General features: G+C 42.3%; 1 protein-coding gene and 1 long non-coding RNA gene across 3 annotated transcripts; one reads left to right on the plus strand and one right to left on the minus strand.

Moving 5' to 3' along the window:
• Positions 1-16,173: 16,173 nt before the first annotated feature.
• LOC142743205 (uncharacterized) lies at positions 16,174-35,879 on the minus strand. Of its 2 annotated transcripts, XR_012881518.1 has the most exons (4): positions 35,632-35,879; positions 30,507-30,668; positions 25,230-25,332; positions 16,174-16,287 (listed from the first exon to the last, which is right to left on the minus strand). It is a non-coding gene; the product is annotated as an uncharacterized LOC142743205 (long non-coding RNA). The 2 variants fall into 2 exon arrangements; XR_012881519.1 differs by lacking the exon at positions 25,230-25,332.
• LOC142743204 (potassium voltage-gated channel subfamily A member 3-like) lies at positions 35,788-117,022 on the plus strand. Its single transcript, XM_075853717.1, has 2 exons — positions 35,788-38,801; positions 114,151-117,022. Exon 1 carries the CDS (start codon positions 36,006-36,008, stop codon positions 37,584-37,586), a length of 1,581 nt encoding a protein of 526 aa, XP_075709832.1. The 5' UTR covers positions 35,788-36,005; the 3' UTR covers positions 37,587-38,801; positions 114,151-117,022.
• Positions 117,023-144,179: the final 27,157 nt, after the last annotated feature.

A 144,179-nucleotide genomic window follows, 5' to 3' on the forward strand; every position in this document is an offset into this window, starting at 1 on the left:
TCCATGCGGAATTCATGAGGAGTGAGGATTTGACCCAAAAATGGTATCTCCTGTACCCCAAACACACATTTTTCGGTTTTCGCAAACAGATTATTTTCCCGGAGGACCTGGAGCACCTTCCTGACATGCTCCACGTGGGAGGACCAGTCCTTGGAAAACACCAGTATGTCATCAAGGTACACTACAAGAAAAATTCCCAGGTAATCTCTCAGAATTTCATTAATAAAATTCTGGAAGACAGCAGGGGCATTACACAACCCAAAGGGCATGACCAGGTATTCGAAATGACCTTCGGGCGTGTTGAACGCAGTCTTCCACTCATCCCCCTCTTTGATGCGGATAAGGTTATACGCCCCCCGTAGATCAAACTTAGAGAACCATTGGGCCCCCTGAACCTGATTAAAAAGATCCGGAATCAAAGGAAGGGGATACTGGTTCCTTACAGTGACCTTATTCAAGTTACGATACTCAATGCACGGCCTAAGACCACCATCCTTCTTCCCCACGAAGAAGAAGCCAGCACCTACAGGAGAAGTAGAGGGGCGAATGTAACCCTTGGCCAGGCATTCTTGGATATATTCCCTCATGGCTTCACGTTCAGGACATGAAAGATTAAATATCCTACCCTTAGGAAGCTTAGCACCTGGTACAAAATCGATAGCGCAATCGTAATCTCTATGAGGGGGCAACACCTCGGAGGCCTCCTTAGAGAAAACATCAGCGAAGTCCTGAACAAACTCAGGTAGCGTGTTTACCTCCTCACGGGGAGAAATTGAGTTAACCGAAAGACATGACGTCAGGCATTCACTACCCCATTTGGTGAGATCCCCAGTATTCCAATCAAACGTGGGATTATGCAACTGCAACCAGGGAAGACCTAATACCAGATCGGACGATAATCCCTGCATCAACAGTACAGAGCACTGCTCCAAATGCATGGAGCCAACAAGGAGTTCAAAAACAGGAGTATGCTGAGTAAAATAACCATTAGCAAGAGGAGTGGAGTCGATACCCACTACCGGGACAGGATTAGGCAAATCAATAAAAGGCATTTTTAGAGACATAGCAAATTCCACAGACATGATATTAGCAGATGACCCTGAATCCACGAAGGCACTGCCGGTGGCAGACCGACCACCAAACGAGACCTGAAAGGGAAGCAAAATTTTATTGTGTTTCATATTAACGGGAAATACCTGTGCGCCCAAGTGACCTCCCCGATGATCACTTAGGCGCGGAAGTTTTCCGGCTGCTTATTCTTGCGCCTGGGACAGGTGTTCAGTTGATGCTTGTCATCCCCACAATAGAAGCAGAGACCATTCTTCCTGCGGAACTCTCTACGTTGTCGGGGGGACACGGAGGCCCCGAGTTGCATAGGTACCTCCGAGTCTTCCGTGGAAGAGCGAGGAGACGGGACCTCGGGAGGAATCGCAGGGAAGTCAGAGGGGAAAACACTGAAACGTTCAAGCTGTCGTTTCCTGAGCCGTCGGTCAAGTCGTACTGCTAAGGCCATAACCTGGTCTAGGGAGTCAGAAGAGGGGTAGCTAACAAGCAGATCCTTCAGGGCGTTAGATAAGCCTAACCTAAATTGGCACCTTAGGGCAGGGTCATTCCACCGAGAAGCTACGCACCACTTTCTAAAGTCAGAACAGTACTGCTCAACAGGTCTCCTACCCTGACGTAAGGTCACCAGCTGACTCTCGGCCAAGGCAGTCCTGTCAGTCTCGTCGTAAATGTGTCCGAGGGCAGAGAAAAAACGATCAACGGAGGAAAGTTCAGGGGCGTCAGGAGCCAAGGAGAAGGCCCACTCTTGGGGCCCTTCCTGGAGTCGGGATATAATGATTCCCACCCGCTGGTTCTCGGAACCTGAAGAGTGAGGTTTTAGACGGAAGTAAAGTCTGCAACTCTCCCGAAAGGAGAGAAAAGTCTTACGGTCCCTTGAGAACCGGTCAGGTAACTTGAGGTCAGGTTCTAGAGGTGAGGCGAGGGGTACTACTATGGCAGCGTCAGGCTGGTTGACCCTCTGAGCCAGGGCCTGGACCTGTAGGGAGAGGCCCTGCATCTGCTGGGTCAGGGTCTCAAGGGGGTCCATGATAGAGTAGGAGAAAGGGTAGACTAGGTATAGGCTTGTGATTATGTTATGGCCGGAAGAAGGGGAAGGGGATAAGTGAGCCCTAATCTACCCACCGCCCTGTCCCTGCCTACTTGCAACGACCCGCCCTAGGCGACGGGGTACAACTGGGCGGCGGTCCCTACGCTGACTAAGTGCAAGGGAATACAAACAGGGAACAAGCAAGAGAAGGGACAGTAGCCCACAGAACACCGTGAGGAAACCAGAGTGGTCAACGAGCCAGTCAGAATCAGGATGTCACTAAGTATACGAACGCAGAGCAAGGAGCAGGAAGCAAGCCGGGGTCAGAGCGAAGCAGGATAAGCGGAAGCTGTAGCAAGGCTGAAGCAAGGCAGTAGCAGGCTGGAGTAAGGCTGTAGCAGGGCCAGGAAACCAGGAAGAATCACAAGCAATGAGGAAGAGAAAACGGCAGGTATAAATGGACAGGGGGCGGAGCTAACTCCGACTGACCAGGCCGCGATAGGCTCTCCCACTCCTGAGCCTGCCACCCTGATTGGTGGGAGCCGGAGTAAGTCTAAGAGGTCCGGCCTCAGGTGTCGATTGATTAATCCTGGGAGTATCCACAGTAGTGCCTGGCAGATCCTTTACAGCCCCCTTGTATATAGCGCCACACAGCCCACTGTAGAGTGTGCCACACAGCCCCTTGTAGGGAGTGCCGCACAGCCCCCTGTAGGGAGTGCCACACAGCCCCCTGGTAGGGAGTGCCACACAGCCTCCTGGTTTGTAGTGCCCCATAGCCCCCTGGTTGGTAGTGCCCCACAGCCCCCTGGTTGGTAGTGCCCCACAGCCCCCTGGTTGATAGAGCCACACAACCCACAGCCCCCTGGTAGGTAGTGCCACACAGCCCCCTGGTTGGTAGTGCCACACAGCCCCCTGGTTGGTAGTGCCACACAGCCCACAGCCCCCTGGTTGATAGAGCCACAGAACCCACAGCCCCCTGGTTGATAGAGCCACACAACCCACAGCCCCCTGGTAGGTAGTGCCACACAGCCCCCTGGTTGGTAGTGCCACACAGCCCCCTGGTTGGTAGTGCCACACAGCCCACAGCCCCCTGGTTGGTAGTGCCACACAGCCCACAGCCCCCTAGTTGGTAGTGTCACACTGCCCACAGCCCCGTTGTAGGAGTGCAAGGACTACGAAATGACCCTGATAGCTGGCGGGCAATAGACATTAAAAAAAAGGACAACTGTGCAGGAGCACACAAAATACCCAGCTTTCCCAGCTATCAAATAAATGTGTGGATATAACTTTTATTTAGTCTGAGTAAAGGACTAATCTTAAAACACTATTTTTTTTTGATACCCGGGAAAGCTGGGTATTTTGTGTGCTCCTGCACAGTTCTCCTTTGTAGGTAGTGCCACACAGCCCACAGCCCCCCTGTAGATAGCAACCCCCTACCCCTTCCAGTAAAGATAGCACCACTGCATCTCCCGGAAGGAGCGGAATACCCGTGTGGCCGGGGATTCCGCTCCTGGAGCGCAGCTTGATGCCTCTGTCACTATATGGACAGTGACATCAGGGAAAACTTCTGAGTCAGAATCCCCGTCCACAGTGTTGCAGACGCTATGACCGTCGATTCCACTCCAGGAGAAGCTCCTGTCGTCTGTGTCCATGACGTCATTGGCTTCTACTGGAATGGAATCCCTGGTCATAGAGTCTGCAATGCTGTGACCGGGGATTCCGCTTCAGGAGCTTCCCCTGATGTCACTGTCCATATATGGACTGAATCATCAAGCAGCGCTCCAGGAGCGGAATCCCCGGCCACATGGGGATTCCGCTCCATCAGGGAGCTACAGTGGCGCTAGTAGACAGCAGAGCAGGGAGATACCTCCCTGCTCTGCTATAGTGCCCCCTGTAGATAGCAACCCCCGCCCTTCCAGTAAAGATAGCGCCACTGTAGCTCCTTGAAGGAGCGGAATCCCCGTGTGGCCGGGGATTCTGCTCCTGGAGCTCAGCTTGATGCCTCTGTCCATATATGGACAGTGACATCAGGGAAAACTCCTGAGGCGGAATCCCCGTCCACAGCGTTGCAGACGCTATGACCGTCGATTCCACTCCAGGAGAAGCTCCTGTCGTCTGTGTCCATGACGTCATTGGCTTCTACTGGAATGGAATCCCCGGTCATAGAGTCTGCAATGCTGTGACCGGGGATTCCGCTTCAGGAGCTTCCCCTGATGTCACTGTCCATATATGGATAGAAACATCAAGCAGCGCTCCAGGAGCCACACAGGGATTCCGCTCCATCAGGGAGCTACAGTGGCGCTAGTAGACAGCAGAGCAGGGAGATACCTCCCTGCTCTGCTCTAGTGCCCCCTGTAGATAGCAACCCCCCCTTCCAGTACAGATAGCGCCACTGTAGCTCCCGGTCACAGCGTTGCAGACGCTATGACCGTCGATTCCACTCCAGGAGAAGCTCCTGTCGTCTGTGTTCATGACGTCATTGGCTTCTACTGGAATGGAATCCCCGGTCATAGAGTCTGCAATGCTCCTGTCGTCTGTGTCCATGACGTCATTGGCTTCTCCTGGAGTGTAATCCCCGGTCATAGAGTCTGCAAGGTTGTGACCGGAGATTCCACTTCAGGAGTTTCCCCTGATGTCACTGTCCATATATGGACAGAGACATCAAGCAGCGCTCCAGGAGCGGAATCCCTGACCACACGGGGATTCCACTCCTTCAGGGAGCTACAGTGGCGCTAGTAGACAGAAGAGCAGGGAGATACCCCCCCCGCTCTGCTATAGTGCCGTCGCTACCGCTATAGCAGCTGCAGTGACTGCTAGTGGCGCCACCGCCCTCATGCCCGGTGTCACCGCTAGCAGCCGCTATGGCTGCTACAGCGGTAGCGACGGTTAAGTGAAGAAGCGCCTGGGTGGAAAGGCGCCTGCAGTTAGTGTGTGTATCCCCGCTGGTAGTTGCAATGGCGCGGGGATACACACACCCGCTGGCGCCCCTTTTGCAGTGTGGCGGCTGGCGCCCTGTGCGACCGCACTGGTCGAACATAGCTAAGGCCTACCATGCCTAGGTGACTTAAACATTGATGGCCTATCCTTAGGCTTTTCCGAACTCTGGGACCCCTGCCAATTTAGAACAATGAAGGGGCCCCATTAGCAGAGATCGAACCACTACAGCCGACTAAGGCCCCATGCACACGGCCGTGCCCGTAATCACGGCCCGCAATTGCGGGCACTGCCGGCCACCGACTGCCACCCGCATTTTCGGGCCGTGCTCCCATACAAAGTATGGGAGCACGGCCCGCAAAATGCAAAGGAACGGACATGTTCCATAATTTTCGGAACATTTCTACGGCACGGACATCCATCCGTAGCGATACGGAAAGGTGTCCACGTTCAATGAAAGTGAATGGGTCCGTTTTTGTAGACCGCAATTGCAGTCTGCAAAAACTGAGGTTAATTACGGTTGTGTGCATGGGGCCTAATGCGAGAGCCCAGACGCCGACACAATCCACCTTTGGTACAGCAGCTGTCCTCATTCCAACAGACAGCTTCCCTAGCAGCACGTTGGGACATCGATCGCTCTAGGGAGCACCGCATATCAAGAGGACACAGCTATCACACAGAGGAGATGAAACGGAGTGCAGGACAACATAAATAAATGTTTCCATACAAGAAAAAAAGGTGAGTGCACACGGACCATTTGGCACCTCTACATTGCAAGGGGTATTACACTAGGAACGCCTTGTGCTCTGCTTGTTTGTTTTTTCACCATTCTAAGAATGAGCCATGGATGTTTAATCACCAAAACCTGTTTAGTTTTGAAGCAGTTTGGACACAAAAGAAAAGAAATGCATCAGTCTTTTCTTTATACCTTTCCTTCTTTTGCATCCACTTCTGGCTTTGTATAAAATAAACTGAGCTAAGAACTGCCACAAATACGAATCAGGGGAGCGCCCCCTCAAACACGCCATCGCGCCCCCCCCCTGCAGCACGATTGTCCGTTTACAATGGTTTTTATGGCAGCCTGGGGGCCTGATAAGGGCCCCCAGGTCTGCCATCTTTGTACTCCTTTGATGATCTTTGTACTCCTTTCCGCTGATTCAAGTCTCCTAGGGGGACTAATAAAAAAAGAAAACACAGTTAGGCTTGATTCAGACGAACGGGAATCACGTCCGTGCAACGCGCATGCTTGTCACGCGCGTCGCACGGACCTATATTAGTCTATGGGGCCGTGCGGACATGTGTGTGATTTTTACTCAGCGTGAGTCAGCTGAAAAAAAGTCACGTCATGTCCGTTCTTTCGGCGTTTTGCGCGAATCACGCACCCATTGAAGTCAATGGGTGTGTGAAAACCATACATGCCGCACGGAAGCACTTCCGTGCGGACTGCGTGATTCGCGCAACAGCTGTGAAAAGGATGAATGAAAACAGAAAAGCACCACGTGCTTTTCTGTTTACAAACATCCAAATGGAGTGTCATAATGATGGCAGCTGTGCGAAAAGCATGCAGCCGCGCATCATATGCTGCTGCCACACGGAGCTGTTAAGTGGTTTTTGCGCACGCAAAAGTTTTTTTCATATTTAAAAAAAAAAGGATTAAAAGTTCAAAATACCCCCCCTTTTCCCATAAAGTAATGTTAAAAAAAATAAAAAATAACATAACTGGTATTGCCGCATCAGTAAAATCCAAACTATCACAATATAGCGTTGTTTAACCCGCTCGGTGAACGCCGTAAAAAAATAAATATATATATATAAAACACGCAAATTTATATTATTTGGTAAAACATAAAACAACACATATAAATTTGATATCGCTGTAATCGTATCCACCTGTAGAATAGGGTGCACATGTAGTTTTTACCGCCTGATGGATGCCGTAAAAACAAAACCCCCCAAAAATGGCATAATCGCTGTTTCATTCCCATTTCACCCCACAAATATTTTTTTTACGCTTTCCAGTACATTATGCCGTACAATAAATGGTGCCATGACAAAGTACAACTTGTGCCGCAAAAAGAAAGCACTCATACTGCTATGTCGACAAAGAAATAAAAATGTACGTTTTTGAGATGTGTGTATGCTGTTAGTCAATAGGAAAATAAGAATTTCTGAACAAATATCTCGGTTTGTGGCATTTCTGTGGTGTTTTTTTTAGCCAGGTGGAGTTTTTTGTTTGTTTTTTTAAATGCACCAAAAAAAAAAATGTGATAGGGGCCATATACTTCTCTTTCTTGTATTCACTCGCCACTGCTTTTTTTTGTCAAACATTTGGGGAAAATCATGGAAAGAAACACGACAAAACTACAATAAAACTGGCACGAGAGAATACACCCTTAATGTATATCTGCCTGAATATTAAGGAACACATCAATGAAATTAGCCAAAAACAGGTTTATTCTGTGAGTTCTTACCTTCAGTATATTACATGCACATTTATTAGGTCAATATTCTAGTCTGGTGCTGTATTTTATTTATAATGATAGATGAGAAAGCAGGAATAATTTGTGTTCAATTATTTTTAAAGATGAGTTAATGCAGAAAGCAATTACATTGCTAACAGACTGTTGCTAACTTAAATTCACAAATTTTCTGCCTGAAATACCTATTTTTATTTTAGAGAAACTAGAATATTTAAAAGCTTTAGACAGCTTTCAGATGGTCATAATGCAGCCGCATTTTAGAATTCATATAATGGCTGCAACATTCGAAACCTATGGGGCTCTAAGTTCAGCTAAACCGCGGGAGGTCAGGATGTTGTAATGACCATGTGCATGAGCGCTTACAGAAGGAGATTGGAGAAGGATGGCCAAGCTTGTTTAGCTGATAGATGGGACCAGGACTGATGGTAGGGTCAGGTTTTGGTATAAAACACCTAAATACATATAAACACCCTGTCCTGTGTTAACAGTCCAAGCTGGTGGTGGTGCAATGGTATAGACGATGTTTCCTTGGCATTATTCAAATACCGAATCATACCTCTGTTGCGGATGAATACTCTTATGATCACTACCAACAGGATAATGCATCATGTCAAAATGCACATAATACATTTTATAGATATTCCACAATTCTATACTTACCAGATTTCATTCCAATAGAGCATCTTTCGGATGTGGTGGAACGAGAGATTTTTAGCATTAATGGTCAGCATAAATATCCCTACCTATCATACCAACATATCAAAGAAATTATATAGGCATATTGTTGAATCCTATTCAGGTTGTACTAAGGACAAAGTGTGGTTCTATCTAACTCTAGAAAGATATTCTTAATAAAGCGGACATCGAGTGAATATATAGTGAAATCCAGTGCCGCACCTGCCATGAGGCGAGGTGAGCCGACAGCCTCAGGCGGCGCCACCTAGCCGAAAATGGGGGGCTGCATTTTAAGCCAGGTACCAACTGGACCGGGAGGAATGGGCATGCCTTATTTTACTTAGCAGACTTGCCGCATGATGGAGCAGGTCTGCAGGAGGAACAGTCGAGCGCTCTCTCCACAACTAAGAAGAGGAGTGATGAGACGCACGAGGTGAGCGGTGGCCTGTGTTAAAAACTGAGCGCCACTTACAGTGCTCACGCTTCTGCCTTCACTAATTTAAAAGGGGTCTGACGGCCGAAGCTGGAGGACCGGGACCTGGGAGTATACTGCAAGGGGGGTCTGGGCATTTTACTGAGCAGGTCAGATGCTCAGTATAGTATAGTAACTAGTGAGGGCTCTATGGGGGGATTATTCCCTCATATAGAGCCCTCTGCTTTCAGTAAAACGCCCAGACCCCCCCTTGCAGTATACTCCTGGCCCCCCAGCGTCGGCCAACCCCTTTTAAATTAGATGGGGCAGGAAGCTGAGCCCTCTCCTCTCTCCAGCTCTTGCTGTGACACTGTCCGTAGCTGATTGGACAGTGTCACAGCGATGTTACACGTCCCCTTGCCAATTACCGCCTCATTGACAGTTCAGGGGGTTATTTAAATATCGGGCGCCAAATATTACGGCACCGATATCTAAATAACGGAGGCTAGGAATTTTTTTTAAAGTGCCCCAGAGTTTGTGCAGCCCTCATTACATGCTGCACTCTGCTGCACATGTATGGGCAGGTGAAAGGTTCTCTTTAAAGGAAAGGTGTTATAATTTTTTTATTTGATATGTTTTACTTTATGAACCTATTTTTTCTAATTATTTTAATATGTTCCCTAAAGTAACTATTTATTCATATGTTTGTACTTCTGTGGGGGCAGACATCTTTATTTTTATTTTTCATACTGCTAATTTTTGTTTTGCAGGTTCCGCTGGACCATTTGGACTACGTCGTAGATTCGTTGGACTACTTCACTGATTTAAGCTTTTTTTCAATAACATTTTTAAAGTGGATTGTGTGGAAGAGTTGTTGTTTCAATAAAATAAAAAAAATGTATGTCTGTTTTTTAATACTTCATTACCGCAATAGTAATGGACGCTCTCAATCAGACAACTGCCATTACTAAGAAGGGGCTTAGTGTTAGCCAGTAAAAAGGCCAGCACTAACCCCCTATTATTACCCCGGTACCCACCGCCATCAGGAGTACCGGGAAGAGCCCTGGTAAAAACCGTGGCCCTTACTACCCTGGTAATGCTAGGCTGCTGCTGCTTTATTGTATCTGGCTGGTTATAAAAAATGGAGGGGATCTCACGTAATTTTTTTTCAATTATTTATTTTTAGAAATTGACATGGGGTTCCCCCTATTTTTCATAACTAGCCAGATACAATAAAGAAGCTGCAGCCTAGCACTACCAGGGTGGTAAGGGCCATGGCTTTTGGCCCTTCCCAGCCTGATAATACCAGCACGCGGCCGCCCCACTGCCTAACCGTCTTTTCAGATGGTCGGGGGTACTGGATAGTACTCTGCTCTTCCCGGTATCCCTGGTGGCAGTGGGAACCTGGGTAATAATAGGGGTTAGTGATAGCCTTTTTACTGGCTAATGCTAAGCCCCAGTAATTGAATGCTGTCAATCAGACAGCAGCCATTACTAAGGCCATAATAAAGTATTTAAAAAAACAGACATAAACATATTTTTTTTACTGAAATCAAAACTCCCCCGTGCAACCCTCTTTCACCATTTATTTATTTTTTTAAAAAGATCATTGAAGTAGTCCAATGAATCTATGACGTAGTCCAAACAGTCCAGCGGAACCTACCAAAAAAAAGTTAGCGGTATAAAAATTTAAAAAAAATTAATTTGCCACAATAGAAACTAGAGGTCAAGGAAAAATAATTCCCCTTCATGTAACTCTGCTACCTATCAACTGAAAAGTCATCCGCCAGAGGGAAAAATGTTTCCCCATGGCATAGTACAAGAAAGTCTAATTCCCAGGTGAGGTTTTCTTGTACTCTGCCATCAAGAAACATATTTCCTCCTGGCGAATGATTTTTCCGTTGTTATGTAGCAGAATTCTTCCGCAGCGGTGTTATGGGGGCAAACTCGCCAATTGCCCAGTGCCCCCCTAACTCTTGGGCCAGTGCTGTGTGCTTGCCCCCCAGACTAAAATTTGGCAGCCAACCCCTGGCCATTGACTCCCTGCTCCGCCGTTTGCTTTTGTAGGCCACAGCCTGGTTTAGGCCTGAGGCCTACAAGAGATCGGGAGCACGTTGATGACGTCAACTGCCCGGCACGATGATGTCACTGCATCAGGCCGTCCACACCGGGCCACTGAACTCAGTTAAAAATCATAAGTCAATAAGGTAATAAAAAGGGGGCATAGAAGATGTGTTAAACCATTTTCAGTGTTAATGCTGCGTTGCTGATCTATGATACTAAAGTAACACAGTAAGTAGAATTCTTTAAATCTTTTCTATATGTCAAACAGCACTTTAACAAATAAACAACAAATGTTTTCCTATATAAAAAAAATTATATATTGCGTGTTTGTTGTGTAAAGCTAGTAATGAGAAAACTCGGAAAGCTTTGGGGGGGAGGGGCATCTTTTTATATTTCGCCTCAGGCAGAAGAGGGGCTAGTTTCACCCATGGTGAAACCTCTCCAAGAGTAAATCATCCCTTAGTCTAGACCAGATTTCCTGCGACAAATCTCTAGTAGATTATTTGTCAATGCAAATATGGGTGGTTATTCAAAGAGGTTTCACTGTATATACATTGGAGTTTATGCTGTAGAGCATATAACGCTTATTTAAAGTCTGGACGATGGGGGGTAAAGGGCATGATGTTTAACATGATGTTTCAAGCACAAATGTCTAAAGCTAGAATTGATGTTTGGTTGAAGAATTCTTTGGCAAGGCCTAAAGCAAAGCACTACGGTGTACATGAGATGCAATGACAACTGCCCCATTACGTTCCCGTGCCTAGTTAAATGTGCTATGATATACTCAAACCAGGCTGAGCTATTTCACTATATTAGTAAATAACTCTAAATATACTTTAGCTTAGGTCATATACAATGTGACATCATCATATTTGCAGACGTGCGATATCACTGATAATTGGGCTGGGCTTAGGTATAGCTGCTGCACTGGTACCCAGGGGCTTCAGTTTATGTCTCTCCTGCAGGGACTGTTTCATTTTACTATGTATGTGTCTGTATATGTCTCAAAACAACAGAAAAGGCCATACTTGCTAAGTGGGTGGGTGAAAACTATCTGACAGTATGGGCGTTATAAATAGGCTGTGATGCGGCAAGATATGCTATGCCTGACGACTGGCACATTATCCCTCCATGTATTACACATAGTACTGACACCCCATGTACTATTCACAGCACTGACCCCTATTCATCACATTTATTTATTTTTTATTACATTATCACACACAGTTCTGACACTTCTATACCATACATTTCTTTTATACCATACATTCACACCCTTGCACTACACTAACACTCATTTATTGCACACTTGCGTGCACTTAGTTTGCCACTCCCCTCAAGACTAGTGGGAGTGGCTATCACTATTTAATGCACCCTCCTTCTGAAGCATTTTTGCCCTGTCTGCGTCCTGCTTGGAACGGGTTTTCACCCACCCACTTAGTAAGTATGGCCTTTTCTGTGGTTTTGAAGTTTATTTATGTCCCATTTTTTTCTGCTGGTTTTTTAAATTAGGAACGAAAAGTTCTAGTTATTGACTCGCAAGACACTGGGGACCCTTGACGTTGGGTGGCGAGCTTTGCGTATTTTGGCCAAAATAACAACTAATACCCCATGTTTCATGGATATTTTTACTATATATACTTTTTTCAGGACACGGCCAGGTCTTATATGCTGGGAGAGCATGATGTGTTAGTGTTTGGCATGCAGAGCAGCCCGCCTTAGCTGACAGTATGGGCGTCCCAAATAGGCTGTGATGTGGCAAGATATGCTATGCCTGACGACTGGCACATTATCACACCATGTATTACACATAGTACTGACCCCTATTCATCACATTTATTCATTTTTTATTACATTATCACAGTTTTGACACTTCCATACATAAACATTTCTTTTTTACCATACATTCACACCCTAGCACTACACTAACACTGACACTCATTTATTGCACACTTGTGAGCACTTAGTTCGCCACTCCCCTCAAGACTAGTGGGAGGGGCTATCACTATTTAATGCACACTCCTTCTGCAGCATTTTTTGACCTGTCTGCGTCCTGCTGGGAACGGGTTTTCACCCACCCACTTAGTAAGTATGGCCTTTTCTGTGGTTTTGAAGTTTATCTATGTCCCATTCTTTCTGCTGGTGTATTTATGTCTACCTATGTCAAGTCTTCACTCTCTTGATATACTGTATGATTGGCTTTGCAATTTCCATCTTTTACATTTGTTTTAGTTTATATTTGTGCTTCTATCAGAATGCTTCAATAGAAATGTTGCCAAAGTGGCCTTGTGGAATAAAAAAATCTATGAACAGTATAACAGCTTTCTTCAGTTTTTGTTTATTTTTACATTATTATGTTGATGATCATCATATGATTAAACACATTTGAAGGGAATCTGCCTTCTGTTCTTTACACCTGCTCCTCCGATAATTTTATTCAGTGTTTGCCAGTCATGGCTTTTTATAGAATTTTTTTTCGCAAGATAGCTAGTGCCACGTAGATTCCTTCATTTACATATGTAAATTAATAAATTTAGTCTGAACACCTTAATTCACTTATAATGGCGTCAAAGCACATCAATTTGTTGTTATCGCAGTACGCATGAATGTTAGAACATAGTTATGGCCTGGTAAACCTGTATAATGCTGGAGAAGTAGATTATCTAAACCAGGTATCCAATCTTTAAAGGGTAACTAAACGTTCAACAAACTTCATTCATAGTGACATGTCAGAAGTTTTGATTGGTGGGGGTCTGAGCACCGAAACCCCCACCAATAGGTAAAACGAAGTGACAAGAAGTGCTCGTGTCCCAATTTTTTTGCATGACAATGAAGGGATGTCACGATGGGTGTGTGGACCCACTGGGCCATACCGCTGTAGCGGGATAGCAGCTGGCCAAACAGGATACCAAGGCAAAGTCAATAGTTTGAATAAGGATACCTGTGGCAATGCAGACAGTAGCGATGGCAGGCTCGGATGGGACCTTGGCAGCAGGAAGACACCAGGCACGGTGAAATTCAGCAGGCATAGTAAACGACACAACACGACTACAACTCTCTACGGCACAGGAACAAGGTAGAACGGGATACAGGTAGCAGGAACGGGAACACTGGGAACTGGAAAACACTAAGGGACCATTTGCAAAGACTAACATGGGTAAACACAACAATGCTCAGGCAATGAAGGAGGGGGCAGGGCCCTTCTTATAGTCCATGGTGATCATGGGAGCAATCAGTCAATCTAAAATATGTGTGTGCTCTGGCCCATTAAGGCCGGGAATGAGCTCGAGCGCGCACCTTAGTGGTCACTGCAGGACAGGGTGGCCGCATGTGCTGGCATCTCTGGGAGGAAGACGTCTGCAGGATGATAGGAGTCTGCGGTCTGCGACCGCGGACATTACAAGGGACTACTGAGAAGTGATCTCTACAGAACAGGAAGTGTCAGTTTAGTGTGAGGGAAAACTGAAAGATGTTAGAATTATTTTTTAATATAGATAATGAAATAAAAAAATTAAAAATAATCACTAAAAATATGTTTAACATAAAACTTGATTTAAACCATAGCCATTTTCTGATGATTTATTCCTTTTAAAGTATTTTTCCTCTGCAAGTATACATATAAAGTGTCATTCACACTATTTATTATATTTCAGAATATCAGTTGTCTTTTTTTTAAATATTACTGATAGGTAACGTAAAGGGTAATTTGTCCCAAGGGATGTTTTGGTGTGTTAGGCTGGGTTCACACAACCTATTTTCAGGCGTAATGGAGGCGTTTTACGCCTCTAATTACGCCTGAAAACACGGCTCCAATACGTCGGCAAACATCTGCCCATTAATTTCAAAGGGTTTGCCGATGTACTGTGCCGACGACCTGTAATTTTACGCGTCGCTGTTAAAAGATGGTGCGTAAAATAACAGCCTCGTCAAAGAAGTGCAGGACACTTCTTGGGACGTAATTGGAGCCGATTTTCATTGAATCCAATGAAGAACAGCTCCAAATTACTTCCGTAATTGACGCCTCGCAAAACGCGAGTACATGCAATTACGTCTGAAATTCAGGAGCTGTTTTCTCCTGAAAACAGCTCTGTAATTTCAGCCGTAATTGACGTTATCGTGTGCACATACCCTTACACTTTGAACTGGAGTAACATGCACATACACAACTGATGTATGTCGCTGTGCCTGTTTTAACAAAGAAAGAACGCAGCCCCTTCTTTCCCTGATCAGCAGTATACCCAGGAGCGGAACCCTCACCAATCAAATAGTAATGGCCCCTCGAAGATCAATATGAAGCTCAATATTAAGGTCTCTGTAAACCCCTTAAAGTCCTGGAAATCCCCTTTAATAAAATGTATTAAATAGTGTACAAGGAATGTGTCATTTTTGATAATATTTGACCAGTCTGTATTGTATCTCACACAGAGTCCGAGTCCTCCAACCCTTCTATACTTTCTGGTTCACTTTTTATACTCTCTCCTTCCCCCTTTATCCTATAATGCAATGATTACTTCCAGAATCATAGTCAGGCTTTCCTTGCCCTACCCTTGTTGATGCTCCCACAGAACTCAACATCTGGGGGAACATGCCCCACCAACCCCCCCAGTGGATATACCCCTGATTACTTCACATGCTTAAAGGAAAGGATATCTGTGCAATTATCAAGTTATGTAGTCAGTGGCTTGGAAAAAAAAGGCATAAGTCCATCAAATTCAAACCATTATACATACAAACCACAGAGGGAAGCAAATTACACTTTTTTTTAATGGTTTTATACCTTTTTATTGTCACAGCAGCTCCCCCTTTTCCCAATAGTCACAGCAGGAGCTCCCCCCTTCTTTAAGGGCAGTCACAACAGAGGACTGACCTCTGCCCCTCTTCTTACACAGGCAGTCACAGCCGGGAACTCTCCCTAGAACCCTTTCCTCAACATGTCGTAACAGCAGAGGATTCCCAAAGTCCCCTTCCTAGCTGTCTAAAAAAGGCTCTCCTCCCCCTAAGGTACTCATTGCACGCTGCTGTTATGCACCCTCTGTGGGCTGTAGGAAACATATGAACAGCCATTTCCTAGCTGCCGTATGTGGACTCATTCGTCAGTCTGCTAACAGAGACTGAGGCAGGAGGAGCACACAGCGCTGTCATTGTTAGTGACAGCATCTTTCATGCACTTGTCACTGGGTTAAAGTGGCTGTGTGTCAAATAAATTAAGAACATGGAGCAATACTCAAGTAGTGTGAATAGAACCTTAACAGCAAGTTAGGCAGCAGTTGAGAATCAACACGTTGAAAAGAGGTTACGATTACAGTTTTGGGTTTCACACTGTAAAAATAATAAAGGACTGTTGAAGAGGTTTTAAAAAAAAAATTGATATTGGGATGCACTCCTCAATCTATTGGCGTGGTGCTAGTAAGGTAGGGACGAGAATCCCACAATATTGGAAATATATAACCCCAGCACACACAGAGGTACACAAGAGATCCAGATGCAAACAAATGTAAGTTTTATTGCAACAAAAGTTGGTAAAGTTGAGGTAGTAAGCGACTTGGTAAAGACGTTTCGGCCGAACCTCTGCCTTTGTCACGGTCGCTGTTCGTAGCTATCACTGGTATGGGACGTCCGACGGATCTTCCCTGTGTGAAGAGGTTTTAAAGGCATGTAAATAAAATTTATATAATGAATGAAAGGTCTTTTCTGCAAGGAAAGGCTAGAAATATTATGATTGTACAACTTAAAAAAAATACTCCTTATAATGGATCTATCACAGATGTAAACGCTGCAGTAACCAAGAACAATGATAGCACCAATGGGCCATCATATTTGCCACTATGTGCAAATATGTCTTAGTCCAGGATCACACATGCAGTTTTGATGCAGTTTATGTGCCAGTTTTTGGTTAATTCCTTTGATCCATAAGGAACAAAAGGTTTAAAGAAAAGACTGATGCTTCTCCTTTCTTTTGCATCCATTCCTTGTTAGGCTCAAAAACCTGAGTCAAAAACTGCCACAAAATCTGGATCAAAACTGTGTGTGTGATCCTAGCCTAAAGCTTTAGCAGGATACAGGGAATAAATCCAAATGCCCTCATTGAATTAGCAAAGAATTTCTTTCTTCTGTTGTAATGACGGGGTAGGGAGACAGACAGGTGAGCCCTAATCTACCCGCCACTCAGTCCCTGCCTACTTGCACGACCCGTCCTAGGCGACGGCGTACAACTGGGCGACGGTCCCTACGCTCAATATGTGCACAACAGACAAGGGTACACAGAAGCTAAGGGAAATGGGGCAGTTGCCCACGGCAACACCGTGAGCAACAAGAGTAGTGAACGAGCCGAGTCAAACCAGGAGTGTACGAGGTACCAAACGCAGAGCAGGAGCGTAGTCAGTAAAGCCAGGGTCAAATAGAAGCAGAGGTCAATAGTAATAGCTGGAACAGTAGAGCCAGGAAACAAGAGAGAATCACAGGCAAAGACAAGAAGCAAATTAAGGTATACATAGACCAAAGGCAGGTGCTAGAACCATCTGGTCAGGCTGTGATAGGTTCTCCCGCTCCTCAGCCTACCAGCCTGAGTGGTAGCAGATCGAGTCACTCTATCAGACCTAGGAGCAGATGCAGACTGATTAACCACGGGCGTCGACACAGAAGCTGTATGTGCCCTTATCCCTCTATATCTCCTGCCTAATGGCAATTCAAACAGTGTGACTGGACTATCAGTAGGCCATCCATGATCCCCTCTGTTCCTCCAATTTAACCCATTATCATCATTATGCCTCCCAGAAGCTTTTCCCCACTTCATAGACGTGGGAGATGGTATCCAGGCAAGGCAATACACAGCTTTCACCCAGGGATCCTGCGCCAGCCATGCTTCAGAATCCTGGTCGCTGATGACATCTCCTACCTATCCACACAATGCTAATAATGGAGGTGAAAAATACCTTCTTTGGTCGGTGTGAATCGATACACAAGCTTCACATAGCTCTATTTATATAGAGATGTGTTTAATGACATTTCTGTTTTTAGAATAAACCAAAAACCAGGTGGGCAAGAAAAGAAGAGCATTAACATGTAAAGGTTTCCGAAGGATAATATGTCAGTAAGCCACAAACTCAGTTTAGGATAGAATAATGATTAGAGTTAGATAGAGTATATGTTAGATAGTGTAAATACAGATAAATAGGAAAATATTACTTGGGCTCCACTGATCCTGTCTCCTAAAGGGGGAAATTATCACTAAGAACATTCCCTATTGATATACAGTACAGTCATAAGTGAAAAGGGTTGTCAGGGATTACAAAAAGAAAGGGATTAATTTGTTTCCAAAGACAGTGCCACATTTCAATTAAATGGGGATGAGCTGCAATACCAAACACAGCCAATGGACAAGAGAGGTGCTGTGTTTTAGAAAAGAAGACTGTTCTTCCTAATCCCGGACAATCCCTTTAAATCCTAGACATTTTAGCAAATATGCAAAATGCCTTTTTCGTGTTTATTTGCTTCTCCCAACATGCCTTGTACAACAGATTATATTTAAAGAGGCTCTGTCACCAGATTTTGCAACCCCTATCTGCTATTGCAGCAGATCGGCGCTGCAATGTAGATTACAGTAACGTTTTTATTTTTAAAAAACGAGCATTTTTGGCCAAGTTATGACCATTTTTGTATTTATGCAAATGAGGCTTGCAAAAGTCCAAGTGGGCGTGTTTAAAGTAAAAGCCCAACTGGGCGTGTATTATGTGCGTACATCGGGGCGTGTTTACTACTTTTACTAGCTGGGCGTTGTGTATAGAAGTATCATCCACTTCTCTTCAGAACGCCCAGCTTCTGGCAGTGCAGACACACAGCGTGTTCTCGAGAGATCACGCTGTGTCGTCACTCACTTCCTGCCCCAGGTCCTGCATCGTGTCGGACGAGCGAGGACACATCGGCACCAGAGGCTGCAGTTGATTCTGCAGCAGCATCGGCGTTTGCAGGTAAGTCGATGTAGCTACTTGGTCATAACTTGGCCAAAAATGCTAGTTTTTTTAAAAATAAAAACGTTACTGTAATCTACATTGCAGCGCCTATCTGCTGCAATAGCAGATAGGGGTTGCAAAATCTGGTGACAGAGCCTCTTTAAGTAGCTTTTTCTCTTGAGCTTATCTGAGTACTTCATTTTTTTGTAACCTGCCAAGAATCATGTAAAATCAAGAAAAAAGTCAGAACTGGCAGTCTTAGGTAGTTTAAGTTAAACAACATATTTTTAACACATAAATCAGTGACCTTATTTAAACATTGTTTGGCCGGTTGTAATCGGTATATCATAGTGACCCTAATTTATTATAAATGATAGGGACCCAAAGACAACTCCTTGGGTAATCCCTATTTAACAATCGGGTACCCGAAACCCAGAAGATTATTTGAATCCTACTAGAATAAAATACTTCTAGTTGATTGACAATGCATAGAGATTAACCCCTTAATGACCGGGCCATTTTGCACGTTAATGACCAAGGATTATTTTTTGTTTTTTCACGGTCGCATTCCAAGAGTCGTAACTTTTTTTTTATTCCGTCGACATAGCCGTATAAGGGCTTGTTTTTTGCGGGACGAGTTGTATTTTGTAATTGTACCATTTTTAGATGCTTACAATATATTGATTAACTTTTATTAACTTTATTTTAGGAGAGAATTGAAAATAAGCAGCTATTCCAGCATTGATTTTCACGTTATAAATTTACGCCGTTTACTATGCAGCGTAGATAACATGTTAACTTTATTCTATGGGTCGGCACGATTACGGGGATACCAAATATGTAAAGGTTTTATATGTTTTCCTACGTTTGCACAATAAAAACCCTTTTAGAAAAAAATTACTTGTTTTTGCATCGCCGCATTCCAAGAACCGTCATTTTTTTATTTTTCCGTCGATGTGGCCGTATGTGGGCTTGATTTTTGCGGGCCAATGTGTAGTTTTCATTAGTGCTATTTTGGGGTACATAGGACTCATAGATTAACTTTTATTTTATTTTTTATGGGGGAAATGGGAGAAAAGAGAGAATTTTGCCGTTGTTTTTTTTGGTCGCCGTTCATCCGTCGGTTTAATTAATGTGTTCATTTTATTGGTCAAGTTGTTACGATCGCGGGGATACCATATATGTGTATGTGTTATTTGTTTTGACACTTTTACTGAATAAAACCACTTTTTGGGGAAAAAAAGTAGTTTTATTTGATTTTGACTGTAATTTTTTATTTATTTTTTTCACAAACTTTATTTAACTGATTGACATTTTTTTTTTAAGTCCCACCATGGGACTTCACTATGCGATCTGCCGATCGCATATATAATGCTTTGGTATACTTAGTATACCAAAGCATTATTGCCTGTCAGTGTAAAACTGACAGGCAACCTGTTAGGTCATGCCTCCGGCATCGCCTAACAGGCATTTGCTGAAGACAGACCTGGGGGTCTTTGTTAGACCCCCGGCTGTCATGGAAACCCAACGGCGACCCGCAATTTCTTTGCGTGGGCGCCAATCGGGTGACAGAGGGAGCTCCCTCCCTCTGTCAAACACATTAGATGCCGCTGTCACTATTGAGAGTGGAATTTAATGGGTTAAACTGCCGGAATCGGAGCGCGCTTCGATTCCGGCAGTTGCAGCAGGAGCCAGGCTGTGTATAACAGCCATGCTCCTGCCGCTGATCGCGTGGGTACAGTGGCAGTACCCACGCCATCACAGGACGGATATATCCATCCTCCTGCGCGAACTAGCAGCTGCAGAGGACGGATATATCCGTCCTTCGGCGTTAAGGGGTTAATATTGCTTGTATACATAATAATATGACAATGTGGAGGACGCGCCTTCCTTTTATAACATATTAGACAGTGTGACTTGTAATATTACGTTTTTTTAGACAAATGAGACCAAACTGAAAGTGGGATTTACAGTAACATGTTTAGTAAGAACAAAAAGTGTGGTAGCAAAAAAATCTGGTGTTTAAGATGAATTGAATCCATACTGCTGGTACAATCCTGAATGTTTAGATTCACCATACCACTGGTAAGAACTAGGATCATAACAGACAATTGAGGGCCTGCTTCCGCCAACATACCCCCCAACCTACATCCTCTTATATCTAAAATAAATAAAGACTGTAAAAAATATTTTTCACTGTTATGCCTTATAAAAACAGCCAGATAGTGTAATGACAGGGATAGGGAAACAGACAAGTGAGCCCTAATCTACCCGCCACTCAATCCCTGCCTACTTGCAACGACCCGCCATAGGCGACGGGGTACAACTGGGCAACGGTCCCTACACTCAGTAAGTGCACGACAGACAACCAGACAAGGAAACACAGAACAAAGGGAAACGGGGCAGTTGCCCACGGCAACACCGTGAGCAACAAGAGAAGTAAACGAGCCGAGTCAAACCAGGAGAGTACGAGGTGCCAAACGCGGAGCAGAAGAGTAGTGAAAAACCCGAGTCAAACCAGGAGTGTACGAGGTACCAAACGCAGAGCAGAAGATCCTGTGCCTGGCAGATCCTTAACAGTACCCCCCCCTTTTATGAGGGGCCACCGGACCCTTTCTAGATGGACCTGGTTTATTGGGGAAACTAAGGTGGAACCTCCTGACCAATACACCAGCGTGAACATCCCGGGCGGGTACCCAAGTCCTCTCCTCAGGCCCGTATCCTCTCCAATGGACCAGGTACTGGAGGGAGCCTTGGACCATCTTGCTGTCCACAATCTTGGCCACCTCGAATTCTACCCCCTCAGGGGTGAGAACGGGGACAGGAGGTTTCCTCGAGGGAGCCAAGGACGGGGAGCAGCGTTTAAGGAGGGAGGCATGAAACACGTCGTGTACTCGAAAAGATGGGGGCAACTCCAGTCGGAAGGAGACAGGATTGAGGACTTCAATGACCTTGTACTGCCCTATAAACCGGGGAGCAAACTTCTTGGACGGGACTTTAAGGCGCAAGTTCTTTGACGATAGCCACACCAGATCCCCGACCATAAACAAGGGGTTAGCAGAATGTCTTCTATCTGCCTGAGTTTTTTGTATGCTCTGGGATGCCTCTATGTTCTTCTGAACCTGGGCCCAGACTGTGCACAGTTCCCGATGAACGACCTCTACCTCGGGATTGTTGGAACTACCAGGTGAAACGGAGGAGTACCGTGGATTAAACCCAAAATTTACAGAAAAAGGGGGAGACCCCTGACGAGTTACTGACCCGGTTATTAAGGGAAAATTCGGCGAGGGGAATGAATGAGACCCAATCATATTGACAGTCAGAGATAAAACACCTTAAATATTGTTCTAGAGACTGATTAGTCCTCTCCGTTTGGCCATTAGTTTCAGGATGGAAGGCAGAGGAGAAGGACAGATCAATCTCCAACTTTTACAGAAGGCTCTCCAAAACAAAGAAAAAAATTGTACCCCTCTGTCAGAAACAATATTGACAGGGACCCCATGGAGACGCAGCATGTGTTTGACAAACAAGGTAGCTAACGTCTTAGCATTGGGTAGTTTTTTGAGGGGCACAAAGTGGCACATCTTACTGAAGCGGTCTACTACAACCCACACCACCGACTTGCCTTAAGATGGAGGCGAATCGGTGATAAAATCCATGGAGATATGGGTCCAAGGTCTCTGGGGAATCGGTAAAGAACGTAGTAAGCCCGCTGGTCGGGACCTGGGAGTCTTGGACCTAGCACAAACCTCACAAGCGGCGACGTAGGCCTTAACGTCTTTAGGCAACCCAGGCCACCAATAGTTTCTGGCAATGAGGTGCTTGGTACCCAGGATACCTGGATGACCAGATAGTGCGGAGTCATGATTTTCCCTAAGTACCCTTAGCCGGAATTGCAGGGGAACAAACAGCTTGTTTTCGGGAAGGTTCCCGGGAGCTGAACCTTGATCAGCAGCAATTTCAGAGACTAAATCAGAATCAATAGAGGAAATGATTATACCTGGAGGCAAAATACAAGCAGGATCTTCCTCCGAAGGAGGGCTGGCCATGAAGCTACGCGACAGTGCATCAGCCTTAATATTTTTAGACCCAGCCCTATAGGTAACCAAAAAATTGAATCTGGTAAAAAATAACGCCCATCGAGCTTGTCTCGGGTTTAGCCTCCGGGCCGATTCTAGGAAAACCAGATTCTTGTGGTCGGTAAGGACCGTTACCTGGTGCCTAGCCCCCTCCAGGAAGTGGCGCCACTCTTCAAATGCCCATTTAATGGCTAAGAGTTTGCGGTTGCCAATATCATAGTTACTCTCAGTGGGCGAAAACTTCCTGGAGAAGTAGGCACAGGGACGGAGATGGGTGAGGGACCTGGTACCCTGGGACAAGACAGCCCCCACTCCCACCTTGGACGCGTCAACCTCCACGATAAATGGCTCCATTTGGTTGGGCTGAAGCAACACCGGGGCCGAGATAAAGCACTTCTTAAGGGCCTCAAAAGTCTGGACAGCCTCAGGAGGCCAGTGGAGGAGATCAGCACCCTTGCGAGTGAGGTCCATAAGAGGCTTAGCAATGACCGAGAAGTTAGCAATAAATCTCCTGTAATAATTAGCGAACCCCAAGAAGCACTGTAACGCCTTCAGGGAGGCAGGTTGGACCCATTCCGCCACAGCCTGGACCTTGGCGGGGTCCATGCGGAATTCATGAGGAGTGAGGATTTGACCCAAAAATGGTATCTCCTGCACCCCAAACACACATTTTTCGGTCTTCGCAAACAGTTTGTTTTCCCGAAGGACCTGGAGCACCTTCCTGACATGCTCAATGTGGGAGGACCAGTCCTTGGAAAACACAAGTATGTCATCAAGGTACACTACAAGAAATACCCCCAGGTAATCTCTTAAAATCTCATTTATGAAATTCTGGAAGACCGCGGGAGCATTACACAACCCAAAGGGCATGACGAGGTATTCTAAATGACCTTCGGGCGTGTTAAACGCAGTCTTCCACTCATCCCCCTCTTTGATGCGGATAAGATTATACGCCCCCAATAGATCAAACTTAGAGAACCATTGGGCCCCCTGAACCTGATTAAAGAGATCAGGAATCAAAGGAAGGGGATACTGGTTCCTTACAGTGACCTTATTCAAGTTACGGTAGTCAATGCATGGCCTAAGACCACCATCCTTCTTCCCTACGAAGAAGAAGCCAGCACCTACCGGAGAAGTAGAGGGGCGAATGTAACCCTTGGCCAGGCATTCCTGGATATACTCTCTCATGGCTTCACGTTCGGGACAAGAGAGGTTAAATATCCTACCCTTAGGGAGCTTAGCTCCTGGTACCAAATCAATAGCGCAATTGTATTCTCTATGAGGAGGTAACACTTCGGAGGCCTCCTTAGAGAAAACATCAGCAAAGTCCTGAACAAACTCAGGTAGCGTGTTCACCTCCTCAGGGGGAGAAATAGAATTAACAGAAAAACATGACGTCAAGCATTCATTACCCCATTTGGTAAGATCCCCAGTATTCCAGTCAAACGTGGGATTATGCAACTGCAACCAGGGAAGGCCTAAAACCAAATCGGACGATAATCCCTGCATCAACAGTACAGAGCACTGCTCCAAATGCATGGAGCCAACAAGGAGTTCAAAAACAGGGGTATGCTGTGTAAAATAACCATTAGCAAGAGGAGTGGAGTCGATACCCACTACCGGGACATAATTATACCCACCCGCTGGCTCTCAGAACCTGAGGAGTGGGGCTTTAAACAAAAATAGAGCCTACAACTCTCCCGAAAGGAGAGAAAAGTCTTCCGGTCCCCTGAGAACCGGTCAGACAACTTGAGGTGGGGTTCAAGAGGTGAGGTGAGGGGCACTACCATGGTAGCATCAGGCTGGTTGACCCTCTGAGCCAGGGCCTGGACCTGTAGGGAGAGACCCTGCATCATTGATTACTTCCAGTGGATAAAATTCTTTCCATGGTTATGTGTTGGACACACAGGTGCTGGGATCGTTAGAAGACACAGCTCTGATACACATACTGTAACGAGCCCAGCACCTGTGTGTCCATCACATGACCATGGACAGTATTTTATCCACTGGACGTAAACAATGAATGTTCCTACTGAATAACAACCAGCAGAGATCTTGAAAACTGTGAGGAATTAATACAGAAGGTATATTGTAACTTTTAATTAAAAAAAAACCCCGAAAACATTAATTTGCTTACTAAGCCTTTAACTAGTTGTATTGAAGACTGCAAGATTCCTCTCTCGACTCCATTTGTGACTGTCCATTTCCATATGTATTGCATCAGCCAATCATAAAGCAGCTCTTACAATCTTACAGGCTCTGTGATGGGGAGAGTGTGAGCGTGGGAAGGGACGAGAGAAGAAGAACACTTGTTTTAAAATCCTCTAAGACCAGAGTGGGCCCCTCCTGGCCCCCATGAAGCTGAAAAGGCAGTACATGCTATGTGTAAGGACATTTGTCTAAAAACTAACGCTTGGATAAAATTAGATAGAAAGTCTAAAATAGACCTGTACATATACAATTATAAGTAATAAACAACTAAGCAGCTAAGAAAGTTGTGAAAAATTCTATCCCTCCATACATAAAAAATTAACTGAAACCTACCAGAACAAATCCACAAAAGGCCATCTAGTGTACATTAAAATGTGAAAGCTGTTTTTAATATGAAATATCATTCTGATGAAATCATCTCCCCTTCTGATATCTTCTGCAGCAAAACAAGGAAAAACAAATGGAGTGCAGAGAGTATATTAGGTTATTGTATTAGTATTTAAACTAAAGGTACACTTTAGGGAGGTGCAGTCATAACATCCCTCCATTATAGAGAGTTAATAAAATTCATGTAATCGCTTTACACAGCTACCCAGAAACCTGCTTTCAAATGTGGCCTAAGTGTATCTTACCCGCAGGCCTGTAGCACTGCATTCAGAATCAACCAAAACCCAATGTTAATAATGTGGCATGCCAAGCCTTACAGCTGGTTCTTTATAGGGTAAAAGCACTTTTGCTCACATTTTTCGATCCACTTACTCTATATGTTATAGAAACATTTTAGAAGAGAGCATCAGTGGGGGTCAACCAACTGGAACCACCACCAATTGCTAGGGCCGCAACATTTATCTGTGGCTCAATACCACCGAAAAAGGCCATACTTACAAATGGACACAGCCAGGTCAGAAACGCTGATGAAGGAGTGAGCAGGTGCTTAAATAATAATAGCCACTCCCACTGGTCTTGAGGGGAGTGGTGTGTGGTGCATGGGATGTGTAGTAAGAAATAATAAATGAATAGTGTGTGTGCAAGTGTAATACTATAAGTGAAATATAGGGGGCAGTAATGAGTGAAGTGCCTCAATAGAAATAAATGGATAATGGGGTGCAAGTGTGTGAAACATGGAGGGATAGTGTGTACGTCATGAGGCACAACGTGTATAGCCAGGTAGAAGCCTATTTGTGACGCCTTGATAGTTCATAGAGCGGGCTACCCTGCTTGCTATGCCAAACAACAACAAGATGATTACTAATACCCCAGGTATTTTTCATTACTACGTATATTCGCTTCTCTTGGACACAGCCGGGTCTTTGATGCTGGGAGAGCATGGTGTGTTGTTGTTTGGCATAGCAAGCAGCGTAGCCCGCTCTATGAACTATCAAGGCGTCACAAATAGGCTTCTACCTGGCTATACACGTTGTGCCTCATGACGTACACACTATCCCTCCATGTTTCACACACTTGCACCCCATTATCCATTTATTTCTATTGAGGCACTTCACTCATTACTGCCCCCTATATTTCACTTATAGTATTACACTTGCACACACACTATTCATTTATTATTTCTTACTACACATCCCATGCACCACACACCACTCCCCTCAAGACCAGTGGGAGTGGCTATTATTATTTAAGCACCTGCTCACTCCTTCATCAGCGTTTCTGACCTGGCTGTGTCCATTTGTAAGTATGGCCTTTTTCGGTGGTTTTGTATATGTCCCCTTGTTTTTATCGGTTCTGTCTGTACATCAGGAACATTGGGTTCCATTTAAGGAGTTAGGGACTCGCAAGTCTGGGGATCCTTGTCGTGGATTGCGAGATTGCGTCCTTTTGGCCAAGATGATTACTAATACCCCAGGTATTTTTCATTACTACGTATATTCGCTTCTCTTGGACACAGCCGGGTCTTTGATGCTGGGAGAGCATGGTGTGTTGTTGATTGGCATAGCAAGCAGGGTAGCCCGCTCTATGAACTATCAAGGCGTCACAAATAGGCTTCTACCTGGCTATACACGTTGTGCCTCATGACGTACACACTATTCCTCCATGTTTCACACACTTGCACCCCATTATCCACTTATTTCTATTGAGGCACTTCACTCATTACTGCCCCCTATATTTCACTTAAAATATTACACTTGCACACACACTATTCATTTATTATTTCTTACTACACATCCCATGCACCACACACCACTCCCCTCAAGACCAGTGGGAGTGGCTATTATTATTTAAAGGAACAGTGTCACCCAAAAAAAAAATTTAATATCAGTTTTATGTTAGGGTTTTATTAAAAACGTTTATATTTATTTGTGTATTTGTGTGTTACTTTTTTCTATTTTTACACTTTTTCTTCCCTATGGGGGCTGCCATTTTTTTTTCCATTTCTGTATGTGTCGATTAACGACACATACAGATATGGAATACGGCAGCTCCAGTCCCATAGGGACTGCGAACGGGGCCCGTTCCATCCACTTTGGTGTACGCCGTGTGTGTGGGAACGGCGCATGCGCCGCTCCCACACAGTCCGATTTGAAATGCGCGCCGTCCGGCGCCATTTTCCTGTGGACCGGAAGTCGCGGCCGGGCAGTAAGATTACTACTTCCGGTCGCGGCTTCCGGACTTGTCCACATGGAGCAGCGGCAGCAGACGGAGCGGACGGACCGGAGGGAGCGGCGGCAACTGGAGCAGGTAAGTGATTTCTATGTATGTGCGTGTTTCAGTGTGTTTTACTGGTGTATGTAAACATTCTACACTGTGTGTTAGCTCAAAAAATGGTGACACACAGTGTAGGAGGTTAGACCGTTCAAACCCCTCGTTTCTCCCGGCACTAGCCAGGATAAAGGAGGGGGGATTCTGAGAGCTCACTAGAGCGAGGGATTTTTTCCCAATTTTGCAGCATAAAGCAATGTGGTTGCTTTACCACATGCAATGCTGCAATTTTGGGAATTGTTCCATCTAGTGACCAGTGCTGGGAAATACTATAAATTGAATCCAATTTATAATATTTCCTGACTCGTGGAAAAAATAAAAAAAATTAGAACAATGTTTAATCACCTATACACTAACTGTTTAACTAAAAAAACAAAAAACATGTTTTTCTGGCAACACATTTCCTTTAAGCACCTGCTCACTCCTTCATCAGCGTTTCTGACCTGGCTGTGTCCATTTGTAAGTATGGCCTTTTTCGGTGGTTTTGTATATGTCCCCTTGTTTTTATCGGTCATGTCTGTACATCAGGAACATTCTGTTCCATTTAAGGAGTTAGGGACTCGCAAGTCTGGGGATCCTTGTCGTGGATTGCGAGCTTGCGTCCTTTTGGCCAAGATGATTACTAATACCCCAGGTATTTTTCATTACTACGTATATTCGCTTCTCTTGGACACAGCCGGGTCTTTGATGCTGGGAGAGCATGGTGTGTTGTTGTTTGGCATAGCAAGCAGGGTAGCCCGCTCTATGAACTATCAAGGCGTCACAAATAAGCTTCTACCTGGCTATACACGTTGTGCCTCATGACGTACACACTATCCCTCCATGTTTCACACACTTGCACCCCATTATCCATTTATTTCTATTGAGGCACTTCACTCATTACTGCCCCCTATATTTCACTTATAGTATTACACTTGCACACACACTATTCATTTATTATTTCTTACTACACATCCCATGCACCACACACCACTCCCCTCAAGACCAGTGGGAGTGGCTATTATTATTTAAGCACCTGCTCACTCCTTCATCAGCGTTTCTGACCTGGCTGTGTCCATTTGTAAGTATGGCCTTTTTCGGTGGTTTTGTATATGTCCCCTTGTTTTTATCGGTTCTGTCTGTACATCAGGAACATTCTGTTCCATTTAAGGAGTTAGGGACTCGCAAGTCTGGGAATCCTTGTCGTGGATTGCGAGATTGCGTCCTTTTGGCCAAGATGATTACTAATACCCCAGGTATTTTTCATTACTACGTATATTCGCTTCTCTTGGACACAGCCGGGTCTTTGATGCTGGGAGAGCATGGTGTGTTGTTGTTTGGCATAGCAAGCAGTGTAGCCCGCTCTATGAACTATCAAGGCGTCACAAATAGGCTTCTACCTGGCTATACACGTTGTGCCTCATGACGTACACACTATCCCTCCATGTTTCACACACTTGCACCCCATTATCCATTTATTTCTATTGAGGCACTTCACTCATTACTGCCCCCTATATTTCACTTATAGTATTACACTTGCGCACACACTATTCATTTATTATTTCTTACTACACATCCCATGCACCACACACCACTCCCCTCAAGACCAGTGGGAGTGGCTATTATTATTTAAGCACCTGCTCACTCCTTCATCAGCGTTTCTGACCTGGCTGTGTCCATTTGTAAGTATGGCCTTTTTCGGTGGTTTTGTATATGTCCCCTTGTTTTTATCGGTTCTGTCTGTACATCAGGAACATTCTGTTCCATTTAAGGAGTTAGGGACTCGCAAGTCTGGGAATCCTTGTCGTGGATTGCGAGATTGCGTCCTTTTGGCCAAGATGATTACTAATACCCCAGGTATTTTTCATTACTACGTATATTTGCTTCTCTTGGACACAGCCGGGTCTTTGATGCTGGGAGAGCATGGTGTGTTGTTGTTTGGCATAGCAAGCAGTGTAGCCCGCTCTATGAACTATCAAGGCGTCACAAATAGGCTTCTACCTGGCTATACACGTTGTGCCTCATGACGTACACACTATCCCTCCATGTTTCACACACACTTGCACCCCATTATCCATTTATTTCTATTGAGGCACTTCACTCATTACTGCCCCCTATATTTCACTTATAGTATTACACTTGCACACACACTATTCATTTATTATTTCTTACTACACATCCCATGCACCACACACCACTCCCCTCAAGACCAGTGGGAGTGGCTATTATTATTTAAGCACCTGCTCACTCCTTCATCAGCGTTTCTGACCTGGCTGTGTCCATATGTAAGTATGGCCTTTTTCGGTGGTTTTGTATATGTCCCCTTGTTTTTATCGGTTCTGTCTATTTATCTGTGGCTCAGTGGTTAGCACTATTGCCTTGCAGCGCTGGGGTCCTGGGTTCAAATCCAACCAAGGACAACATCTGCATGGAGTTTGTATGTTCTCCCTGTGTTTGCGTGGGTTTTCTCCGGGCACTCCGGTTTCCTCCCACACCCCAAAAACATACCAATAGGGAATTTAGATTGTGAGCCCCAATGGGGACAGTATAAATGGACCTCTGTACAGAGTTGCGTAATATGTTGGCGCTATATACGCAACTGAAATAAATAATTCAGGTCAAAGAATGGAGATTTCTGTATACCTCCAAGCTATAGTATGAAGATCTCACACACATTGAAGTCAATGGAGAGTTAAACAGCACAAATCTGACATGTGGAAATCTCCAAGTTACTGAATGAGTGAAAGGGGAACAGCCCTCAGACAATAGCCATGGCCCCTTCATTGCATTGGTTGTTGGGGGTTCCAGGACCCTGATGAATGAAATCTTCTGAAATTAAAGGGGGTTTCCACCTTTGTTAAACTATGTTGCAAAACGTTTTAAATATGTATTAAACTAACTTTCTAATATACTTACCGATGCAAAGATGTTGATGTATTCTATTCGCGAGTAGTGTCGCATGACTCCGCAAGCATGTCAAGTTTTCTCTTCCGCTGACGTGCCGACCGGTCCTCTATATTCTTCACTTCCGGACGAGCTCCTCTTCCGGCGCATCATCTGTGACGTTCCTGTAGTGGGCTGAATGTCTTTTTGGTAAGCCAGGTTATGCACATTTCAAAAAAGGTGTATTTGAGTCACACATGCAAACTAAGTGAAAATATATTGCTTATGCGCAGCCCCTAGATTCTGTTTAGGCCCTGCACCCGGCACATGGCATGCTGGCGGTGCATGCCGGGAGCAGAATGCATGGAAGAAACACACAGAGGTATGTCTTGACTGGCTTGATCCGATAATCCGTATACTGACTTCTAGCCTGACCCTGACCTTGCCTCCTTTTCTAGACCTGACGTTGCAAACCTGTTACTAACCCAGATCTATTTGACCACGATATTGATTACACCCACCAGCTGCAGCCTAATAATTTCTTTGAGTCTATCCTGGGGTCCGCGACCTTGGAATCCTACAAGCAAAGTATATTCCTCCTTGCAAGGGTTAGGGGTGAAGCATGGGGATTCTTTAGATTCCGCACACTAGGTTAGCCAGCACAAACTCAGTAACGGTCCTGTCATTCATCTTTCTTGCCTGCTGGTAACCACACAACCCGGAGACCGTCATCCATGTATGCTCTTGAGTTTATAGTCTAGTACAGAGAGTTACTCCTGAGATCCTGAATTTTAATTAGCAAAACTACCCCATATTACAATTTAAAATTATTTTTTTTTAGGGAGTATCTACGATTACAATTTACAAGAATGCAAGGACAGATTTAAGCAAGGCTGTGAAACCATTCATGCTGCCCTATTTAAATATGTATTCCAATCAAAACAAAGAAAACCTGATTAAAAAGTGCCCAAAAACCTACCTAACCTCTTCTTATTTCTATTGGTGACACAATTTTCATTGGTTGGTGATGCTAGTGATAGTTGGCTATGGAGCAGGGGTGTTGCTAGACTCTGAAAACACCTAAGGTACCTTGGGGCACTGGTTTACTGGTGATGAGGGCTGTTTATGTCAGTGGGGAACACTATGTAGAGCAGTGCCCAAATTTTCCCCATGAACATGTGTCCCACTTGAGTCCCACCCAGAATAATTTGCCACATCATAGGTAGGTATAGCATACCTCTAATTAAAAATAGTATAAATAAAACTGCCATTACATGAAAAAAAATATTACTACAATATACCGGACAGGTAAATACATTACTGATCAGGCTCAGTCAGAGAATAAACAACAATTACATCCAATCACTCACAGTTGACGTCCTCTCTGATCGTAGTCATTTACTTTCTCCATCCTTTCCATCTGTACCAAAATCAGCATGAAGACTTCTTAAAACTATGACGTGCCTCTGCAGACTTTGCCGCCTACACATCTTTGACTCTTTGCGTTTACACCATATACCTTCCATGACAGTCACAGATTGCCCCATGATGACGACAATGTCCCATATGCCAGTCAAAAAAAACCCTTGACAGCCACAATGCCGCTTGATAGACTGAATTCTCTCCATGCCAGCCACAATGCCATTAATGTCTCTACACCAGGCACAATGCTGCTCCCCGGTAGTGCTCCATTCACGGATTAGAGAGATCGGACCACAGTGAACCAGTATCAGGCATCGCTCACGCTCTGGAGAACCATCATGACTATGTATAACATGTAATACTAAATATCTCCTGCACTCTGAAAGCGGGTCGTCCAGTTGAGACAAGCCATTTGGGCTGGAATCACAATTGCAGATTTTGTGCCAGTTTTTGAGCCAAACACAAGAGTGGATACAATGGAAACATATCAGTTTTTCCTTTATACCTTTCCTTCTTTTTGTATGAATTCCTGTGTTTGGTTCTGGAACCTGCCACAAAGCCTGCATGTGTGATTTCAGCCTAAAGCCTGCTCTTGTATCCTTGCATAAGTATGGCTGAGTTGATTTTGTCACAAACACAATATGGCGCAGATATGCAGTGACACATATTTCTACAACATAGTGATTCTAGGCTATGGAGCAGTCAAATCCTTGCAGCTGAAGACTATTTCTAGATAATTGTATAACATCCAGTTTCAGCAGAAGCATATGACAGCAGCAGAGACAGCCACTGGAAGCTGCAGATTGCGTTCTTGCTGGAAAGCTCCTGTGCGCTGTCCATGGTGCTGATCTGAGATGCTATGCACACATACAGTACAGTGCAAGCAGAATGTATGTGTGCATAGCAGGGCTTGGTTGCCTATAGAAAGGATGCTCACATTACAGTGTATATAGAAACAGCTGATAAATAGCCAGCCAGAGGTCCTGTACACAAACGTTGTTCTATTGTCCATTGCACGTCAGCCTATTTCCAGATCTATAGACTGGCCATATTAGGAATTGTATTTCTGGATTCATAGACTGGCCATATTAAGAATTGTACTTCTAGATTCATAGACTGGAATTGTACATTGTAAAATACAATAAACAATAACTATACAAATAGGTTTAGTATATCTGTAAACTTGAGAATATAAAACTCAAAATTATTTTGTATAAATTAAAATTACAATACAACAGCTTGAGCTTGAGAAATGTCTGTACCAGAAAGCAAACAATTTCTTCAGCCTGACGAATGAGTGAGATTTCTATACATCGGTTCTAAGAACCAAGTGGTGAAGTGTTCATCTATGTATACAGGACTTCCCGATCATTGTTACATGAGAATTAGTGGAGGGGCTGCTGTGAAGAGCATATGTGTGTATCTAGTATGGAAGAGAGGGACAGAGAGATGTAAATGATCAGAGATGAGAGATAGATAGACATGTAGATAGAGATAGATAGATAGATAGATAGATAGATAGATAGATAGATAGATAGATAGATAGATAGATAGATAGATAGATAGATAGATAGATAGATAGATAGATAGACATGTAGATAGAGATAGATAGATAGATAGATAGATAGATAGATAGATAGACAGACAGACAGACAGACAGACAGACAGACAGACAGATAGACAGATAGATAGATAGATAGATAGATAGATAGATAGATAGATAGATAGATAGATAGATAGATAGATAGATAGATAGATAGATAGATAGATAGATAGATAGATAGATAGACATGTAGATAGAGATAGATAGATAGATAGATAGATAGATAGATAGATAGATAGATAGATAGATAGATAGATAGATAGATAGATAGATAGATATGAGATAGATTAGATAGATATGAGATAGATAGATAGATAGATAGATAGATAGATAGATAGATAGATAGATAGATAGATAGATAGATAGATATAGATAGATAGATATGCGAAGAAATGATCGCAGCACTCCAATAGGTTGATGTAAAAAAAAATGTGGTTTATTGTTCCGTGTTTCAAAGGATAAGCTATGTTTCAGTCCTCTCACAGGACCTTTTTCAAGCTTGAAAAAGGTCATGTGAGAGGACTGAAACGTAGCTTATCCTTTAAAACATGGAACAATAAACCACATTTTTGTTTGACGTGAACCTATTGGAGTGCTGCGATCATTTCTTTACATGTTTATAAGACCGTTTGGATCAAGGTCAGATTCGCATAGCACCAACCTATACAGTCACGAAGTGCTGCTTTTCTCCTCCACTTTATAGATAGATAGATAGATAGATAGATAGATAGATAGATAGATAGATAGATAGATAGATAGATAGATAGATAGATAGATAGATAGATAGATATGAGATAGACAGATAGATATGAGATAGATAGATAGATAGATAGATAGATAGATAGATAGATAGATAGATAGATAGATAGATAGATAGATAGATAGATAGATAGATAGATAGATAGATAGATGATAGATAGATAGATAGATAGATAGATAGATAGATAGATAGATAGATAGATAGATAGATAGATAGATAGATAGATAGATAGATAGATAGATAGATAGATAGATATAGACAGATAGATATGATATAGAGAGATAGATAATAGATAGATGATAGATAGAGAGGGAGATAGAGATAGATAGATAGATAGATAGATAGATAGATAGATAGATAGATAGATAGATAGATAGATAGATAGATAGATAGATAGATAGATAGATAGATAGATTAGATAGATAGATAGATAGATAGATAGATAGATAGATAGATAGATAGATAGATAGATAGATAGATAGATAGATATAAGATAGATATGACTAAGATAGAACATAGATAGATAGACAGATAGATAGATAGATAGATAGATAGATAGATAGATAGATAGATAGATAGATAGATAGATAGATAGATATGACTAAGATAGAACATAGATAGATAGATAGATAGATAGATAGATAGATAGATAGATAGATAGATAGATAGATATGAGATAGACAGATAGATAGATAGATAGATAGATAGATAGATAGATAGATAGATAGATAGATAGATAGATAGATAGATAGATAGATATGATATAGAGAGATAGATAATAGATAGATGATAGATAGAGAGGGAGATAGATAGATATAAGATAGATATGACTAAGATAGAACATAGATAGATAGATAGATAGATAGATAGATAGATAGATAGATAGATAGATAGATAGATAGATAGATAGATAGAGACAGATAGATATGATATAGAGAGATAGATAATAGATAGATAGATAGATAGATAGATAGATAGATAGATAGATAGATAGATAGATAGATAGATAGATAGATAGATAGATAGATGATAGAGAGGGAGATAGAGAGATAGATAGAAATGGGATAGATAGATAGATAGATAGATAGATAGATAGATAGATAGATAGATAGATAGATAGATAGATAGATGATGTTGATAGTTTATAATATCTTTATGTCTGTCATGTATCTTATATGTATCAATCCAATGGCTGTCATCATAATATGTCAAGGGCAATGTGAGCTTGTCGCTTTCCAGTGTGATATGACGGCGCCTGTAGTGTGTTCTATTGTCAGTGCAGGTACATGAGACTTTATAATAATACACCCACAGTAAGCTCCGGAGATGAGGACTGGGTAGTATAGGGACAGCGGTACAGGAGTGTATGTTACCTGCGTGTGTACAAGTACGTCCCTTGTAGTCCCACATAAGCCGACCAGACAAAGACAGCCAGGCGGAGGGGACAAGCTAGCCCGCTCTCAGGTGGTCGCTGGAAGCAGGCAGCGGGCTCTCTGTGGGCGGGGCGTAGTGACAAGGGCGTGACCGTAACGAGAAGAGAAGGCGGGAAGACTATATAACCCTGTGCGCGGGCACCGAGCCGGGATCCCGGGGCTGGGAAAAATATCAAGACAACGTATAGTGTCAGGTCGCGTGTGACATAGGTTGAAGCAACAGGGGGAGCGGGGAGGGGACCCGGCGGCTCTTTAGGCGGGTTGAAGGAGGAGGCCGCCGCTTCCCCTGCCCGCGCTCCTCTCACCTCAGCTTTATGGACGAGCACCTCAGCCTCCTGCACTCGCCTCCGCCGTCCTCCACCAGGCACCGCACCAACAGCAACATCGTGAACCCGGGCTACACGGACGTGGAGCAGGAGATCATGACGGTGGTGGCGTGTGACAACATCCTAGAAGAGGCGGCGGCGCTCCCGGGACACCACTCCTCAGAGGCTTACGAGCAGGACGAGCATGAGTGCTGTGAGAGAGTGGTCATCAATATCTCCGGGCTGCGCTTCGAGACGCAGCTGAAAACTTTAGCCCAGTTCCCGGACACGCTGCTGGGCGACCCCAAGAAGAGGATGCGCTACTTTGACCCGCTGAGGAACGAGTACTTCTTTGACAGGAATCGACCGAGTTTCGATGCCATCCTATACTACTACCAGTCCGGGGGCAGAATCCGGAGACCCGTCAACGTGCCGATTGACATCTTCTCTGAGGAGATCCGCTTCTACGAGCTGGGCGAGGAGGCGATGGAGAAGTTCAGAGAGGACGAGGGCTTCATAAAGGAAGAGGAGCGCCCGCTGCCCGCCAATGAGTTTCAGAAACAAGTGTGGCTTCTCTTTGAGTACCCGGAGAGCTCGGGTCCTGCACGGGGCATCGCCATAGTGTCCGTCCTGGTCATCCTCATCTCCATTGTCATCTTCTGCCTCGAGACTTTACCAGAGTTCAGAGACGATAAGGAATACAATGGGCCGGTGATACCAGCTGTCAATGGCACCGGCCCCTACCTCACCAGCTCTTTCACGGATCCCTTCTTTGTGGTGGAGACTTTATGTATTATCTGGTTCTCCTTTGAGCTCTTGGTCAGGTTCTTTGCCTGCCCAAGCAAAGCCACCTTCTCTAAGAACATCATGAACATCATTGACATCGTAGCCATCATCCCTTACTTCATCACCTTGGGCACTGAGCTGGCTGAGCGCCAGGGCAATGGACAGCAGGCAATGTCCTTGGCCATCTTGAGGGTGATACGCTTGGTCAGAGTCTTTCGTATCTTCAAGCTTTCTAGACATTCCAAGGGGCTTCAGATTTTGGGGCAAACCCTAAAGGCCAGTATGAGGGAGCTGGGACTGCTCATCTTCTTCCTCTTCATAGGAGTCATCTTGTTCTCCAGCGCTGTGTACTTTGCTGAGGCTGATGACCCATCCTCGGGTTTTAGCAGCATCCCTGATGCCTTCTGGTGGGCAGTGGTCACCATGACTACTGTAGGGTATGGAGATATGCACCCAGTCACTATAGGGGGTAAAATAGTGGGGTCTTTGTGTGCCATTGCTGGTGTTCTCACCATAGCCCTACCAGTGCCTGTCATAGTCTCCAACTTCAACTACTTCTATCACAGGGAGACTGAAGGAGAGGAACAAGCTCAGTACCTCCATGTGGGAAGCTGCCAGCACTTGTCCTCTAATGAGGACCTTAAAAAGACCCGTAGTAATTCCACCCTCAGCAAATCTGAGTACATGGTCATAGAAGAAGGGGTTAACCCTGGACCTTTCAAACAGCCCAGCTTTAAAAATGCCAACTGTACCACCAATAATCCGAACTGTGTCAATATCAAGAAGATCTTTACGGATGTGTAACCCGTGTAGGGGTCCTGGATGTGTATAACTAGAAATGTCACCACCATCGACATCAGCCTGTCCCACTTTTTAGTGTTCATTTTGTAGCGCTCCTCTGGGAAGAAGCTGCACCTGTAGGATATCACAGTGGTGCTCGGCCACCGGGAGGCTGCACATTTATTTATCGTTATTCGTTTGCTAGAAGGAGGGAAGAAGTGGCTAGTTGCTTATTTCCCATTGTACTAAAGTGCTGCTTTTATTAACCTCATCCATATAAAGGAGGAGTGGGCTGGGAAGACGTGACACTGTTGCGGACAGAGCATTTCATGGCCACAAAGGGTTGTTTTGGATTGATCTCCATTTTTACCTGAATTAAAGGGCACATTTCTTTCCTTTCTATTTGGATATGCCTTCATCACACTTATTGTAAGGACAGAATCTTTCCTCCTATAATAATAATAGTTCATTGACAGTAGAAAACCACTGCTGGTTAGAATAATCTAGATGTAATCCAGCAGCTAGAACTGCAACAAGTGTTCCCCTCCTATACTAGTGCCAAGATGTGAGGATGGAGCAGGTGGATGGAGCTGCTCCCTGCACTGTGGATGTTGTTATGCTGTGACAGTCTACATGCCAGAAGAAGATGAAACTGCTGGACTTGCTTCCCATCGGAAGTTACTAATTCTGACCTGAGTGATGCAGTTTCCATAGTAACAGGTTTCCTGGGAAACCCAGTTGTCATGGCATCCTTGTTTCCATAGCAACCATCCAGATGGTTCCAACTTAACACAGACGCTGCTGCTGTTGGGAAAACGCCCAGAGAAAGTTAATCCCACTGAGATGTGCAGAATAGGTATGAAAAGCCGAAACTCACCTGAGATCTAGGAAATGTGGAGCCAATACAATATCACACTGTGAAGGGAAACCTAATGCTTCCGAGACAATGAATGAGGGCGTAAGCAAGGACAAAGAACATATAGTACACATTGATGGTCTTCGATGATATCATAGGTGTGGGATGGGAAATAAAAACTCCCCAAATAGACATTTATTCAGACAAAATTGTAGCATTAGATGAAAAGCACTTTATAAATGGAAAAACACATCAGCACTTACATGAAAATGTATACAGCAAGTGAAGAAGCCTTACAAAGAGGGGCGGAAGGCAACTAGCACTAGAAATGCCAGCCTGGTCACAGACCCCTTCGCCAAAGGGAGTGGCAGAATCTAAGAGAGGTGAGCTTTCATGATTTACACATATGATTACTGGCCAAAGCTTTAGGGAAATACTGATCGTTGTGTATTCAGTCTTGTACTTGAAATAGTCTCAGTATCTACTCCAATAGTTCTGATGCTTTCCAAACGTTTGGGAACTATCAAATAAGATAGTTATGTGATAGATAGATAGATAATGCGATATTAGATAGATAGATAGATAGATAGATAATGCGATATTAGATAGATAGATAGATAGATAATGCGATATTAGATAGATAGATAGATAGATAATGCGATATTAGATAGATAGATAGATAGATAGATAGATAGATAGATAGATAGATAGATAGATAGATAGATAATGCGATATTAGATAGATAGATAGATGGATAGATAGATAATGCGATATTAGATAGATAGATAGATAGATAGATAGATAGATAATGCGATATTAGATAGATAGATAGATGGATAGATAGATAATGCGATATTAGATAGATAGATAGATGGATAGATAGATAGATAGATAATGCGATATTAGATAGATAGATAGATGGATAGATAGATAATGCGATATTAGATAGATGGATAGTTAGATATGTGATAGATAGACATGAGAGATATTAGATAAATATGAGAAATATTATATAGATATGAGAGATTATATATTTATGATATGAGAGATAGAAATAAGAGATGATAGATATGAGATAGATCAGTAGATATTAAATAGATATAAGAGATATACATATATATGAGAGATGATAGATTATATATATATATATATATATATATGAGATAGATAAATAGATACATATGAGAGATGATAGATATGAGCGGTAGATAGATATGAGAGATGATAGATAGATATTATATAGATATGAGAGATAGAAAGATGAGATAAATGATAGATAGGAGATAATAGATAGATGGATAATAAATTGTTGAGATAGATTTTAGCTAGGAGTGTTACGGTAATTTTCTAAGTGGCTCTTTATTATGTGGCTCTTGTCTAGCAGGCTCGTGAGTCTATTTTCAGGTTTCCTGCTTGTCTATTTGGTATGTAAATGGCAATCACTTATGCGCTCACATACTTTAACCCCTTCCCATCGTAAACAACTTTCCGATTTTCATTTTTTTCTCCCCACCTTCCAAAAGTCATAACTTTTTAATTTTTTCGTCGATATAGTCCTATGAGGGCATGATTTTTGCGGGACGAGTCGTAGTTTTTCGTAGCGCCATTTATTGTGCCATATAATGTACTAGGAAACGGGGAAAAAATTATTTGTGGTGTAGAAAATGAAATCAAAACAGCGATTTCTCCATTGTTTTTTGCGCTACGTTTTTACAGAATTCACTGTGCAATTGTCAGTACCTGTGCCACGCGTCACTCAACGTCATCAGTGCTACATCATATTGGTCACAACAGCCTGACTCCCTGCTGTTCTATTGAAGTAAACTTAGATCACGTAGAACACTATAGTGGTCTACTGTAAGTTCAGTTCAGTAAAAGCAAGGGCTGGGGCCGGCTGGGTGTTATATATGTAAAATGCCTCCATATGAAGACGTTCTTATACCGGCCATACGGTGAGTTGACCAATATAGGCTGAACTTTTACATTGCTTTGCATGAGACTTTGTGTTTTTTCTCAGTCAGTATAAGGTACCACATTATCTCTGATCATTGTATATAATATGCTTGCAATTTACTATACTCTGTGTGGCATAAATCACCTGACACAGGATGTCCTAAAATAAATGACAGGCAGGCGCAGCGGTGCAGGATACGGGACTTCCCTGCAGCTTTGCTGCTCTATTATTATATCCAATCTGTTATTTACTGGGATATTTATGGCAATACCAAACTAAAGCCTTTTAATTGTTTCCAAATCACAATGGTTTCTGCTATAAAGAACTTGACACTTTTGGTAGGGACAAATGGTTGCTGGGAAAAAAGCTCTGATAGATTTGCTTTCAAAGAGTGGATTTTTCTAAGTATTCTATGTTAGTACAAACATGTAAGATGGAAATAGGTGTGAATACAGATGGGATTTTCAGATGTCTACTACTGGTGCTACTCGACATCTACACTGCTGGATCTATTTGTCTAGGTTCTCTTCAATTCTTGAGATACCTGATTGGTGTCATCCTGTTGACTTTCTATATAAGCCTGGCCCTTGCCAGACTATTGAGCTTCCTGCCTCTAGTCTAGTTCATTGCTTCCTTACTCTACAAACTATTGCCACTAATCTGTGTACCACACGTGGAATGTCACTTGACTACTCTTGGTATTATCACCTCCCACATTGTCTCAGTCTCTAGACTCTGAATCTGCTTCCAGACCTGGACATACGCATTTTACTGCGGTTACACACTTCACCTACTGAAATACGTACAAATCTTCATTGCACCAGTTCTACCTCTTACCAATTAAAACCTGAAGACATTTTCTGTTATCGTGAAAATATAGTCTAAATAAGATCTAGATGTGTTCTAAAATCCTCTCTGTATAAATTGGCCCTTTTCCCAGCCCTGATTTCGGAGGCCACAGGTATAAGGCTTGGTACCTTTTTATTATATAGACATGAGATAATTCCGTTTGGATCTGTATATATATTATGTATACCCTCCTATAGCTGCAGTTCACAGGATCCGAGCTCCTGGGCTAAACTTTAACAATGATAATATTATGTATTTGGAGCACGTCGAGTTCTCTGCCGTAGACCACCAGGGATTCAGACTATAGCCCCTTTATTATTTGAGACCACCATAGATACAGACATTAACTGGTTCACTGCCCTATAACATCAATAATGTAGTCATTAACCCATTTACTGCCCTATACTATCATGTATACATTATTGCCTTTTCTCTGTCCTAGACCACCAGAAATGCTGAGACTAACCCTTTCTTTTGCTCTAGACCACCACAAATACAGACATTAACCTTTTCACTGCCCTTAAACACCAGGAATGAAGGACATTAATCCCTCCTCTGCCGTAGAACATGGCTGCTTTCTTTCAGAAATAGCGCCACATTTGTCTATGGGATGTGTCTTGTATTGCACCTCTTATATTATCTAATTGCCAAAGGCAAAAAAAGCCCTCTTTCTCATCTACCCGTTATGTAGAAATGTTTTATTAAAATATAACCTTTATCTAAAGAGGCTCTGTCACCAGATTATAAGTGCCCTATCTCCTATATAATCTGATTGGCGCTGTAATGTAGATAACAGCAGTGGTTTTTATTTTGAAAAACAATAATTTTTGAGCAAGTTATGCACAATTTTAGATTTATGCTAATTAGTTTCTTAATGACCAACTGGGCATGTTTTTACTTTTTACCAATTGGGCGTTGTACAGAGGAATGTATGACGCTGACCAATCAGTGACCAATCAGCATCATACACTTCTCATTGTTCCTAATCACACTGTGTGTGCAGTGAAAGAAGCTGGGCTGGAATAATGAAAAGTGTATGACGCTGATTGGTCACTGATTGGTCAGCGTCATACACTCCTCTGTACAACGCCCAATTGGTAAAAAGTAAAAACACGCCCAGTTGGTCATTAAGAAAGTAATTAGCATAAATCTATAATTGCTCATAACTTGCTCAAAAATGATCGTTTTTCAAAATAAAAACCACTGTTGTTATCTACATTACAGCGCCGATCAGATTATGTAGTAGATAGGGCACTTATAATCTGGTGACAGAGCCTCTTTAATAACAATAACACATCACACAATTGTTAAAAGGATCAATGTAAACTGGCAGTTCAGCCCTATTGAAGTGAATGGAGCTGAGCTGCAATACTACACACATCCTGTGGACATGTTTGGCACTGTTTTTTTGGAGAAAACCAGCCATGTTTTTCTAATCCTTGACAACCCCTTAAACTCCTTCACTTCCCTAGACCCCAAAGATGATACCATAAACTCCTTCACTACCTTAGACCACCATGGATGTTCGCATTGACCTCTTTAATTCCCTAAACCACAAGGGATGTTGGCATAGTCATTATAAAACTATAACTAATTCTAAATACTGCATACAATTATTCACCTGGATGTTGTGTGGCTCTGTGTATCTGGCTAACTATTTGGGCCCTATACTGCTATATTTAGTTAATGCTGCTTTGGTTAGCCCGGCTTAGAAAGTACAGTGCCCAGGTCCCTAATCGCCCTTCTGCTAAGCTCCACCCACTTATTTACAACGTGGCAAGAGCCGTGGAAACAACTCAGAAGTTGCAGTTCTTGCGACTTTTAGGACACTTACAACATTTCTACATCAGAAAACTGGCGCAGAAACGTTGTTAAATTCCCCCTGTGACTTTAGCCCCAAACATGTGACCTGCCATTTTATCGTTCAGACCCGAAATTAGGATTGTGACTGTAGCCCAAAGATTGCTATAGACATGAGATGGTATTACAAACAGCATTAGCAAATATCATTACAATCATATAGAATTAAAGAGGCTCTGTCACCAGATTTTGCAACCCCTATCTGCTATTGCAGCAGATCGGCGCTGCAATGTAGATAAGAGTAACGTTTTTTTTTTTTTTTTAAACGAGCATTTTTGGCCAAGTTATGACCATTTTTATATTTATACAAATGAGGCTTTATAAAAGTACAACTGGGCGTGTATTATGTGCGTACATCGGGGGCGTTTTTACTTCTTTTACTAGCTGGGCGTTGTGAAGAGAAGTATCATCCACTTCTCTTCACAACGCCCAGCTTCTGGCAGTGCACAGACACACAGCGTGTTCTCGAGAGATCTCGCTGTGACGTCACTCACTTCCTGCCCCAGGTCCTGCATCGTGTCGGCCACATCGGCACCAGAGGCTACAGTTGATTCTGCAGCAGCATCAGCGTTTGCAGGTAAGTAGCTACATCGACTTACCTGCAAACGCCGATGCTGCTGCAGAATCAACTGTAGCCTCTGGTGCCGACACGATGCAGGACCTGGGGCAGGAAGTGAGTGACGTCACAGCGTGATCTCTCGAGAACACGCTGTGTGTCTGTGCACTGCCAGAAGCTGGGCGTTGTGAAGAGAAGTGGATGATGCTGATTCGTCAGCATCATACACTCCCATTCACAACGCCCCGCTAGTAAAAGAAGTAAAAACGCCCAGATGTACGCACATAATACACGCCCAGTTGTACTTTTACTTTAAACACGCCCAGTTGTACTTTAGAAAGCCTCATTTGCATAAATATAAAAATGGTCATAACTTGGCCAAAAATGCTCGTTTTAAAAAAAAAACAAAAAACTTTTATCTACATTGCAGCGCTAATCTGCTGCAATAGCAGATAGGGGTTGCAAAATCTGGTGACAGAGCCTCTTTAAGCACGGAGAAGCATCATTGAACGCAAAAATGAAACACATCTGCAAGTGCTCTTCTCATGACCCATTAATGACTGACAAATTAGTAAAAGAACAGAGTTGTTTGTTTTGGCCCAGAATTATCTAATATCCATGGCCATCTTGAAGCTCGGTTTACACTGGCTAATTATCATTATGAAGTGTTTATTTCTGAATGAACTTAACGATAATTGCCCAGTGGAAATGCACAAAACTATCATTTATTCTTGACCACAATCGATAAAACCGTCATTGTCGATGACACTAATGGCAAATGTAAATGTAGCGCACAGCTCTCAAAAGTACTGTCACTAGGCAACCATGATGATGTCTGCCGCAGAGAAGGGAACTCCTACTCGATTATCATTCTGATGGAACTGCTTTTCAGATGCTCAGAACTACTTTTAAATCTACTGATTGTTTGTTGGTGGTTTGAAAAAATTGTTCAGTGTGAACAAATTGGCTAAATGCCAATCAAACCCACCGATTTTTGCCAATCAAACCCACCGATTTTTGCCGAAAATGGTCTAAAGTCTAATGTTATTATTGCCCTATTCCTTATTCCCCTGGTACCTTATCTCCCTTTTACCCATTGAAATAAAAATGGTTGAGCGTTCATGTGGGGTCGGGGGAGGTAAACTAAATGGCAAAAAGTACGTGCCCACTTCAGTTTTTTCCTTCAGGGTGCTAGCCGTTTTTCTGACGGCTAGCACACTGACCCATTCATTTCAATGGGGCCATGCACACTTCAGTTTTTTTGACGGTCCCGTTGCTCCGTTCCGATCAAAAGTAGAGCATGTCCTACTTTGGTCCGAGATTCCGTGACCGTGAGGCCCATGCAAGTCAATGGGGCCGTCAAAAAAACTGAAGGCACACGGAAGACATCCATGTGCCGTCCGTGTGTGACGTAGCCGTTGCCTAGCAACGGCTGGGCGGGCAGAAAAACATAACAGAAATATTACACTAATCGGCAGCCACTTGTCCCTATCAATCACTGATAGAGAAAAGAGGCTGCTGATTAAAAATAAAATAAAAATCAGTTCATACGTACCCGGTTGTTGTCTTGGTGACGAGTCCCTCTTCTTTCTCCAGTCCGACCTTCCTCTATGACGCGGCAGCCTGTGATTGGCTGCAGAGGCCGCTGCAGCCTGTGATTGGCTGCAGAGGCGGTCACGTGGGATGAAGCGTCATCTCTGGAGGCCGTCCTTCTGACGTGCGTGACCGCCACTACAGCCTGTGATTGGCTGAAGTGGTGACATGGATGAAACGTCATCGCTGGAGGCCGGACAGGAGGAAAGTAAGTATAACATTTTATTTTTTTTTTTATTACATTAAAATTGTATTTTCCGAGCGCCGAACATGGTACTGTCCAGGGTGCTGAAAGAGTTACCGCCGATCAGTGCAGCCCATTAACTCTTACAGCACCCTGGACAGTACCATGCTTGGCGCACGGAAACGGAATCACGGAGTGCACACGGGTCTATCACAAAAGGCCGTGAAAAATGTGTCGGAAGTGTGCACGAGGCCTAAATCATTGAGTTCAGGTGTTTCAGCCACACCCAATACAAACAGGTGGTTAAAAATAAGCACACTGCCATGCAATCTAAATTGACAAACAATGTTAGTAGTATGGGTGGTACTGAGGAGCTCAGTGACTATAAAGTGGCTCTGTCACCACATTAGAAGTGGCCTATATTGTACATGATATAATCGGCACTGTAATGTAGATTACAGCTGTGTTTTTTATTTCGAAAACCATAATTTTTGACGGAGTTATGACCTATATTAGCTTTATGCTAATGAGTTTCTCAATGGACAGCTGGGCGTGTTTTACTTTTTGACCAAGTGGGCGTTGTGGAGAGAAGTGTATGACACTGACCAATCAGTGATCAATTCATACACTTCTCTCCATTCATTTACTCTGCACATAGCGATATAGCTATATCATTCTGTGCAGACACATACACAAACACTAACATTACTGCAGTGTCCTGACTATGAATATACATTACCTCTAGCCGGGACGTGATGTGTATTCAGAATCCTGACACTTCTCTGCACGTCTGATGGACAAATCTGGTTTCGGCGGTTGCCAGGAGATCAATACCTTCCGGAATACATTGTTCCTACTGTGAAATTTGGTGGAGGAGGGTTAACGGTCTTGGGCTGTTTATCAGGGTTTGGGTTAGGCCCCTTATTTCCAGTGAAGGGAAATGTTAATACTACAGCATATAAAGGCATTATTGACAATTGTATGCTTCCAACTTTGTGGGAACAGTTTGGGGAAGGCCCTTTTCTGTTCCAGCATGACTGTACCCTAGTGCACAAAGCAAGGTCTATAAAGGCATGGTTGGGTGAGTTTGGTGTGGTGGAACTAGAGTGGCCTGCACGGAGCCCTAACCTCAACCCCATCCAACACCTTTGGGGTGAATTGGAACGTCGATTGCGAGCCAGATCTTGTCCAACATCAGTGTCTGACCTCACAAATGGTCTTTCAGCTGAATAGGCACAAATTCCCACAGACACACTCCAAAATCTTATTGGAAAGCCTTCCTAGAAGAAGGGAGGCTGTAATACCTGCAAAAGGCGACCTTACTTCATTTTAAAGGCATTGACCGTGGAATGGGATGTCCAATAAGCTCATGTAGGATGTCCAATAAGCTCACATTTTGCTGTAAGTGATTGTCAGATGTAAATATAATTTTTAGCCATATAGGGTTTCTGAATTAGTGTTGTCTCACTTACATACATTTGAATGTTGCAGATCCCACTTAAATATTGGCCCTGTTTTTTCATAGTGTATACCATGTACCTAATATGTGAAGAACGTAGTGCCGTCAAACAGGGCACAGGCTTATGGCACAAGGACTTCTCCATTAGCCTGTTAGGTTATTTTTATAAACAGTTTGTAGGAGATTTGAGCCCATAAATATTTCCTGCTACCAATGTAAATTTAGCTTGCTGGAGTCCCATGTAGAAAGAGTCCTATTCAAGTAAAGCTTTTTGGTCAATCATTAAATATGTAGAATTGCGTATGTTTTTTTTTGTATGATTGCCTAAAAATCTGTACATGACAATTTGAGAGGGAATCCTATCTGCCCAGGCCTTCTGTAAGTGTAATTTGCACTGGAATCAGAAAATAATTCTGTTTTTGGATCTCTCCTATAGATTTATTTACTAAATTAGGCAACCACCAACATTGTTTAACCCCTTCCCTCTTTGGCCACTTTTGACCTTCCTGACAGAGCCTCATTTTTCAAATCTGACATGTTTCACTTTATGTGGTAATAACTCCGGAATGCTTTCACCTATCCAAGCGATTCTGAGATTGTTTTCTTGTGACACATTGCACTTTAAGATACTGGCAAAATTTGCTCAATATGTTCAGTATTTAATTGTGAAAAACACCAAAATTTAGCGAAAAATTGCAAAAAGTTGCATTTTTCTCAATTTAAATGTATCTGCTTGTAAGACAGGCAGTTATAATACACAAAATTCTTGCTAATTAACATCCCCCATATGTCTACTTTAGATTGGCATCGTTTTTTGAACATCCTTTTATTTTTCTATGACATCACAAGGCATAGAACTTTAGCAGCAATTTCTCACATTTTCAAGAAAATTTCAAAAGGCCATTTTTACAGGGGCCAGTTCAGTTGTGAAGTTGCTTTGAGGGCCTTATATATTAGAAACCCCCAAAAAGTCACCCCATTTTAAAAACTTCACCCCTCAAAGTATTCAAAACAGCATTTAGAAAATGTCTTAACCCTTTACACATTTCACAGGAATTAAAGCAAAGTAGAGGTGAAATTTACAAATTTCATATTTTTTTGCAGAAATACATTTTTAATACAATTTTTTTTATAACACAGAAGGTTTTAGCAGAGAAATGCAACTCAATATTTGTTGCCCAGGTTCTGCAGTTTTAGGAAATATCCCACATGTGGCCCTAGCGTGCTACTGGACTGAAGCACCGGCCTCAGAATCAAAGGAGCATCTAGAGGATTTTGGGGCCTTATTATTGTTAGAATATATTTTAGGAACCATGTCAGGTTTGAAGGGCTCTTGCGGTGCCAAAACAGTGAAAATCCCCCAAAAGTGACCCCATCTGGGAAACTACACACCTCAAGGAAATTATCTAGGGGTGTAGTGAGCATTTTGACCGCACAGGTTTTTTACAGAAATTATTGGAAGTAGGCCGTGAAAATTAAAGTCTACATTTTTTCAAAGAAAATGTAGGTTTAGCTAATTTTTTATCATTTCCACAAGGACTGAAGGAGAAAAAGCACCGCAAAATTTGTAAAGCAATTTCTCCCGAGTAAAACAATACCCCACATGTGGCAATAAACGGTTGTTTGGAGACACGGCGTGGCTGAGAAGGGAAAGAGCGCTATTTGGCTTTTGGAGTTCACATTTAGCAGGAATGGTTTGCGGAGGCCATGTCACATTTACAAAGCCCCTGAGGGGACAAAACAGTGGAAACCCCCCACAAGTGAAGCCATTTTGGAAACTACAACCATTGAGGAAATTATCTAGGGGTATAGTGAGTGTTTTGACCCCACAGGTTTTTTGCATAAATTATTGGAAGTAGGCCGTAAAAATGACAATCTAAATTTTTTCAAAGAAAATGTAGGTTTAGCTAATTTTTTCTCATTTCCACAAGGACTGAAGGATAAAAAGCACTGTAAAATTTGTAAAGCAATTTCTCCCGAGTAAAACAATACCCCACATGTGGTAATAACTGGCTGTTTGAACACACGGCGAGGCTTAGAAGGGAAAGAGCGCTATTGGGCTTTTGGAGATCACATTTAGCAGGAATGATTTGCGGAGGCCAGGTCACATTTGCAAAGCCCCTGAGGGGACAAAACAATGAAAACGCCAGAAAAGTTACTCCATTTAGGAAACTACACCTCTTGAGGAATTCATCTAGGGGTGTAGTGAGCGTTTTGACCCCACAGATGTTTCATAGAACTTATTAGAATTGGGCAGTGAAAATAAAAACAGTCCTTTTTCTTCAATAAGACGTAGCTTTAGCGCAAATTTTTTCATTTTCTCAACAAATAAAGGAAAAAAAGAAACCAACATTTGTAAAGCAATTTCTCCCGAGTACGGCAATACCCCATATGTGGTCATAAACTGCTGTTTGGGCAAACGGCAGGGCTCAGAAGGGAAGGACCGCCATTTGGAGTGCAGATGTTGCTGGATTGGTTTCTGGGCGCCTGTGGGCCCAAAACAGTGGAAACCCCCCAGAAGTGACCCCATTTTGGAAACTACACCCCTCAATGCATTTACCAAGGGGTGTAGTAAGCATTTTAACCCTGCAGGTGTTTTGTAGAAATGAGTGTGCACTCAATGTTGCAGAGTAAAAATGGGATTTTTTTCCATAGATATGCCAATATGTGGTGCCCGGCTCGTGCCACCATAACGAGACAGCTCTCTAATTATTATGCGGTGTTTCCCGGTTTTAGAAACACCCTACATGTGACCCTAATCTTTTGCCTGGACATATGACAGGGCTCAGGAGTGAAGAGTACCATTCGGAGTGGAGGCCTAATTTGGCGATTTACAAAGTATTGGTTCACAACTACAGAGGCTCAGATGTGAAATAATAAAAAGAAACCCCTGAGAAGTGACCCCCTTTATGGAAACTGCACCCCTCAAGGCATTTATTAAGGGGTGTTGTGAGCATTTTCACCCCACAGGTCTTTTCCATAAATGAATGCACTGCGGATGGTGCAAATTAAAAAATTATATTTTTCCCTAGATATGCCATTCAGTGGCAAATATGTCATGCCAAGCTTATGACGCTGGAGACACACACCCCAAAAATTGTTAAAAGGGTTCTCCCAGGAATGACGATGCCATATATGTTGAAGGAAACTACTGTTTGGGCACGCTGTAGGGTTCAGAGCCGTGGGAGCACCATTTGGCTTTTGGAGAGCGGATTTTGCTTGGTACTATATTTGTTTGAGTATTGCTGGTGTTTCCATTTATAATGTGGGGGTACATGTAAGCGGGGCGGAGTATATAAGGGGCATAGTCAGGTGGTATAATAATGGGGTAAAAAAAAATTATAAAATAATCCATAGATGTGTATTACGCTGTGACACAATCCTTTCTGCACAGGCCGGTGTCGCACTGATAAATGGCGTCCTTTCTTATGCCCCTTTTGGTCCACACTCCGCACCTTTGTAGTTTGGGGAATTTTGCTGGGAAGTGTTGTCCTGGTATAATACGGGCACCGTCGCTTCCAGCGGATATGTTTGGGCTCTCCCCTTCCTGGTTCCCTAATTTTAGGTCCTTGATAAATCGCCTCTTGAAACAGAAGAAATGTTCCCCTCGGGCACACCTGCATATTTTTTTATTTCCTGACTTATTGGAGCCATAACTAATTTTATTTTTCATAGACGTAGCGGTATGAGGGCTGGTTTGTTGCGGGACCAGCTGTAGTTATTATTGGTACCATTTTGGGGTACATGCGACTTTTTGATCACCTTAAATCCTATTTTTTGGGATGCCAGGTAAACAAAAAAACGCAATTCTGGCACAGTTTTTTTAGTTTTTTTTTATACAGCGTTCACCATGCGTTATAAATGACATGTTAACTTTATTCTGCGGGTCAGTACGATTCCGGCGATACCTAATTTATAGCACTTTTTTATGTTATACAACTTTTTGCACAATAAAATTACTTTTGTAAAAAGAATGTATTTTTTCTGTCTCCAAGTCGTGAGAACCATAACTTTTTAATTTTTTTATCGACGGAGGTGTATGAGGGCTTGTTTTTTGCGGGACGAGCTATAGTTTTTATAGGTACCATTTTTGGATACGTGCAACTTTTTGATCACTTTTTATTCTAATATTTGTAGGGCAAAGTGACCAAAAAACAGAAACTCTGGTAAAGTTTTTTACGTTTTTTTTACGCTGTTCACCGCGTGCAATAAATAATATAATATTTTGATACCTCAGGTCGTTACGGTCGCGGCGATACCAAATACTTATGGTTTATTATTATTTTTCAATAATAAAGGACTTGATAAGAGTAAAAGGGGGATTGTGTTTTATTTGATTACTTGAAACTTTTATTGTTTTCAAACTTTTTTTTACACTTTTTTTACTCTTTTTCTCAAGTCCCACTAGGGGACTTGAAGGTCCAACCGTCAGATTTTTTTTTTTTCTAATACATTGCACTACCTATGTAGTGCAATGTATTAGATCTGTCAGTCATTCACTGACAGCAAGCCGATTAGGCTTCGCCTCCCGGCGGGGCCTAAATCGGCTTCCGTAGTGGCAGAGCAGGAGACCATTGTGTCTCCTGTTGCCATAACAGCAGTCGCCAGTCCTGATTGCCTGTCAGGGCTGGCGATCTGCTAGTAACCGCTACGATGCAGCAATCGCTTTAGATTGCTGCATCGAAGGGGTTAATGGCAGGGATCCGAGCTAGCTCCGGTTCCTGCCGTTACAGGTGGATTTCAGCTGTACAGTACCTCTGATGACACCGGATCAGCTCCTGACCCGGCGCCATCTTGCCGGCAGCTACGGAAGCCGATCAGGCTCCGCCGCCGGGCGGATCTTGACCGGCTTCGGTGCTAGGCAGACCGGGAGGCCAGTATTAGGCCTCCGGTTGCCATTGCAGCCACCGGAACCCCGGCAATTTCATTGCTGGGGTTCCGATGAGCTGCAAACACCTTAAGTGCAGCGATCGCGTTTGAGCGCTGCGCTTAAGGGGTTAATGGCGGGGATCTAAGCTAATTTCGGTCACCGCCATTACAGTCGGATGTCAATTGTAAGATACAGCTGAGATCCGACGATGATGGCACCGGCTCAGCTTCTGAACCTGTGCCAAACATTTGCCGTAAATGTACGGCATTTTGCGGGAAGTCAATGCTTTCCATGACGTACATTTACGGCAAATGTCGGGAAGGGGTTAAAGGACCTGTGCACTATCCCATGTTTATTTCATAGATGTAAAATTGGTGACAGGTCCCCTTTAAAACAGCCATGATCAAAGCATTGCATCTGTGGTCATAGGAGTGCCATAGTAGATTGACCCGATACAGGGCCGGCTCCAGTTTTTTGTGGGCTGTTGGGTGACACAGACTAAGTGGACCCCTTTGCGGGGAAGTAAAATGGCAGAAAACAGCCGTTTGTGCCCCCATATAGAAGTTAGGTCCCCAGTTTATGCCCCCATATAGAAGTTGTGCCCCCATACAAAAGTTAGTCCCCCTTTATGACCCCATATAGAAGTATGGGGACACAGCCCATGTAGATAATGCCACAGCGCCCTCTGTAGATCGTGCCACACACCCCGCAGATAGTGCCACAGTGCCCTCTGTAGATAATGCCAAAGTGCCCTCTGTAGATAAGGCCACAGTGCCCTCTGTAGATAGTGCCACAGTGCCCCCTGTAGATGGGGCCACAGTGCCCTCTGTAAAGAGTGCCACAGCGTCCTCTGTAGCTTATGCCACAGTGCCCTCTGTAGATAATGCCACAGTGCCCACTAGATAATGCCCTCTAGATAGTGCCCTCTGTAGATAGTGCCACTGTGCCCCCTGTAGATAGTGCCACATTGCCCTCCGTAGTTGGTGCCACACCCTTAGATAATGTTTACAGTGCCCTCTGTGGATAGTGCCACAGTGCCCTCTGTCAGCAACACCCTTGCAGGGGATTCCACTTCTCGAGGAGCCATGACGGCACCGTAAAAGCACCCGGCAGCCGAGTGGGCCCCCCCCAAGTGTAGTGGGCTCCGGCACTTGCTCGAATTCGCTGGATGCTGACGCTGGCCCTGACCCCATATGTACCTTAAACCAAGTTGTGTATGGCTGCCTATTGTTTTTTGTTGTACTATCTTTAGAGATCTATACAAGCAGCCTTCTTAGCATCAGTATAGTTCAACATCAAATTGTTCCTTTAACCAGGAATTTCTGTGTTTCTTTGCCATAAATGACATCCTCAGTTCCACAGATCCAGATAAGTGACACTTCAGTCTGATTGTACTACGTATGAATGTATGTATACTATATTGTGTAAAACACATTCCTTCCTTTTGTTCCTTCATCTGTGACTGTAGACTGGTCAGATACACAGACACTGCTTCATCAGCCAACAGCCAATCACAGCGCAGTTAAGAAAATCATAGAGGCTCTGTGATTGGTTATCTGGGATAATGCATTGTCTGTGTAAGCTATGAGAGACCCACTGTAGCGTCCGCAGACCGCCGTTCCTACTCACACCTCGGCCGCCATGGATCTGAGAGTGCAGGCTTTCCTAGGAGACGCCAGCACTCACTTTCGCTCCGCTCGGCTGTGTACAGTAGGGTGCGCGCGCACGCTCGTGCCCGGCCTTAAAGGGCCAGCGCATGAATTATATTAAAAATTAGCCCTAATCACTCTGGGCTATAAAAGGGGCCCTGCTCTTTCTCTCCCTGCCTGAGCGTTGTTTGTATTTCCCATGTTAGTCTTAGCAAATGGTCCCTCAGTGTTATCCTGTTCCCAAGTGTTCCCATGCCCTACTACCTGTTCCTGTATCCTGTGCTGTGTTGGTTCCTGAGCCCTATCGAGTGTAGGAGTCGTGTTCTGCCATCAGTAAGGCCTACTGCCGTACACCACGTCTGTTGTCATCTGCCACGCCTGATATCCTCCGCCACGTGTGGCATCCTCTGCCATCTGTGCCTAGCCACTGCGACTGGACTATTCAGGTACCCTTGTGCTGTACTTCGTATTGTTCGGGTACTCCGATGTTTGGCCAGCTGCCTCCCCGCTATGGCGGTGCGGCATAGTGGGTCCACATACCTACAGATCGTGACACCCATGGACAGTGTGAGTAGGAAGAAGGGTGGAGATAAGAAGTATTCTTGTTTTAAAGACCCCTGTGGCCAGAGTGCGCCGCCTTCTGGCTCATGTGCTGCTAAATGGGCTGCATAGCCTATATGTCTGCCCCTTACATACAGGTGTTGCCATTGGTTCAATAATGTATTTACTTTTAAAAATGCCACCCTTCTCTTCTTCTAGGGATAGGGGAGTGCAACAGGTCAGACTTAAGTGTTTTTGTTATTTTATTTAACAAATATGACTTTTAGTAAGTTAATACAGCATAATTTGGGCTTCAGCTTCACAGTATGTCTATTACACTCATGTCTGCCTGCACTGATCTTGGGTACTGTGGCTGCAGGGGGAGAAGTTTGCCCAGTTATTTGTTATCTATATAGAGAGTATACGTTCATAGGGCACAATGAAAGCATTTCACATTCATAGACGAGCTATAAATGTACTACTTTTCCTATCTTGCCCCCGTGGCCCCTGACATCAGTGTAAAGGGACGGAAATGTATTACCAGTGCTACTGTAGACAATGACTTAAAAAATGGAGCAATAGAGTGTAACTGTTGAGTTACCCATAGGGACAGAGAATACTGCTCATGGTCGAATTTTAAAGGGTTTCCCCACTAAGAGCATTTATTACCTATCCACAGGATAGGTGATAAATGTATGAATGCTGGGGTCCACTACTTGGACCCACACCGATCACTAGAACTGGGGACCCGAGCCACATTCCTCCTCACTGCACGATTTGAATGAAGCAGCATGTGCCCTGCCCTCGGCTGTTTCCATCAGCCCCATAGACATTGATAAAAGCGTCAGGACACATGCGTGACTTCCGCTCCATAAAATTCACCCTCACTGCGATCGTGCAGTGAGAAGGAATGTAGCTCGGAACCCCAGTTCTAGTGATCAGTGTGGGTCCCAATGGTTTGGCCCCCAGCGATCATACATTTATCACCTATTTTATGGATAGGTGATAAATTTTCTTAGTAGGAAAACCTCTTTAAGTGCTAAAGATAGTTTTCTAGCAACTAGTCTGAGGCTTGGGTCACATAGTAATATGCTTGCTGATTCATGTTGTCTAAGCTTTAAAGTTGTGAGAAATCTGCCGCATTAAGGGCGCGTTTAGATGAATGGGCCATATTACTTAGGCGAAATCGAATGAGGGCTACTGTCGAACACATACAGTTTATGAGAGTTGTCATGAAGCCCTGAGCTGAGTGAGTTTTGTATATGTAGATGTACTGTCTTTATTGGTATAATACAAGTCCTTCTCAATGAATTCAAATATCATAAAAAAGTTAATTTATTTTAGTCATTCAATTCAAAAAGTGAAACTCATATTATATAGATTCATTACACACAGAGTGATCTATTTCCAGCAGTTTTTTCTTTTAATGTTGATGATTATGCCTAAGGGTATGTGCACACGATAACTGCAATTACGTCTGAAATTACGGAGCTGTTTTCAGGAGAAAACAGCTCCTGAATTTCAGACGTAATTGCATGTACTCACGTTTTGCGGGGCGTCTTTTACGGCCGTAATTTGGAGTTGTTCTTCATTGGAGTCAATGAAAAACGGCTTCAATTACGTCCCAAGAAGTGTCCTGCACTTCTTTTGACGAGGCTGTATTTTTACGCGTAAAATGACAGGTCGTCGGCAGAGTACATCGGCAAACCCATTGAAAGTAATGGGCAGATGTTTGCCGACGTATTGGAGCCGGTTTTTCAGACGTAATTCGAGGAGTAAAACGCCTCCATTACGTCTTAAATAGGTCGTGTGAACCCAGCCTAACAGTTAATGAAAACCCAAAATTTAGTGTTACACATGATTTTTAATACCGAAAAGTTGGCCTACTGAAAAGTATGTACAGTATATGCACTCAATACTTGGTTGGGGTTCTGACTCTGCATGAATTACTGCATCAATGCTGCGTGGCATGGAGCTGATCAACCTGTGGCACTGCTGAGGTGTTATGGAAGCCCAGGTTGCTTTGATAGCGGCCTTCAGCTCGTCTGCATTGTTGGGTCTGGTGTCTCATCTTCCTCTTGACAATACCCTATAGATTCTCTATGGGGTTTAGGTCAGGCGAGTTTGCTGGCCAATCAAGCACAGTGATATTGTGGTTATTAAACCAGGTGTTGGTACTTTTGGCAGTGTGGGCAGGTGCCAAGTCCTGCTGGAAAAAGAAATCAGCATCTCCATAAAGCTTGTCAGCAGAGGAAAGCATGGAGTGCTCTAAAATTTCCTGCTAGACGGCTGCGCTGACTCTGGACTTGATATAACACAGTGGACCAACACTGTTGCTCAGTGGTCCAAAGTCCTGTTTTCAGATGAAAGTAAATTTTGCATTTCATTTGTAAATCCAGGTCCCAGAGTCTGGAGGAAGAGTGGAGAGGCATCGATCCAAGTTGCTTGCGGTCCAGTGTGAAGTTTCCACAGTCAGTGATGGTTTGGGGAGCCATGTCATCTGCTGGTGTTGGTCCACTGTGTTATATCAAGTCCAGAGTCAGCGCAGCCGTCTAGCAGGAAATTTTCGAGCACTTCATGCTTCCCTCTGCTGACAAGCTTTATGGAGATGCTGATTTCATTTTCCAGCAGGACTTGGCACCTGCCCACACTGCCAAAAGTACCAATACCTGGTTTAATAACCACAGTATCATTGTGCTTGATTGGCCAGCAAACTCGCCTGACCTAAACCCTATAGAGAATCTATAGGGTATTGTCAAGAGGAAGATGAGACACCAGACCCAACAATGCAGACGAGCTGAAGGCCGCTATCAAAGCAACCTGGGCTTCCATAACACCTCATCAGTGCCACAGGCTGATCGCCTCAATGCCACGCCGCATTGATGCAGTAATTCATGCAAAAGGAGCCCCGACCAAGTATTGAGTGCAAATACTGTACATACTTTTCAGTAGGCCAACATTTTGGTATTAAAAATCATTTTTGAAATTGGGCTTATATAATATTCAAATTTTTTGAGACTCTAAATTTTGGGTTTTCATTAACTGTTACCATAATCATCAACATTAAAAGAAAAAATACTGGAAATAGATCACTCTGTGTGTAATGAATCTATAGAATATAAATTTCACTTTTTAAATTAAATTACTGAAATAAATTAACTTTTTGATGATATTCTAATTCATTGAGAAGGACTAGTATATCGGTTGCTGTATAGCTATGGTATGCCCTACAGGCATTAATATTGGATAACCCTGGGGGCTCTTTAAAGTCAGCCCTGGCAACATGATGGGGACATGACAGGATGGGAGGAAACCCCTCCGTGTAGAACCTGACAGCAATGTGTTTTTAAATGGATACTAACTAATCTGCATGGAAACTACATTTACTTTGAGGGTCAGTTCACATGCTGCTTAAATACGGAATTCGTTGTGAAAATCCACAGCAAATACAGTAGCAGCAAAGTGGATGAGATAAAACAAAACTTCTCGACACGCTGCGTAAATACTGTGCAGAAATACCACTCAGAAATTGACCTGCGGTGCAGAATTTTTTTCCACAGCATGTCAATTGTATTTGCGTAAATGGTGCTTATTTGTTGCAGGTTTTCCCTATTGAATGTAATAGGGAGGTAAATCCCGCAACAAATAGCAGTTGTTTTTTTTTGCGGGAGGTTCGCAGCGATTCTCGACACAAAAAACACAACTCAGGAAAAATAAATTTCATGCTTACCCAGAAGTCTGTGTTCCTTTCTCCAGCGCAGCCTCCTGGGATGACGTTTCATCCCATGTGACCACTGCAGCCAATCACAGGCTGTAGCGGCAGTCACATGGAATGAAACATCATCCCAGGAGGCTGGCCTGGATGACGTCAGAGGCCTGGTCTCCTGGAATGACATGTCATCCCATGTGACAGCTGCAGCAATCACAGTTTGGTGCGTATCCACCCCGTGTGAACTCAGCCTAAGGGTGATTTTACATGGGGAAAAATGCTGCTTATTTCTCTTTTGGATTTGCGCCAGAGAAATCCACAGCGGAGTAAAGTACAAGGCAAGTGGATGAGATTTTAACAAATCTTATCCACATGCTGTGGATATTTTATGCACGGAAATTGACTTTTCATGTTGATTTTACATTTGAAAGGGAAATAAAGATCCGCAAACAAATGTATTGCTGTGGATTTTATTTTATTTTTTTTCTGCTTCAAAGAAAATCCTTGAGGGAAATCTGCAGACAAAAATCCACACTGTTTCCTGCAAATCCAAACCAAAATCCGCACTAATTTGGTGCAGATCTGTCATGCGTATTTCCGCAAGCACTGACACTTCACGTAAAAAATACCAGTAAGGTAGATGGAAGCCCCTATGATGCTTTAATTTTTCTGCTTCTGTGTGACACTCATACTGTGAGAGGGAAGGAGGAGCAGCAGGGGAGGCAACTAATTGGTCAAGCACACCTCTGACATCACACTAAGAGCCCGCCCACTCAGCTAAGTTTTACAGAGAAAATTGCATTTATAGGGAACCTGTCAGCGTGATTTAGGCGCCCAAAACGTCAAAAGTCTGTTATCCAGCAGGATAAATACAGGGCCAGCCCCAGCTAATCCAGGCAAGTGCCGGGGCCCACTGCGCTAGGGTGACCCACTAAGGCTTTGGATCCGGCCAGTTCTCCCTGTTTCGTAAAATTACAGACGGTTCGCAGAACTGGTCCTCTTTCACCTAATTGTATCCAAGTCCATAGGCGGATACAATTGAGTAGTCTAGCCCTGGCGAAGTATGGAGACTATCATTTCCCTGCTTTGCCATTTGGTTCTTTATCTGGGATAGCGCCATTGTGCCACCTGTGTCGTTTCACTAAAGCAGGTCTTGTCAGAAGAGACCAAGTCTGCGTTGCTGGAGGACAGAGCAGGTGCGGGTGAGTAAATAATGTTTTTATTTTCTGGGGAGCAGTGTGAGGGGCACTATCTACAGGGGGCTTTATGAGGGGCACTATCTTCAGGGGGCTTTATGTGGGGTACTATATACAGGGGGCTTTATGAGGGGCAGTATCTTCAGGGGCTTTATGTGGGGCACTATATACAGGGGGCTTTATGAGGGGCAGTATCTATAGGGGCTTTAAGAGGGGCACTATCTACAGGGGGCCTTATGAGGGGCACTATCTACAGGGGGCTTTATGAGGCGCACTATCTACAGGGGGGCTTTATTAGGGGAACTATCTACAAGGGGCCTTTTGAGGGGCACTATCTACAAGGGGCTTTATAGGGCACACTATCTACAGGGGGCATTGTGAGTGGCTCTATTTACAGGGGGCACTGTTTGTGTGAGGTGCTTTACTTCATAGTTTTTGACACAATTATATTCAGGGGCACAGTGTATGGTACTATTATAATCAGATTTACAGTGCGTGGCAAAGTGAGAATTTTATCTTAGTTTATAGGTGCAGAAATGTTGGAAAAGTGATGAGCCAAAGACATCTGAGTGGCAAACTCAAAAACAGAAATGGGTTGTGGCTGGGAGAAGTCGTCATGGAGGTCTGAACCGGATGGAGAAGAAAATAGAAAAAGAACGACTCAAATCTGAAAAGATGTCACCTGTGAGTCACGAAATGTAACTGTTAATTCTCCCTCTGACTAATCAGCACTGTGACTGTCATTGTACTGGGGCACTATGGTATTGGATCTATACCCTATTGTCTGAATATTACCCAGCAAATGTACAGTTAAAGGAAATGTGTTGCTAGAAATTTTTTTTTTTTTTTTAGTTAAACAGTTAGTATATAAGTGATTACAGATTGTTCTAATTTTTTTAAAGTCAGGAAATATTATAAATTAGATTCTAATTTATAACATTTCCATGTGCTGGTCACTAGAGGGAGCAATTCCCAAAATTGCAGCATTGGCATGTGGTAAAGCAACCTCATTGCTTTATGCTTCAAAATTGGAGAAGACACACTCGCTCTAGTGTCCTCAAACAATCCCCCCTTTATCTTGGCTAGTGCCAGGAGAAAGGAGGGGGTTGAATGTTCAAACCTCCTACACTGTGTGCCGCCATTTGTTGAGCGAATGCACAGTGTAGGGGGATTAGATACAGTGGTAATTAGACAGTATAACACGAACATACACACATCACATACACAAACATAACTTACCTGCTCCTGCTGTCGCCGCTGCTGCTGCCTCCGCTCCTAGTCTGAACATATGGCCGGAAGCCGCGACCGTAAGTAGTCGTCTTACTGTCAGGCCGCGGTGGCCGGTCCACATGAAAATGGCGCCGGATGTCGCTCTGCCGAAGACCTTCCTTTTGTATGTGTGGGAGCGGCGCATGCGCCGTTCCCACACAGACGGCGTACGCTATAGTAAATTGAATTGCTCCCGTTCGCATTCTCTATGGGGATGTAAGTGCTGTATTCCATCTCTGTATGTGTCGTTAATCGAAACATACAGAGATGAAAAAAAAAATGGCAGCCCCATAGAGAAGTAAAAGAAATAAAAACTAAAAAAGTACAACACAAAAACACAAATAAATAACATTTATTTTAATGACATACTAAAAGCAATAACATATAAAAAAAAAAAATTTCGTGACACCTTCCCTTTAACTGCAAAACCCTTTTCTGCTCTTTTATGTTACAAATTATGGGTTCATTTTATGGATGAAATTTAACAAATCTCATCCACATGCTGCTGAATATTTTCCACACGAAAATCAGTTGAAACATTTGGCAATATCTACAATACATGGAGTTTTACTTCTGCGTGTGACACACTGCAAAAAGGCTCACTGAGACTCTATCGCCCAAGGGCCCACATAAAGCTTGAGCCGGCCCTGAGTATTAGGTTCACAATGATGCTTTTCTGTAATCTGGCCGATGCAGCATAATCTAGAGAAAGAGTTTTTAAAACGGCACACGCTATATGCAAATTACCTTGAAAGAATTATCTGCGCATTGCTGTTATCGTGAAGAGTCAGGCACTCTGGTGCCTAAATACACCCCTCATAGCTTGATTGATATCTCGGAGGCCGCGATAGGTCACTCCTAGACCTCTGAAATCCTGTGCCTCCGCCATTCTATTCACTTCACTGTGCATTCCCAAGCCCCGTTCACATATTAAAATCCGCCATGTTTTTCTGCTGCAGGGTCTCAAGCTTTACTACTTACGGATTTCTACCGCCAATGTACTGCAAGTGTGCAGCAGATTAAGAACGAGGATTAGCCCGTCATTCAATGGGGCTAAACCTTCGCTTTCCCGTTCAGAATCCGCGAAAATAAGTAGCATTCTACTTGTTTGTTCAGCTGATTTGTTTTTTTTGTCGTGCGGACAAAAATAGGCGCAGAAAATTTCCGTAGCATATGAATGGGTGTGCGCATTCACATGCATGGGATGCTAATTGTCATTGGAAACCGCACCGAAACCCGTGTTAACTAAGCCTTTTGGATAATGGATAAAGTACGTCAGTTGTTCCAGGGATGGGCAAAATGCTGTAGACTTCAGAGCCAGTTAGACCACTCTAGGGGCTATTTGACTTTTTTTTTTTGTTATCAGCCTGTTAGAAAACCTTTCTCCTGACTGTGGAAATGGTCAGTACCAGTGCGTAACTACCACTATAGCAGCCGTAGAGGCTGCTACGGGGCTCGCGGCATGAGGACCCGTGTCGCCCTGCCGGTATGGGCCCCCACCATGGCCGGAGGCTCCGCTAGCAGCCGCTATGGCTGCTACAGCGGGACGCCACTGAACACTTTGGCAGAGCAGGGAGGTATCTCCTCGTTCTGCCATTAAACAAAAGACATGTATCCCCTATCCACAGGATAGGGGATACATGTGTGATCGCTGGCATTGATAGGGAGAACAGGGGACTGAAAATCCCCTGAAGTTCTCCATCACAAACCTCGGACTTCCAGGGTCTGTGTCGGCAGCTCCGTAGAAATGAATGGAGCGCCGGTCGCGCTTGTGCGCATGCGTGACCAGCGCTCCTTTCATTTTTATTGAGCTGCGCAGACGCCGGAAGTCAGAGGTTAGTCATGGAGAACTTGGGGGACTTTCGGTCCCCCGTTCTCCCTATCGCTGCCAGCGATCACACATGTAGCCCCTATCCTGTGGATAGGGGATACATGTCTTTTCACACTGTAGGTCGCATTTTTTTGGGGGGTTGGGGACGCTGTATGGCGTTATCTACAGGGGGGCTGTATGGCGTTCCCTACAGGGGGGGGGCTGTATGGCTTTCCCTACGGGGGGCGCTGTATGGCGTTCCCTACAGGGGGGGCTGTATAGCGTTCCCTACAGGGGGGGGCTGTATGGCGTTCCCTACAGGGGGGGACTGTATGGTGTTCCCTACAAGGGGGGGGCTGTATGGCATTCCCTACAGGGGGGGGGCTGTAAGGCACTCCCTACAGGGGGGGGGCTGTATGGCGTTCCCTACAGGGGCGACTGTATGGCGTTCCCTACAGGGGGGGGCTGTGTGGTGTTCCCTACAGGGGGGGCTGTATGGCGTTCCCTACAGACCGCCCCCCTGTAGGGAACGCCATACAGCCCCCCTGTAGATAACACCATACATCCCCCCTGTAGATAACGCCATACAGCCTCCCTGTAGATAACGCCATACAGTCCCCCCTGTAGATAACGCCATACAGCCCCCTCTGTAGAGAACGCCATACAGCCCCCTCTGTAGAGAACGCCATACAGTCCCCCCTGTAGATAACGCCATACAGCCCCCTCTGTAGAGAACGCCATACAGCCCCCTCTGTAGAGAACGCCATACAGCCCCCCTGTAGATAATGGCATACAGCCCCCTCTGTAGAGAACGCCATACAGCCCCCCTGTAGATAACGCCATACAGCCCCCCTGTAGGGAACGCCATACAGCCCCCCTGTAGATAACGCCATACAGCCCCCCCTGTAGATAACGCCATACAGCCCCCTCTGTAGAGAACGCCATACAGCCCCCTCTGTAGAGAACGCCATACAGCCCCCCTGTAGATAATGGCATACAGCCCCCTCTGTAGATTACGCCATACAGCCCCCTGTAGATAACGCCATACAGCCCCCTCTGTAGATAGCGCCATACAGCCCCCCTGTAGATAACGCCACACAGCCCCCTCTGTAGAGAACGCCATACAGCCCCCCCTGTAGATAGCGCCATACAGCCCCCTCTGTAGATGGCACCATACAGCCCCCCTGTAGATGGCGCCATACAGCCCCCCCCCTGTAGATAACGCCATACAGCCCCCTTTGTAGATATCTACAGAGGGGGCTGTATGGCGTTATCTACAGAGGGGGCTGTATGGAGTTATGTACAGGGGGGGCTGTAAAAAAGGCACTATCTACAAGGGGGGGGGGGGTTGTGTGACACCCAGGGGAGGGGGGCCCCAGTCAAAAGTTTGCTATGGGGCCCAGTCTTTCCTAGTTGCGCCCCTGGTCAGTACAATGTCTGTTATGTGTTTTATCATTTGTCCATGAAATTAGTAATTATTTTAAAATGTCACTTATACTTCCCATTAGTGATTCTTTAGACATATATTTTTTTATATACTTATATAACCATAATGAGGACTAGTTCAGTTTACCAGATATAAGGTTTGTAACTTTTTCATTTTGACAGATATGTCATTGTTTCCAGATTTTGAGCACTAATGAAATTCAACCACTTATCCTCAAGTGATGCCATAATCTGCATTTTTTATGATGTATAAATTAAATATCAGATACTCAAAGAGATACCAACCAATTTCTCCGCTCCAAATCCTTGCCCAAACACAAAAACTATTGTGTTGTATCAAATGATCCTCCTTGATATACGTTTTGGCTCATATTACTGTGTAACAATTGAAAGAAAATAGCTGTAAATTAGATCATGAAAAAAGGCTCCAGTGATTAACAACGTAAACAACACAACAAATAATACAGAATATAGATATTTTTACATTTATTTTCTTCTAAGGTAAAGAAAGAAAAAAAAAAACAGACCATAAAAAATGTTCATGTTGATGAGCACACTTTAGGGCCTGTTCACATAGCGTTGCTTTTCCGTTCATTGGTTCCGTTGCTGCTTTCCGTCGGAGGAACCCATAAATGAAAAGGCAGATAGAAACCAATACTTCAGGTTGCATTACCATTGATTTCAATGGTAATGCTTCTGTTGCAAATGGTTTCTGTTTGTTTCTGTTCCGTAAGGTTTCCGTTTTTAGCGGAAAAATTAGGGCAGTCAACTACGCTATTGTTTCCGTTGAAAACGGAAAACTTACGGAATTGAAACAAACAGAAACGAATGGTAATGCAAACACAGGCTATGGTTTCCGTCTGCCTTTCCGTTCATGGGTTCCTCCGACGGAAAGCTGCAACGGAACCCATGAATGGAAAAGCAACGCTGATGTGAACACAGCCTAGAAGTACTCTCTTTTAAACTCCTGGAACTAATGATAGACTCAAAAGGAAACTATGTACTTCGTGGAAATTTAAAGGGAACCTGTCACTAGGTTTGTCATTATTGCAGCTCGGCTTTAGCGTTCCAAACATGCCCACGTTAAAACCAGACATAGTTAGTAAAAGAACATATCAAGATGAGTTCTTTAACTTTTGCCAAAACATCCGGTTTTGACATGGGCATGTTTGGAACGCTAAAGCCCAGCTTCATAATGACATATTGGCAGTTTAGTGGCTCCAAACCTAGTGACCAGTATCCTTTAACCCAGGGGTCTCAAGCACGCGGCCCCTGGGGCTGTCATCTGCGGCCCGCGGCAGACAGAGCCGCTAGTACAGACTCTGCTCCGGGACTCTGGAATTCCCTGACATCGCTTTCAACATATGGACAGCGATGTCTGGGGCTTCCCCAGAGTGGAATCCCGGGCATAGCGCTAGTATAGGCTCTGCTCCGGGACTCTGTGGAATTCCCTGACATCGCTGTCCATATATGGACGGTGTGTCAGGGTCTTCCCCATAGCGGAGTCCCAGGCAGAGCGCTAGTATAGGCTCTGCTCCGGGACTCTGTGAAATTCCCTGACATCGCTGTCCATATAGAGACGGTGTGTCAGTGTCTTCCCCAGAGCGGAGTCCCAGGCAGAGTGCTAGTATAGGCTCTGCTCCGGGACTCTGTGGAATTCCCTGACATCGCTGTCCATATATGGACAGTGTGTCTGGGTCTTCCACAGAGCGGAGTCCTGGGCAGAGCGCAGTCCCGGGCAGAGCGCTAGTATCGACTCTGCTCAATTCCCTGACATCGGTGTCCATGTATGGACACACGATGTCTGTGGCTTCCCCAGAGCCATAGTCCCGGGCAGAGCGCTAGTATAGGCTCTGCTGCGGGACTCTGTGGAATTCCCTGACATCGCTGTCCATATATGGACAGTGTTGTCAGGGTCTTCCCCAGAGCGGAGTCCCGGGTAGAGCGCTAGTATAGGCTCTGCTCCGGGACTCTGTGGAATCTTCTGACATTGCTGTCCACATAAGAACAGCGATGTCTGGGGCTTCCCCAGAGCTGGAGTCCCGGGCAAAGCGCTAGTATAGACTCTGCTCTGGACAGGGATGTCAGGAGCAGAGCTAGAATCCCAGGCAGAGTGCTAGAAGCGGCTCTGCTCCGGGACTCCAGCTCTGGGAAAGCCCCTGACATCACTGTCCATATATGGACACTGATGTTAATGGCTTCGCCAGAGTTCCAGCGCAGAGCCTATGCTAGTGCTCTGCTCCGGGACTACAGCTGTGGGGTTGCCCCTGATATCACATTCCGGTCCAGGAGGATCCCCTGACGTCACTGTGTATGAACAGTGACGTCAGGGGCTCCAACAGTAGAGGAATTCCCAGCCAAAGCGTCGGCAACGCTCTGGTTGGGGATTCCACTCCTAGATGGAGCCCGAATGGAGCTATCTACTTGGGGTGTGTGTGGCATTATCTGCAGAGACAGCATCTGCAGAGGGCACTGTGGCAGCATCTGCAGAGGGCAATGTGGCAGCATCTGCGGAGTGCACTGTTGCAGCATCTGCGGAGGGCACTGTGGCAGCATCTACAGAGGTCACTGTGGCAGCATATACAGAGGGCACTGTGGCAGCATCTACAGAGGGCACTTTGGCAGCATCTACAGAGGGCGCTGTGGCAGCATCTACAGAGGGCACTGTAGCAGCATCTACAGAGGGCACTGTGGCAGCATCTACAGAGGGCACTGTGGCAGCATCTACAGAGGGCACTGTGGCAGCATCTACAGAGGGCACTGTGGCAGCATCTACAGAGGGCACTGTGGCAGCATCTACAGAGGGCACTGGGGCAGCATCTACAGAGGGCACTGTGGCAGCATCTACAGAGGGCACTGTGGCAGCATCTACAGAGGGCACTGTGGCAGCATCTACAGAGGGCACTGTGGCAACATCTACAGAGGACACTGGCATTATCTAGGGGTGTGTTGCATTATCTAAAGAGGGCACTGTGGCATTATCTACAGAGGGCACTGTGGCATCTACAGAGGGCACTGTCTGTCATTACCTACAGAGGGCACTGTGGCATTATCTACAGAGGGCACTATGGCATTATCTACAGAGTGCACTGTGGCATTATCTACAGAGGCCACTGTGGCAGCATCTACAGAGGACACTGTGGCACTATCTAAAAAGGGGCTGCCCAATCTGCCCAGACTGCATTTAGCGACACTTAAACTGGAAAACTGGATTGTTGAAATAAGCACGTGGAGAAATATCTCAAATTTTAAACCTAGCGCTATTATTATAGTAATGCAGTATTATTATTATTATTATTATTATTATTATTATAGTAATATAGTGTTATAGTAGTTCAAATAACTAATTGGTTAACAATAATTTTGTATTGTATCAAATTTGAAAGTAATGCAGCCCGTCAACTTCCCATTTTTTCTATATGTGGCCCACTTACTCTGCCGAGTTTGAGACCCCTGCTTTAACCCCTTTCTTTTACGTTTTTTTCATCGTCGCATTCCAAGAGCTATAACTTTTTTATTTTTGTGTCGATATAGCTGTATAAGGTCTTGTTTTTTGCGGGACAAGTTGTAATTTTTAATAGCACCATTTTGGGGTGCATAGAATATATTGATTAACTTTTATTAACTTTTTTTTGGGGGGCAATAGAAAAAAACCTGCAATTTCGCCACACTTTTTTGCGTCTTAAATTTACGCCGTTTACCGTGTGGTATAAATAAAACAATAACTTTATTCAGTGGGTTGTTGCGATTGCAACGATACCAAATTTGTATAGATTTTGTATGTTTTACTACTTTTACACAGTGAAAACACTTTTTTTTTCAAAATTATTTGTTTTTGTGTCTCCATATTTGAAGTGGCATAACTTTTTATTCGCTGATGCAGTTGTATGAGGCCTTGTTTTTATTGCGGTAAGACTTGTAGTTTTTATTGGTACCATTTTGGAGTAGATGCAACTTTTTGATCACTTTTTATGACATTTTTTTTAAGGCTGGATTCAAATAAAACAGCATATTTTGCATGGTTCTTTATTACATTTTTTACGACATTCACCGTGCGGGTTAAATGATGTAATAAGTCTATAGTTTGTGTCGTTATGGACGCGGCGATACCAAATGTGTGTAACTTTTTTACTTTATTTTTTTTTTTTTAATAACAAAGCTGTTTGTAAGGGGGAAAAGTGGGTTTTTCATATTTTTTTCTTATTTTTTTTTTTTTCACTTTTTATTAAACTTTTTTTTTTTACTAGTCCCACTAGGGGACTTCACTATGCGATCGTCCGATTGCATTTATAATACTACTGTATTCCAGTGTATTATGCCTGTCCGTGTAAATTCATGACCTAGCAGGCATATTCTACAGGCAGACCTGGGGGCCTTTATTAGGCCCCCGGCTGCCATCGGAGACATCTTATTGCCGGGTGTCAGTGGGATGAGAGGGAGCTCCCTCCCTCTCTCCAAAACAGCTCAGATGCGGCGCTCGCTATTGAGTGCCGCATCTGAGAGGTTAAACGTGTGAGATCGATACTAATATCGATCTCACCCGTTAGAGCAGGGATGCCCCCAGCCCTCAGCTACTTCTGGCATCTGAGAGCAGGGAGATTTGACAGCTCCCTGCTCTGTTTATTCAGATGCAGCGTCGTAAAAAGGCATCAGAATAAAGGCATCAAAAAAGGCATCAGAATAAAGCCCGTTAGTGGCCACCGTAAAAACACTATGGGGCGGTCACTAACGGGTTAAAGAGGCTCTGTCACCAGATTATAAGTGCCTACATAATGTGATCGTTGCTGTAATGTAGATAACAACAGTGTTTTTTATTTTGAAAAACAATAAATTTTGAGCAAGTAATTAGTTTCTTAAAGAGGCTCTGTCACCAGATTTTGCAACCCCTATCTGTTATTGCAGCAGATCGGCGCTGCAATGTAGATTACAGTAACGTTTTTATTTTTAAAAAACGAGCATTTTTGGCCAAGTTATGACCATTTTCGTATTTATGCAAATGAGGCTTGCAAAAGTACAACTGGGCGTGTTGAAAAGTAAAAGTACACCTGGGTGTGTATTATGTGTGTTACATCGGGGCGTGTTTACTACTTTTACTAGCTGGGCGTTCTGATGAAAAGTATCATCCACTTCTCTTCAGAACGCCCAGCTTCTGGCAGTGCAGATCTGTGACGTCACTCACAGGTCCTGCATCGTGTCGGCACCAGAGGCTACAGTTGATTCTGCAGCAGCATCAGCATTTGTAGGTAAGTAGCTACATCGACTTACCTGCAAACGCCGATGCTGCTGCAGAATCATCTGTAGCCTCTGGTGCCGATGTGTCCTCGCTCGTCTGACACGATGCAGGTCCTGTGAGTGACGACACAGCGTGATCTCTTGAGAACACGGCTGTGTCTGCACTGCCAGAAGCTGGGCGTTGTGAAGAGAAGTGGATGATACTTCTATACACAACGCCCAGCTAGTAAAAGTAGTAAACACGCCCAGATGTACGCACATAATACACGCCCAGTTGTACTTTTACTTTTCAACACGCCCTGTTGTACTTTTGCAAGCCTCATTTGCATAAATACGAAAATGGTCATAACTTGGCCAAAAATGCTCGTTTTTTAAAAATAAAAACGTTACTGTAATCTACATTGCAGCACCTATCTGCTGCAATAGCAGATAGGGGTTGCAAAATCTGGTGACAGAGCCTCTTTAATAGACAACTGGGCATGTTTATACTTTTTTACCAACTGGGCGTTGTAAAGGGAAGTGTATGACGCTGACAAATTAGCATCATAAACTTCTCTCCATTTATTTTTAGCAGTACTCGCGAGATCACGCTGTACTGTCACATACTCCCACATTAACTTTACCGAAGTGTCTTGAGAGTGAATAGACATCACTTTCAGCCAGGATTCGATGTCTATTCACACTCCCAACATTCACAGAAACTTTAAGAAAGTGTCGGGAGTGTGAATAGACATCACTTCCTGGCTGAAAGCGATGTCTATTCACTCTCAAGTCACTTCAGTAAAGTAAATGTGGGAGTTTGTGACAGCACAGCGTGATCTCGCTGTGTTGCGAGTACTGCTAAAAATAAATGGAGAGAAGTGTATGACGCTGATTGGTCAGCGTCATACACTTCTCTTTACAACGCCCAGTTTTCAAAATAAAAACCACTGTTGTTATCTACATTACAGCGCCGATCAGATTATGTAGGAGATAGGGCACTTGTAATGTGGTGGCAGAGCCGCTTTAAGTCATTAAACTATATTAATGCTGGGAATATATGCCTCCTCTCCCTTTTAGTGCTTTTTCCTCTAACCAGCCAGTGGCATACTTACTGAAGAGGCAGGGCACGCTACTGGTATAGAGCACGTGATGGAAGGGTGCTCAGCACTGAACTGCTTTCCTTGCTTGCTGTCATAGCGGTTACCTACAGTTGCTATGAGAGGACGTTCACTACATACAGATTACCACAGCTCCCATTGTGTTCATTACTAGCTGTATAAATCCATGTGCAGTTAGCTCCTCTAGCAGTGACTGAATGCAATAGGAATTATATAATTTATTACTAGTAAAACAGTTCCCCTATACAAATTTATTATGATATTAATCAGTAAAAATGTAACTATTGAAGGCATAGCACATTTGGTAGAGCTTTTGGGTGGTTTTAAGGCTCATTCTGGGGTTTTTCCATTGGGCCCTATGATTTCTGTGCACACCCCCTGTAACCAGCTATTCAGATTAAGCTATCCAAGCAAGGTGTCCGCTCTTTTTTATTAAGGGACTGCAGATCTACAAAGGACAGGTATTTAGATACACGATTATTATAACAACTAAATGTCAGCGCATTTAGATAGACGGAATACCCAAAACTGACTCTGTGCTTCATATTCCAATTGCTTTACATGGTTGCTATCCTTTCTGGGGATTAGTGAGACCTGTAGATGATGCTACTCTACTATCCGTGAATAAATCAACTCCTTCACTAATTCTTTATGGATTTATCTATCAGCTAATGTCCCAGTATTACATTTAGATTGAGGTACCACCCTCCATGCCCACACTGGAAACTATACCCCTTGTGGCTTATTATAATACTTCTGCCATCCCACTTTGCAAACCTGTAGAACAACATTTTGCATGATCAGGACCAAGTGTTAAAATATTTATAAGGTTGTCTAGGATTTATTGAGTGGGGGTTAGGTGCATTACCACACACAGCCCATGGACAAGAATGGTGTTCCTGGTAAAAAAATAAAATAAACCATTTTATATTTTTAGATGATTACTAAAAACGTTGGGACTTCAATCTCCCCTACAGAGCAATTTATAAAATTCAAAGAGATAATCCCTAGCATTTTTTTTAGATATTTTATAGATTATTTTATGTTTATTTTACAAGGCAAACAGCATTTACATATTCTCTTTAATTTATTCTATACCCAATATTATCACGCATTTCCCTTACAGATAGGAGTCATCCGGGAGTTTTAAAATATTGCAGGAGGGCAGTTCAGGGTATAAAATAATAATTATATAAAACAAAAAGGTCCTCATCCTTTTAAATGCCCCTTTCTCCAGTGCTGGCCACCCCCCCTTCCCCGTTCACCACAGCGATATGTGACTGCTACCGGAGCTTCCGGGACCACAGTGGTGGTGTACTGAGGGGTCAGCGCTAGAGCAGGGGGCGCTTGAAAGTGTGAGTGCCTTTTAGTTTCATTTAATTATTATTTTATACCCTCTCCTGCCCTCCTGAAAAGTTTGAAAACTCCTGGATAACCCCTTTAAGGCCATGTTTATACATTGTGGGTCCTGTGAGGATTTAGGAACGGATTCTGCTCCCTAATCCTGAGATAATCTGCAAACATTCTGCTGGCAATGCATGTAAATGGGGTATTTTGTGCCTCATTCACATTCTCTGAAGAACATCTGCGTGGAATAATAAAATAGATTTAAAAATCCACATCATGCACATTATTAGCGCGGGTTCCTCGTTGAAATGCCATGGATTAGCTCCATTAAACTTTATTGAAGCTAATCTGGGCGCGGATCCTCATGCCAATCTGCAGTAGAATTCTGTGTTTGAGCTGCGGATTTCTGCCTGGTATTATCTTTAAAATCCAAGGATAACCTACCGTAATAGTTTTTCATATATTACACACAAATTGATAAAAATTGTGTTTTTACTTCTTAAAGAAAAAAACCAAAACTAAGATATATTCTTAAAGAGATATAATTATTTTTCCTGCGCCATTTTGTTATGTGTCAGATCTTGTTGAGGTTCTGAGTATCATGATGTGCGGCGTCCAATTTAAAATGTGTGAATAGGTGTTATATTCTTCTAGTTTATGCATTTGGCTGGCTCACTTTCATTACATCAGCCTACTGTCTTAAGGAAAAAGCTATGAGGATTTAAAAAATGTTCTATAAATTTTGTTATATAATGCACATTTCCAAAAATCAGTCAGATGCAGGGAAGTCTGATATTAAAGGCACCATTATTAATTCTAATGCTCGGAATGATATTTGCCAGTGTAAATGCTCCTAGCAATTAACGATAAATTGCAGAAGTATCATATAAAATTAATCATGCAAACATAGCAATTATTGTTATTGTTTATTAACCCCTTATTGACCACCAATACGCCTTTTCACGGCAGTCACTAAGGGGCCTTAGGCTAGACCGTCGACTTTCCACGGCAGCCCAGTCTAAGCCCTTCACGGGCTTAGTGCCGGCGCTCGGCTTTCTGATGACAGCCGGACTCCTGATCCAACGACCATGATCGAAGTTTACTTCGATCGCGGCCATTTAACCTGTTAAATGCTGCGGTCAATAGCGACCGCAGCATTTAACTTCTTTACAGAGGGAGGGAACTCCCTCTGTCACCATCGGCGGCCCGCAAATGCAATCGCCATGGCAGCAGGGTGCCTGATAAAAGCCCCCAGGTCTGCCCTGGGCATGTGCCTGTTAGGACAGAGGCACGTCCTAATAGATTGCCTGTCAGATTTACACTGAAAGGCAATAATGCTCTGGTATACTAAGTATACCAAAGCATTATAGCAGCGATCTAAAGATCGCATAGTAAAGTCCCCTAGTGGGACTAAAAAAATAAGTCATGAATGTGAAATAAAAATTATTAATAAAAATGACAGTAAAAAAATGTAATTTAAACCGCAAGATGAACACCGTAAAAAAAAGCCACAAAAAACACTGGCGGAACTGCTATTATTTTTCATTGCCCCCAAAGAAGTCATAATAAAAGTTAATCAATAAGTCCCATGTAGCCCAAAACAGTACCAATCAAAACTACGTCTTGTCCCGCAGAAAACAAGCCCTCATATCACTACATTGACGGAAAAATAAAAAATTACGGCTCTTAGAAAGCAACGATGCAAAAACAAATAATTTTAGTTCAAAATAGTTTTTTTTGTGCAAAAGGAGTAAAACATAAAAAACCTCTACATATCTGGTATCACCGTAATAGTACAGACCCATAGAATAAAGGTAACATGTTATTTACGCCTCACAATGAACGGCGTCAATTTAAAACACATAGAACAATGGTGGAATTTTGTTTGTTTTTTTCTATTCCCTCGAAAAAAAAATTAATAAAAGTTAATAAAAAAATATTATGTACCCCAAAATAGTGCCATTAAAAAGTAAAACTAATCCCACAAAAAACAAGTCCTCATACAGCTATGTCTACAGAAAAATAAAAAAGTTATAGCTCTTTGAATGCAACTATAGAAAAACGAAAAAAATAAATAAATTGCTTGGTCATTAGGGCCTAAAATAGGCTGGTCACTAAGGGGTTAAATTGTACCATGTAAATATTTGTCCTTTGACACACACAAGTCTAACGTTAACACATGCTGTGATTGTAATGGTGTAAATATCCAACTTATTTCAGTAATTGACTACTGCTGTAAAAAAAATTGGAACTTATAAACGAGTCTCAAAGGAGTATTCCAATCAAGTTCTAAAAGTCAATTTGACTCTTCTTGATTGTCCTATTCAAGTCTATACAGCGTGATAGTCCCTGCTCACCAGTTGAGAATGGCCACTAAAGGCCTCTTTTTCTCAGCAACCACTAGGGTCACAGAAATTAAACCCTCACTGTTCTTACTTTTTATAACCTCTTTGCTTGACAGGTTAGAAAAATAAATAAAAGGTATTGTTGTTGGACGACCAATTTAAGTCAGGGCTGGATAAAACCTAGTCACCCGGTTGCCAGGAAAAGCAGACCTGGTGACCAGGTATTTCTCTTTGTTTCACATGTATTCAGCTGCTGGGTGTCAAATGCATAGAGCCAGGCACGGTCATTGTGGTAAATGGGGAAATGCTGTGACTGATGAGATAGGTTGGCTCTATGTTGGTGGAAGGAGGGCCCTGCAGGTACACTAGGAGAAGGGAAACACCAAGAAGACAAATGGACACCAATAAATATCAATTTGGCAAGTGCAAAATGTAACGCCGGCGGCGGGCCCTGGATCTGCCAGCGGTCCCCGCCGCCGGGTCTTGTGTCTCTCTCGGCGCAAGCCATCTTCTGTGGCTTTCGGCCGCGGGATACCTAGTGCGCACGCGCACTGGCCGCCTCTTAAAGAGTCAGTGCGCGGAAAATTCTAAAGTTTCCCAATAACCTCTTCTGTTTCCCAGGACTATTTAAAGCACCTCCTCCATCTTCCAAGTGCCTGAGCAATGTCATTGCTAATCCAGTAAACAGTGAAGGCTCCATAGCCTGTTCCTGAAACCTGTGTCCGTGAATGTCCAGTGTCCGTGACAGTTTCTTCGTTCATTGTCCGTGACAAGTCCAGTATCTGCGTCCAGTGTCCATGTCAAGTCCAGTATCCGTGACGACCAGTATCTCTGTCCAGTATCCTTGAGACTCCAGTGTCCGTGTCAAGTCCAGTGTCCGTGACGACTTCAGTGTCCAGTGCCCGTGATGGGTCTGGTATCTGTGTCCGAGACGAGTCCAGTGGCCCAGTGGGTCCATAACCCTTGGTGGATGTGACACACAACATCATGTCCAGGACATACAAAATTAAAAAAAACAAAGAAAAAACATGTAAAGAAAACGGTTGCGCATTGTCCGACGTAAAAAAAATTATATATTTTTATTTTGGAAAAGGATACACAAACAGTATGTTAAAAACATCTTAAAATGTGTAAAAAAAACATGTAGAGAACCTGTGGAAAAGGTAATGCTACCTGAACCTTGAGCCGCTCCCTCTTCCTGAAAGGAAAAACCAAAGATGGAACAAATGTTTGGTGTACCATAATTTCAAGGACGCATGAATTCAAACATATACCAGGTTAATATCACGCATCATATTCACATTGACATTCTGCAGCGGATTACATTACCAGCCATGTGGATAAGATCTGAACAAATCGAATCCACATGCTGCGCACCATTTTCTGCAAAGAAATCAGAGCATACTGCGCGATGTCAAATCTGCAGCATGTTGATTCTATTCTGGATTTTCACTTAACCAGTATTAATGTAGAAGGGGTGAAAGCCGCGGTGAATTCACACATAAATCCACAACACATGGAGATTTTGCTGAGGATTTGCTGCAGATTTGTCTGCGGAAAAATCTGCAACAAATCCACTACGTGTGTGGCTCCTCTTATGTCTCCTGCTCACGTAGAGAAAATATCTGCAGCAAAATCCGCATATGTAACATGCAGATTATTTAGCAGAATTTGCTGCGTATTTCACCCCTTTCATTGAAAGGGATTTAATCCCTGGTAAAAATCCGCAGCACAAATTTACATGCTTCAAATTTTAAAATCCACACCGCAGGCCAATTCCCGTGCGACAAAATTCTGTAACATAGATGAGATTTGTTCTGTACTGTATTCCGCTGCGATTCGCAGTCAGTAAATTTGTGCTAAAAATTCACATCTAAAACGCAACGTGTGCAAGGGGCTTTAAAGTGCAAGATTCCTACCAACATGTCTAGTTTAAATATGCTGTAAATTTTCTATACATATATTGTACAAGGCTGTGATGGAGTGAAAAGTGATCAGGTTGAGGTGCGGCACAGCAGAATCTCCTCTCATTCTCAATAGTCCATAGGGATCAATTATACATATTTCTTTCCGTAGGTAGGTATGTAGATGTGTTTTCACTTGACCCCTATGATCATATGCTTTGGTGTTACATATAATTGTTTTGTGGCTAGATTCCAGTCCTCTGTTGCCCGGCTATACTACGTGCTAAGCCTAGAAACATGAGGCTAATTATCCGAAGAATAATCCGAAACCAAGAAAAAGAGCAGCAGGAATTCGACCATGTGCAGAGTTGACCTACAGTATAATCTAAATAGCATTACTTAAATTGAGAAAATATGTTAAAGCTAGACAAAAAGCAAGCTTAAAATTGTTAAAAAGGGATTAGATTGGGTTTTCATATCATTCTATTGCAACAGTGCCATGACCTTTCCAACATATAACAAGTTCATATTGATTTATTTAGCACCAAAGGCTGAAATAAGGTTTTATCAATAACGTGACAAAAATAGCACTTAGCTTTTGGCATGGTACTAATGCTTCTTACGAGTGACTGCAATTTAGATTTTTCTGGTCTACAGCTTTTTATCCCTTTTTTAAAAATGTAAACACAAGACATTATTTGGTTCAACTGAGACAAGGTCAGACAAAGAGAGACTGAGGAATCCAAATGAACATGTTTCTATCAGAAAGTCCAATCACAGCAATCCAAAGCAAAACATCACAGGCGGATACATCTCAAAGTATGTGTTTGCTGAAAGTGAGTTTCCACCTTTTATCATCATGTCATTTTTTGGTCCAAAATCCTTGACTGATTTATTTCTTAATATATCTTGATAGTAGTTGGAGGTTTGTTTTCCTCTTACAGATCTACATGTTCCCTGCCTAGACATAGATGTAATTGTTACTAGAGGGCGCTTAGCAGCTGGCTGCATACTGGTTTATTATTAAGTTCAATGTATAACAGTATCTAGTTAGTGCCTTGTCTCCCTTCTAAGGCCCCTTCGCATCACGTTTTGGCCTTCCGTCTGAGGTTTCGCTGTATGGCATACAGTGGGATATGCCGCCCGGGGACCTGCTCGAGGGAAGCTCCAGAAGTCACTTCCTATATATGGACAGTGATGTCAGAAGCTTCCCCAGTGCCAAAGTCAGCTGGCAGAGCACTTCACATTCTCTGCCTAGTGACCGGTTGGAGTCCGCGGGCAATGCACTCTGCTTGGAGACTCCGGTGATGTGGAAGCTCCTCACGTGACTGTTCATATATGGATAGTGATGTCAAGAGCTGTTTTTAATGCTGGAATTCCCGACAAGAGCATCACAAGTATTCTAGCCAGGTACTTCAGCCCCGGTGAAGCCCTTGACGTCACAGTCTACATATGGACAGTGATGTCAAGAGCTTTTCAATTCCAGAGTTCCCGGCCAGAGCATCACAAGTGCACAGGTCTCCGGTCCTGGGGAATTCCCGGGCCTTCTTCTGATGTTTTCGCCGGGTACTCTGACACTGGAGAAGACCCTGACTTACCTTTCCATAAATGGACAGTGACGTCAGAAGCTTCCCCAGTGCCAAAGTCACAGAGTCAGCTGGCAGAGCGCTTCAGATTCTCTGCCTAGTGATTCCGGCATAGGGATGCTCTTGACATCACTGTACATATAAGTTTAACGTATACCTGTGATGAATGCCATACAGTAGCCATAGGCTCCCATGTTAAAAAAAAATTGTATACCGCACAATAAACTATTTTTCGGGATCCCTCAGATGGAATAGTGTAATCTACTACACTATTCCATCCTTCAAAAAAAAGGTATATTAATGTATACCAGCCCGACGAAGATCTGTCTATAAAGCTCGGATTTAAAAACTTTAAAGCACCAACCACTGTAAAGAAATATTGAGAATTTAACCTGTACAGAATTTTAAAAAAATGGTTTGATTTTTTTGTAATCAACCAAGAGCCCCTTTACACACAACAACTTGTCAAGATGGATGATTGTTGGTTTGAAAAGTCGTCACCAACTATCTGATTGACATGTACGACAGTATGATTCTTGCTGCTGGCTGGAAGGAAAAGTTCTCCTTGTCCTTTCAGGGTCATTATGTCTGCCTAGTGACAGCTCTCGCAACAGCCGTGTGTTGGGCATTAATGTTTATTGTAAAGGTTGCTACGGATGGCATTGACATTTACATCTCGTTCTCCCAATAATGAACTGGGTAAAAGGTTGCACGATCAATGTAGATCATTGATCACTGATGATCACTCTGAAAAGAGCAAATGGTGACAATGATTGGCCAGTGTAAACTTGCCTTCAGTTATGAAGTTATTCTAATAATAATAATGTACATCATATTCTCACAAACATTCAAAAGAAGGAAAGGTATACAGTATATACAATCTATCAAAACAAAATGTGCTGAATAGAGATACTGTATAAAACTTTGAAAAATATTGTAAAATTTGTTTGAATTATTTAACTCTTTGTGGGTTAAGATCCCAGCACCCTACCAGATTGTATACTATTGAACAGTGAGGAAGAATGTGTTTGTAAATGAATGTGTGGCCCTTTGGTATGTCTTATCAGTCACTACTTATAGTGTGGGGACTATATATCTATTACTTCCCGATTTCTTTAGACACAGACGTGCACTTAGGAGAGGTTCCTGGTGCACACATACCCCCCTAACCGGCCATTGGCGTAGCTGCTGTCCCCATTATGTAAGCTGAACACTCTGCCAGAGATAGAGAGGACTGTGTGAGGATTCATAGCCATTTCCCTTTCACCTGCACTGCACTGGCCACCATGACCTTCTCAGGGTAGGAAGAGGCAGCTAAAAGCAATCAGTCTGACAGGGGCTGTCATAAATCTGCTTCTTCTCAAAGGTCACCAGACAGACTTGGAGCCTGAAGAGGTGAGTAACCACTTACGCCACTGTAGATCACTACGGACTATAGATATTCAATATCAGCCTTTAAGCCACCTGGACGACTAAGAATACTGGAAAAAAAGAAAAACGAAACTACCCTATGCCCCTCATGCCAGGAAAGGGAATCACATTTTGTGATGGTAGCTGCAAATGCGATGGTAACAGTTTCCAGATTTGAAGCCACATTTAGGGAATAAATCAACAATTCAGAACCATTCAGTAGTTTGCTTGAATTATACTTGAAAAACATAATGCAATTGTAAGTACCAGCACAGCATATGATAGTTAAAAGGGTTATGTGGGGACCAAAAATGATTAGCAGTGTATTCACTGCAGTATGTGAGTACACTCGCTAATATACATTCCGGTCCCCCGTATCACTGATTCTGAGATTTTCATACATTTTTATAGCGCTGCCTGGGAACCGGAAGTCTCATTGCACAGACTTATTTGATGACGACAGGACTCTTTGTCATGTGACCAACCCCGCTGTACTCCATGTACTCACTGTACTACTGCTACTTCTAATACATACAGCGGGGTCGGTCACATGACGAAGAGTCTTGTGGTCATCAAAGAAGTCTGTGCAACTAGACTTCCGGTTCCCAGGCAGCGCTATAAAAATTTATGAAAATCACAGAATCAGCGAGACGGGGGACCGGAATGTACTCACATACTGCAATACACTGCTAATAATTTTTGGTCCCCACATAACCCCTTTTAAGATCTTTTAAAAAGTTTTGAGTAAGCTAAATGATTTGTTTATCCCCATTGGTGAATGAAATTTGGCATTTTCAGCTTCCCCCATCTGGTACTGACTAAGTTGGGCAACCGGGTGGTTGATTTTGCATCAATATTTTTCACTTGTAGGGTACCCAATAAAAAACAATAGAAGACGTCTGGTTATACGAAGGCTATACTTCTGGTGTATATATTTCCATGGTGTCAGAATTTGAAAACGATTAAGTCAAAGGAGCCAAGTGGAAATATAATTGCAGAAAGCATCAGCCAATATCATGACAGCTATCTCCATTATTTACTGCCTCTTGGCGTCTCACTTTGCAAATCCCACAACACAGTTAACTAAAGGCAGAAATTATGATTAGTGACACAAATTAATTGAAATGAATTGCAGTTGTATGCTAGGTGAGAAGATGTGATTTACATATCGTCTTGGTAAATAGATTATTATTCTTTCTGATTTATTAACCCCTTAAGGACACTGACAATTTTTGTTTTTTCAATTTCATTTTTTCCTTTCCACCTTCCAAAAGCCATAACTTTTTTATTTTTTTCGTCGACATAGCTGTATGAGGGCTTGTTTTTAGCAGGACAGGTTGTAGTTTTTCATGGCATAATTTAATGTCCCACATAATGTTCTGGGAAACTGAAAAAAACGTACGGCGATACCAATTTTTTTTTTTTTTACCAGTTTTATAAAAAAAAAAATAACTCTGCTAAAAATAGAAATTGTTTGGTGTCGCCACATTCTGAGAGCCATAACTTTTTTGTTTTTCTATTAATTGATTGGTGTGAGGGCTTACTTTATGCGGGACAAGCTGTCCTTTTTATTCGTACAGTTTTAGGGTACATGCAACTTTTTGATCACTATTTAATTTTATGGGGTGCTAAGGTGACCAAAAAACAGGGTGTTTTACTTTTTTTTCTACGCCTTTCACCGAGTTGGTTAAATTACATTATATTGTATAGTTCAGACTTTTACGGACGCGGCAATACCAGTTATGTTAACCTTTTTTTTTTTTTTAACATCATTTTAGGGAAAAAAATGGAAAAGGTTTTTTTTTTTACTTTTCATTTTTTTTTTTGGTTTTGGAACATGGTGGGTCATCAAGACATTGAAGTAATAGAAGGAAAATATTTAGTCTTTCCCTCCCCAGAATATTTTGTTGGTTGGATTTGCTGTAAGTACTGCCACTTGTTAAGCTATGTTCATGTGGCAGATTTTTATGTAGACATTAGTTCCCTAATATATATGTACTACCATTTCTATAATTTCAAGCTGGAGTAATCCAGTGAAATACATTGATTTTAATGCATTGATATTTGTTGGACTTTAGAGTCATATTAAATATGATTATTACTACATTATTACATTTCACATCTTTTTTTATCCTTCTGTCGAAGGTATACTTCTTGAGTCCCAATGTATACCTCAGACGGAAGGTAGTGACGCATTAAACTGTATAGGCATACAGTGGGATATTTCGCCAAAGGGCACTCTGGCTCTGGAAAAGCCCCTGACATCATTGTCCATATATGGACAGTGACGTAATGAGCCTTAAGATGCCATAATCCCAGTCAGAACATCGGTAATGCTCTGACCGGGGATTCTGCCCCTAGAGATGCCCCTGACGTCACTGTCCATATATGAACAGTGATGTCAGGGCCTTCTCCATTTCTGGAGTCCCCGGCCAGAGCGCTTTTGAACTCTGGCCGTGGACAATGTAGCTGAAAGTCCCCGACATCAAAGTATGTTTATATATGGACAGTAATGTCAGGGGCTTCCCCAGGGCAGGAATCTCCGGGCCGAGAACTACTTGATGCTCTTCCAGGGATAGTTCTGACAGATGGCATTCAGTGACATCCATCAGACATATGCCCCATGTTAAAAAAAACATATACTGCTCGGATCTTTAAGGATGGAATAGCGTGGTGTACTACACTATTCCATCCTCCAAAAAAAAAAAGTATACCGACGTATACCAGCCTGTCGGAGACCAAAAGGACACGCCTTTGGTCTCTGTCGGACTAATGAAGCCCTATGGACATGTTTAGAATTAAACATTCCCGACGTACACGCTAAAAGTAGGGCTAAAATTTGATGTGATATAGGCCTTAATAATCATAAATGACTTATAAGAACTGTGTACGAACTATGAGGTATAAGCAAGGATTTGTTAGCTGATGAGACATTATCACATCATGCTTTTCTTACCTGTTTTAGTCAACATCTCTGTCTGTATCAAGGAAGTATCAATGTACAAAGGTTCAGTTTTACATTCAAAACATTCTTTTTTTGATAGGTTAGAGAGTATCTAGGCTTTTTAGGCTATCAAAAGACTAATAAGCATTTTTTTTTGTTTAAGCAATCAAGATGTTTTTTTCTTGTTGCTCTGACTTCTACCTCTTTTACATGGCTTCTCGGAAAGTTTTTAAATTAGGGCTTACTGGGCGTTCCTTTTCAGTCATACATGCCACAAACACCTGCTGTGTGGGATCATTAGGCCCACTTCTTCCCAACCCTCTTTCACTAGGTCTCCTTAGTTCTCCCCTTTTCCTGCTGTTGATATATGGTTCTTCTTATGGTTCAGTTGTGTGACATCTGAGAGGGGATACAGCTGCAAGATCAATCACTAGAGAGTCTGCAGGGGAGCCTAAGGGGAGCTTCTACTGAACCTGACCACAGAGGAGACTGGAGTTAATGAATTGGCTAACAGGATTCTGTAAAGCAGGAGCACATAGACCCAGGAATGGAATAGGACTGAAGCAAAATAGGTCATTAGGATATATTACACAGTTGTATATTGTTATATTTTATAGCTATTGGGCCCAACTTGTCTTTAAACTTGTATTATAGTCTCTGGCCATCCTCAACTTTCCTGAGTAAATCTGGGAAAAGTTGCCAGGAGAACCGAAGCTGCTATGAACTATACTAAACAATTTAGCAGATGTTTGTGCTAGTCAATATTGGAGGTTTCAGAGCCTCCAGTATTTAATTGTTATATTTCTCTACATGATTGGGTTAATCTGGAAAAAGAATAGAATTTTCCTACAAATATATATATAATGTTTATTTCTCTATCTCTCTATGTATAAATATAGTAATCCAAAAAACAGGCAGCACACCGTAGTTGAAATGTAAAAAATGAGGGTACTTTATTGCCCCATGTGCGACATTTCAGCTCTATCCTCTAGAGCCTTTCTCAAGTAAATCATGAAATTAGAGTCGCATGTAAAATAACCCCTGACGGGAAAAGTCCTATTGCTATGTGGGTGTTGAATTGTGTCGCCTTTTATGATGTTGGAGCAGCATGAGCAATGTAGGCATGGATATGTGCCATTATGTTTTGTTTGCAAAAAACTTTGTCTAGATGTTCTAGTGAAGCTACCAACATCAGCTCTAATAAGGCGATCACGAATATTGGGGGATCTCTTCGAGCACATCATCACAGGGTGTAAAAACTCCTAAATCTGAGGGTAAGCAGTATGTAATGCCGGCCAGTATTTTCGAATAGTTTGTTGTAATTTTGGAACTATAGGATGATAAGTAAGGACTAACGGTAGTCTGGCTTGAGTAGATTTTTTAGATATTCTATTCTCCCTGTTTGTTGTGAATAATTTTTCTAGTTCTTGTGATAGAAGTGGTAATGGATAACCTGTCTGTTCAAATTTCTTGGACATTTGTTGTAGCCTGATTACTTTGGTATCGTTATTAGATACAGTCCTGGAGATTCTCATAAACTGTGATTTCAGTAATGAACATATTGTATTTTTGGGATGACTGCTCTTATAATGTAACAGTCCATTTCTGTCGGTCGGTTTAGAGTAGAGGTCTGAAGTGAGGTATCCCTCATGATCCTTTATGATAGTGGTGTCTAGAAAGGAAATGCTTTCCCTATCTGAACCTAAAGTGAATTTAAGTTCCACTCTAATTTGATTGATGTAGTTTAAAAAAAAATTCCAGGGACTGTTGGGGGCCATCCCATATGCAAAAAATATCATCATAGCTATGCTGTTTTCGTAACTTCCGACCATATAGTCAGGGAGTGGCCGGGAGGCAGCGAGATCAGACAAAGCTAGAACGGGGTTTAGGGGGACCTGTTCTAGAGATAGGTGCTGGTCCCAGAGTTGGGACCCGCATCTATCTGACATTTATGACATATCCTGTGGATATCAGAAAAAAGGAGATTTTTGAAGCAGCACTAGTCCCGAGTATGGTGCGGTGCACGCTGTCAAGCCAGGCAAACCCACTCCAGCACGATGTATATCCAAAGAAGTAGTAGGACAACAGCACACGTCTTCAAATCATCAAAGTGGTTTTATTGTCAAGACATCCACAAACGACAAGCAACGTTTCGACCCATAGTGAGTGAAGGGTCTTTGTCAAGCATAACATTATGTCTAAAAACATCGTTATAAATGGGTGAATACAAATGATCACATGGCCCATTCCAACCAGTGAACATCATGAATCTGGTCTCCCAGGTGAAGCATACATTAGTCTTAATGACATACATCAAATAGTTATATAATCTTCAAAAACGTGCAAAACTACAATGTGTAATACATCTTTAATACATCATCATCAATAATATATCAATCATTGTTATTACAATAGAAAAGTGAAGGAGGAAAGTTCACCACACTCCAGGTTCCAGCTACGATCACAGAGCTCTACTGTGCATGCTCAGCAATCAATCATCTCTGCTGTGCAAAAAATAAATAAAGACCAGCGTTCGATCAAAAATGGTAATCAAAGTATGTATAAATGTAAGACATCCTCAGTCATAACAGGAATCCATCATACTGCAGCTCCATATCTGTATATTTTAAGGCAAAATTAATTCAATAATTAAAAACGTCTTCACTCTGTATAAGTCACATGTGAACAGGGCAGACGGAGGGAGAAGGGATCAGGTTCATATTACTTCATGATATCAATCACTAGAAGTTAAATATAAGACATCCTCAGTCATAAACAAGAATCCATCATACTGCAGCTCCAAATCTGTATATTTTTGAGGCAAAATTAATTCGATAATTAAAAACGCCTTCACTCTGTTTAAGTCACATGTGAACAGGGCAGACGGAGGGAGAAGGGATCAGGTTCATATTGCTACATGATATCAATCCCTAGGAGTTAATGTCATCAAATACTGTTTAGTGTTAAACCGCCTACATAAATCGGATCACCGAAGTGATTCAAAAACTTTCTAGGGAATGCTTGTAACTTCTGTCCGACAAATCATGTTGGACAATCATACCGCACAAAACACGAGATTTATATAATGATGATAAAAACGCCTTCATTCCGTGATGTTAAGTCACATGTGAACAGGGCAGACGGAAGGAAAAGGGATCAGGTTCATATTACTACATGATATCAATTACTAAAAGTTAGTGTCATCAAATACTCTTTAGTGTTAATTCGCCTACATAAATCGAATCACTCAAAGTGATTAAAAGACTTTCTAGGGAATGCTCGTAATATCTGTCCAACAAATCATGTCGGACACCTATACCGCACAGAACACGAGATTTATATAATGATGATAGAGCATCAACCATAGCCCACCCAATCAAAAAACCACTATACTCAAAAACATTGCATAAAAAATACAGATGGATGCCAACATGAAAGGAACCGCTATAATCCTCGTTCTGATCATAAATCCGCTGGCGTGTGGTGAATAAACCTCCATCACGAACATGCTCAAATCTGTAAGAAATATTACAAAAATATCAAAACTATCAACTATGCCTATTAAATTGAGAATTAATAAGCATAAAAGCACAATCAGAAAGAAAATGATGGAACTTCCATTACCGAGGCATTTTGTTGAAAAGAATCATCAGTTAAATCAATTGAGATTTAGGGTAATAGATTGTGTCCCGATACTCAGGAGGGGAGGGGATAGACAGAAGCTATTGAAAAAGAAAGAATTACGTTGGATCTTTGAGTTAGATTCCCTACACCCCAGAGGCTTGAATCTAGAATATAAGATAATTCCTGGACTCTGAGATCCCATTGCTGTTTTTAACATTTTTTTAATTTTAATATTGTACACTTGATGGGTGATTTTTGACACATTGTGTAGCATCTATTTTTTGCATCGTCTTGTATTCCTGAGGGTCTTGATATTTTTGTAATATTTCTTACAGATTTGATCATGTTCGTGATGGAGGTTTATTCACCACACGCCAGCGGATTTATGATCAGAACGAAGATTATAGCGGTTCCTTTCATGTTGGCATCCATCTGTATTTTTTATGCAATGTTTTTGAGCATAGTGATTTTTTGATTGGGTGGGCTATGGTTGATGCTCTATCATCATTATATAAATCTCGTGTTCTGTGCGGTATAGGTGTCCGACATGATTTGTTGGACAGATATTACGAGCATTCCCTAGAAAGTCTTTTAATCACTTTGAGTGATTCGATTTATGTAGGCTAATTAACACTAAAGAGTATTTGATGACACTAACTTTTAGTGATTGATATCATGTAGTAATATGAACCTGATCCCTTTTCCTTCCGTCTGCCCTGTTCACATGTGACTTAACATCACGGAATGAAGGCGTTTTTATCATCATTATATAAATCTCGTGTTTTGTGCGGTATGATTGTCCAACATGATTTGTCGGACAGAAGTTACAAGCATTCCCTAGAAAGTTTTTGAATCACTTTGGTGATCCGATTTATGTAGGCGGTTTAACACTAAACAGTATTTGATGACATTAACTCCTAGGGATTGATATCATGTAGCAATATGAACCTGATCCCTTCTCCCTCCGTCTGCCCTGTTCACATGTGACTTAAACAGAGTGAAGGCGTTTTTAATTATCGAATTAATTTTGCCTCAAAAATATACAGATTTGGAGCTGCAGTATGATGGATTCTTGTTTATGACTGAGGATGTCTTATATTTAACTTCTAGTGATTGATATCATGAAGTAATATGAACCTGATCCCTTCTCCCTCCGTCTGCCCTGTTCACATGTGACTTATACAGAGTGAAGACGTTTTTAATTATTGAATTAATTTTGCCTTAAAATATACAGATATGGAGCTGCAGTATGATGGATTCCTGTTATGACTGAGGATGTCTTACATTTATACATACTTTGATTACCATTTTTGATCGAACGCTGGTCTTTATTTATTTTTTGCACAGCAGAGATGATTGATTGCTGAGCATGCACAGTAGAGCTCTGTGATCGTAGCTGGAACCTGGAGTGTGGTGAACTTTCCTCCTTCACTTTTCTATTGTAATAACAATGATTGACATATGATTGATGATGATGTATTAAAGATGTATTACACATTGTAGTTTTTCACGTTTTTGAAGATTATATAACTATTTGATGTATGTCATTAAGACTAATGTATGCTTCACCTGGGAGACCAGATTCACGATGTTCACTGGTTGGAATGGGCCATGTGATCATTTGTATTCACCCATTTATAACGATGTTTTTAGACATAATGTTATGCTTGACAAAGACCCTTCACTCACTATGGGTCGAAACGTTGCTTGTCGTTTGTGGATGTCTTGACAATAAAACCACTTTGATGATTTGAAGACGTGTGCTGTTGTCCTACTACTTCTTTGGATATCCTGTGGATATGTCATAAATGTCCCTGGTTGGAAAACTCTTTAACCCTTTTGTTCTGTAACACCAGGAGAGCATAGCATTTATTACGATGTGTGACATATAGAAAGCACTAAGCATTCAAAATGCCTTTATGTATGTATTGACTCTGAATGTAAGGTTGTCTATCATTTGTGTCTCTCCAAAACGAATAAAATTATGTTAAAAAAAAGGGAGTATTATTTGGATACTTCATATTATTTGAGCACTATATGATAGTATTATGTGGGCTGTATTTGGCAGTGTTAACTTGGCATTATATGGCAGTGTGGCGGTATTATGTGGGCTAAAATGATGAGGAAAAACTGTTGAAAGATGGCAACCAGGGCTTAGTCTACTTTGCTTGTTGCCCAGGACCCATATTCTTGAAAGACAGTCCTGATTAAAAGGATGTATAGCCTCAAGGGGTTTAAAGGGAATGTGTCGCTAGAAAATTTTTTTTTTTTTTTTTTAGTTAAACAGTTAGTATATACATGATTACAGATTGTTCTAATTTTTTTAATTTTTTCACAAGTCAGGAAATATTATAAATTAGATTCTAATTTATAACATTTCCATGTGCTGGTCACTAGAGGGAGCAATTCCCAAAATTGCAGCATTGGCATGTGGTAAAGCAACCTCATTGCTTTATGCTGCAAAATTGGAGAAGACACACTCGCTCTAGTGTGCTCAAACAATCCCCCTCCTTTCTCCTGGCTAGTGCCAGGAGAAAGGAGGGGGTTGAATGTTCAAACCTCCTACACTGTGTGCCGCCATTTTTTGAGCGAATGCACAGTGTAGGAGGATTAGATACAGTGGTAATCACACAGTGTAACACGAACATACACAAACATAACTTACCTGCCGCCGCCGCTCCCTCCGCTCTTAGTCCTTTCTTCTGAACATATGGACGGAAGCCGCGACCGGAAGTAGTCATCTTACTGTCGGGTCCACATGAAAATGTCGCCGGATGTCGCTCGGCCGAAGACCTCCCTTTTGGACTGTGTGGGAGCGGCGCATGCGCCGTTCCCACACAGACGGCGTACGCTATAGTGAATGGAACGGCTCCCGTTTGCAATCACTATAAGGATGTATGTGCCGTATTCCATCTCTGTATGTGTCGTTAATCGACACATACAGAGATGAAAAAAAAAATGGCAGCCCCCATAGAGAAGTAAAAGTTAGAAAAAAGAAAAAACTACAACACAAAAGCACAAATAAATAAAATTTATTTTAATAACATACTAAAAGCAAAAACATATAAAAATAATTTTTTTTCGTGACACCTTCCCTTTAAAAACAAAAATGTTTGCAATATACTCATCACCTGTCACTGGTTTCTGTCACTCCCATATAGTATTCTCTTTTTAAAAAATAATTTATATTTGTGTGTGATGTGTTCTTTTATTTTTATATATAACATGGTCTAGTAACGGGAATTACATTGGAACTAGAACTGTTGGGGAGAAAGGGGGTTGATCTGTGCACTTATTGATCTTATAGAAGCAGGGGCACTTTCCTTGACAGTTGATCATCTGACCGTCATGCAAGGCCGGCCTTAGTAGTCTACAGGGTGCCCTGTGCGGAATTGCCCTTCGGTGCCCCCCCACTTAATTTATCATTGTTATGTATTGTCAGCATTTGGTGCTTTTGTTTGTGCATTTGTCACGCCGAAAAACGTGTAAAAAATGCTTGGTTTAAGCGTTTAAAAATGCTTGGTTTAAGCAGAGGCGTAGCTAGGTTCTCCTGCACCCGGGGCAAAGATTCAGATTGGCGCCCCCCCCCCAACTTATTTCCCGACATCTCCTTCCCCTCGCCATGTTTTCTTTCCCTACCAATCAATGAGGTGTAATTTTTTGTTCACAATTTTTTTAATGTAACTTGAGTATAAAAGCATTTCTACATTTTACAAGCGATATAGTTCTATAATGTAATTAACATAAAAATAAATTAAAAGAAAATAAATTAGAGGCCACACACAGCCCCCTGTAGATAGCGCCACACAGCCCCTCTTTTGTAGATAGTGCCACACACAGCCCCCTGTAGATAGTGCCACACACAGCCCCCAGTAGATAGTGCCACACACAGCCACCCTTGTAGATAGTGCCACACAGCCCCCCTTGTAGATAGGGCCACACACAGCCCGCTGCCGCTTTGTAAATAGCGCCACACTCCCCCCCCTTTTAAATAGCGCCACACTCCCACCCCTTTTAAATAGCGCCACATTCCCACCCCTTGTACTTAGCGCCACACTGTGAACAGACTGGTGAGCAGTAGCCTACCGCTACCACTCTCAGCTCTGCCTGGTGTGACTTACCGGAGGAGCCGAGGACGTCATTCGGCGCAGGCAGCGGCAGAGTTTCTTCTGACTAGGGTTGGTGACAGCCAGGGCCGGCCTTAGGTTGGATGGCGGCCTGTGCGGGACTCTCTATTGCCGCCCCCTACACAAACCAAAAATTAACCACATATATGGACACGCTGGAACATATATTCTGTACATACATAAAGACAGATATTTAGATATACAGGCAAATATACATACACACATCTGGAATATATACATACAGGTAAATATATAGACATACAGACACATATACAGACACATATACGCACACAAACCGGCAGATAAATACACAGACAGGAACATATACAAATACATAAAAGGCACAAATATACAAGCACAAAAACACATTCACAAACAGACCCATATATATATACACGCACACAGGAACATATGTACACAACACAGATAATGTAGTAGATGTTACCTGCAGTCCTATGTAACAACACAGATAACACAGTGATAACTCTCTAAATATAGATAGTGTTACCTGCAGTCCTATGTAACACTACAGATAACACAGTGATAACTCTCTGAGTACAGATAATGTAGTAGCTGTTGCCTGCAGTCCTATGTAACACCACAGATAACACATTGTAGCAGAGCTGAGATTGTAATTTAGCACAATGTGTTATCTCAGGTGTTACATAGGATTGCAGGCAACAGCTAATACATTATCTGTAATCAGAGTTATCACTATGTTATCTGTGGTGTTACATAGGACTGCAGGTAACACTACTATCTGTATTTAGAGAGTTATCACTGTGTTATCTGTGGTGTTACATAGGACTGCAGGTAACACTACTACATTATCTGTACTCAGAGAGATATCACTGTGTTATCTGTGGTGTTACATAGGACTGCAGGTAACATCTACTACATTATCTGTATTGTGTAGCAGAGCTGAGATTGTAATTTAGCACACAGTACAGATAATGTAGTAGATGTTCCCTGCAGTCCTATGTAACACCACAGATAACACAGTCATATCTCTCTGAGTACAGATAATGTAGTAGTGTTATCTGCAGTCCTATGTAACACCACAGATAACACAGAGATAACTCTCTGTCTCTTACATCTACTACATTATCTGTACTCAAACACATGCAGAGACACAGACACACACACACACACACACACACACACACACACACACTCTGTAACATATACACATACAAACACAGAGACACACATTACACACTACACACACAGACACTCACCATGTCTCCTTGCTGACAGGTCAGGACGGGCTGTGTGTGGGCAGAGCTTCCTCTCTGCTTCTCGACAGAGTAGAGGCAGATGCAGGGAGGCTGCAGCACGGGAGTGGACCTGTACCCTGACCTGAGTCATCTGACCTCATGTCACTGACGTGAGGGCAAGTGAGTGGACTGGTCCACTCCCTGGCCGTCACAGACCCCAGTCAGAACGCCGTAATGTCCTGGCTTTTCCTAAGCTGCTGCAGGTGTCCCACATACGCCTGTCAGCAGCGATCAGCTGCTCTTCGGCGCCCCCCCTTCCCTATCCTCCAGGTTGCACCCGGGGCACATGCCCCACCTGCCCCCCCTAGCTACGCCCCTGATCAATGGTATAGCGTGCCATTAGTGAATACGACACGTTTTGTTTAAAAATGTGCCTTGCAAAAAAAGACGCGTCAGGTCAATTCTTTGGCACGTAAAATGCGCCGAAAATGTGCCAAAATCGCACGTAATTTCTATAGTCAATGGGTGTTTTGATTGAGGGGTAAAAAACACGATGAACTCGCGTCAAAAGCACCTGTAGTTTAAAAAGAACTTTACAAATCACTAGTGTTTTTAAGGGTATGTGCACACACAAAATTAAAAATGTCTCAAAATTTCAAGGGAAAACAGCTCCTGATTTTTAGCCGTTTTTTTATTCAAAGTCGTGTTTTTCGCTGCATTTTTACAGCCGATTTTGGAGCTGTTTTTCTATAGAGTCTATGAAAAACGGCCCTAAAAACGGCTGACATGCACTTCTTTTTCTTGGCCGTATTTTCCCGCAGCCGTTTTTAAAACGGCCGCGTAAAAAAAACGCCCCATCGGAACAGAATGCAGTTTTCCCAATGAGCAGATGTTTGGAGGCGTTCTGCTTCCGATTTTTCCGCCGTTTTTAGCACAGTGTGAACAAGGCCTATGTTTTGGTAAGGCTGTTATCACATTACGTCCTGCCTGTCCATTTATCATATGCGGCGGAAAAGCTCCTGGCGCATACATTAAATGTACACAAAAAACATGCAGTATAATTGTTTTTTACTGGACGCCACTGTATAAAATAGCGCGTTTACCATTTGTTCTGGGAGCTCTCCCGGTGCATACATTACCCGGATGGGCAGGATGTAATGTGAAATTATCTTTAGGCCTTATTTACACGAGCGTGTGCGTTTTGCGCACGCAAAAAACGCTGTGTTTTGCGAGCGCAAAAGGCACTTAACAGCTCCGTGTGTCATCACCATATGATGCGCGGCTGCGTGATTTTCGCGCAGCCGCCATCATTATGACACTCCGTTTGGATGTTTTTAAACAGAAAAGCACGTGGGCTCCCGTCACCTCTGTTCTCGGTTTGTATACAGTTGATTGAAAAAAGGTGGAAAAAAAGGACCACACGGGCGCTGCTGTTAATATAAATAGGAATGAACGATGTTCATGGTTTAATGGATAAAAGGAGAATGTACAAGCTACGCGTTTGAACGCCGGATCGGCGTCTTCGTCAGGCAGGATTGCAGCGCCCGTGTGGTCCTTGTTTCCCCCTTTTTTCAATCAACTATCCACCGGCAGCACCTCCTGGTTGTTGCGTTACTGGACCTAGGCAGCAGCTGTTTGTGCACCATCAACACCAGTGTTATACCTGCCAGTATTTCACATTCACAAGGTGAGCACCAGCCTATTTCACTTGTTCTCCCAGTCTATCAGGTTAATTTGCACCATGTGGCGCCGTGTCTTCCTTTTTTCTCTATTTTAGTTTGGTTTGTATACAGAGCGGCTGCAGTGGTGACATCACGTCGACAGTACATCACCGCTGCAGCTGCTCTGTATACAAACAGTGAACAGAGGTGACGGGAGCCCCAGCGCTGGAACGTTTGGGAGGAGAAAGGTAAATATAAGTTATTTTTTATTTTAACTTCTCCTCTACTTCTTCAACAGGATTTCTTTTTAACCCCTTTAACGTAATGTGTACAGGGTCTAAAAAGGCAACAAATGGTAAATGTGCACTATGGAGCAACTGAACAATGTGCCCATCTGCCATTTATTAACATTAGTTCAGTCCCACCTTGGTGCCCATTTTCCACTTATTTCCCCTTTAGTGTCCTTATGTTCAGTGCCCCCTTGATTCATATTTGCCATTTACTGCCCCTTTAGCACCCTGTGTCACAGAAGAACAATAAATGGGCAATAAATGGCAAATTGGCATCGAAGGGGCAATGAACATGACACTAAAGGGGCAATAAGTGGCAAATGGGCACCAAGGTGGCACTGAATACTCTGCCCATTTGCCATTTTTAGACCCCCATCAGTGCCCCCATACAACCAAAGCCCACAGTCTGACTGACCTGCTGGGCTTCTTACAGTGCACTGTGTCCGTTGATGCTACTGGAATGGAGCCCTGGGGAAATAGCCAGAGCAGGACCGCATGGTAAGATAGTCTCCTCCCTGTCTTGCGTCCTGAGTGATGTCATCACGCCTGGTCATCACTCAGGACGTAAGACGAGGAGGGGGGAGAGTGGGAGTGGTAGTCGCGGCGCGGGGAAGCCAGTAGTGAGGTCAGTGAGTGACACCTGACCCGCTGGCGGCTCGAGCAGTAGCCGCAGAGCAGGAGAAATTCACCCGCTGGCGCCCCCTTACAGCATGGTGGCCAGCGCCCTGTGCGACCGTAGAGATTGGGCGTTCTGTTTAGCAACATGAAGCATCTCACCACCTCGATTTTGTCACATGAGAGAGGTGGTATTCATGTGGGTTACCTGTTAGCCCGCATCTCCGCGGATTCCACTTGACTACAAGCAGCATGGTGTTCCATTCTATCTATCTTAGCATGTACCGTTGATTGGCACTTGGCATAGATTGGTGCTAAAATGACATGATGTCCGCTAGATCATTGTTCTGTTAGCACTTGTGGTCAGATCTGGTTAGAAGGGAGAATACCTACATTTTAAATGGAATATTTTCCCAGTGTTGTCTGTCGTTCTGTACTAATATTTACATTTATTGCATCAGCTTCTTGCGCTTTATGTATGACATAATGATCTTTAACAAGATACGGCCTCTAACAGCCCCTTGTGCCGTTTTGTGGCGTGATGATCCATAGCTGCCGATCGCCTCTAAACAGCACCCCAAGGACTTTTCGTTTGTTCCGTGTTAAATAGCTATTTAATTGCATGGGGATATTCTCCTATTGCCTGTTCCTTTTCTCCAGAGGTTTTCTCCTTAACAGGACACAGCATATACCCAGCAGGTTAGGAACATAAAGCTTTATGTGATTTTATAACATGTCAATTACCACTACAGATCACTGGGATCAGCTTGATTTGATCATTATAGAATCTGTCATTTGTTTCTTATAGTTTGGCTGGAAAAGGCACATTTTTATGAAGTGTAGAAGATAAATTAGTCATAGCTGCGTGGCCACATCCGATGGTGGTAGGCATTCTATGGATGATGGTGGGTAGGGGGCACAGAAGGTGACAGAGGTTCTGTGGGAGGCAGGGGGCACAGGGTGACAGGCACGATCTTCCTACCTGAAACTCTTCTGCTGTACAGGCTGCCCTCACTCCTGACTTGGCTGGCAGTGTTTCCCTTGGCTGTTAATGGCAGTTACATCTCACCACAAATCCAGTCATATCCTGCCACGAGAGAGCTCTGCCTCCAGATAACCACCATCCTATTGACAGAAAAATAAAAATAAAGTTATGGCTCTAGGAAGGCGGGTAGTGAAAAAAGTACGAAAAAGCAATAAATGTCTCAGGCCTGAAAGGGTTCAAATAAGAAAAGAGCCCATACTTACTTTTCTCTTCCCAGACTTTCCTGCGTTGGGGGTCCCCGTCCCCTCTGTTCTCGGTTTGTATACAGAGCGGCTGCAGTGGTGACATCACGTCGACAGTACATCACCGCTGCAGCTGCTCTGTATACAAACAGTGAACAGAGGTGACGGGAGCCCCCAGCGCAGGAACGTCTGGGAAGAGAGAGGTAAGTATAAGTTCTTTTTAACCCCTTTAACGTAATGTGCACAGGGTCTAAAAAGGCAACAAATGGCAAATGTGCACTATGGAACAACTGAACAATGTGCCCATCTGCCATTTATTAACAGTGTCGTTCAGTGCCACCTTGGTGCCCATTTTCCACTTATTGCCCCTTTAGTGTCCTTATGTTCAGTGCCCCCTTGATGCATATTTGCCGTTTACTGCCCCTTTTAGCACCCTCTGTCACAGAAGAACAATAAATGGCAAATGAACATCGAAGGGGCACTGAACAGGACACTAAAGGGGCAATAAGTGGCAAATGGGCACCAAGGTGGCACTGAATACTCTGCCCATTTGCCATTTTTAGACCCCCATCAGTGCCCCCATACAACCAAAGCCCACAGTCTGACTGACCTGCTGGGCTTCTTACAGTGCACAGCGTCCGCTGATGCTGCTGGAATGGAGCCCTGGGGAAATAGCCAGAGCAGGACCGCATGGTAAGTTAGTCTCCTCCCTGTCTTGCAGTTGCAGTCCGCAAAAACGGAGGTTTTTTGCTGTCGTGTGCATGGGGCCTTAATCTATATTTATAGTGGTTGGGGCTCTTTTTTTTTTTATACAGAGCTCCATTCCCCTGCACAGACATAAATTTAAAACGCCATACCTTTATACATGTAACTGAATAATAAGACAGTATACAGTAAGATCCCATTCTCCCTCTAGTGGCAGCTGAAGGCAGCCAAATGTTATGTTTTAAATGGACACTAACTTTTCAAACAATTTATGCTAATCTAATAGTATACCTGATATATATCAATTTTGTAATTTACCTACTGTTCAAATTTAGTTGTTTTATCCATGTAAATTCTGTGAAGTTACTGCCACTAGGTGTCTCCCTTCTTGTAATCTGCTGTCCACCCCTGTTGTCAAGCAAGGTCTGTAGTTGGTTACAGAGCAGAATTAACGGACTGCAGAAAGTGGCGGTGTGTGTCTTCACTGCCTGCCAATAGAAGTCAATGGAGAGGGGAAGAGGAGTAGGAGGAGGGAGTCGGGAGAGAGGAAAGACAAGTACTGCTGGTAAGTCTTATATGTTACCCCAGTTCTGAATTCCCAGCTACACTGCTCATTACTGCCAAATAATCCCCCCCATTCTGCTTTTTCTATATATGTGATAGAGTTAGGAGAGCAGGATTCTCCTCTTCTTTGTGTGCAGTGTATAGAAAACATGATAGCAGTTAGGCTCCGCCCACTAACTAATAAAAAACAGAATTAGAAAGAGATCCTGCAGAGGGGAACATTTCTAAAAAAAGTCATATAATAGCCAGAAATATTGTTATTTCTCATGTACACAGATATGACAGCTAATTCTAAAAACCTGAAGTTAGGTACACTTTAAATTTATGTCTTTGATTTGAATCTCTGTGTAACAAAAAGGTTTGATCAGGATTTTGGACCTAAAAATGACTTGATAATAAAAAAAGTGGAGAAATACATTTTTGGGTTTTTATCTTCACGTAGCTGTTTTGGTCCATGTTATTTGCAGGACTGTTTGAACTTGCTTTTCATGTTATTTTGAACATTTATCTCATATCCACAGGATATGACATAATTGTCCGATAGATGCGGGTCCCACCTCTATGGCATCTATCTCTGTAATGGGACCCCCTGACTCGGTCCTAACTTGTCACGCTCCCGCTACTCTCCGTTCACTGTCTGATGAGTTGGTCAGGAGTACAGAAACCTCACTTAGCTAAGCTGTTTTTGTAACTCACCTTGAAGTAATTTAAAGTTACAGAAACTGCCTAGCATGGTTAGCTCAGGTTTTTCCGTAGTCTTGACCACCTCATCAGACAGTGGCTGGAGAGCAGCGGGAGCAAGACAAGGTAGAACGGTGGTCAGTGGCCCCGTTCTAGAGATAGGTGCGGGTCCCACCTCTGGGTCCAGTGGATGTGTGATAAATGTCCAAGATGGGAAACCCTCTTTAAATGGGTTTTACCTAAATAGAATTTTAGCACCTATGCACAGGATAGGTAGTAAATATATGATCGGTGATGGTCTGACCACTGGGACCCCCACCAATCGCGAGGGCTTACCTTGCAGTCCTTGTGCGCCCCATATAAATGGAGCGGTACTGCACCTACTCAGCCAGCGCTCCATTCGTTTCTATGGGCCTGCCGAGCGCTATCTCTGGCAGCCCCATAGAAATAGATGTAAAGATGGTCAAGCATTCGCACATTAACCCTTTTATGACCAAGGGACATTGATGCCCCTGTGTCGAGGTCAAATTTATAATTTCTGATATCCACTTCTTTAAATAATAATATTTTTGGAAACTATTTGAATATCACAACTATTTTTACTTTGCTTTTTTACAAGGTTTATGAGGTTTTGATTTACATTTTTACTATGAGCAGACAAATCACAAAAAAATTGAAAAAAAACACTTTTTTTTGTCATTTTTTAAAATATATTTATCTATATTATATGGATATACATATATATATATATATATATATATATATATATATATATATATATATATATACTGTACAGCTCTGTAACAATTAGTCGTCTTCTCCCACCATCACCCTGGATCGTGGTGAGCGGAGAGTGAAGAGAGCTGTAAGGCTATATTCACCTGACAGTCAAAAAAAGGGCAGTTAACAACGCATCAACTGTCCAAATTTTTATCCATTTCCCGGCTGTCCGACCGTTTTTCACCGCCATTTACCATCCGTTTTTCATGGACGTTAAAAAAAATGGATGAATTTTATTCATTAGGGTTTTTTTTGTCCCAGCCACCTGAAAACACTACAGTGTCCATGTAGATAGTGACGCAATACCACTGTAGATAGTGCCACATTGCCGACTGTAGATAGTGCTACTGCCCACATAGTGCCCACTGTAAATTGTGCCACTGTGCCCATATACTGCCACAGTTCCCACTGCAGATAGTGCCACACACAGTGCCCATGTAGACAGCGCCACAGTGTCCCCTGTAGGTAGCGCCCATATAATGCCACAGTGCCCATGTATACAGTGCCACACCCCCTGTATATAGCACCACCCTGTAGACAGCTCCACAGCCCTGTAGATAGAGCCACCTCCTGCAGATAGCGCCACCCCCCTGCAGATAGCACCATCCCCCTGTATATAGCACCACCCCCTGTAGATAGCGTCACTCCCCCTGTAGATAGCAGCACCCCCTTAAAAGGCACCCCCTTCCCGTAGATAGCACCACTGTAGCTCCCTGTAGTAGTGGAATGCCTCTTGTCTGGGCATTCCGCTCCTAGAGGGAGCCCCTGATGTCTCTGTCTAAAAGAGGAATCCCCTGCCTGAGCGTCGCCCGGCAATCCATATATGGATAGTGACATGAGGGTCTTCTCCAGTAGCGGAATCACCGGTCAGAATGTCAGCCGGGGATTCCGTTTCTGGAGAGAGCCCTGCCGTCACTGTCCATATATGGATACTGACGCAGGGGCTTCTCCAGTAAATTTTTACTACAAAACCATCAGTTGTCGTTAGTTGTCATCAGTTTTTACCATACGTTTTTAATATCAGTTTTTATCACAATGGTCCACAAAATGGAAGTCTAGGCTTTGAAAATGTGCCCCTGTATATAGTGCCACACACCCCCTGTAGCTAATAACGCAGTGCCCTATGTAGACAGTGCTACAACCCCCTGTAGACAATGCCAAGGTTTCCTCTGTAGATAGTGCCACACCCCCTGTAAATACCGCAGTGCCCTCTGTTGATAGTGCCACCCCCTGTATATAGTGGCACACACCCCCTGTAAATAATACCGCAGTGTCCGCTTTAGATAGTGCCACACATGCCCCTCTAAATAATGCTGCAGTGCCCTCTGTATATAATGCCACAGTACCCAATGTAGATAATGTCACACAGCCCCCTTGTAGGTAGCGCCACACAGCCCCCTTGTAGGTAGCGCCACACAGCCCCCTTGTAGGTAGCGCCACACAGGCCCCTTTTTAGGTAGCGCCACACAGGCCCCTTTGTAGGCAGCGCTACACAGCCCTCTTGAAGGTAGCGCCACACAGCCCCCTTGTAGGTAGCGCCACAGAGCCCACAGCCCCCTTGTAGGTAGCGCCACACAGCCCCCTTGTAGGTAGCGCCACACAGGTCCCTTATAGATAACTACTCGTGACCTACAGTTTATGAAGTCATTGATCTTAAATGTCTTATTATTAACTGAGATTAAAAAGCTTTTGCCGCATTAAATTTGCATGCTATGGAACCACTGCATTTAAAACAGCCTGCTATTTTTCTCTCTAACCATGTTCCTTTCGGGCTTCAGGGGAAAAATGTCTGTGAACCAATCTGTCTCTTAAGGATCTACCCTTCCGGAATGTGATCTGAGGGGATGGGCCCAATACATCCCTGATGACCGAATCCATTTTACGAATGTTCCAATATTTTCTGAAAACCTGTTTCGCTGCATTTGCTCCATTATCAAATGTTGTGATCATCCGGATCATGTCACAACCCTCATTAATCTTGGTCTTAGGAATAAGCAGTTTGATACGTTTTTTAGAAAACGCCATCTTAAAAGCCAGTCTAAGTACATCATCAGGATAGCCCATATCCCTAAAACGAGATATAAGATCCCCTGCTTGACATATGAACTCATGGCTAGATGAACAGTTTCTATTAAGTTAAGGTATTGGCCCCTAGGGAGGCCCATCTTAGCCATCGGCTTTCTGTACACCTCCATGTGTAGTTCCCCATCATTTGAGGTGCCAATTAATACATTTAAAAATGGAAGAAAGTGTACATCAATCTCAAAAGTGAACTTGAGGCCTATTTCATTTGTGTTTAGCCAACCTGCAAACTCGACAAACTCCTCCCTAGTGCCTTGCCAAATGACAAAAATGTCATCAATATATCGTGTCCACAGTTCCACCTTATCGATCAATGGTATTGCCTCATCACCAAAGACCATAGTTTCCTCCCACCAGCCCAGGAGCAAGTTGGCATATGTGGGGGCACATGGGTTTCCCATGGCAGTGCCCCTGAGCTGGTGGTAGAAACTAACATTAAATAGAAAGTAGTTCCTTGTCAATAGGAAATACAAGAGTTTCACCAAGAGGATTGGTTTTTCTACAGGTTGTTGGAACGATAGACAGCCCATATTTTTGTTATTTGTTTGCCCTGTGAGTCTATTTATACCTTTTTAACCCATTAGTGACTGCCCCATAGTGTTTTTACGTTGGTCACTAATGGGCTTTATTCCGATGCCTTTTTACGTCACTGGATCGGAATAAATAAACAGAGCAGGGAACCCTTAAATCTCCCTGCTCTCAGCTGCCAGAGGTGCATTTTCGAGAGGTTTTTGTGTGATGGAGAAAGACCAGGCTGTGGAAGCCAAAGCAGAATCAGTTCTGCTGTAAGTTTTATGTTAGTCGAGCATATCGAGCAAATTTAGAGAAGTAATTCCAATCAGATATTCATCAGGGTTATAAATATCGATTATGGTAAAATCCTTTTAATTTATAATTTGAGGGAAATAATAAAAAACTTTTTCAGAATTTTTTTCTTTACTTGAAACCATTTACCATCTTAAATAACATTATAGATTTATAGTACAGACTGTTAGGGTTATAGTGATACCGTGTTTTTCAGCCATTAAGTAAAAAAAAAATTCTATGTAAAAACATTGTCCCCATCTCTAAAGACTGGCATTTTTTATGCCAGTCTAAGTGGAGGCAGTTGGAGTGAATTGTGCCAAATTTATTAAAAGGAGCACGCCTCTTATTCGATGTGTCACACTTTCTACCTGGCTGAAAAGGAAATGAAATTTACGACTGCTGTGAGACAAATTTTGCTTCATTTCCTCCTATTCTGCATAATAAATCAGGCACAAACGGCGTCTCCTTTGAAGACTTCGCCCAATGTTCTTATCACTTTCCAAATTTTCTTGCGTCATCACTTGTGACATTTTAGCACCAAAACCTGGCAAAAACTCAATAATAAATGTGGGCCATCGTATTTACACACTTGTTTCCTCTTTTTTTTTCCAGTTATTTATAAATAATTTTTATTAAAATTTTTTATATCTGATACTGTGATTTTTTATGAATTAATAATACTTAAACATAATAATGTATTTGCATACATATATATATATATATATATATATATATATATATATATATATATATATATATATATATATATATATATATATATATATGCAGATACATTCGACTGTGTACTAATAAGTATGACACAACAACAGGTATCATAGACAGACAGTCCTAGGATCCTTCTATGGTCCTTGGGCTGATTACCCAAACAAGGTATGGGTATAAATCGTGCACTGGGCATATCTGTGACACAATCAAGGGGGGGAGTCTGCTTTTTGCTTTTGCCCCTTGTATGCCTCAATCAACTATTATTGCGCCATATAAGGGGTTAAATGACAGAGATCAGAGGTGGGCCAGCTACTGATCAATGCGAGGTAAGGCCCCATGCACACAACCATAATTTTGATCAAAATACAGATCCATTCATTTCTATGGCCCACAGACACCTTCCCGTATATTTACGGGTAAGTGTCTGGGCCGTGGAAATGACCCGCAAAAAATAGGACATGTCCTATTTTTTATTTTTGCGGACCATGCTCCCATACTTTATAATGGGAGAGCGGTCCGCAAATGCGAGTGACAGTCTGTGTCATTACGGACCATGCACAAGGCTACGGCAATGTGCAGGGTACCTAATAGGTCGGTGGGGGTCCTCTGGGAACCTAAGACTATATGAAATTTATACAGAAAAATACAGGACCAATAACTTTGTAAGCAGTTACTATTTGTGCGTTAATAATTTATTCAGCCACTAGATGGCACTACCACCAAACATTCTCCCATCTGACTTTTCTCACTTACTGCAGCTATTATATAATATAATAACAAAGATCTATACTGACTATTTTTCCATTAGACACTTTGTCTGCCTCACTGTAACTACCAGGTGGCACTTTTCTGTGAAATGTTCAGCAAATTTAATGTATAACATTTATTCCTATCCCTGAAATGAAATCCACTCACAGATAGGGCTGTACTCAATAATCTGAGCAGTATCGTATTTGTCAAACTGCGGGATTTGTCTGCTACTACTACTTTAATGCAATATCAGACACAGTTAAATACATCATCAGCAGCAGCACAAATCTCACAGGTTGCTACAATGTATCAGTCTGCACAGCTGGCCTAGACTGGATGCAATTGTATTCACTTCTCAGTTAAAACAGGACTAGCTTTTTACTGATTTGTAGCCTGTGACTGTAAACAAGAGTGTTCCCATTCACTGACAGCAAACAAATATTTTTAAAATTAAGAGAAATTGAAATACAGTCTTTCCTATGTGCACCCCCCAGCTTGTGTTCAGTAGTCGCAGTCTTTCCTATGTGCACACTCCCCCAGCTGGTGTTCAGTAGTCGGAGTCTCTCCTATGTGCACCCCCCAGCTTGTGTTCAGTAGTCGCAGTCTTTCCTATGTGCACACTCCCCCAGCTGGTGTTTGCAGTCTCTCCTATGTGCACCCCCCAGCTTGTGTTCAGTAGTCGCAGTCTTTCCTATGTGCACACTCCCCCAGCTGGTGTTTGCAGTCTCTCCTATGTGCACCCCCCAGCTTGTGTTCAGTAGTCGCAGTCTTTCCTATGTGCACACTCCCCCAGCTGGTGTTCAGTAGTCGCAGTCTTTCCTATGTGCACACTCCCCCAGCTGGTGTTCAGTAGTCGCAGTCTCTCCTATGTGCACCCCCTAGCTTGTGTTCAGTAGTCGCATTCTTTCCTATGTGCACACTCCCCCAGCTGGTGTTCAGTAGTCGCAGTCTCTCCTATGTGCACCCCCTAGCTTGTGTTCAGTAGTCGCATTCTTTCCTATGTGCACACTCCCCCAGCTGGTGTTCAGTAGTCGCAGTCTCTCCTATGTGCACCCCCCAGCTTGTGTTCAGTAGTCGCTGTCTCTCATATGTGCACCCCTCCCAGCTGGTGTTCAGTAGCCTCCTATGCACTACAGATGAGTCATCTTTGCAAAGAAGGTCAGTGACAAGGATACACTGAAATGTAAGTTTTGTTAACGGAATAATTGTTTTATGTCACATACATGGTAGCAGTTTGTCTCCTGTCTACTTCATCTGAATTATTTTTCTAAAGACATTAGTATGGAATATGAAAGTAGAACAAGTAAGCAGTGGAGAAATCAAATACTCTACCATTTTAAGAAAATAGCCTGTGTCTACTTGTTGCTCCTTTAATCCGCTCCTGGTCCTCTGTCTGCAGATGGTGCAAATTTTTTGCGGGAATTTCTGAAACTAAAAATCAGTTCCATTCATCTAAATGAGTCCATGAACCTGCTGCAGAAACAACCCATTAGGCTGAGTTCACACAGGGCGGATATGCTGCGTAACCACCATGTGTGCCGCAGAGAATTCCGGCTGAAAAAGTGCACCAAATTGTGGTGCAGTTTTCCGGACGGAATGTCCTCTGCGGAAAACTTCAGGAAAAAAAAATTGATACTTACCATTACGACGCGTCCCCCTGATGTCATGACGCTCTGCAGTCCTTGGAAGAAACACAGACTTTTGGGTAAGTATAAGATTTTTTTTTCCAGCTATTTGTTGCGGGATTTACCTCCCCATTGAATTCAATGGGAAAATCCTGCAACAAATAAGCAGCGTTTACGCAAATACACTTGACATTAAAAATGTATTAAAAAAAACGCACTGCGTGTCAAGTTCTGTTTCAGCTCAGCATTTATGCAGAGTGTGGATGAGATTTGTTCTATCTCATCCACTTTGCTGCTACTGTATTATGCTGTGGATTTTCCACAACAAAATCCGTTGAGGAAAATCTGATGAATGGAAGAATCTGCTGAATTGCTTTGTGTGAATCCACCCTCCCCCTCCTATCTTTCCTACTTGTTGGTTAACGTTACTGTGGTTCGGGAGGGTGAGAGCCCTGTGTAGGTTCACTCAGCCGTTATTTAAGGGGGATAAAGCCAGTCTAATCTGAGCCCATACTTCTCATGAACTTTAGCTATAAAAGGGTCCTCTTGTATTATACAAACAGGGATGTGTTTTTTTTACCATGAAAATAAAACGGTAAAAAAAAATATTCACTTATTCATAAGTGGGTATACTGAAATATTTTTTTTTTTACTATTTAATGACCTTATAACACATGCAGGTGATCACATTCCATATAAGCAGTGGCATAGCTATAGTGGTTGCACTAGTGACCGGGCCCCAAAGCCAGGGGGACCCCAAGCGCCCGCCCGCACCACCTCTGTAAAACAAAGTTAATGGGGCTGCTGCACAAGCAGCATGAAAACCGGAGGCTGTGGAACATGAAAAAAACAAGCAGCTTGCACCCAGCAGAAAAGAGATTCCGCCCACCAGTCTGGGCTTTCTATTTTTAGGGTCAGTTCACACGTTGAATAAATACTCCGGAAAATCCGTAGCAAACACAGTAGCAGAAAAGTGGATGAGCTAAAACAAAACTCATCCACACGAGTAAATACTGAGCGGAAAAAAACGCTGCGAAATTGACCAGCGTTGAAGAATTTTATTCCGCAGCATGTCAATTGTATTTGCGTAAACGCTACTTATTCGTTGTGGGTTTTCCCTATTGAATTCAATGGGAGGTAAATGGGACAAAAAAACGTACTAAATAGTGGTGCACTTTTTCGGCTGGAATGTCCACTGTGGAAAACTGCACGTAAAAAATAGACATACTTACCCTCTGATGTCTTTCAGACCGTCCTCCTGGGATGACGTTTCATCCCATGTGACCGCTGCAGCCTGTGATTGTCTGCAGCGATCACATGGGATAAAACGTCATCCAAGGAGCCCGGACTGGACTAAGAAGCAGAGAATTCTGGGTACGTTTAAGATTTTTGATTTCAGAGTTGCATTATTTGCGGTGGAATAGCAGTTTTTCTGCCACAAGAAAACGCAACATCTGCTATTTGTTGCGGATTTTACCTCCACAATGAATTCAACGGGGAAAGCCGGCAACAAAAAATCAGCGATTACGCTAATACAATTTACATGCTGAGGATTAAAAGTCCGCACCGCAGGTCAACTCCTGAGCGTTTTTTTCCGCTTATTATTTACGCTGTGTGTGGATGAGATTTGTTCAAATCTCATCCTCTTTGCTGCTACTGTAATATGCTGCGGATTTTCGTGGTTTAGGGCCTGTTCACATTACATTTGCCTACCGTTTGGTCTTTCCGTTCATCTGCTCCGTCAGAGGAACAGATGAACGGAAAGACGAGCGTAAAGTATCGTTTCCGTTTGCATTACAATTGATTTCAATGGTATTTTTCTCTTTCAGCTGGTTTCAGTTTGCCTCCATTCCACTAGGTTTCCGTTTTTTTGACAGAAATCAATGGTAATGCAAACGGAAACGATACTTTACGTTTGTATTTCCGTTCATCTGTTCCTCTGATAATGTGTACAGGCCCTAAACCACTGTTTTTCGGCTGTTGTCCTGAGGCTGTGATTTACAATATTTATTTGAGCCTCTCTTGTTTTGCAACCAAGGGAAGATGCAATGCTCATTTTGATAACATACACCAATCTAAGGCTGTACCAGTAGTGTGCCGCATGGCCAAGAACTGCACAACAAACCGCGTGCTATGAGATGCAGGCTTTGGCCACATGGCTTGTATGGGTGAAACATGTTGGTAGCATGTTTTTAACGTGTATAAGCTGCGTGGCCAAAACACGTGCGGTTCTTGGAACATGGAAAGCTGATTTCTTATACACCAAGGATAGAAAGATTATATACTAGAAGCAACTCAGTCATCTTTGGGGAAAAATAAGAATATAAGAGAATTGCTATACACTTACTGAGGTATATATTAATTGTATATCAGTGTTATTTAGACAATATAGAGCACTGTTATTAGATTATTTTGTCTGGCGCTGTTATCTGGTCACTGTATGTTGGTACTATGTGGTCACTGTATGTTGGTATTATGTGGTCACTGTATGTTGATATTATGTGGTCACTGTATGTTGGTATTATGTGGTCACTGTATGTTGATATTATGTGGTCACTGTATGTTGGTATTATGTGGTCACTGTATGTTGGTACTATGTGGTCACTGTATGTTGGTACTATGTGGTCACTGTATGTTGGTACTATGTGGTCACTGTATGTTGGTACTATGTGGTCACTGTATGTTGGTATTATGTGGTCACTGTATGTTGGTATTATGTGGTCACTGTATGTTGGTATTATGTGGTCACTGTATGTTGATATTATGTGGTCACTGTATGTTGGTATTATGTGGTCACTGTATGTTGGTATTATGTGGTCACTGTATGTTGGTACTATGTGGTCACTGTATGTTGGTATTATGTGGTCACTGTATGTTGGTACTATGTGGTCACTGTATGTTGGTATTATCTGGTCACTGTATGTTGGTACTATGTGGTCACTGTATGTTGGTATTATGTGGTCACTGTATGTTGGTACTATGTGGTCACTGTATGCTGGTACTATGTGGTCACTGTATGTTGGTATTATGTGGTCACTGTATGTTGGTATTATGTGGTCACTGTATGTTGGTACTATGTGGTCACTGTATGTTGGTATTATGTGGTCACTGTATGTTGGTACTATGTGGTCACTGTATGTTGGTATTATGTGGTCACTGTATGTTGGTACTATGTGGTCACTGTATGTTGGTATTATGTGGTCACTGTATGTTGGTACTATGTGGTCACTGTATGTTGGTACTATGTGGTCACTGTATGTTGGTATTATGTGGTCACTGTATGTTGGTATTATGTGGTCACTGTATGTTGGTATTATGTGGTCACTGTATGTTAGTACTATGTGGTCACTGTATGTTGGTATTATGTGGTCACTGTATGCTGGTACTATGTGGTCACTGTATGTTGGTATTATGTGGTCACTGTATGTTGGTACTATGTGGTCACTGTATGTTGGTATTATGTGGTCACTGTATGCTGGTACTATGTGGTCACTGTATGTTGGGACTATGTGGTCACTGTATGTTGGTATTATGTGGTCACTGTATTTTAGTATTATGTGGTCACTGTATGTTGGTATTATGTGGTCACTGTATGTTGGTATTATGTGTTCACTATATGTTGGTATTATGTGGTCACTGTATGTTGGTATTATGTGGTCACTGTATGCTGGTACTATGTGGTCACTGTATGTTGGTACTATGTGGTCACTGTATGTTGGTACTATGTGGTCACTGTATGTTGGTATTATGTGGTCACTGTATGTTGGTACTATGTGGTCACTGTATGTTGGTATTATGTGGTCACTGTATGCTGGTACTATGTGGTCACTGTATGTTGGTATTATGTGGTCACTGTATGTTGGTACTATGTGGTCACTGTATGTTGGTATTATGTGGTCACTGTATGCTGGTACTATGTGGTCACTGTATGTTGGTACTATGTGGTCACTGTATGTTGGTATTATGTGGTCACTGTATGTTGGTATTATGTGGTCACTGTATGTTGGTATTAAGTGGTCACTGTATGTTGGTATTATGTGGTCACTGTATGTTGGTATTATGTGGTCACTATATGTTGGTATTATGTGGTCACTGTATGTTGGTATTATGTGGTCACTGTATGCTGGTACTATGTGGTCACTGTATGATGGTACTATGTGGTCACTGTATGTTGGTATTATGTGGTCACTGTATGCTGGTACTATGTGGTCACTGTATGTTGGTATTATGTGGTCACTGTATGTTGGTACTATGTGGTCACTGTATGTTGGTATTATGTGGTCACTGTATGCTGGTACTATGTGGTCACTGTATGTTGGTACTATGTGGTCACTGTATGTTGGTATTATGTGGTCACTGTATGTTGGTATTAAGTGGTCACTGTATGTTGGTATTATGTGGTCACTGTATGTTGGTATTATGTTGTCACTGTATGTTGGTATTAAGTGGTCACTGTATGTTGGTATTATGTGGTCACTGTATGTTGGTATTATGTGGTCACTATATGTTGGTATTATGTGGTCACTATATGTTGGTATTATGTGGTCACTATGTTGGTACTATGTGGTCACTGTATGTTGGTACTATGTGGTCACTGTATGTTGGTATTATGTGGTCACTGTATGTTGGTACTATGTGGTCACTGTATGTTGGTATTATGTGGTCACTGTATGTTGGTACTATGTGGTCACTGTATGTTGGTATTATGTGGTCACTGTATGCTGGTACTATGTGGTCACTGTATGTTGGTACTATGTGGTCACTGTATGTTGGTATTATGTGGTCACTGTATGTTGGTATTAAGTGGTCACTGTATGTTGGTATTATGTGGTCACTGTATGTTGGTATTATGTGGTCACTGTATGTTGGTATTAAGTGGTCACTGTATGTTGGTATTATGTGGTCACTGTATGTTGGTATTATGTGGTCACTATATGTTGGTATTATGTGGTCACTATGTTGGTACTATGTGGTCACTGTATGTTGGTATTATGTGGTCACTGTGTGCTGGTACTATGTGGTCACTGTATGTTGGTACTATGTGGTCACTGTATGTTGGTATTATGTGGTCACTGTATGTTGGTATTATCTGGTCACTGTATGTTGGTACTATGTGGTCACTGTATGTTCGTATTATGTGGTCACTGTATGCTGGTACTATGTGGTCACTGTATGTTGGTACTATGTGGTCACTGTATGTTGGTACTATGTGGTCACTGTATGTTCGTATTATGTGGTCACTGTATGCTGGTACTATGTGGTCACTGTATGTTGGTACTATGTGGTCACTGTATGTTGGTACTATGTGGTCACTGTATGTTGGTATTATGTGGTCACTGTATGTTGGTATTATGTGGTCACTGTATGTTGGTATTATGTGGTCACTGTATGTTGGTATTATGTGGTCACTGTATGTTGGTATTATCTAGTCACTGTATGTTGGTACTATGTGGTCACTGTATGTTGGTATTATGTGGTCACTGTATGCTGGTACTATGTGGTCACTGTATGTTGGTACTATGTGGTCACTGTATGTTGGTACTATGTGGTCACTGTATGTTGGTATAATGTGGTCACTGTATGTTGGTACTATGTGGTCACTGTATGTTGGTATTATGTGGTCACTGTATGCTGGTACTATGTGGTCACTGTATGTTGGTACTATGTGGTCACTGTATGTTGGTATTATGTGGTCACTGTATGTTGGTATTATGTGGTCACTGTATGTTGGTATTATGTGGTCACTGTATGCTGGTACTATGTGGTCACTGTATGTTGGTACTATGTGGTCACTGTATGTTGGTATTATGTGGTCACTGTATGTTGGTACTATGTGGTCACTGTATGTTGGTATTATGCGGTCACTGTATGTTGGTATTATCTGGTCACTGTATGTTGGTACTATCTGGTCACTGTATGTTGGTATTATGTGGTCACTGTATGTTGGTATTATGTGGTCACTGTATGTTGGTATTATGTGGTCACTGTATGTTGGTATTATGTGGTCACTGTATGTTGGTATTATGTGGTCACTGTATGTTGGTATTATGTGGTCACTGTACGTTGGTACTATGTGGTCACTGTATGTTGGTATTATGTGGTCACTGTATGTTGGTATTATGTGGTCACTGTATGTTGGTATTATGTGGTCACTGTATGTTGGTACTTTGTGGTCACTGTATGTTGGTACTATGTGGTCACTGTATGTTGGTACTATGTGGTCACTGTATGTTGGTACTATGTGGTCACTGTATGTTGGTATTATGTGGTCACTGTATGTTGGTACTATGTGGTCACTGTATGTTGGTATTAAGTGGTCACTGTATGTTGGTATTATGTGGTCACTGTATGTTGTTATTATGTGGTCACTGTATTTTGGTATTATGTGGTCACTGTATGGGGTATTCAATTAGGTAACTGCTACTTAGGTACTGTACAGTATATTATTTTTGCAGTGAATGATGTTGGTGGCACTCTATAGTATTATTTTTTGGCCAATGCATGACACTTATAACTACTGTAGGTACGGTTTTGTATGGTTATTTATGCACTAATTAACAGTAAACCCTATGGGAAGAGGGTGCCAACAGAAAGTTCCACACAGGACATCATTCAAAGTAAGTCTGGTCTTGCGGTTAATTCACATTTCCCTATAAGCTCCTAGTTGGGACCCCTAAAGCGTCAGTCTAGTTAAATCTCAGCCTGCATTATGGTGCATTCTGGGAATTCACGCTAATAGACCCAGCTGAGAGAACATTATACCTTTTATGTTAACAGTATTGTAGTAAAGCCATTGTATTTTGTATTAACATTTAATAAAGAGACTGTTTAAACCCTATGATCTTATATATAGATTTAAAAACAGAAAATGAATGGCTGTCTTAGTCATTGTCTAGGCCTTTTCAGTTCATATTAATAATAGATTCAGGATATAATAACTACCTGTAGTCTGCATTTTGGCAATATTACCATTACAATGTACTCATTCAATACTTATTCTGGGAACTGAATGGTAAATCAATATTCATAACATAGTTATAAGGAGGAAGGAAATAATAAATCAGGAAAATAATAAAAAAAACTTAGCGGAACATTTGATTTCTTGTTACAACTCATGCCAGTTCACTATTTGCACAATAGTCTTGGATATTAAAGTAGGTATTAAAGTTGATTTCTCATTGTAATTTGTCAGTTTCTGGATGTCATCCACTATGGATTAACCAGTGGCTGCCTGGGCACCTTTCCACCTGCAGAAGTGATCTGGCACGGATTGCCGCGCAGGGCTGGCATCGGAGGTGGAAGTTACTATTAGCGACTGGTGCTCACAGCTGCTCAGTAGAACTTATTATTAGCAGAGCAGCGAGCTGCATGGGAGAACGAGGAACCTTAGTAAAAATGGGCAGGGTTTTTGTGTCATTATTAGCTGGCACTGTTGTGGCGACTCTGACGCTGTCTAATTTTTGGGGGCTCCGTTGCAGTTTTAGGGTAGCAATGCGGGCTGCACTGAAGATAACTTAAAGAGGCTCTGTCACCACATTATAAGTGCCCTATATTGTACATGATGTGATCGGCACTGTAATGTAGATTACAGCAGTGTTTTTTATTTAGTTATAACCTATATTAGCTTTATGCTAATAAGTTTCTCAATGGACAACTGGGCGTGTTTTACTTTTTGGCCATGTGGGCGTTGTACAGATGAGTGTATGACGCTGACCAATCAGTGACCAATCAGCGTCATACACTTCTCTCCATTCATTTACACAGCACATAGTGATCTTAATAGATCACCATGTGCAGCCACATACACACACATTAACGTTACTGCAGTGTCCTGACAATGAATATACATCACTAACCAGCCAGGACATGATGTCTATTCAGAATCCTGACACTTCGCTAATACAATCCTGACACTAGAGCACAGCAAGCGTAATCTCGTTTGAATCTTGTGGCTGTGTTTTCTTGTATGCATATTGGCAAAAATGAAAACAGATTGTCAGATATATATTTTTTTAAATCTGCTGGAATCAAAATATTTAGCAAAAAATACATAGGGCAACAAATGCGTGACAGCAGTTTTTTTTACGGCCGTCACACGGCTGCATTAGAATCAATGTACTACTACGGGGCTATTAAAACGCCTGTTTTTGTAACGGCCCGTGAAAAAATAGGATATGTCCTATTTTTGCCCATTTTCATGGATCCCTTTAATAGACGCATGTCTATGAGGGATCTGTGAAATCGGTTCCTGCATGGATGCAAATCGGCCTGTGAAAAACGGCCGTTTTTCATGGCTGATTTAACAGCCGTTTGTGTGAATAAGCCCTTAGTGAACATATTCTTCATCTTGGCCCTTGTTGAATATAATTGGTTGCCCTCTGCTGGAGTCAAGGATGGCACTTCCTACGCACATAATGAGCGCCTCTGGTACAGACAATACTGGTACAGAAGCTTCTCAGGAGGAAATCCATCTACTTACAATGGATCAGGGAAACAAGTTAGATGTGCTATTTATCAGTCTGGCAAGTTGGGAAATGACCCTTGTAGCACTTGCAGTGGCATCGATATTTTTTGTCAAAATTTAGGATCTGCCCTGACAAAAATCAGCCAGTTATTTGTTAAGGGTATGTGCACACGCTAGCTACCTTTTACGTCTGAAAAGACAGACTGTTTTCAGGAGAAAACAGCTGCCTCGTTTCAGACGTAAAAGCTCCTCCTCGTATTATGTGAGGCGTCTTTGACGCTCGTAAATCTTGAGCTGCTCTTCATTGACTTCAATGAAGAACGGCTCAAATTACGTTGCAAAGAAGTGTCCTGCACTTCTTTGCCGAGGCAGTCATTTTACGCGTCATCGTTTGACAGCTGTCAAACGACGACGCGTAATTGACAGGTCGTCTGCACAATACGTCGGCAAACCCATTCAAATGAATGGGCAGATGTTTGCCGACGTATTGTAGCCCTATTTTCAGATGTAAAATGAGGCATAATACGCCTCGTTTACACCTGAAAATAGGTCGTGTGAACCCAGCCTAAAACACATTCCCTGTTCTTGTTGTCTTGTAAATAACACAGCAGCCATGTTTTTTTCTCACTATCTTCTCTGTCGGCAATTTTCTGCTATTATTGCTTTCTTCTGTGTAAATGAATGACAGGAGCGTCAGCATAATAATCCCTGTCTATACAGGGATAGACAGAAAGGAAGTGTTATATTTGTGCCTAAGTCATTTTGTAGGCAAACCGATGAACTGGTTTCCCAGCAAGGTGACCACCACTTTACGCTGAAAGCTACATGGAGAGATGGTGGTCACCTTGTGTCACATGGACTGTTACATATAATGCAAAAAGGCAATAGTATTCAAGTAAATTGGTCAAGGGGGTGAAGTATATTATAGAGGACAAAATGCAAGAATATCCCGATAAGAAATATTGTCATCAAATATTAATAAATACATGAAATATGTTATTCTAAAAACTTTTCAATTTCTCTGTGTTATGAGGGCACCCGAACCGACAAGTTCAGTTTTAATTGTTATTTTTGTAAAACTTATATTATATTGTATATATAAAACTAAGAAAGACTTATTATCGCATGTTGTCTATTGACTTTAGAGAAATCTGTATTTATTCTCAGCTAATATCAGTATAACACTGTGTTTTGGATGAGATAGCTCGTCTTAAGCGCAGATTTAATAGCCAGACATTTGTTCTAAAGGTGACCTGGGAAAAAACGGACGCAGGTTTTTCTAAAATGAAAACGTTTAGCAGACAGGACAGTGTGATAAATAGCTGTCCTCGTATTGAAAAAAACATTAAATTTTTCTAAAAATGGAATTTATATATCAGTAGACTCTTGTCATGGACTTTTGAATGCACTGCGAAATTTGGATACAATTCTTAATTGGTTTAAATTTATATCTATGAATGTATTTTGATACTAGTGTGAACATCGTTTTGTTGATATTCTTTAATAATATATAAACTAATCTGTAATATGTTTTGTACAAGAATAGTGAAATATAGGGGGCTTTCCAATCCTATCGGTATCACTACTAGTACATTGTAAACACACGCACTGCAATTTATATGTAGTTCTTTAAGGCTGTATTCACATCACCGTCTGTGTTCCGTTGAGGGGTTCCGTCTGAGGTTTCCGTGGGGTAACCCCTCAGTGAAAAGGCAAACGGTTACGGAAACCTAGCTAATGATTTCCATCTGTCACCTTTGTGACAGGGTTCCTTTGTTTTGACAGAATCAATAGCGCAATCGACTGCGGTATTGGTTCCGTCAAGAACAACGGAACCCTGTCACAATGGTGACAGACGGAAATCATTAGCTAGGTTTCCGTAACCATTGAGTTCAATGGTGAGGGAAACTAAAACTTAGGTGTCCGTTTGCCTTTCCGTTGAGGGGTTAACCCGACGGAAACCTCAGACGGAAACCCTCAACGGAAGGGCAATGGTGAAATGGAGAAAGGGGGTGGTGCGGTCAAATGGGTACAGTACGGCAATGATGTAGATAAAACTAGAGCTGCAGTGGCTTTAGAGCAAGTCCCTAAAAAGTACTGACACTAAAGTCACAAATCTGAGTGATCTCCCTCATAAGTGCACCCCGGGGACCGGAACAGATCCAAAAGTGACAGTCCCTAAATCTGGGAAATCTTAAATGCCGCCTTATCCAATGCATTTTGCCATCGTAGCTCATCAGGAATAAGTCATGTCAGTCTGGGATCCGTGAAAATAAATGGTATGTCAATAATAACTTTTGTAGATAGCTTATAGCCTAACTCCATTGCAGTAATTGTATATACATAGTGTAGTTAATAATGCGGAGTGGCCCCAATCACCGGTTAAGTGTTTGGCTTCTGGAACATTGAGGCTAAACTAAGGAGGGCCATTCTAAAAAGGGAAAGTAAGATGATTGGGGATTTCAAGAGAGTGGACATATTCATGCCATGGGAAGAGAGTGAGGTGGATGGCAAGGAATACAATCCCTAAGCCTCCCATATTTACATGAAATACCCTCCGATTATGTTGGATATATGCATATTCCTACTCTTCTTACTGCCCTAAGTGCATTCTGCGGAATGTTTTAGTTGCTTAGCAACCACTTACCTTCCACTCCGGGTGACCACCAGGTCAGTGCATATAGTTACATGTATTGTTCTGAAGTGGTCACCGGAAATTCTTCATGGGGTTGCAAGAAAACCCAGTGCGTGTGCTGGATACCGGGATAGGTGGGAACACAAGCCATTCTGCATTGGCCGAGGTATTTAAATATAGGGCTAGGGCAGAGATCTGAAACCCGGGGAAGGAAAGCCTTTCTATGACTATGTTGAAATGTTATTTGTTATAATGAATGTAGATTTTCTAATCATTATATTAGATCATATAGATATTTAACATATTCATACTCAGTTTATGTGTTTTTTTGTCTTTGCAGCAAAAGAAGATTTCCAAAGGCCTGCATCCTATGTAATGCAAGATTGTTTGCCTTAGACATTTTTCAGAAACTGGAAAATGTAGAAAACACGTAACTTCTGGAAGAAACACGTGTCGCTGAAGAAGCCTCAAATAACAGATCTACACAGAATGAAATGAACAAAATGTAAATGACTCTTTATGAAGAGATACTGCAGTATGTCGACCAATGGAAGACTTGGTCTCTTAGTAATATTTTCTTTCTATTTTTATAAAACATGTTTTTAGCTTTCTGTTCTACACAAGTGCATTATTATGTTGAAGAATTTTTGTTGAAATCTGAAACACACCTGGATTCAGTGCAATGTGTTTTAGAAGGAAAAGACAAACTCTAGATGCAAAAAGTTGTTGTTTTTTTTGTGATCATTGCCATTCACTGAAAGTAGAACACTGTATCCAGTCTAGTAGAGCTGCTGGCTTGATGTGAATGAATGGGAAAATAGAAACTTTACATTCGTTTGTAAGTTACAATCTCAGCGGTGTCTTGTCGTTTCCGTTTCCTATCTCAAGTGACGCTACAAGCTTTATGTTCAACGCACACACCACAAATAAATATATAATGATATATATATACACTGAATGGCCACTTTATTAGAGACACCCATCTAGAAGCGCTTTGGACCACCTTTGAACTTCAGCACCACAGCAATTCATCGAGGCATAGATTCCGCTAGGTGTTAAAAATTGTTCTGTAGAAATATTGGCCCGTGCGGACAGGATAGCTTCTCACAGTTGTCGCTGACGTGTCCTTCTGCCATAGGGTAAACAGCTGCCATGAAGGGATGAATTTGGTTGGCTACAATGCTTAGCCCTACTGTTCAACTGTCCATCCATAGACATCAGAGGACCCAGGGTGTGCCAAGAAAACATACCTCACCCCATTACTCCTCCTCCACCAGCCTGAACTCGTTTTACCTGACAGGTAGGGTTCATCAATTCATGCTGCTTATGCCAATTTCTAAACCTCCCATCAGCATGGTGCAACGGAAATGTGGAGTCATCTGACCTAGCGATATTTTTCCACTGCTCAGTGATGCAATCTTCGCGCTCTTTTGCTCATTGGAGTCTTGCCTTTCTTTTTCCCTAAGACAGCATTGGCATTTAAACTCGTCGTCTGCTGTTATAGCCCATCCGTAAAAGGAACACAAATTGCGCGTTCAGACACATTAGTTGGCGCACCAGCGTTTTATTCCGCTGCAATATGCTTCACTGTGCACCGCCTGTTCGGCAAAACTATTTTTGACATCCTCCTCTGACCCCTTTTGTCGACAAGCTGTTTATGTCCACAGGATCCCCTATTGCTGTATGTTTTTCCTCTATCACATTATGTTCTTGACACCATTACATGACAAAACCCCACAAGGTTGGCAGTTTTTCAAATACTGGCCCTGGCTAGTCTAGCAACAATGACCATGTCTTGTTCGAAAATAACAGATCGCTCAATTTTTTTATTCTAATGTGAATTCACACCGAAACTAACACACGGAAAACCTGCTCACTTGATTCTATGCTGCACTCCAGGGTCAATTGTCTAATTTTCATATTGGGAATCTCCAATAGCAGGTGTCTCTGATAAGGTGGCCATTCAGTGTATAAATAAATAAATATATATATATACACACACACACATCTTTACATTATAAGTGTATGTACCAAAGCTATAAATGTAAGTCCAGTCTGACATTGTGACCACTAGTGTGTAACTTTTATCATGTGCAGCAGCCGATCATATTTTGTCCAAAATTGTTAAAATTGGCGTGTTTTATACCATTTACTCAAAGCAGGCTCAACATAGATTGACTACTTTTGAAAAGTCACCCTTACCTTCTGCTGTAAAAAGTGTAGAACGTGCACTGTTGGGCTGGTCTATAACCTTAATTCATATACTGCTCTGTGGGTCAAATAGTAAAGATGCTAAGGGATTATGAACCCTCATTGTCAACTACATTGTTTGGTCAGCCAGAAAACAACTGATATGCTCAAAAAAGTGGTTGTCTATAATTAGAGAAAGGGTGTGAATTTTTCCCAGAAATGGCACCACTATTGTCCATAGGCTGTGACTGGTATTACAGCTATCCCCTTCAAGTGAAAAATAGACAATAGTTGCATTGTTTCTTAAAAAAAGAAGCCGACCCTTTTTTCTAATCCTGGTCAACTCATTTAAATGACGATTGTCTGGCCGTGCCCTACATGTTTTGAATTATAGGTACAGACAATCCCAGGCATAACACAAGTTCCAGATTTCCATTATATTAGTTGCCTTATTCTTCTGTGTGTTTCACACAAATTGGACATTGAGTTCATCACAGGGAAGATCCATCCAGTATGTTCTGTATACAGTAGGAGGTTATTTCATGGGCAGTAATCAATGAGATATCGGGGCATTTACTAATACTTGTGTGCTGCCAAGCGCTATGCTTGTATGTAGTTACGGCGGCATGTCTGCTGTAATCCCCAAGACAACACATTGAATACGGCCACTTGGGAGCTTCACAACTTTAAGGTAAAACCCTTATTTCCAGACAAATATGAAAATGTTGTAGGAGTCGTAAAAAGTGGCGGGAGCTTTATAAATATGGTGTTCAAACTACCACTAGTGTAATTGCATTTACTATAAGTACAGTATACTATATGTGAATTTTGCATATCTATCTATCTATCTATCTATTGCATATCTAATATTTATCTATCCATTTATCTATTGCATATCTATCTATCTCATATCTATCTATCTATCTCATATCTATCTATCTATCTATCTATCTATCTATCTATCTATCTATCTATCTATCTATCTATCTATCTATCTATCTATCTATCTATCTATCTATCTATCTATCTGTCTATCTATCTATCTATCTCATATCTATCTAATCTATCTATCTATCTATCTATCTATCTATCTATCTATCTATCTATTTATCTATCTATATATCTATCTCATATCTATCTATCTATCTATCTATCTATCTATCTATCTATCTATCTATCTATCTATCTATCTATCTATCTATCTATCTATCTATCTATCTAATATCTATCTATCTAATATCTATCTATCTCATATCTATCTATTATCTATCTATCTATCTATCTATCTATCTATCTATCTATCTATCTATCTATCTATCTATCTATCTAATATCTATCTATCTAATATCTATCTATCTAATATCTATCTATCTCATATCTATCTATCTATCTATCTCATATCTATCTATCTATCTATCTATCTATCTATCTATCTATCTATCTATCTATCTATCTATCTATCTATCTATCTTTCTATCTATCTATCTATCTATCTATCTATCTATCTATCTATCTATCTATCTATCTATCTATCTATCTATCTATCTATCTATCTATCTATCTATCTATCTATCTATCTATCTATCTCATATCTATCTATCTCATATCTATCTATCTCTCTATCTATCTATCTGTCTGTCTGTCTGTCTATCTATCTATCATCGCATATCTATCGCATATCCATCCATCCATCCATTGTTTCTGTCTATCTATATAATAGACAAACAAAAGTTCACAATTCGGGTAAATAAGCAATAACATGACCTAACTTCTGTATCAACGTCTACCTGTTTCATAATCCGAGGGTAAACTTTGTGATTCTTTTCAGTGCTGCTATATACTGCTTTCTTATTGTATAAAACGGTTATTTCTAGTTAATTCTTATTGCAATTGTTCTTTAAAAGGTGGCATATGATGAGTTAGCAGATGATAAAGTTGCCAATTCATGGACAAAAACATAACATTTGCAATCAAACAGAACAAGAGATAAGTACATATTATAGACAGAGTCCTCAGCTTTGACCATTAGGCTGGGCTCACATGTGGCGGACTATTACACTGCTGTAAAAATCTGCAGTAAATCTGCAAATATTAATGGATGTATTACAGATTTACATGCAAATTTCACCAAGGATCGAATTAAACAAATCTGAGACAAAATAGAGCACGCTGCAGAAAATCTGCGACATTCACTCAGATCTGTGCAGGTTGTGCAATATAATCACATGTGAACATGGCCTTATTGCGAGTTAAGAGTGCCCCCGCTATTGTAAAAGTCTTAAAAAGCAATTCCCGTCACTGCTTGATATTAACATATGAAGAACAGTAAACATTCAATTCAATGATGAATTGGTTTGGAAAATGTTTCGCGTTGTTCTGGGTTTTACTACCATCATGCAGTAGATGGGCCAAGCATTTTAAATCGTTTTTGTCCTTGGGGATGCTTTGTCTTGTGTTTATCGGGCAGGTTTGTCAATACTGTTGTAGGAACAGGTTTTATTGCTGTGTAAAAACTTGTCTAATGTCTGTTACATGGCTCAAGACAAATGTCTTTAAGGCTTCATGCACAAGACCATGTTACGGCTCTAATCAAGTCTATAGGGCCATACTTTTCATCCATATGCCTCCGATTTTTTACGGATTCATACAATTTAGAACAGAAAAATAACTCATGCCATGTTCCACTGGATGCCATATTTCATGAGTTCTCCTGCTTCTAGGAGTAACACAGTACTGAACGAAGCCATCATATGGCACCACATGGATGTACACAAGGCCTTATACTTACAAATGTTCTGAGACAGGCACCAACTCTGACCCATATTAAAAAATCTTAGCAACTGAATGTGAATTAGGCGTAACAGAAAAATGTTCATATCTAAGTGGAAATGCTAAATAAAATTACATTAAACCTTTACTCCACCAAATACAAGAATGAGTGATAATTATTTTGCCGTGTCTACAAGATTGAGTCAGATACTTAAATGCTATGTAGACATTTGAATTTTTTTTATTAAATCAAGGTTTTATGTGTTTTTAAACTTTTAAATTGACCTTTATTTAAATTACAGCTTTTACAATATTCATCCTTTATACACAGAAGCTGTATCATCCTGTCTAAGCTGATTCCCTCAGTTCAGCTGAACTGACGGCTCGGCTGAAAGCTGGTCCTGCGTGTCTCTGTCACAGGATCCACCTAATATTGATCACATCTAAGGTATGAACTTAAATGTAATCATTATTAGCTGGATCATGTATGTTGGAGACATTCAGGACCTGATCTCAGCTGAGCCATCTGTTCAACTGAACTGACGGAATCGTCTGAGAAGGAATGATACAGCCCACAAAGAAGCTGTATCGTCAAAAGTAAAAATAATTTATTTAAGTCAATTTAAAAGTTGTTTAAAAACACATAAAACACTGATTTATTAAATACAATCCTTCCAAAGGTGTACATAGCCTTTAAAGTGCATGTTCATCTTTGAAGACCATGTTACAATTTTTCTTTAGGTGTAATCGACATATGATAAGAACATATTGTGTACATTACATTACTTATATCATACTGATCCTGAGTTACAGCCTTTTTTTTTACTCCAGGGCTCTATTCATATTTCTCCAGTTTCTTATTGAAAATAGTCAACAATTATGTTAACACACAAACCTCTACCCACTTATCTGAGCTCCTCTAATATAGTGGGAAAGTTAGATCAAATTGCTGTACAGTCACTGCTGTAAACACTACACTTCCTAGAATACAAAACACCAGTGCAAGCTGTGCAGACATCGAGGCAGAAAGGAATGTTTGGGGATTTTAGCCCTGAGACTTGTAGAATTGTGAATGCATCTACGGATTATAACACAAGTTAAAAGAAGATTTTAAAGTTACTTAGCTTTCTATGTAGTCTTATTCTATATATGAGTGGTAATTAACCTGCCACAATATGGTAGTCTTAAAAATGGCCCTTGACACCATAACAGAATGCACATCATGTTCAGCCAGGGCCAGATTGGTGGTAAGCATACACACACGCCTGTACAGTCCTGGCCAAATGTTTTGAGACTGACACAAATATAGGTTTTTACAAAGTTTGCTGCTTCCGTTTCTACAGTGGCAATTTGCATTAACTCTGGATTGTTATGAAGAGTGATCAGATGAATTGCAAAGTCATCACTTGCCATGAAAATTAACTTAATCACAAAAACCCCATTTCCACTTCATTTCAGCCCTGCCACAAAATTACCTGCTAACATAATTTCAGCGATCTAGTGAGTTCAGGAGAAAGTGTTAAAGGGAACAAGGTAGCTGATATCACTCATGCTGATTGAATTATAAGAGCGGACGCGTTACTTTAAAAGAAGGATAGTGCTTGAAGTCATCGTCTTCTTCTGTTAACCATGGTTACCTCCAAGGAAACATGTGCAGTCATCATTGCTTTTCATTAAATGGCTTTACAGGCAAGGACATGGCTGTAAGATTGCCCCTAAATCAACCATTTATCAGATCATCAAGAACTTCAAGGAGACAGGTTCAATTGCTGTGAAGAAGGATCCAGGGTGTCCAAGAAAGTCCAAAAAGTGCCAGGACCGGGATCGGTTCAACAACAGTGCAGAGCTTGCTCAGGAATGGCAGCAGGCAGGTGTCAGTGCATCTGCACGCACAAAGAGGCAAAAGCTTTTGGAGTCTGGCCTGGTATCAAGAAGGACAGCAGCAAAAAAGCCACTTCTGTCCAAGAAAAACCAACAAGGACAGACTGACATTATGCAGGAAGTAGAGTGATTGAACTGCAGAGGACTGGGGTAAAGTTATTTTCTCTGATGAAGCCCCCTTCAGATTGTTTAGGAAAGCTGGAAGAATGATTGTCCGGAGAAGAAAAGGTGAGTACTACCGTGAGTCCTGTGTCATGCCAACAGTAAAGCATCCTGAGACCATTCATGTATGGGTTGCCTTTCATTCCAGGGAGTGGGTTCACTCACAATTTTACCTAAGGACACTTCCATGAATAAGGAATGGTATCAAAACATCCTACATGAGCAACTTCTCCCAACGATCCAGGAGTAATTTGATGACGAACCATGCTTTTTACAGCATGATGGAGCACCATGTCTCAAGTCAAAAGTGATTACTTAGTGGCTAGATGAACAAAGCATTGACATTTTGGTTCCATGGCCAGGAAACTCCACAGATCTCAATCCCACTGAGAACCTGTGGTCAATCCTCAAAAATCAGGTGGACAAACAAAAACACAGAAATCGTGATAAACTCCCAAGCATGGATTAGACTGGGTTGCCATCAGTCAGGATTTGGCTCAGAATCTGATATTTAGCATGTCAGGGCGAATTACAGAAGTCTTGAAAAAGAGGAGTCAACAATGTAAATATTGAGTCTTTGCATAAACTTAATGTTTTTGTCAATAAAAGTTTAAAAACGTATGAAATGCTTATAATTGTACTTCAGTATACCATAGAAACATCTGACTAAAAGATCGAAAAACACTGAAGCAGCAAACTTTGTGAAAACCAAAATTTGTGTCAGTCTCAAAACTTTTGCCAGGACTGTACAGATGTAGCAAATTGATAACTTGCTGCAGCATGAATATCACACAACAAAAGCTATTAAAAAAGTCAAGATACAGTTTGTTGCCACAGTGTAATAAACGTGCTAAGGGTCAAGTTAAAAATCGCTACATCTGTACATATATAACTTATTTACTCCATATATATGGTCTGTGTTCTTTCTATGTTTTTGTTAAGATCTACTCTTCTTTTGGGCAAAATATATTAAGTAGAAACACAGATAACAAATACAGGAAAGCACTCTAGCACCACATTAGTAACATTTTAGAAGGCACTACCATATGTTAAAGGGGTTGTCTGGTTTAGAAAACCTACAGTATTTTCAAATACATTTTTAGAGCATTCAGTGTTAACAGAGGAGAGCCCCTCATTTGGGATCCCCATCAATTAGTCATAGTAGAGAGCAGCTACAAAGAGTGTCTCTCTGGTGCACCCATGATATCCATGTACTCCATATTCATTTCAATAGTCAAAATGTAATGCTTCATTTCCCGTGTCAGCGCTATAGAGAATTTCAACACTTACAACCAGGTTTCTGCACAGATTACAGATCATCACGGGGGTCACAGCTTATTTCCGGTGGACCCTTCATAGAGAATGTTATTGTCAAGAGTTGACAACCCCTTTAACTGTAAAATGATTCAAATGAGAAGAAATACTTTAATTAACTTAACACATTGTTGTGTCAATAGTCAATGACTTTCCTTCTTCTGCAGTAGTATAATGCGGCAAAAAATGTATAATGGGGCAGGGTTACTAATGTTTAAGATTTAGACCAGACAATCAGAAGAGATGCCAAATTTATCACAGTGGCACACACTTTATGATAAAATTGGCGCATCTTGTTAGATATGCTAGATACTTCTCCCATCCTTATACCACTCCTTGTTTAGCTTAGTTTACATCTGGTGCAATTTTGGCACATTTTAAGCCATGCCCCCTTTTTTGCTAAGTCACTCCCCCTTCCTAGACACTTTTGAACATCTGTTCTTTTTGGCAAATTTGCTTCATAAATAGGCTAAAAACTTGATGCGAAATTATGCGCCAGAAATGTGCCCAATTTTTGCCCATTTTACAACATAATCATAGGGCTCCATAGAAAAACTTACTATGGGCCCTACCCCCACCTCCACTGAGAGCTACGACTAATATACAAAGTTTTTATTAAGTTGATGTTCACTGTAATAATATATCAGATCTTTATAGTGGGAGCTCTGTTATTACCGATGCAGAGTGTGAGCGGTGCGCCGATATCTCTCCCCTGTGCAGCGTGTAAAAGATTGGGAGCACACCTTGTTGATAAATCTGGCTTAGGCTAAAACCAACAGATTTGGACCTTTTCCAACACTTTTCCGAGTATAAAAGTGGAAGGAATGTTTAATAAAGAAAAGCCTTGACAGCTGAAACCGACTGAAATATCAGATAAAGTGGAACAGGTGATTCATATTTATAGCACTCTGTCTGAGCACCATATTTTCAATTTATTTACACCAGACAACTGGCATAAATACATTGATAAATCTCCCCCATAGAGCTGTAAATCCCCTCCTTTCACAGCACATGATAAAACTGTCTGCCTGTAGCCACCACTAGGGGGAGCTCAGTGTATATGAATTTATACAGCTACCATTGAACTCATAAATAATCTTTATGCACTGAGCTCCCCCTAGTGGTGGCAATTTACTATAGTACTACGTAGGGAAGCAGGAGAAGTTCAGAGCCAGGCCCCTTCTCACCAAGGGACCCATAGCAGTGGTGTGATCTGCATCTATGGGGAATACACCACTAATTCTAGGCAGATGATTAGTAAATCTACCCCAAAGTATATGAGAAAAGCTCAAAGCATCCAAATTAGGATGGGGCAGAGAAGTATTTCTTTGTTGTAGTTGGTTTAAAAGGAGGCAGATCTGGACCCATCATCCATTCACATATGAAAGCAGTATTATAATTGCACATCACTGTTATCCTGCTAGAAATCATGCTAGGCTTTTTATATGCCTAATGTATAGGCATATAGTCAATTTTAGGCTTATTCAAAATAATTTATCTGGAAATGTTTCCCACGTTGTGATATTAGTACAATTAGATTAAGGAAGACCCATAATCTCTGACATGTCTGTGTTTAGTAATAATTTGTATGCCTATGAGAAAACAATGTTGAAGCATCTTTTCTTAGAACTCTGCATTGAGCCATACCTCCTGGAAATATATGAATAAATTGACAACTGGGCATTTCCATTTTTCCTTTTTAATAAGGTACATCCCTACACAGTCTTACAATTTCAGCACTGATTAAACCATGTCAAACTGTGTAGGGACACATCTCTTTGACAAGAGCAACAGTAACACCCTGTTGTCAATTTATTTATACATTTCCAGGAGGAACAACAGAGGAATGGCACAATGCAGAATTCTAAGAAAAGATGCAAGTATTTACTATAACATGAGAACAGATTGGTTATCTTAAAAGGGACACTAACCTAAAGTATATGTTAGCTACATTAGCTGTACAGTTAGGTGCAATTTAAGACTAGAAAGAGACTGTGTATCACTGGCAGTAAGTCCCAAAATATGTCTGCCCCTATGATCAGTACTTTATCTCAAATATTATTAGTTCCGAGAACATTCTGAAACATTAACACATCTATGAGAGACTGATATCAGCACAGTTTTTTAAGATTTGCTTCTATTTTAGGTTGAGTGCCATTGGTAGTAAGAGAAAGGATAAAATAAAATGATTGAATAATTGCAGCATAGTGACAATAGTAACAATGTATATCCTAAATATTACTGATGTGTTTCCACTTTACAAATTTGGGTTAAGCTTTATGTGATTTAGAAAAAAAGTGATTTCTTGTTACCAAAATGATATCAATGTTTGTCTTCATGCAGCAAATGTGGGAACATTGTTGTGTAAAATGTTATATGTGTGAAAAATATTGTATGCACCTCATCATATCAAAATAAAGTATGTCCCTAAGCTTTTGTTCCTAACAATTGTATTATTCTAACATTTGTGGTATAACATTATAAGTCTACGTTTTTTTTTATGACACATTGACACCTAGTTAGGCCAGATTCACACGAACGTGGGGAAACTCGGACGTGAAAAACCTGACGTTTTTCATGTCTGAGGTGCCCCTGTGCAGGTCCTGTTTTCATGGATACCAATAGACTTGAGTCTATGGAGGGATCCGTGAAAACGGAACAAAATAGGACATGTTCTATTTTTCAATGGACCCTTCACACGGTCCGTCGAAACAACGGCCTTGTGAATGGCCCCATTGAAATATATGCGTCCGTGTGACGGACGTTGTTTTAATGGCCGTCACACAGACGTACTCTGTTCATCTGAATTCAGCCTTACATACAGTAGGTTGAAAAAAGACACAGGTTTGTCAAGTTCAATCTTTCTCAATCAATTACACATCATTCATTGCTTGATTATTTATAACCCTCAATGGCTTTTGGCATTAGTGAAGCATCCCGCCTTTTTTAAATGCTGACATAATATCTGCCATTACTACCTCTTGGGGTAAGGCTTTCCATAGTTTAACTACACTAACTGTAAAGAACCCTTTCTTATATTGATGTCTGAATTACCTTTCCCACACACATAAAGAATATCCTCTGGTCCTTTGTACAGTTCTGGGAATGAATAAATCATGTGCCTGTTCTTTGTATTGACCACACATATATTTATACATGTTGATAAGATCACCTCTAAGGCATCTTTTTTCCAAGCTGAACAAGCCCAATTTTTCTAGCCTCTCATTGCAAGAAAGTCCTCCCATCTCATTTAATAATCTTGTGGCTCGCCTTTGCCCCCTTTCCAGCTCTCCTATATCTATTTTACAATGTGAAACCAAAAACTCAATCCCATATTAGAGATGTAGTCTTTCAAGGGATTTAAAGAGGGGAAATATTACTTTGGGCTCACAGGTTTTGATATCCCTTTTTAAATACCTTAAAATCTTATTTGCTTTTGCAGCTGCAGCTTGGCATTGAGTACTGCTATAAAAACTTGAAGCTCCTGGGCCCCAATGCAAAATCTGTTACAAGGTCCTTCACCTACCATTTACTATTTATAATACTTCTTATGTGGCAGAGAAGCCTTTGGGCCCCCTCAGACACCAGGGCCAGATGCGAATGCTACCTCTGCCTCCCCAATAGCTATGCCCCTGTCCACATGTGATACACTTAACATGTACGCCAGGAAAGCTCTGGAATAGCGTAGTATACCCTTTTTTAACATAGTAGTCTATGGGTAATGCATAACCTGTGATGAAATACGTTTAATGGATACCGATACTTCATGAAAAGTGTCATTAGAATTCATGACAAGCCCGCTGAAGAGCGAGCGCCGCATCTGAGTGATTTTAGAGGGAGGGGGTCCCCTCTATCATCCCACTGGCATCCCCGCGTGCATAGCGGGGTGCCGATGGGTTCTATGGCAGCCTGGGGGTCTAACAAAGGCCCCCAGGTCTGCCTTTAGTGATTGCCTGTTCGGCTATGCCAGAGGCATGACCTAACAGGTGCCTGACAGTTTTACACTGACCGGCAATAATACACTGCAATACCAAAGTATTGCAGTGTATTATAATAGCGATCAGAAGTCTGCACAGTAAATTTCCCTAGTGGGACTAAAAATAAAGTAAAAAAAAGTTAAATAAAGTTTGAAATAAATAAATATATGTCCCAAGTAAAAAATAAATTAAAAAAAACACTTTTTCCCCTTACAAAATACTTTATGAAAAAAAGTAAAAAGTTACTCATAGTTACTCACGTCCGTAACGAACCCGACTATAAAATTATTACATTATTTAACCCGCACGGTGAACGCTGTAAAAAATATAATAAAAACAACGCCAGAATTGCTGTTTTCTGTTCATCCTGCCTTCAAAAGAATTTGATAAAAAGTGATCAAACCGTCGCATCTACTCCAAAATAGTACCAATACAAACTACAAGTCGTCCCGCAAAAAAAAAGGCCTCATACAGCTGCATCGGTCAAAAAATAAAATGGTTATGGCTCTTAAAATATGGCAAGACAAAAGCAAATAATTTTGAAAAAAATGTGTTGTTACTGTGTAAAAGTAGGAAAACATAAAAAAATCCATATAAATTTGGTATCGCTGCAATCATAACGACCCGCTGAATAAATTATGTTTTTTATACCACACGGTAAACGGCGTAACATTAAGAAGCAAAACGAATGTAGAAATGTCAAATTTTTTTCCAGTACCCCACTAAAAAAGTTATTCAAATGTTAATCAATAAATTATATGTACCCCAAAATGGTGCAATTATAAAATACAACTTGTCCCGCAAAAAACAAGTCCTTATACAGCTAGGTCGATGCAAAATAAAAAAGTTATAGATCTTTGAATGCGACGATTGAAAAACTTAAAAAATTGCTCGCTCATTAAGGTTTAAAATACCTTCGGTATTAAGGGGTTAAAGTTAAGACTGAGCCTCACAATAATACCAGGCTTTTGGTTGCATTTCTCCTATAATAAAAGAAAATGAAGACTTCAGGTTGATTTACATTCAAACCATTAACCTTTTTCTAAGAAATCCTTCATAGCAATTGACAGTTAAATATCACCACATTATATCAGATGGTTTTCTGATAATTCACATTTATAATCACAGCTATTCCTTTTTCCAGTAAAATCTACCTTCCCATTAAACTGGATTCACACAGGGCAATCTTACCACAGAGGCCGGATGTGCATCATGAGTTAAATTTACACACATTCCTTTTTATTTTTATTTTAATGTTCTTTGTGGAATTTGTTGTGATGCTTTTAACTCAAGATTTGTATGACTAAAACTGGAGCGCCATTTATATTATGAAATAAACAGTACAATAATGAAATCAACACTATGCTGCCATTGTGGGCATACTAAATGTTTCTCCATAAACATATGTACCGCTTTAGCCCCAACCCCAAATAATTTGCCCCATCAAAAATAACGTATAGTATACCTCTAAATGTAGTTCCAATTACTCACAGATGATGTCAGTTGTTATGGTTGTGGTTCTCTTTTTACTTCTGTCCTTTTCCAGACAGACATGAAAGCGCTTCTTTCAGCTATGATGCGCCACTGTAGAGTTTGCTGCCCAGGCTCCCATGCCAGCTACAATGCCCCTACAACAGCCTCAATGTCAATTATGCCAGTCCCAATGCCCCCATGACAACCACAGTGCCAGAGCAGTAACTGACGTTGGCAAAGACGTCAGTTACTTAGAATGGGGAAGATATGGCATGACAAAACTGCAGTAAAACCATTTGTTAAATACTGTCTTGTTTTTCCCAATGTATTAGTGGTATGGCTTCCTGATATAGTTACATAGTTACATAGTTACATAGTTAGTACGGCTGAAAAAAGACACATGTCCATCAAGTTCAACCAAGGGAAGGGAAAAGGGAAGGAAAAATTTCTACACATAGGATACCAATAAACATGAAATTGTTATGGTGTCCTCCTTCCCCAAAGGGAAAGGGAGTCAGGTATATGTAGGGGGACAGGTTGCTAATTTTGCCTCAGGGATGCTGTATCCCTGTTTTTATTCGTGGATCAATCTGTCAGTTTTGTTTGTAGTCTGTAACCATGGAGACACATAGGTCTTCATAGGAGCTACATACACAAAACTGTCGGATATTTTTAAACAAGACAATTTGCAAAGTTGTTTCAGTATTTATTTTTGAATCATGCGAGCTATAAAACATTTGGTTTCATAAGTGGACATAGCCTTTTGCTTCTTTTCAGTGGCATCATCTTACCGCTTATTTGTGAACCCAGCCTTTTCTGCAGAAAAAAAAAATATCTATATTATCCTCCTATTTTTTTTATACTTTTTCGTTTTACATTTTATTTTAGTTTTTTCCATTTGAAATGTAAACATCTTATCTATTCATCTTTTATATGTTCATGATGCATTCATTCAGTCTACCCCTCCATCTACCCTCACCTGAGTGTAGGCAATATGAACAATAGGTGAAAGACGTATCCTCCTACTGCCTTTGACTGTAATTGACATGAGACAAAACAAAGATTCAGGTTTCAGGAGCTTGTAGAGGACTCTGCAGACTGGACTGACAAAAAAGGTCTTGCCTTTTTACTTTTTCTAATTCATCTCTAGGTTTAATATTCCTTTGTGTTTAACAATAAATAGAATTTAGATTTTTGCAGCCAGTCAATGCTCATCTAACAAATATGTGAGACAAATAGAGTGATTATATGGCATTTCCAATAATGTGCTGGATACCAAACACCTGCTGGTTTTATGGCCTCTTCATAATTAAAGGTAACATTAATTGCCTTGTAAACCTGAAAGCCGCAAATAGGAGCCACATGTCAATGACCTTGTCTCTGACAAAGAAGAAAAAGACAATTTCCCACTACTGGAATGTTGCTAGAATGGAGCATTGCATCATAGTACAACTTCTGTCAAAGAACCGTAAACCATTAGTTCCCACGGGACCTGAAAATATTCAGAAGATTGATGGAAAGACATTTCACGGTGTAATGATAGGATTGAACCTGAAGATGCTTATGATATTTACTATATGTCTACAGCATATTGATCCCATATTTCATCTATTTGAATTAAGGTTTTCTCAGTTGTAAGGATTAGCTCTTAGTGGTTTTTTGAGCAGAGAATGTGATAGCCGTCTGTTTTTTTCATCCTTATTTATTCTGGTTCTATGGAAATCCTTATTGTCCAAGAACTGCTGACAAACAGCTCTGTCTTTACACGGTCCTGCCTAGCATTCCAATACAGTTGGTAAACAGTCTGATGTAAAGTTTTAGTGCCCGTTAGGTTACCATGTTATGAGCATTATGCAATCATACCCACCACCCCCAACCGAGGGAACCTATTAAAGTCAATGGGTTCCGTTGGCAATTGTCGTTGTACGTTGTGCAATGGAACCGTTGGTTCCGTTATTCACTTGTTCTGCTCCTCTGACGGAGCAGAACAACGGAATGGCACAACGCAGGTGTGAACCCAGCCTTAATTATACAAATCACTGCATGCTGCAAGTAGCTCTGGTGATTACATGTCATATAATGCCTTGGTCATAAAGGTAGATGAGACCAAAGCACATCCAGCAAAAGCTACAGTTCTGTATGTCATTCCAAAGTGCGTGCTGGATTTTGGCATGTCACATATGCAAGACTCAGAAGTAGGGATGTCACGATACCAGAATTTGGACTTCGATACCGATACTTCGTGTAGTATTGCGATTTCGATACCAAAACGATACTTTGCCAACAGTAATAAAAAATAAAAAATTCTTCCATTTTCTGATGTGAGGCGCGAGGTGTTATTGAATTTTGAATGTGCCTCACATTAATAGTAATTAACCCCATCAAGTTTCTCATTCATAATGAGCTAATGCGTAAGGTACATGATGGGGTTAATTACTATTAATGTGAGGCACATGGAGGTTAAATTTATCACACCTCGTGCCTCACAATAAGTGGAAGAAAGCAGTTTTTATTTTATTTTTTTTACAGCGTACACATCATAAATGATGCAAAAAAATTGTTGTGAAGGTTATTACGGCCGCGCGAATACCGAATATGTGTATATGTTATGTATTGAGACTTATTTTAATGTTTATTGTATAAATAGTGTACGTGTATTTTTTTAAATTTAATATTACTTTATGTTTTTACTTTAATGTACTGGTATATATCTATATACCAGTAAATTAGCCTGTGTACGGATAGTACACAGGCAGTTGTTAGGACATACCTCAGTATACCCTAACAACAGGAAATATGGTAAGACAGCCCTGGAGTCTTTCAATGGACCATGGGCTGTCTGCCCATATATGGTATGTCCCTCAATCGCGTCACAGGAATTCCCTGTGATGCAATCCAAAGGGCATCCCCCCCCATCTCATCTCATTTTCCCCTGAATGCTGCAGTCAGCTTTGATCGCAGCATTCACGGGAATAACGGCGGAGATGAGAGGTTTCTCTGATCTTCGCCGTTATAGACCGGGGCTGCGGCTGTGTAATACAGCCATTGCCCCGCTCCTGACAGGAAGTGCGTGCGCGGTCAGCATGAGGTGATGCGGCCGGCGCTGCACTAATGAGCGGCGGCGCAGACACTGAAGACAGAACATGGGGGTGTTTTGCAGTGCGCCCGCCATATTTTATTCTTCAGTGTGGGCGCTCATTAGTACAGCACCGGCAGCATTACCTCATCCTGACGGCGCACACTTGTTGTCAGGACTCAGGAGCGGGGCGATGGCTGTATTACACAGCCGCAGCCCCGCTCTCATACATTCATGTGTTACAACACCGAGCTGTGCGGCCGTACAGCTCAGTATCGAAATACATGAAATAACGGTATCGAACCGTTTGGGGATGCACAGTATCTAAACAGTATCAAAGTTTCAATGCATCATGCATCCCTACTCAGAAGAGGTGAGTTATCTCTTCTACAGTAAACAATGAGTAGCCTGGAGGAAATTCAGCGCCAAAGCATAATGTTATGGAAATGCAAGTTTGAGCGATTTTCCAAAGGCTGCTGGGGTCTGCCAGGAGAGAGCGTGCACGTAAAACCGCAACCTCAAATACGAAACCACTCTGATCAACAGAGTCTAAGGCTACTCTAAGGTGTTCACCAGAGCTGACCGCAAGGTGGGATGGTCTTTGCTGCTTAGAACCCAGGTTGTCTTAGCAGAATTCTGTGTTGGATGCAGGAAAACCTGAGCTGGAAACCAGACAGCCAGAGGGTTAAGTGAAAGTCCAAAACTAGAACAAGGGGTGATCAGGCAAAGCAAAGGTCAAAACCAGCTGGGAGCAGATTATCAGAATCGGTAAGCAGAGGGTACACACACACACACACACACACACACACACACACACACACACACACACACACAAACTATTATGACATTATCAGATTTGAAAATAGCCTTTAAATACACAGAGTGCTGTGATGTCATCAAAATATAGCACAGCCTATTAATAAACACAAACAGTGGGTTGGGGAATTATAAAGATCCGTATTATGATGGCTGATTTTAGATTTTATTAAGCTAAGTTGTATGCCTGAAAAAAGTAAAAAAATAAAAAAATTGGTTTGATTAAAACATTAAATAAGTAGATAAATAAACATATACACACACACACACACTCACACACACTCACACACACACACACACAAACACACACATGCGTACACACATGTTAACACACACACACGCGCACCCACACATACTAATGTCCCATCATTGCAATACAGCACAGTCTTTAAACTTGTGCAATAACTGTATGCAGAGTACAGTGTCAATCGGATTAGAAAAGTCTAAGTATATTGCATCTGTCCACATTCTTGATGACTATTTTATAAAAAGCATGTAAATTTGTTTAACAAGATCTTCCTTTCATACATTTATACTGGCTGCTGGTGACTATATCATTTTTAAAAACATGCTATTCAATGTGATATCTTATGACATTTTCAAGTAACTTTCCAACTATAGATGTTAAACTTACTGGCCTATAGTTGTCATATTGGATAACATAAGCTTTTTTTAGCTTTTGTAAGGTTCGGCCTATTTTAGACCTTCAGGACCTAGCGATTTTATTTTTTCACCACTGCATTCTAAAAGCCATAACTTTTTAATTCTTCTGTTGACATAGCTGCATGGGGGCTTGTTTTTCAAGCTGGTGGATTGAGAAAGCTTGTATCAATGTGATACTGCTGTTGCCTGTTCAGCTCAATGTCTGTACCCGCCATTATATTTCCTATTTGAAAAAATGAGGAAACTAAGGATTTTAATAGTTGTGAGTGACACTTCTTTGCTCTATTTACGGACACATATAATATATACAAATCCATTAGCACTCGTTTTATTGTCTATTTTATTCATATTAAAACACATCCTGTATGCGTATTACTCAAATCTTTCCCATCATTTTTGAAAATTCCATTTGCGTGCAGACACATGCATACGTGTACACCAAAGTACCAGCAACTACAAGGACTGACAAGACCTATAGAATGAAGAATTTGCAGTGTGCCCTAAGATTGAGGACATGCATGAACTAAACGTCTATGCAAGTCCATGAACAAAGAGGGCACCCTGTAGGTAAACCCCAGAAACAACGTTGCTTATTCTTGTCTCTTTTATTTATAAGGAGCACATAAGACCTTATATTGTTGAGTAGATCTAATGACTAAGGCTTATTGAACCATTGCTGAGCTTCTAGTCAAGTGACTGTGGCATGTTATACTGTATGTCCTTGCATATATGCAGTAAATATTCTACAGATGAGACATATATGGAACAACCTCATTATGTGTCGTCCTGTGTTTATTCCAAGCATTTATGGCTGGAAAAGATTGAGCGGCTGTTGTAATTACATTCTATTATATTATTATGATTTTAAAAGCAATTTTTCACTCTTGTTAAAAAATTTAATTATTAAGTGTGAAATGTATAGTCATTTTCTGTATATCTGGGATTCATAGAACAAAAGCAAAAATCAGATTATCAGATGTTAATGACTATTGACTGGAATTTAAAAAAAAAATTGTATTCAACAATTATCATGTGCAGGTCTAAAAACAATTGATTCTGATGTAGAATGCGTTTTCTATTGTACAATTATTACAAATTCTGTAGGTATCATTGGAGACAGTAAAGTATAAGCGCAAGTATCGTAAACGTAAACTAAATTTCACTATCCCCCTGCAGTGTATGTTTGTCGTATACATTATAGGCAGAGATGCCAAACGTGACCATAGACTTGTATGTACCAACTGTATGCCAAAAAAGTGTCCTTTTGGCATACGTCTGGGTGGTATGGATTGACACAACTTTTTTAACTATTTTGAAAAGCATAGTTGACTATGCTTTTTAATACAAAGGATGGCACCGTGTGCAGAATTATCTTTTGGCGCCTTCCCCGTCATAAAAGAAAATATATATGAAGTGTCCCCAAGCGAGTCTCTTCCCACATCCGTAGCTCAGATCCCCAAACACTTGAATGCGGAGACAACCTGGGAGACTTCCACTTGCCCCACCAAACAGGGTGGCATAAACAATCAGGGGCACAGCAGGGAGTTTCCCAAGTATCCAGACAGCCAGGCTGCAGAAACACTGCCCATCAGGTGTAGAGTGTCTCCACCGTCCTGTCCTAGCAGGTGGCCACCAGGAGCGGAACCACTCAGCTAGGCACAGTCATGCAACCAAGCCAAAAACAATCCTCGCCTTCCAATGTCACTGTCCAGGCTGCAAACTAAACATGATGCACCCCAAAAAATTCCTGTTCCATACCTGTATAGTCTTGAGAAGATAAATCTGATATAAAGTTGCTTGCTTGGATTAAGGCTTTGAGATGAATGCAGTATGTAACAGCCTTTCTTAATAATACGGTAGAGCATGTTCAACAGATATAGACCCCTAGGACCCCTTTTGGATCCTCCTAAACTCTTAGGATAAGTAGAACCCTCTTATGCCCACAGTACTTACTACCCCAGCTGATTTTCCCGTTCTATTCTTCCCTTTCTCTCCTTCCCCATCTCTCCCTCTGCCTTTTCACTTGTAGTTGTTTTATTCCTTTGTTACCTTTTTTTTCCTCTTTCATGGGGTCAGCACAGTAAACTTGTTCTTTTACAATCGAACATGTTTCTAAGACTTTAGAAAATGCTAATGTTTATTCAGGCTGGAATTTAATTACAATGCACCGATTGCCTTTATAATGAGGCTAAATTATTGTAATAATCATTCAAGTATTTATTTATTTTTTTAAATAGAAACTTAAGGAAATACTGGGTATTTAATCCTAACAGGAGAAAATATATAGCAGAATAAAGCTGCCCACTTATATTAGCTTTGTGTCTATGGATCCAGTTGACTTCTGTGGGATCCAACAACTATGTTACATCCATGGGATCTGATAGACCTTTGTCTGCCAACTACCATGGGGGAAATATGGGTTTGACTGGCTGGATTTTTCCTGTCCAATCCTATTTTGAACCCCTGAGCTAACCAGTTTCAGAGGTGTTTGTCAGCTGTTTTTAGCCCTTTACGCTATTGAGATAACATACAAGGCAAACATATATTCTATTGGGGAGCTGGAGTTAATAGCTTTTAGCAAATTATATCTATCTATAAGACAGTAGGTTAAAGATTTTAAAAGCGAACACAGTCATAGAGGAATATTTGAATATGTCCTTGAAGCCAAAATTCTATAAGGAATTCCCAATAAAATAATATAAACCAGAAAACAAGTCACTAAAATAATTAGTGGATAGATAAGGATATTTTATTACATATGTGTAGGTGACCCCGCATAAACAAGGTTAAAAGTAATGCGCAATGCACAAGAGTTCCCAAGCAACAAGTGGTGTCCTCCCCTGGGACTCCCAATGATTATCTGTAATCTGTTTGGGAACCTAGCAATAAGTGTTCAGTTTTCTAGACATGTTGGGTCCTCCAGAGTGAGATACGCCCTAATAGACTAATAGATGAGGGTCCTCTACCTAATAGGGTATCTAAAAAATGTTTTTTCTAAACAAGACAAACCCTTTAAATGCTGTCCACATTTAGGCACAAAAATAGGAAGTGATATGTAAATGCATTAATTATAGTCACTTTTAATATTGATATTTTAATATTGCGGCTTTAGTGTTATCTTTATGGCTTTTGTGCATTGTTCGGTAAAAAATCATCTCTGCAGTAGAAGAAAGTTTTGAAAATCTATATACAGTACATTCAGCTAATAAATGGCACTTTGCTTCGAGAAGAAGCAAATCTAAATGCTTACTAAATCGATAATTCATTTCCAGATTATTTAGGAGGCTCAAGCATGAATGGACTTTCGGTGTTTGGGATACTTGTAACTATTTAAAGTGTACCTGTCATCTCCTGTTTACTCAGAGTAAACCAGATGGACATATAGAGTATGCTGTCAAATAGGATTGTTGTCAAAATCCTTTTGGATAAACAAGAGCTTGACATCACTACTTTTTTCTTTGGCTAGTGATTATACAGTATATAGTGGGTGTAAGTGCAATGTTCAGAGGTGTCCACATCAAGTTCAGGGTATTTAAAGAGTGCAACCTGGAATTACTCTTTCTTGTTTGACACATAATATACTCATCTGCTGTTACAGTCTACCTTTGCCAAGGACTAATAAACTGAATGCTGAGAAAAGAAAAGATCTCAATAGAAGAGATACAGTAAGTACAAAGTATATCCAAATAAGTGTACCTTTATACAAGTACTTCTTTTGAGCTGCTGTTGGCTCAGTTTGGTCTGCTACACCCACAACTTGAATAGAGTTCACCTTTGAAATGAGAGAGATACATCCAGGGAACACTATGCAACACACTCTAAAGCACCAGCTTCAAACAGGTCTATTAGTACTAGTACTAAACTTCCACAATAGGTTCTACTCATACCAATTATTTTACTCTTTCTGAAACCAAGGGCCTCATATACCTCCCATCTCAACAATACAAGTCTTGCCAGATGAGTGCTATTCTAACGTGGTGAGATTGGTTAACTTTAGATGTGTAATCTCCTTTTAGCCTTTATAACTTGCAGTAACTCAATATCCTACTAGAAGCTTGAAGAAGGTGAATGAAAATTTGACTAATACATGATTATGGGGACAGCCATCTGCCTAAATTGCTGCAACAATAGTTGCAGTTTTGCTTTACAGCAAGCACCTGGACATCACAAGAATAAGGCCCCATGCACAAGATACGGAGACGGCCAGCCGCGGACGGCTGCGGACAGTCATCCGCATTTGTGGACCGTGCTCCCATTATAAAGTGTGGGAGCACGGTCTGTTAAATAAAAAAACAGGACATGCCCTATTTTTATGGAAGGTTTCTACAGCACGGACAACTTCCCGTAAATATACAGTAAGGTGTCCATCGGCCATAGAAATTACCGACCGTAATTACGATCCATACTTACGGATGAAATCTACGGTCATGTGCATGGTGCCTTAGTCAGAAAAGATGTCCCCGTGCTTGGAGGGGTAGAAAGGATGAGGACCTGAGCCGTCATTATTATCTATTGTCAATAATATGATCCTGTTTTATCTGCCTCCGTCTTTATAACAGAGGTGTTACCTTTCATTGTAATCCAGCCTTGCTGATAATTAAATGAGTATTGACCCTGCTCCCAGTATACACTGCACAAAATGTTCTGAAATGTGACAGGTGTAAACCTATTGTAAGGTTGATAATAAAACAAAAAATATAAAAAAAAGTCACCAAAATATTTCAAAAATAAGTTTAAGGATGTGCTCACATCATTGTTGGTTTCCATTCATAGATTCCGTTGAAGCTTTTCGTTGGAGGAACCCATGAACGGAAAGCCAAAAAGTTGACTACGCTATTATTTCCGCTAGAAAAATGGTAACCTTACAGAACAGAGACAAACGGAAACCATTTGCAATGGAAGCAATACCATTAAAATCAATTGTAATGCAAACAGTAGCTATGGTTTCCATTTCCCTTTTTCTGTTCATGGGTTCCTCCGACGAAAACCTGCAACGAAACCCACGAATGCAAACCAACACTGATATGAACAGGCCCTAACATCAAAACTTGCTTCAAACAGTAGATCATCTTCTTACGTTAGACTTCCTTTAAAGGATATTCCAAACTTGCATGTTGCAATGTCATTGTAATGATGGGGGTAGGGAAACAGACAAGTGAGCCCTAATCTACCCGCCACTCAGTCCCTGCCTACTTGCAACAACCCGCCCTAGGTGACGGGGTACAACTGGGCGACAGTCCCTACGCTCAGTAAGTGCACGACGGACAAACAGACAAGGGTACACAGAAGCTAAGGGAAATGGGGCAGTTGCCCACGGCAACACCGTGAGCAACAAGAGTGGTGAACGAGCCGAGTCAAACCAGGAGTGTACGAGGTACCAAACGCAGAGCAGGAGAGTAGTGAACAAGCCGAGTCAAACCATGAGTGTACGAGGTACCAAACGCAGAGCAGGAGAGTAGTCAGTAAGCCAGGGTCAGTATGAAGCAGGGACAAATAGTTCAAGAAGCTGCAGCAGGGCCAGGAAACCAAACGAGAAGAATCACAAGCAAGGAGGAACAGGAAAGGCAGGTATAAATAGACAGAGGGCGGGAGCTAGCTCCGTCTGGCCACGCTGTGATAGGCTCTCCCACTCCTAAGCCTGCCATCCTGAGTGGTGGAAGATGGAGTCAGTCTCACAGACATAGAAGCAGGTGCAGACTGATTACCGATGGGCGTTGACACAGAAGCTGTGCCTGGCAGATCCTTTACAGTACCCCCCTTTTATGAGGGGCCACCGGACCCTTTCTAGGTGGACCTGGTTTATTGGGGAAGCGAAGGTGGAACCTCCTGACCAATACCCCAGCGTGAACATCCCGGGCGGGTACCCAAGTTCTCTCCTCAGGCTCGTATCCTCTCCAATGGACCAGGTACTGGAGGGAGCCTTGGACCATCTTGCTGTCCACAATCTTGGCCACCTCGAATTCTACCCCCTCAGGGGTGAGAACGGGAACAGGAGGTTTCCTCGAGGGAGCCAAGGACGGGGAGCAGCGCTTAAGGAGGGAGGCATGAAACACGTCGTGTACTCGAAAAGATGGGGGCAACTCCAGTCGGAAGGAGACAGGATTGAGGACTTCAATGACCTTGTACGGCCCTATAAACCGGGGAGCAAACTTTTTGGACGGGACTTTAAGGCGCAAGTTCTTAGACGATAGCCACACCAGATCCCCGACCATAAACAAGGGGTTAGCAGAACGTCTTCTATCTGCCTGAGCTTTTTGTATGGTCTGGGACGCCGCTAGGTTCTTCTGAACCTGGGCCCAGACTGTGCACAGTTCCCGATGAACGACCTCTATCTCGGGATTGTTGGAACTACCAGGTGAACCGTGGATTAAACCCAAAATTACAGAAAAAGGGGGAGACCCCTGACGAGTTACTGACCCGGTTATTAAGGGAAAATTCGGCGAGGGGAATGAATGAGACCCAATCATATTGACAGAGATAAAACACCTTAAATACTGTTCTAGAGACTGATTAGTCCTCTCAGTTTGGCCATTAGTTTCAGGATGGAAGGCAGAGGAGAAGGACAGATCAATCTCCAACTTTTTACAGAAGGCTCTCCAAAACAATGAAACAAATTGTACCCCTCTGTCAGAAACAATATTGACAGGGACCCCATGGAGACACAGGATGTGTTTGACAAACAAGGTAGCTAACGTCTTAGCATTGGGTAGTTTCTTGAGGGGCACAAAGTGGCACATCTTACTGAAGCGGTCTACTACAACCCACACCGCCGACTTGCCTTGAGATGGAGGCAAATCGGTGATAAAATCCATGGAGATATGGGTCCAAGGACTCTGGGGAATGGGCAAAGAACGTAGTAAGCCCGCTGGTCGGGACCTGGGAGTCTTGGACCTAGCACAAATTTCACAAGCGGCGACGTAGGCCTTAACGTTTTTAGGCAACCCAGGCCACCAATAGTTTCTGGCAATGAGGTGCTTGGTACCCAGGATGCCTGGATGACCAGATAGTGCGGAGTCATGATTTTCCCTAAGTACCCTTAGCCGGAATTGCAGGGGAACAAACAGCTTGTTCTCAGGAAGGTTCCCGGGAGCTGAACCTTGATCAGCCGAAATTTCAGAGACTAAATCAGAATCAATAGAAGAAATGATTATACCTGGAGGCAAAATACAAGCAGGATCTTCCTCCGAAGGAGGGCTGGCCATGAAGCTACGCGACAGTGCATCAGCCTTAATATTTTTAGACCCAGCCCTATAGGTAACCAAAAAGTTGAATCTGGTAAAAAATAACGCCCATCGAGCTTGTCTCGGGTTTAGCCTCCGGGCAGATTCTAGGAAAACCAGATTCTTGTGGTCGGTAAGGACCATTACCTGGTGCCTAGCCCCCTTCAGGTAGTGACGCCACTCTTCAAATGCCCATTTAATGGCTAAGAGTTCGCGGTTGCCAATATCATAGTTACTCTCAGTGGGCGAAAACTTCCTGGAGAAGTAGGCACAGGGACGGAGATGGGTGAGGGACCTGGTACCCTGGGACAAGACAGCCCCCACTCCCACATCGGACGCGTCAATCTGCACGATAAATGGCTCCATTTGGTTGGGCTGAACCAGCACCGGGGCCGAGATAAAGCACTTTTTAAGGATCTCAAAAGCCTGGACAGCCTCAGGAGGCCAGTGGAGGAGATCAGCACCTTTGCGAGTGAGATCCGTAAGAGGCTTAGCGATGACCAAGAAGTTAGCAATAAATCTCCTGTAATAATTAGCGAACCCCAGGAAGCACTGTAATGCCTTCAGGGAGGCAGGTTGGACCCATTCCGCCACAGCCTGGACCATGGCGGGGTCCATGCGGAATTCATGAGGAGTGAGGATTTGACCCAAAAATGGTATCTCCTGCACCCCAAACACACATTTTTTGGGTCTTCGCAAACAGTTTGTTTTCCCGAAGGACCTGGAGCACCTTCCTGATGTGCTCAATGTGGGAGGACCAGTCCTTGGAAAACACAAGTATGTCATCAAGGTACACTACCAGAAATACCCCCAGGTAATCTCTTAAAATCTCATTTATGAAATTCTGGAAGACCGCGGGAGCATTACACAACCCAAAGGGCATGACGAGGTATTCGAAATGACCTTCGGGCGTGTTAAACGCAGTCTTCCACTCATCCCCCTCTTTGATGCGGATAAGGTTATACGCCCCCCGTAGATCAAACTTAGAGAACCATTGGGTCCCCTGAACCTGATTAAAGAGATCAGGAATCAAAGGAAGGGGATACTGGTTCCTTACAGTGACCTTATTCAAGTTACGGTAGTCAATGCATGGCCTAAGACCACCATCCTTCTTCCCTACGAAGAAGAAGCCAGCACCTACCGGAGAAGTAGAGGGGCGAATGTAACCCTTGGCCAGGCATTCCTGGATATACTCTCTCATGGCTTCACGCTCGGGACAAGAGAGATTAAATATCCTACCCTTAGGGAGCTTAGCTCCTGGTACCAAATCGATAGCGCGATCGTATTCTCTATGAGGAGGTAACACTTCGGAGGCCTCCTTAGAGAAAACATCAGCGAAGTCCTGAACAAACTCAGGTAGCATGTTCACCTCCTCAGGGGGAGAAATAGAATTAACAGAAAAACATGACGTCAAGCATTCATTACCCCATTTGGTAAGATCCCCAGTATTCCAGTCAAACGTGGGATTATGCAACTGCAACCAGGGAAGGCCTAAAACCAAATCGGACGATAATCCCTGCATCAACAGTACAGAGCACTGCTCCAAATGCATGGAGCCAACAAGGAGTTCAAAAATAGGGGTATGCTGTGTAAAATAACCATTAGCAAGAGGAGTGGAGTCGATACCCACTACCGGGACAGGTTTAGGCAAATCAATCAAAGGCATAGCTAGAGACATAGCAAATTCCATAGACATGATATTAGCAGAAGACCCTGAATCCACGAAGGCACTGCCGGTAGCAGACCTACCACCAAAAGAGACCTGAAAGGGAAGCAAGATTTTATCACGTTTCATATATACGGGAAATACCTGTGCGCCCAAGTGACCTCACCGATGATCACTTAGGCGCGGAAGTTTTCCGGCTGCTTATTCTTACGCCTAGGACAGTTGTTCACTTGATGCTTGTCATCCCCACAATAGAAGCAGAGACCATTCTTCCTGCGGCACTCTCTACGTTGTCGGGGGGACACGGAGGCCCCGAGTTGCATAGGTACCTCCGAGTCTTCCGTGGAAGAACGAAGCAACGGAATCTCGGGAGGCATCATGTGGGAGTCAGAGGAGAAGACACAAAAACATTCAAGTTGTCGTTCCCTGAGACGTCGGTCAAGTCGTACCACTAAAGCCATAACCTGATCTAGGGAGTCAGTAGAGGGATAGCTAACTAGCAGGTCTTTCAGGGCGTTTGACAGACCCAACCTAAACTAGCACCTTAAGGCAGGGTCATTCCACCGAGAAGCTACGCACCACTTCCTAAAGTCAGAACAATACTCCTCAACAGGTCTCTTACCCTGACGTAAGGTCACCAGCTGACTCTCGGCAAAGGCAGTCTTGTCAGTCTCGTCATAAATGAGTCCGAGACAGAAAAGAAAAGATCAACAGAGGAAAGTTCAGGGGCGTCAGGCGCCAAGGAGAAGGCCCATTCTTGGGGCCCGTCCTGGAGCCGGGACATAATTATACCCACCCGCTGGCTCTCAGAACCTGAGGAGTGGGGCTTTAAGCGAAAATAGACCCTACAACTCTCCCAAAAGGAGAGAAAAGTCTTCCGGTCCCCTGAGAACCGGTCAGGCAACTTGAGGTGGGGTTCAAGAGGTGAGGTGAGGGGCACTACCATGGTAGCATCAGGCTGGTTGACCCTCTGAGCCAGGGCCTGGACCTGTAGGGAGAGACCCTGCATTTGCTGAGCCAGGGTCTCAAGGGGGTCCATAGTAGTGTCAGGGACCAGGGTAGACTAGGTATATGGGCTTGTGATTATGTAATGATGGGGGTATGGAAACAGACAAGTGAGCCCTAATCTACCCGCCACTCAGTCCCTGCCTACTTGCAACGACCCGCCCTAGGCGACGGGGTACAACTGGGCGACAGTCCCTATTCTCAATAAGTGCACGACGGACAAACTGACAAGGGTACACAGAAGCTAAGGGAAATGGGGCAGTTGCCCACGGCAACACCGTGAGCAACAAGAGTGGTGAACGAGCCGAGTCAAACCAGGAGTGTACGAGGTACCAAACGCAGAGCAGGAGAGTAGTGAACAAGCCGAGTCAAACCATGAGTGTACGAGGTACCAAACGCAGAGCAGGAGAGTAGTCAGTAAGCCAGGGTCAGTATGAAGCAGGGACAAATAGTTCAAGAAGCTGCAGCAGGGCCAGGAAACCAAAGGAGAAGAATCACAAGCAAGGAGGAACAGGAAAGGCAGGTATAAATAGACAGAGGGCGGGAGCTAGCTCCGTCTGGCCAGGCTGTGATAGGCTCTCCCCCTCCTAAGCCTGCCATCCTGAGTAGTGGATGATGGAGTCAGTCTCACAGACATAGAAGCAGGTGCAGACTGATTACCTATGGGCGTTGACACAGAAGCTGTGCCTGGCAGATCCTTTACAGTCATGTACATGGGCACTAAGACTACTAAAGTTTAGCAACTTTGCAAATACTTTGCTTCACTTTTTTACTTGTTTAATATTTATTTTTTTGCATTATGATCAGTGGCGTCGCTAGCCCCAGCATCCAGAGCTTAAACCCCAGCGTGCCCTGGATCCTCAGGCTACTGCCACATTCAACTGAATCTGTGTCCTCAGGACGCAGATACAGTTGAATGTTATGGTGGAGCAGGGAACTATTAGCTATTACCATTTACTCTTGTAGGCTACGACCATGCTAGGCCTGTAGCCCATGAGTGGCTGGGACAGGATCCATCCGCCGGCCTATGCAAAGGTTTTATCATCTCGGTGTCTCATAGTCTTCAGGACTAACGTGGCTGAGGAGGCCTGCAGCCATAGACTGTGCAGCTCTGTTCGTCATAGGAAAGGGACTAGATGAGTATAAGTTTCATTATTTGTTTGGGGACACTAAGGGAAACTAATACTAAATGGGCACCATTAATCAGTAGGAGTACTGTAACTGAATAGGGGCCACTAAGGGGCACTATTACTGAGCATGGGCCATTAAGGGGGCACCAAAAATGAGTAGGGGCACTAAGGGCCACTATTACTGAATGCAGGCCACTTAGAGGTGCTATTACTGAGTAGGGTTCATTAAGTAGTTACCATTAATGAGTAGGGTCCACTAAGTGGCACTATTACTTAATAGGGAAACATCAAAAATAGAAAAAATTCAGGTACTCGCCAACTGTAGCAATAAACTTCTTAAATTCAAAGATCAAAGATCTTGGTCTGTTAGATGTGTAGCAAACCTACGGCTGTTTCGTGTGGACTTGCATCTTTTCAAGGCTTTGAAAAAGCGTGAGTCCATGTGAAACGGCCATAGGCTTGCTCCACATCTGACAGACCAAGATCTTTGAATTAAAGTTTATTGCTACAGTCGATAAGTAACTCGATTTTTTTCTATTTTTAAAATTCTCCAGTCATCGTGCTGTGCTATTCGATGAGCACCCCATTGGCAAGTGTATCATCCGACTCTATATATGAATATATTGCCAATATAAACTCCATGCAGGTGCGGTACCATATCTGAATTTTGACAGTGCCAGCCCTTTCTCTATCTCTGTTTATATATTATTACTGAATAGGGGCCATTCAGGGGGCACCAATACTGAGTGGGCAGCACTAAGGCACACAATTACTGTGTAAAGGGCACTAAGGTGGCACAATACTGTGGGGGCCAATATTACTGTGTGTGGGGCAGTATTACTGTGGGAGAAACTAAGGGGGCATGATTACTGTGTGGGGACACCATTACTATGTGTGGGGCACTATTATTGAGTGGGGGCCTCCATTACTTTGTGGTGGGCACTATGGGGATCTATTACTGTGCGGGACACAAAGGGGGCCCAATCAGTGGATGGGGATGTGCTGGAAAAGGGAAGATCCAAAGTTG

This window comes from Rhinoderma darwinii, chromosome 2, assembly GCF_050947455.1.
Source record: "Rhinoderma darwinii isolate aRhiDar2 chromosome 2, aRhiDar2.hap1, whole genome shotgun sequence".
NCBI classification, from domain to species: domain Eukaryota; kingdom Metazoa; phylum Chordata; class Amphibia; order Anura; family Rhinodermatidae; genus Rhinoderma; species Rhinoderma darwinii.

Coding starts and splice junctions, on each gene's coding strand:
- LOC142743204 (XM_075853717.1), top strand. CDS start 36,006: ATGGACGAGCACCTCAGCCTCCTGCACTCGCCTCCGCCGTCCTCCACC.